Consider the following 139161-nt stretch of genomic DNA (forward strand, 5'->3'; position numbering starts at 1 on the left):
GCGCCTCCTGCTCACGGGGCTCCACTCTGTAGCTGACATTTTCTGCGAGAGCTGCAAAACCACGCTGGGCTGGAAATATGTAAGTACCTGGGACGAGCCACCCCATACAGTGGGGGTCTCCATGGCCTCCCAGCCCCAGTGACCACGCCAGACCTTTGCAGGTCCCAGAGCGGAGAGCTAGTAGCTGGGCTGGAATTGGCCTGGGGGGCGGGGGGCGGGGGCAGTGCAGGTGGTAGGAGGACCTGGCGGGGAACATGGTCCTCTCCTCACTGCTTCCCCTCCACCAGGAACAAGCCTTTGAGACGAGCCAGAAGTACAAGGAGGGGAAGTACATCATTGAAATGTCACACATGGTGAAGGACAACGGCTGGGACTGAGGGGTCAGGCAGGCTGCGCCCTTCCTCCGCATGCCCCACCCTCCCCACACCTGTGCCCTGGCCCTGCCAAGCCGCCCATACCAGCATGAGTTCTGGCCCACCCCTGGGGGAACCCTGCTCCAACCAACCCCTCCCCTGCCTCCACCTCATCACTCAGACCCCTTTGGCACAGGGGTCTGGGGCCCCCAGGGGTACCCAAGGCTCCGGAGTGGGCAGCAGTCAGGGAGACAGAACTGGGGGAAAGGGATGGATGTGGGTCCTTGTAGCTCCAAGTTCTGGAAAATTGAGGCGAGAGCAGAGCCTGACTCAGATGGAGAGGCTGTGGGAGGAATCAGCTCCACCTCTTTCTGCGTGAACAGAGGACAAGCCTTGAGTCATGGGCCGGTAGACGGCAGGCCACAGAATAGCAGATGAGAAGAGGCTTGGGTCGGAGTGAAATCTTGGCCTCCGACACCGGGAAATACCAGTCTCTGAGGGTGAGGTGCCCCGCCCCCACCTGTAGAAGGAACTCGGGGGTGGAAGGAAGAGGCTCAAATCCCAGGCCCTGGGAAAGAATAAAAGTATCACAGGGGGTTCCATTTCACTCCACTTGTTTGTCTTGGCACTGAAGAGGCACTTTCGAGTATCTAACCTTTGCCACTGGATGGGTGGGGAGAGCTGCCCCTGGGTCTGCCCCCACCTGGCGGGCAGCGCCGGCCGAGCGGAATCTGGGGGCATTCTCCCAGGCTCAGCCACCGCTCCCGGGACCCTGTCCCTGGGAGGGGAGTGAGTGGGGAATCAGCGCTACGGGGCCAGGCTTCCTCGTGGCTGCCACCAGCGAACGAAACTTTTGTATGATACATAAAGTGTTTGGGTCTATTTTTAATAAAAAGGGGGAAAGCAACCGTGAGGTGCTGTCCTGACTTCCCTGCCTCTGCGTGTCCTGCACCACCCGTCACACACCCGGCAGCACCCCCTTCTGCCGCCAGAGGGCAGCAATTGCTTTGTGTGCAGGAAGACCCTACCTGAGCTGTCACCAGAGGGTGGTGTGGCTCAGTTGAAGTTTGGCTCAGTAAGAGGGATGGTTATGAGAGTGGCGTACCAACTGGTGCATCCAAAACAGGTCACCTCTCCCCAAGTCCTTGACGATGAATCCAGTTTTGTCTGCATCCCCAGGACTGGGCCCTTGGAAGAAGCTCATCCCGGAACAAGAACAAGGGTGTTCTTGGGCCCCACTGCTTTTCAGCCTGGTTCTGTTATGTTTGGGTTAGTTCATGGCCACACTTAAGGCTAAAAGCAAAACCGATGAACCAAGGTGCTGCCCTGGCAGTTGATAGAAAGCGGAACCACCAGCTCAAAAGCACACAGCATCCCAGCACCACCACCCAAGTGCATTCTGGGGGCAGTGATGTGAAATGCCTATTGGTGGGTGAGTCACCACAACTGCAGGGAGGGCTGCACACATCAAAATCACCCTTTTGTAAGCTAACTTGTTTCCAGATTCAGTCGCTGATACTGCGACAATCTGCAGGACACCTGTTCCCTTTCTGGCGTGGTGTTAAGTGCCCAGGATGCAAAGGAGAGCCAGGCAGCCAAGGCTGGACTCCATGGCCTCCCTCTTCCTAGAGGGAGAACAAACAGTAACAATTCTAGCAGGTGGTGACTGGGCTCTGCGAAGGATGGAGAATAAGTTCAGGAGCTGGAAGAGGTTTAGCCTAGACTGAGGAATCAAGGAGAGAAGCTTCACAGAGGCGGCAATGGCACCTAAAGCTTGGGTGCACAAGGGAGAAGAGCGGAGGGACGGGAGCATTTCAGGCAGAGGAGTGCAGCAGCCTGTTTCAGGTGCATCAAGCTTGCTTAACTTGAGGAAATACCCAGGAAATAAGTGCAAGAGCCATGACAGGCAAGACAGGGACCAGAAAGAATTTGGGGAATCTGGATTTCATCCCTGGGGTACTGGGGAAACTGCAAAGTTCTAATTTTTTAACAAGAGTGGAGCAGCATCCCCAAATGGCTGTTTTGTGCCCAGAAAGACTCCAATAGAAATGTTCAGACCAAAGAAAGAACTTAAAACTGCACCATCTCGAATACTCATTGTCAACCTCCTACGAACAGGCCGTCGGGACGGAAGGGTGGGAGAGGTCAATGCAAGCCATGAAGGAATGTCCAGCACCCCATGAGCGGCCACAGGGATGGGGTCTGTGCCATCTTTCAGGGATCTAGATATCCTCTCAGGCCATGCACGGCAAGGGACCCAGAAACCCTGTCCTTCTCGATCCCATATCTTGCCCCAAAGCACAAAAAGCCCTCTCACGCCTTAAGCTGTGACCCTGAAAGTCAGGAACAAATGAGCTGTCTGCTTCCAGCCCCTAAAGATGCCTCTCTCTCAAGTGACTTTAACAAATTCTCATTAGGTCAGCTAGACATGATGGGAAAAATGTAAATGGCAAGGTCACTGCTCGAGTCCCAGTAACTTCTGGAAGAATCACTGTGGACTTGGATCAAGGGTCCTATTTAATCCCTAAGATCAGGCTATGGGCAGTGCTGCCCAGATCATGGAAGCCTGGACAGGTGTAGCCTCCAGAAGCATCATCAGATGCTCTGTGGCTAAGAGGGGCACTGCTGAGAACTGCAGGTCGACATGGAGGACTGAGGTCTCCAGTCTGGCCTCTGCCCCAGGAGCCAAGGAGTTTCAGGCACGGAACACCAGGGACAGTCCTTTCAGGTTTTAACCCCTTTTTTTCCTTTCCCTCGCAGCCACCTTTTCTTGCAGAGCCTACTCTGGTAAGGGCAGTTGCTTCTCCTCATCTTCACCTGCCCTACAATCCTGGAAACTTCCTTCTTAGCCAATCAGGCACAGCTTTTATCCTTCAAGACTTGGGACTTTGGAAGCTACCCTCCTACCACCAGCAGATGGCATCCAAACCCTCCACCCCTCAGCTCAGGAAATCTCCCAGGTGAGGGCACTAACCTCTCCAGCTAGATCTACAGAAATCTGGGCAGGTGTCAGGCGGGGCAGGACAGGACAGGATTACAAGTAGGCCCTGCAAGATTAAGAGTGGTCTAACGGTAGCCATATTGCTTAGACCGTTCTCTCAGTTTCTCCATCTGTAAAACAAGGATGTTCCTAGTCAAGAAGTTACTGGGTTCACATGTGCGCTGTGTTGAGCACATGCACTGCAGGTGGAAGTGCTTCCATCAAGGGATTTGTATGATTAGCTAAGAAAGGGTGAGGCTTCCCAAATCCCCCACCAGGGTAGCTGATTGGCGCCCAGATGGGAGAGGTCTCGGTGCTGAGGAGGCAGCCAGCGCTGGGTAGCACTACCCGGCCGATGCCCTTTTAACATTGCACTGCTAGTGATAGGTGCAGACAGTAGCACAATGTGAAAAGAGCGCCGGCCAGCAGTTGGGGCACCGGCCCTGCCTCCTCCTTGCCCCTTTCCCAGTCCCCGGCCCACTCAGCTCTCTTGGCCTCCAGCTGCCCTTCCCTGTCTTTCAGCACAGCTTTCCTCCCTTTGGTCTGTGTTAAATGTCCTGTGCCTCTCCGTCCTCATCTTGCTTCTTCCTTACGCGCTTCCTGGCAGACCTTTGTCTCGAGGTAGGGGTGGCGTAGAGTCTGCAGGAGGTTCAGCTGAGGGACATCTTGCAGGTGGCATTCAGGCTTCACAGGATGGGACCCGTAGAAATCCCCCCCGTTTAGGGGACACTCACGTGAAGCTGTGTTTATCTGGATTTGTGTCTCTACCTTGGGGGACAGGAACTTGCCTCCAGACCAGGGCCATAGAACCTTCTACGCTTCCTTATGCTGAAACTCTTTCCTTTCCAGTTTAGATAAAGGGGAGGGGGTGAGTGTTTTAGGCTTCAAGAGCAACAACCTCAGAGGAACCCCCACACCCCACCCCGAACCAGAGGGTTGCGGGTCCTGGGCAGCACAGAGAAACTTCCAGGTCTAGAGATGGAAGCTCCATCTCCTCTTGGAGGTTTTCAAAATCCACATTATGGGTCCAGCATTAAACAAACCATGAGATCCTATGCTGAGCCTCAGGCACAGGCTCTGGGCAGTGGGATTAGAATCTGAATTACATGCATTTGGCCCAGGATTCCTATCAGGGAGCCTTTAGGCTCCCCTACAACTCCCCCATGCTGTCCTATTCTAAGGGGCTTGCACCCCGAACAAACAATTGAGACTCATTACAACTTCCAAACCAGGGGACCGCCTGGACAGTCACCTGGACAGCCAAAGCTCCCCACCGCACATTCCTGGTCAGAGCTGTGGCCTCTGGAGCCCAGAGCCAGTCCTGACCTGTTGAACTGTGTGCAGTCCGGAGGCGCAGAGGCTGTGGGGTGAGTCTGCCCTGCACTGATGGACGTTGGCTCCAGGCCGGGCAGCAGCTTCATGCCCAACTCCCCACCAGGTCAGCAGGAGAAATGGAGGACAGAATTCCAGTGGGGAGCTCTTCCTCCGGGCGTCCCCTCCAGCCTCCTCCCACCCCCCTCAGGAAGCAGTGGAGGTTCTGTCCCGCCTTCTCCGCAGAGTTGGTTCCTGTCATCTGCAAACACCGGGCCCCTGTCCCACAGTTTGCATGGTTCTAAAGGACGGAAACCAAGGCCCCGCTAGGGTCACCCACCAGCCCTCTGCTCCAGGCCTGGCCAACCAGCCCCCAGCTGGGAACTTGGCCGTGCCAGGGGGGGTGGCAGGCCCCAGGCAGGACTGCCCTGCAAGCTCGGGGAGGCCAGGGGAAGCGTCTCCACCAAGGAGTTCCCGGATCCCTCTGGGGAGATGCGGGAGAGAGGGGGCTGGGGCCAAGATCCCCCTCGGCCCTCACACACCCAACTCCTTCCAGGGCCGGCCCCGCCATTCACCCGCGCGCGGGCCCCTCCCCCACCGCGGGCCCCGGAGCCGTCCCCCGCTCCTTCCAGAGGCGGGTGTCGAGGCCGAGGAGGAAATGGGGGAGGGGAGGCCTCGGCTCAAGTTCTCTCCACTCCCCCTCCTCATTGGCCACCATCTTCCGGCCCCTGCCCCCCAGAGCAGCGGGGGAAGGGGCCCAGCCTGCGGGAGGGAGAGAAAGGGCAGGTGGAGGGTTAGCGGGAGCGGCAGGGCCCGGCCGGCCCCGCGGTCTCCTCCCCCCGCCCGCAGCCATGGCGACGGGAGGAGGCGAGAGGAGGGTCCTGGAAGCCAAGTTCTGTGAATGAGCCGAGAGGGGCAGGGGCCGCGCGGGGCGCCCTCCCCGGCCCCGGCCGCGCCCCGCACCCCCTCGCGCGGGACCACACACGCGCCCGCGAACTCCCCGCCCCGCCGCCCGCGCCCCCCCAGGAGCGGCCCGAGCGCGCGCCCCGCTCCCCGCAGCCGCGGGACCCCGAAACTCAGCTCCCGAGCGGGCCGCGCCCCCCCGCGCGGCCCCGCGGCTCACCCCGCAACTTCTCCAGGCGCAGAAGTCCCCGCCCGGCTCCCGCCGGCCCGCGCCCCACGCGCCCCGCGCGCCCCGCGCGCCCGGCCCACCCCTGCCCGCCACACCCCCCGGGCGTGACAGTGGGGCGCCCCCGCAGGACGGCCCCGGGCGCCCCCGCTAGTTGTTTCCAAAGGAAAAAAGGACAGAGATGCCCGCGGGTGGCGCGGGGAGCGGGAGGCGAGAGAAAGCCGGACCCCCGCCCCCCAGGAGGAAACCGAGCGCCGGCCGCGGGACCCCCCCGCGCCCCGATACCTACGGCGCTCCTCGACACGCTCCTCCGCCCGCACCTCCGCGTCCCGGCTCTTTCTCTGCCCTGCGCTCCCCGCCCGCCGGCCCCCTCCCCGGCCCCGCGCGCGCCCCCCGCGCCCCGCGCCCCCGGCCCGGCCCGCGGCCCCTCCGCCGGCCGCCGCGCCCCGGCCCGGCCGATCTCGCGCTCCCCTCGCCCCCTTTCTCCTTCCACACTCCCTGCCGTCCATCTTGAATACTTGGGATTCTTGAATGGAGTGAGCAGGATCCGCTCCCCCAGGCGCCCATTGGCTGTGGGTTAACCCTTTTGAAACGAGATCCTCCCTCCCATTGGCTGCCGGGCCCCCCTCTTCTCCCCCAACCCCCATCCCCGCCGCCTCCCCGCAGCCGGCGAGGTCAGGGCGCTCCCGGGCGCCCCCTCCCCTGGCCTCTCACCCCTGCCCGCGCCCCCGGGCGCCCCTCTCGCGGCCCCCCCCATCCTGCCCCCCCCACTCCCGCAGGGCTGCAGGTGAAGACTGAGCGGGTTCCCGCCAAACGCCGCCCCAGCGTTGGGCCGGCAGAACCCCGGTTTCAGCTGCCCCTCGTGCTGGACTTGGAGACCTGGGAAGATGCACGGGGTGCAATTTCCTGCGCGTCTCCAGCGCCTCCTGGGGAGCAGCACCTCTCCTGCAGGGAGGGAATCCAGGCCCCCCTTGAGCGTGCTCCCCCGGGCGACCCCAGGGCGCCCAGAGCGCCTGCACCCCCGGCCCAAGGGCTGCGCGGGAGGGGGCAGCTCGGGAAAGGGAGCTTCGGAGGAGCTGATTCCCCGAGTGCCGCGGGGCAGGTCTGACCCCATCAGGAATGTGCAGCATCTGGAGCTCTGCTCGGTCGCAAACATCCCCCGGGAGCAGCCCCGCTGCCTGCCCAACAAAGCTGGGCCCGCGCCTTGAAGGTGGGAGCCCCGAGAGACAGGGGCCCCGAGTCCAGGGGGAGTGGGGTACCTTTGTTCTAGGCCCAGACCTGCCAGGAATTCGCCTGGCCAGGTCAAGGCCCCTATTGGAGTCTCAGTTTCCTTCCATGCGATAGGTTGGTCTAGTAGGGCCTCCCTGCAGAAGTGTGGACATGGTGTGTTATAGGCGGGAGACATCTTGAAATGTGGCTGCTGTGAGTGGAGTTTCAATTTTATTTAATTGTAACTGCTGGTGAAGGCCATGTGGGGCCAGTGGCTACTGTCTGGGACAGCGCCCGCCTAGAATGCTGGGAGTCCTGCTGGTGAATCGCATTCTGTGATGCTCACTGGCGGAAAAAAAGTCCTTTCTCTTCACCCTCAGCTATAAAATTCTCCAGATCTAAATTGCAATTTGCCAAGGGCATCAATGTCCAGGAATCGAGGTTCAAATCCCTACCCCAACTCTGGAACCCTTTCTTAGGACTCTCAGTCTGTGTTCTGACAGGAGAACTGAGACACGCAATGGAAGACGAAGGCGAGGAGGGAATTTACATATTTGTCCAAACTCTTGTTTCTTCTTTTTCTTTCCTTTTTTTGTGAAAACATTTATATATAGAATTAGCCAGCTGGACTCAGTTGAGATGATCCCAATTTTGTTGGCAACATCCAGAGCATCCTAGGGAGAAGTCAGCTCAATATATGCCTCATCTCCATCAGGTCCCGTTAGGGTGTTGACCTTGACCACGTCAGTGTCATAGAGCCTCGTCACAGCCTGTTGGCTCTGGTGTTTGTTGACCCTGATGTCCACATGAACACAAGTGTGCTGTCGTCTTCTGCCTTCTTCCTGACTGACTCGGTGGTCAGGGGAACTTGATGATGGCAGAGTGGCCAAGTTTCTTTCTCCTGGGGGTGCTCTTCCAAGGAGCCAAAGTGCCTTGGGCCCTGGGAAGATGCGTGGCATATAGATCTTTGTGTGTGTGGCTAAGGACGCCTTTCAGCCCTGCTTCCTTGGTCATCAAGGCTGGGACTTCCACTTTGGGAGGGGCAGAGGCTTCCTTCCGTGCTTTGGGGCGCCATCTTTGTGAAAAGGTCCAACCTTTCGTTTTCTCCCCAAGATGTTCATGGGGAGATGGGGGTGTCACTTTCCCAAAGAGCAAGTTGATGCAAGGCATCAGCAAGGGCAAAGAGCAAGTAGATGTGTTGCCTCACAAGTTAACATGAACCCAGGACATGAACTCAGGACATCTCTTTGGGGGCTTTGCATGTCCACACGCACCATTGTTGGTTCAAGAAATGTACTTTTCTGACCCAGAACCAATGTGAACTGGCCTGAAATCAGTCACTCTGAGTGATACCAAGGTATAGCCAGGTCCAGAGAGGACCAAGTCAGCTCTCTGCCCACATGTGGAAGCCCCAGAGCTCCCAGGTATGCCCAGAGCTCCTAGGTATGTCCTGCTTACGAGAACATGGGCAGTTACCTCCCTGGGTCAGTAGGATTGTGTCACCCCAACACCATCACCATGAAGCTGCAGGGCAGGAGAAGACTGACTCTGGGTTCATGGGTAGACTGACCAGAAAGCAAAATTAGCAAGGGGCTAATTCTGGAGTCTTCTGGGGGATGAGGGGATGGGGTGTCGGAGAGTCTGGTGGCTACAGGCTGGACTGCTGCCTACAAGGCGCTAACCCAGCAGACTGAGCTGTTACAGTGTTTGTCTGGTGGAGGGCCTCTGTTGGATCATATGCTCTGGGTGAGGGGAAGACCCAGAATGGCTTTTGTCCCTCTGCCCCTACTCCTAGTGACTTCTCTGGTGGCAGACAGATAAGGAGTTCACAGGAGGGAAGGATCGCCCCCAGTGGAGAATGGAACCTCAAGAGGCTTCGTAAAGGAAGTGGCACCCAAAACTTGAAGAAGAGAAAGGATTTATTTTTTTATACAGATTTATTTATTTATGCATACAAGAACTGGGGTACAGGCCAGAGGTGGAGGGCAGTGAGAGGATTCACCGGAGACAGTGGGGAGCAGAACAGGTGGATCTACTGAAATCCACTGCTGAGGGGAGCAGCGGGCGAGACAGGAGAGGTCTGCTGCGCCATGTGGGTAGCTCCCTGCCCGGGGATCAAACTCGTGCTGCAGTGGCTGCAGATAGCTTCATGATGCTGACGCTTAACCCCTTGCGCCACCAGGGAGGCCCAGAAGAGAAGGGATTTGAAAATAAGAAGATGGGAGGAAGGAGGACAAGGCACCGCCAAGAAGAGGGAACAACACAAAGGTTGAAAGGGGGCACGCGGCAGGATGTGCTCAGGATTGGTTGGGAAGTCGGTGGGAACCCAGGACGTATGAAGAGGAATAGCAGGGCTGAAAAGGCAGGCGGGGACAGACGGGGGTGTCTTGAACAGTTCCCGCCAGCCTCTGCTCAGCTCCAGTGACATCATTTATCTTGAAATGCCCGATACCCTTTTCCCCACCAGGAGACGCCTCCCACCTATCCATCTGGCTGCCCGGGGCTGCCACCCTCAGTTCTCTGCCGCTTCTGCCTTAGCCTGTAGCCAACTCCCCTTGGCCCCTTGTGCCCAGTGCAGCGGGGACACCAGGTCCCCATCAGGCAACAGACTCTCCTCCGTCCCTCTCAGCTCCGTGTTGGCTGGATTCCTCATGCTCAGGTGCGAGCTGCAGAGAAAGGGCCTCCTTTTCACTTACCACCTTCCAAACCCCTGCTTGGCCCCCTTCCTTCTTAGGAAAGAGTCGAAAATGGAAGCCAGAAACAGCCAGACATGGTCCAACCTGTTATAGCAGTGTAAAGAAACGCACCCAGGAGCGATCTGGCTCCTAGCCACCCCACCTCCACAGCCCTCCCTCCTCCTATGGAGGTTCCAGAATGTGCCTGGGCTCTGCCGTGGCCTTGTTGGCCAAGTCCTCCCCACAGCAAGTCCAGGGCCATTCTGGGGGTGCCCCTTTGCCTTCCTTCCTAGTCCCCAGAGTCCAGTTACATCTCCGTTTGGGTACACCACTTAGAATTCTGTAATTCTTGGCACAGGGTGACCATCTGCCCCCAGCCTCTACATGTTGGAAGGGTTGAATCTGAAACAGATGAAAGCTCACCTGCTTAAACATCACATTACTCCTGATTCCCCGTGACCGACGGAGACCTTTCCGCGTGAGACCCTTCAACCTCTCCTCCTCCCACAACCAGGTTTTCTGTCTCTTTACCATCCTGCTTCGCTCAACCACTTATGTGCCTAAGCACTTCCTGTGTGGAAGAGTCTGCAGCTATTGCTGGAAGACATTCCTGGCCCTGAGGTACTCACAGCTGAGGGTATAAAGCAGACACTCAAAGAGAAAGTCACACTTCAAGTGCCCAAAGAGATGCTAGAACGTTCTTTCTGAGGAAAACCCATTTCCCTGAGGTCTTGAATAGGAATTCTTGCTGCATCAGCTGCCCCATTGATGGCCCCTCCAATCCTTTTCACAGGCCTAGAGCAGAGGTCAGCAGAGGACAGCCCAAGGGCCAAATCCTGCCCTCTGCTGGTTCTTTGCAAATAAAATTGGTTGGCACACAGCCCTGCCGGCGTGGCCACCAGTGACTGTGACAGCTTTCCCACAGAAGGTGGTGTCTCCGAGGGAGCCGTCTGGCCCCCACATTAATTAACAGGCTCTTTACAGCCAGAGTTTGCAGACACCAAGTTTGGGGGAAGTTTTGGACCTGTTGTCTCAGAAAGAAGAACTAGAACTCAAGAAAGGACACTGTCTTTCTGTCGTCACACTGAGACGCGAGTGGTAATACATCATCCAGACTCTTTTTTTTAAGATTTATTTATTTACGCATACAAGAACAGGGGTACAGGCCAGAGGTGCAGGGGGTGAGAGGATTCGCCAGAGACAGAGTGGGGAGCAGAACAGGCAGATCGACTGAAATACACTGCTGAGGGGAGCAGCGGGCGAGTCAGGAGAGGTCTGCCATGCCATGTGGGTAGCTCCCTGGCTGCGGATTGAACTTATGCTGCAGTGGCTGCCGATAGCTTCATAGTGCTGAGACTTTACCCCTTACGCCACCAGGAAGGCCCACATGGTTCAGACTCTCAACCCAGCCTGCACCTGGTCTCAAACCTTCGCACAACCTGCCCCGAAAATTCTCTCAATTCCAGTCTGCATTCACCACTCTCCTTCACAGGCTCCCATTCTCTAACCCTTGCTGTCTGGTCTCTGCCCCTTATTCCCACTGAATGTTTCCCACTTGGATGACCTGTGGTTCCCTCAATACTGATGCTTCGTTCTTTTCTCAAGCCTCATAGCACACAGTCCACTTCGTAGACTTTGCCTGGAGTGACTGTATCAGTCTTGAAAGGCCTGTGGCCTCTGGGCGATGCCTCCTTGCTCTCCAACTATCCCATCTCCACTCCCTCCCCGTGAGTCCACTTCCCTCCCCACCCGCTACAGCCGCTGTCTCACTGGGCAAACTCTGTTGTGGTTTTGTAACTGGGTGGTCCCCAGGAAAGGGGGAGGTTCCCTGCCCCACCCAAGGAAGGGTGGAGCTGAGCAGGGAGAGAAGAAGCTGAAGAAGAGACTGAGGAAGGAAGCAGGATGGAGCCAGGAGACCTGGAGGAGGCGCATGGAGCCTAGAGACACGTGAAGAAACTGCGCTTGTCTTTTGGTCGTGGACGGGGTGACACAGATGTGGGTGAGACCCGTGGGGAGGTGACCATGGCAGCTTTTATCTTGATGTTGATTTTGCTCTTTTCCTTCCGGGCTTGTCTGGTTATTTCTGACCCTTTGCTGTGGGTCCCCACTGGAAGATGCTTTAGACTTGTGGCAGGCTTTGGGGCTTTGCTCTGGGCCAATCCCATTTGGATGGACTTTTACCCACGAGGGGACGGGTAACTTTGGGTGCTTCATTTAGAAACTAGACTCTTTGCCTTTCCTGTATTGTTTCCTAGTTTTATTAAAGTTCCTTCCCATTAAAGTCTCATGTGTTTTGTGTTGATGCGGCGGATGGAAGAACCCATTTAGAATAGGCAGGTTTGCGGGGTTTGGGCTGCCCCTCTCCCTGTCCTATAACAGTTTCCCGATATACAACTCCATACTGAAGGCCGGCATTTCTGAGAGAGGCCGTGACTTCTCAGCTGTGTCTTACGAGCCAGACGAGCACAAAGTGTTGGATGTCAGATGTGTCTGCTAGACCTCTGCCCTGGCCTGCTCACCTCTGCCTCTTCTTCCATCTGTCCCTTAAATCTTGGTATTTCCAAAAGATCTGCCCTCGATGCTTCTCCTTTGGAGGACAATTTCATCCAGTCTTAGAGTTTCAACCATCACCTGTGCTTATACGAATCACTGCCAAATCTATAGCTCCAGATGTGTTTCCAGCTGCCTCCTTACATTCCCAAACAGATGTGTGAGGTAGACATGTGGAACTTTTGCCTGCTTGGATTCCATCCCCTTCTTTTCTTTTCTTCCTTTTTTTTTTTTAAAGATTTATTTATGCATACAAGAGCTGGGGTACAGGCCAGACGTGGCGGGTGGGGAGGGGTGGGCGGAGGGTGAGAGGATTCACCAGAGACAGAGTGGGGAACAGAACAGGCAGATCTACCAAAATACAGGTGAGACAGGAGAGGTCTGCTGCACCATGTGGGTTGCTCCCTGGGCGCTGTTGATCGAACTCACGCTTCAGAAGCTGTGGACAGCTTCATGGGTTGCGTCTTAACCCCTTGCTCCACCAGGGAGGCATTCCATCCCCTTCTAACACTACACCTTAGCTTTCTTTTTTTTTTTTTTTTTTTTTTCAAAGAGGCATGTATTTTTATTTATGTATTTATTTATTTATTTGTTTGTTTGTTTGTTCACACATGCACTGGGTACAGTCAGAAGCGCGGGAGGGTGAGAGAATTCACCAGAGCCAGAGCGGGGAGCAGAGCAGGCAGAAGGACTGAAGTACACTGCTGAGGGGAGCAGCGGGCGGCAGGAGAGGTCTGCACGCCATGCGGGACCCTCCTCCGGTGGCCGGGGAGCAGCCGGGGATCGAACCGGCGCCGCAGAGGCCGCGGGCAGCTTCGCAACCCAGCGCTCAACCGCTGCGCCACCGGGGAGGCCCACACCTTAGCTTTCTTTGGGGAGACACCCCTACTTTCTGCTTGCAGTCTCCAGGATCTGCGTGAAACAGACCTCATCTGCTCTGTCATACAAGCCAGGTATATTGATTAGTTGCCTGTTGCTGGGTGACGAGTTTATCCAAAACACAGAGGCTTCAGACCACACACACCTCTTTTCTCATTGTGTCTGTGGATCAGGAATCTGGGCAGGGTAATAGTTGCTGAGTCCTTGGATCCTGATTTCTCCTGAAGCTGAAATCAGAGTGTCACCCAGGGCTGGGGTCTTATCTGAAGATTGGTGGGGAAGGCTTTGCTTCCAAGCTCAGTGTCATAGCTGTTGGTCTAAACGTGAGAGGCTGAGAGAGCTGGGGTCAGGTGGCTGTTGGTTCAAATAAGTCTCTCGGCTTCTCTGCTCCTCCCTTCATGAAGGAGGAAGACAATACCCATTGTGCGAGTTGGGGTAAGTATCTCACTGCTGGGGAGTCCCTGGGGCATCCTTATTGCCCATGAATGGAGCTTTTGTATGTGTGTGGTAAAAAACAAAACAAAACAAAACAAAACCATAACATTTACCCTTTCAGCCATTTTCACTATACAGGACAGTAGGGTTACCTATATACACATTTCACGACACATTTTTAGAACTTTTTTGTCCAACAAAATTGAAATGCTTACATATTGAACAGGACTTCCCTTCTCCCACTATCCCCAGGCCTTGATCACACCCTCCTACTTTCTCTTTCTAAGACCTGTGCTACTTTATTTTATTTTTTTAAGATTTATTTATTTATGCATACAAGAGCTGAGGTGTAGGCCAGAGGTACAGTGGGTGAGAGGACTCTCAGAGACAGAGTAGAGCAGAACAGGCAGACTGACTGAAATATACTGCTGAGGGGAACAGCGGGTGAGACAGGAGAGGTCTGCTGCACCCTGTGGGTTAGCTCCCTGGCTGGGGATCAAACTCATGCCACAGCAGCTGGCGATAGCTTGATAGCGCTGACTTCAACCCTTGTGCCACCAGGGAGGACCCACATTCTGTTGATCCACAGCCTCCATCTCTTGGCTATTGTGAAAGCTGCAAGAATAGTAGGTGGGATTGGGTGGGCGACCACCACTCTATAGCTCAGAGCAGTAAGTGGGGGCATGAAATCAGAGAACTTTCTCTGGTTTGCAAGAACTTCCCATGTCAAACCAACTCCCAACCCTATTGAGACAGGGAGCGTCCCAGGACAAGAATAGGCCAGGACTCAAGGACTGTCCTCATCAGAGACTAGTTAGTATCAGAGACTATTTGGTATCAGAAATTAGTTTTCTCCTTTTTTCCCAGTATTATTCTGGAGAGCTAATTTTTTCATATTTTTTTAATTGTTAGATTAAATATTTTAAGTGAAAACAGATGAGGAGTATGACCATACAATTCTATAGATGCCATGTATCAACCAGGGGAAAAGGGAAAAGGAAAAGGTCCCTCAGAACAATAGCAGAGTATAGATTTTCTTTAGGTAGTAGATTTAAATAGATAAGGAAAGAAAATCTGCAGGGTGGCCCATTGTTTAATCCTGGAATAGCTAAACTTCCTGACTCCAGATGTTTACTGACGTGACCATGATGGAACTATCCCTCAATCTGACTGGAGCATCCACCCATGGAGTGTTAAAAATCCTGACCCCCAAGGATAAGAGACCCAGAGCAGCAGAGAGCTGGAAAGATCACCCCCACATCGTTGTGCCATTTCTCCTAGAGACGACTTGTAAGGCAGAACCATAGCTGATATAACTATGAGAAGCTATGCTGTCAGGATTCCTACCTGCATTGGTTATGGGAGGAGACACATGACATTAGGATAACATCAGCGTCATCATTATATGATGCAATCTTTACCCAAATATTGGACATTGCACACTTTGACTCAAAAGTATTTTACTAAGCATTTTTTAAGCTTCTATGGTGCCAGAGAAGCACCTACTCAACCAGGTTCCTAAGGAACCTCTTGGGGGATGGATTGAAAAGGCAAAATACATGACTATGTTATAGATTAGCCAAGGTTGTGTATGTTGGGGTGGTATTTGGAAGAGGAGGTGCTGTTGGCCAGGAATAGCAGAGAACACTGGGGGGCAGAGAACTGTGCACTGGTCTCAGAAGAATGGCAGCCCTTAAATAAGAGGACAGGGCCTCCAGGTGGCATAAGGGGTTAAGCATAAGCACTATGAGGCAATCCACAGCTACTGCAACATGAGTTTGATCCCTAGCCAAGGAGCTGACCCACATGGCATGCAGACCTCTACTGTCTCCCTGCTGCTCCCCTCAGCAGTGTATTTCAGTCAATTCTCCTGTTCTGCACTCCACTCTGTCTCTGGCAAATCCTCTCAACCCTGCACCTCTGGCCTGTACCCCAGCTCTTGTATGCATAAACAAATAAAACTTTAAAAAAAAATTCTGTGGAGAAGTTTTGGGATGGATGAATGTACTTTCAACTAGGGCTTGCTTGGGACAGGAATATTAGTAGATTCTCTAAAATAAAGTTACCTTGAGAGAAATGGAATCTAAGTTCTAAGCACTGGGGTCTACTCCCAGCTCCACTATTCATCAGCCGTGAGACATTGGAGGGTTAGATTAATTGCTCTCTAAAGCTTCATTTTCCTCTATTAAAAAAGGATCATAATGGTGTGATGCTATCCTGTTATGTGAATTTGAATTATGCAAATGTGAAAAGCTTCAAGTCCCCTTAAATTAATAAAAAATTGAGGTTGTGTGACTTCAAAATTGGCAGTCAAGTGGGTTGTAATTACAGTTATTGCCACATGACATCACTTGAACTGACCAAAGCAAATAATTGCCATCGACATTGATCTCTTGTGAATCTAGAGCTGTTTATGTAGATTATAACTCGTGATAGTGACATTAATGACTAATGTACTGTTATCTTAATATTCAACTTTATCATTTAAAATTTTTTCTGTATCCTAGAATGATGTTATCTCATTGTTCATTAAGTGGTGGCATTGGTGCCAAAAACACTGTCCAGAATCAATAACTTTGTAATGGAAGTTAAATATAAAACCCTGAAAAAGCCCAAGTAACTGTCATGACATGCCATGTGGTGAAACAGCAGAGATTTTAGTGTTTAGTAAATAAACACAATGACAAAAAAATTCTACAGTGGTTGAAGAGCCCTCTCCTTACCTTTTATAATTATTCTTTTGGGAAATACAGTGTCAAATCATATAGTCTGGAGTTATAACATGTCTTCAGTAACATGTCCCTTTCATGAGGTGCAATCATCTTTAAGTAAAATTGTTACCCATGGAAAGTTCTTCATGTGGCACCTGACAGCTTGGTACATGTGAGATGTGCTTTAGGTAGTTGTTGCTGCTATTGCGGTTCTAGCTGGGCTGTAATGGTTTGTAAGGACCAGGCTGGTTCTAACACATCATGTGGCTCAGACAGCAAGTCTTCCAGAATCCAGGCAAAACCCAAAAGTACTAATCTTTGGAAATAGTGGTTAAACATTTGCAAACCATAAACTTTGGAACCAAAGAGAATTAAATTCACTTTGGCTGAGAATCTAGAATTCATGGGAAGTTCCAAGTGTTCAAAGGCTATGCAGGACAAAGTTTCAACAGTGACACCATGTGGCAGCAAGGACTAACTGCAACAGAACCCTGATCACTCTTTAGGGTTCTTTCCCTCAACCAAACCCCACCAGGAGGATTGTGTGGTTGAGGATGGGAAGCAGATCACTTGAACCCCGTGAGCCCAGAGTAGGGTGGGAGGATAGAGGTCTTAGATGTGTGTGTCTATGGGTATATCATCCTTTCTCAAAACTGACATTTGCAGGCAGAGAAGCTGGGGGTTGTTAGGTGTGACACAGCAGTAGCAGAAGAAAAAGTAAAATTACATGCAAGCAACTTGAAACTTGACATGTCATTTCTAATATTCTTATGATATAGACAAAAAGCATCTAGTTCTTTTAGGAAAACCTCAGAGCAGCAAGTTACTGCAGAAATTGCTAATACTTTCTTCACTAGCGTAAGACAACTATGTGGCTAGCAATTCATGCTTTCTTGTATCAATGGCCTTTGTGTAGAGTGACTGCAGGTCTTTTGAGAAGCAGAGACTTACCCTCTTTTTTTAAAAAAAAAGATTTATTTATGCATACAAGAACTGGGGTACAGGCCAGAAGTGTGGGGGTGGTGGTGAGAGGATTCACCAGAGTCAGAGTGGGGAACAGGCAAATTGAATGAAATACACTGCTGAGGGGAACAGCAGGTGAGGCAGGAGAGGTCTGCTGCGCCATGTGGGTAGCCACCTGGCTGGGGATCGAACTCGTGCCGCAGTGGCTGTGCATAGTTTCATAGGTTGTGTCTTAATCCCTTGCGCCACCGGGGAGGCCCCAGAGACTTATCCTCTTTAAATCTAAACTGGTCTGATGACCTGCCTTGGCCAGCAGAATAAACCAGAACAGATGTTACATGACTTTCTAGTTCAGACAAGAGGTTTTTCATGCCTGTGCCCACATTCTTAGATTCTTACACTCCAAATGAGTAAGGTCAGATTAACCGCCTGGGAGATGAGAGGCTAAAAGGAGCAGAGTCTGTCACTCATTCATCTCAGCTAAGACCCAAGACCTAGACCAGCTGAGCAAAGCCAAACCTCATCAGACCTTCCAGCTAACCCCCAGCTGACTGCAGGAGATACACAACCAAGACCCGAGACCTGCCAGCCCCACACTGACTCAATCATGCATGAGCTAAAAACAAAAACAAAAACAAAAAAATTGTTCACATCCTATTATAAAAAAAAGCCTCAGAACAGGAAATACTTAAATTCTGTGTTCAGTTTTTCTACTTTTTTTTTTTTTTTAGAGATTTATGCATCGAAAAACTGGGTTGTAGGCCAGAAGTCCGGGGTGTGAAAGGATTCACCAGAGACAGAGTGGGGAGCAGAACAGGTGGATCTACTGAAATACACTGCTGAAGGGAGGGGAGCAGCAGGGTGAGACAGGCAAGGTCTGCTGTGCCATGTGGGTCACCTCCCTGGCTGGGGATCAAACTCGGGCAATAGCAGTGATGGCACTGAGACTTACACCCTGCACCACCAGGGAGATCCTCTACTTTTTCTAGATGCATAGGAGTCTTTTTCCCTCCTACCTGGATGTGGTCATTCATTCATTCAATCATTCATTCACTCAGTTTTTGTTTTTAGCGTTAGGCACTTTGATAAGCTTGGTGGGGCACCTGGTGGAGGTTATAAGAAAACACAGATCTGATTTATAGTCTAGTTTGGAAAGAAGGGAAATAACTGACCAAATAAGCCACCTAGTCCATTGAAATTCAGATCAATTACAATTGTGTGACCTTAACATTTCTGAGTTTTACCTCCCTCAGCTCACAGACAGGAATACTGCCTGGCTCTCAGCGTGGTGGTGAAGGTCACAAAGTACTGTGTGCAGGGTCAGAATCACTTTCTACCTCTTGCCTCTCCTTGTTCACATTTCCACTTGGTGCTGAGATATCTTCAGAGATGGAATGAACATTTAGGGGTCAATATCCCTCCCCCAAAAAGTTATCTTCCCATCCGTGGCCCCCAACAAGCATTAGGTTTTGGAAGTAGACCCAAGTTTTATGTCAGTGTCACTTAGCCTGGCAAGTGCCAGGCATGCTATCTGTTGAACAAGTAAATGAAACATCAAGAGAAGGGAGGGCTTTAAGATAGAGAGGTAGAAACACAGAAGGTGGGGCCATGAGTTCAGACTTAAGGGTCACAGAGACGGTTTTGCAGGTTCCTGTCTGGCATTTCCTACCAGGAGTGACTCTGAATAAGAGACTCAGCTGCTCTCAATTTACTAGATAAAGTTGTGAGGATCAAAGGCCTGCAAAGTTCATGGCAGACCACCTGTGAGTTCCCAATAACCTGAGCTCGTCACTACTGCTGCCAGTTGTTGCAGACCAGTTAGGGTGGCAGGGGCTGGGATAAACACATGGCATGGATCTCCCCCAGCTGGTGACTCAGCCATGGAACCTTGGCAGGTCTTTCCCCTCCAGGTATGGCCATGTGACTTGCTTTGGCTGATGGGAAATGGTAGCCTTGATGCCAGCAGAGATGCAGAGCTGTGAAAAAGACCGCCTGTTCTTGGAATTGTACTATTGCAGGGTAGATAGCCTGATGGCAGGATGGAGAAGAGCCAAGCGGAGAATATCCTACCATGAGTCCTTCCCCAACCCATCCACCGCCTTTAGACATACAAGCCAGCCCAGGGAGACCAGCCAGGTCCAGCCCAATCAGCATGGCCACTCAGCCAACCCCAAGGTTTATGTAAAATAAATGGTTGCTCCTTGAAGCTGCTAAGTTTGGAGTGATTTGTTACACAGTCATAGGTAGCTGATACAAGGTCCACAAGAGTGTTTGTCCTCTATACTTTAAATGAGAGGATGTCATGGTCTGCCAGGTTTTATTTGTAGTGTGGTCAACTTGAACCAGAGAAAGCTGTAAAAAGTACTTTGCAGAGTCACAGGGAAGGGACAGAAGCAGGCTCCTTTGCCACACCCTGGATGACAGGGGATACAGGAGACCTGGGCAGGAGGTGGCTCAGGGCCTGTCTAGGCAGGCAACAATGGGCTGCAACTGGGAGAGCCAAGAGTGAAGGGTGTGGGCTTGCCCACAGTGGGCCCCTGCTGGGCTCCTCAGCCCCTGGGGTCATACACCCGCCCCATGAAGACAGGGAACTTGTATTCTTGGTTCCAGAGCATAAAGAGGAAGGGCTGCTGGACTTCGAAGACCAGCAGAGTTCGGGCCACAGAGACAGCAGTGGCCGCAGCAGCCTCCACTCCAGACTCCGTCAGCTCCAGCATGGTCTGGTGCTGCATCGCAGAGACCTGAAGATCTGGGTCCTCTGTCAGCCCGCACAGGTCAAGGTCATAGGTAAAGTCAAAGAATTCTAAGGCACAATCAGAGAGAACCAGAGTCAAAGATCTGGAAACCTTCAGTTGCTGGAGACCTGTCCTGAGTTTTCTAGGTTGGTCCCAAGTCTCAACACATTCTTGCTCTTCCCCCTTGCTTATCAAACAATATATGATGCCTTTTGGTCCAGTTTGTGGGATCCTTGATCAGTGGATCCATCTTTACTTCAACCACCCTTCTCTTGAGTGGTGAGAGGCTTTGTCTCCTCCCCTAAAAAACCCTTAAAAATGATGCCAAAAACCCTGAAAAAGATGTCATGGATTCTTTGTCCTCAAGGACCTTGGCAGTGAGGTAATATATCAGAGGAAAGTCATGTGTTATCAAATGAAGTCATTTTCTGTAAAGGGATGATGTCAGAGCCTAGGAAATGAGATCACCTATTAGGAAGTCATGTTCTACAAGAGAAAGTGAAGTGATCTCTCTGGGCACAAGATCAAAGCTCAGAAAGTGAGACCAAAGGTTTAGAATCACCTCCCCTAACCTTAGCGCCCTCCAGCTCTTTTTACCCAGATAGCTTCTTGCACATTCTGTGGGGCAGCTGAGTGTTAGAAATGTCTCTGAGAAAGGAATACCCAGGGCACACCGGGGTCACCTTTCCAGTGCTACGTCACAATGAGCCACAGTGGAAAGAGACAAGAGAGCTGGAGACCTGATTGATGTTTGGCTCACTTTGAATGAGTTCAAGGGACCCTGGGTAAGTCATGTAAGCTTTTTGAGTCTCAGCTTCCTCAATGATCCAATGGCATAATTGCACCTGCTTCTCTAGGGGCAACCCGAGATTATGGATGCAAAAAATAATCTAGAATGCTCATCCCGATTTAGTGAGCCCTTCCCAACTGTTCTCCTCTGATGGCCTGGGAGCAAACCTGCACTGCCAAGACTCACCTAGTTTCTCCAAAATGGGCAACATGTCCTGGTTGCTCTTCACTTTAATACGGGGCAGCATCAGGAGAGTGGGATGGTACTTGCTCAGCTCCAGCTTCTTCATGACAGCCTTGAAGACAGAGGGACTGAGAGCCTGTTCCAAGTCTTCCAGATGGTTCTTCAAGTGCTGGGGCACCATGATCACCAAGCTCAGATTGTGGGAGAGCTGCAGCATCCCAATCTGGAGAGTAAGACATGCACCTTGTCAGTTTCCCCACTTCAGCTCCTACCCTCTGTGTCACAAGGTGATCTTCATCCTTTGCTACCGTCTGTACTATTTCAACAAGCAACAGTCAGACCCAGGCTCCTAGGCTTTGCACAGAATGGGGGATCCAGAATTACAACACTGCTTAACCATGTCTTCCTAGCACTTCAATCTCACTTGTGAATTGATATTTAATTTTTTTTTAAAGATTTATTTATGCATACAAGAACCGGGGTACAGGGTCTCCCTGGTGGTGCAAGGGGTTAAGGAGAACAAGGCTGCTTTCATTCTGTGCTAGTCAGAAGAGTAAATTTCTGATCACATAGGTCAGGGCCCACACCCTAACCCTACTCTCATCTGTGTGACAGAAGCGAGATTTGAACTCTCTGATCTTGTCTTCCTTCGCAAGTAAGTTGTGCAGGAAGCTTATGACACACATAATACACCATCCAATTTACCGTGACAGTCTTCACTGCCTATGATGTATATATCTCTAGGGTAGCATTCAAGACTATGTACAAGTTGATCCTACCCACCTTCCCAGTTTACCATTAGAAGAACTTTTTTTTTTAAATTTTTTTATAGAGGCATTTTTATTTATTTATTTGTTTGTTTGTTTGTTTTGTTTATACATGCACTGGGTACCGTCAGAAGCGCGGGAGGGTGAGAGAATTCACCAGAGCCAGAGCGGGGAGCAGGACAGGCAGAAGGACCGAAGTACACTGCTGAGGGGAGCAGCGGGCGGCAGGAGAGGTCTGCGCGCCATGTGGGACCCTCCTCCGGTGGTCGGGGAGCAGCCAGGGATCGAACTGGCGCCACAGAGGCAGCGGGCAGCTTTGCAACCCAGAGCTCAACCGCTGTGCCACCTGGGAGGCCCAGAAGAACTTTTAACTGCTCACCAAAGGTATAGGAGAAGTGCAGGGTTCATGGGTCTCAACCCAGGGAAAATTTGCTCTGGGTTGGTGGGCATTTGGCAATGTCAGCAGACATTTTAGTTGTCACAGCTGGAGGTGGGGTGGGGGAGGGGGCTTACAGTACTATTGGTGTCTAGTGGGTAGAAGTCAGGGATGATGCTAACTGCCATGATACCCAGGAGAGCACCCCATAACAAAGAATTATCCAACCTAAGATATCAATAGTGCCAAGGTTGAGAAACCCTGGGCTAATAGGATGTTAGACTATTACATGAAAGGGCATGTACCCTTCAAGTCCTGTGTATTGGTCTTGAATCTCTGAACAATAAATTAATATGTTGCAAACTCTAATTTTCAAGCCAGCAACCTCAGAGTAGGTCTCACCCCCCCACACCTCAGGCCTGTACCCCAGTTCTTTTTTTTTAAACGTAGCTTTGAAATCTTTTTTTTTTTTTTAAGATTTATTTATGCATACAAGAACAGGGGTAGAGGCAGAGGTGTGGGGGGTGAGAGGATTCACCAGAGACAGAGTCAGGAACAGAACAGGCAGGTTGACTGAAATACACTGTTGAGGGGAGCAACGGGCGAGGCAGGACAGGTCTGCTGCCCCATGTGGGTAGCTCCCTGGCCGGGGATCGAACTTGTGCTGCAGAGGGTGTGGATAGCTTCATAGGTTGTACATTTGCCCCTTGCGCAACCAGGGAGACCCTGTGCCCCAGTGCTTATATGCATAAATAAATCTTTAAAAAAATTTAAATATCAATTCACAAGTGAGATTGAGGTGCTAGGAAAACATGGTTAAGCAGGGTTGTAATTCTGCCCTGTCAGATATTTGGCATGCTTAAAGAGAAAATCAAGTCGATGGAATTTACAAACTATTTTTATAAAATAAAGTATACCAGTAAGCTAGGAATGCTTATGGAAATATGAATTAACCATATTTGAAAATGGGATAAATGGCTTACAGGAGCTTAATCTGTTCAATAAGGCTTAATTAAAGGCAAATGTAAGTGCTTTTATATAAAAAGTATTATAAATGTAGCACATGCAACTTAAAAGTCTTAAGTAAAACTGATTTTGAATTTAGTAGACAATAATAGAATTTAATACATTAAATCAAGTATTGGTTTTAAGATTTATTTTTATTTATCTATGCATACAAGAACTGGAGTGTAGGCCAGTGGTGCGGGGGGTGGGGGTGGTAAGAGGATTCACCAGAGGGCCTCCCCGGTGGCGCAGCGGTTGAGCGCTGGGTTGCGAAACTGCGCGCGGCCTCTGCGGCGCCGGTTCGATCCCGGCTGCTCCCCGGCCACCAGAGGAGGGTCCCACATGGCGCGCAGGCCTCTCCTGCCGCCCGCTGCTCCCCTCAGCAGTGTACTTTGGTCCTTCTGCCTGCTCTGCTCCCCGCTCTGGCTCTGGTGAATTCTCTCACCCTTCCTCCCGCACTTCTGACTGTACCCAGTGCATGTATAAACAAAACAAACAAACAAACAAACAAACAAACAAACCAGCAAACAAATAAATAAAGCATGCCTCTATAAAAAAAAAAAAAAAAAAAAAAAGAGGATTCACCAGAGACAGAGTGGGGAACAGAACAGGTGGATTGACTAAAATATACTGCTGAGGGGAGCAGCAGGTGAGACAGGAGCGGTCTGCTGCGCCAGGTGGGTCAGCTCCCTGGCCAGGGATCAAACTTGTGCAACAGTGGCTGGTGATAGCTTGACAGGCTGAGACTTTAACCCCTGCACCACCAGGGGGGCCAAGCATTAGTTTTAAACCAATGAACTATAAATAGTTTCTTTGGCATTTAAAAAAAAACCTCTTGGCATTTAAAAAAAACTCACATTGAGACTCTCTCCCCAAGTGCTCTGAGAGTGATACCTTGATCGCCTTATTTATTCCCTCCTCTCTGCCTGATACATTCTATCTTGGCTTTGTTAAATAGTTATGAATGGTTAAATACATTGTATAGGTGTGAGAGAACTGGTGGAGGAATGAATGAATGGGCCTCCCTGGTGGTGCAAGGGGTTAAGCACTGCGCTACGAAGCAATCCTCAGCCTCTGCAGCAGGAGTTCAATTCCCGGCCAGGCAAGGAGCAACCCAGATGGCGAGGCAGACCTCTCCTGTCTGGACCGCTGCTCCCCTCAGCAGTGTATTTCAGTAGACCTGCCTGTTCTGTTCCCCACTCTGTCTCTGGTGAATCCTCTCACCCCTGGTCAACAGTAACTTCCTCTATGAATTCTTCTTACTTACTTATACCGAGTTGCTCCATTTAGCCCCCTCCACTGAATCCATTCATTTATTCAGCAAACATATAATGAGCATTTATCATACTTATATGTAAACTTGTTCCAGGCACTGGAGATACAGGAGGTTATATGAAAAGCAAGGTCTCTATTCCCAAAGACAGAGACAATATCTCAGGAAGAGATAATATTATAAGCAAATAAGAGACACACACAATTTCAGACAGTGGCAAGTACCATGAATATGATAAACCAGGATGATGTTACAGGGCGAGGAGGCAGCTACTTTCAGGAGAAAGATGTCTCCACCTTTGAGATGATATCTGACTAAGAAGGAACAAGTCATATGAAAATTTGAGCAAAGAAGGGTTCAGGCAGAGGACAAAACAAGACTGTGCCAGGAGTCAAGCCTGGCATATTCCTGGACAGATCCTTTGCTCCCCAGCCTGGCACTAAGTCCTGGGTATCCCACACCGTTGTGTCTCATAGGTCTGTGCCTCACTGCCCGAACAAGGCAGAAAGCCCTGGTGACTGGGCATGAGCTAGCTTACCACCCCTGAGCTCCAGAGTCTCTCTTCCCTCCCGTCCTGCCCATTGAAATGATGCTGGTCTACTTCTGCTGAGGAACTTAACCCATATAGTGTGTGTGCTTGCAGGTACTTCCCACACATATGCACACATGGATATACCGATTCACGAGGTTACTGACAGATGCATGCTGTACTGAGGTGTGCGTGCATGTGTGCACACACACACAGACACACACTACACTAAGCCACCAGAATCTCTGGACAGGTTGACTGGAAGGAACAGATGCACAGAACAGGAACACGACTCACTGTTTCTCCATTCGATGCAGTAGAGAGAGACAGAGAGACTTTAGCATCCTACTTTCCAGCCCAAAAGACACACTACTTGCCTCCGCTGAAGCCAGAGAGGGGAGAAGGAGCAAAGTGAGGACGGAGCTAGAGCTGGAAGGAGCAGAGACAGTAAATCAGTAAAGGGGTGCCCCCAAGGCCTGGGGTTAGAGCAGCGCAGAAGGCAACACACATGGGGCTCCGAAATAGGGGGCAGATAGAGCACTTACGTTGGCCTTCAAAGTCCCGTCGGTGAAACTGGCCACGGGGTACTTCTTGCTAATCATCATGGGCACTTTTATCTCAGAGGATTTGAGGCGAAAGGGCTCCACCCTGGTTTTTTTCTGATCAAATACTGTCTTCCACTTGGCTAGAGGGACGGGAGAGGAGGGTCACCCCCAACAGGCAGGGACGGGGTGAAGAGGAGCTACAAGTCCGTCAAGCAAGGACTGGAGCAGGCCCAGTCTTGGGCTGACTGCCCTCACTGTGAAGGCAGGAGGGAAGGAGAGCTGGGGTACGGAGGGGAGCCGCCCCCGTCCAGGCCCCTTACCGCTCAGGTAGACGGCGTTGAGGAGCACGAGGCGGGTGTCGGAGGGCAGGCTATCCAGCAGCTGGCGGATCCTGCCCTGGGTCTTCTTTGCCACCCAGCTGTTGATGAGCTCCAGGTTGCCATTGCTGTCATTCCCCAGGATACCGGGACTGCTGCCGTACAGCCTCTGAGAGGCGTTCAGGAAGGTGTTCCTTATGGCCAGGTCTGCAGGGGTGGGGCAGAGGGAGTGAGTCCCCCACACCCTCTGCCCTTCTATAACTGAGTGATCTCCATAGAAAGGGGAGGCTCCAGATTCCCTTCCCCCAGGGAAGGGTGGAGCTGAGCAGTGGGGAGAAGCTAGAAAGGACTGGGAGCACTTAGGAGAAAGAGAAGAACAAGAAGACCTAGAGGAGGAGGCACATGGAGCAGAGCCATGTGAAGAAGCAGCCATGCTCGCCTTTTGGTCTTGGACTTGTTCCAGGGACTTGGGGACATGGAAGGAGTCAGACCCGTGGGGAGCCGACAATGGCAGTCTTTTGACTTCTGTTCTGATTTTGCTCCTTTCCTTCCAGACGTGCCTCGCCTCTTTTCTATGGGTCCCCAACAAAGTGTACCTTAGACTTGTGGCAAGATTTCAGGTCTCAGCGGCCCTGCTTTGAACAAACCCTATTTGGCATTGACCTACGAAGGGACTGGTGACTTTGGGTATTTTGTGGGGAAACTATTTTAACTACAGTCTTTCTCTTTACTTCTCTCTCTTGCACACTAATTGTATTAAAGTTCTCTTCTGTTGAACATCTTATACACTAAAAGCATGCTTTGTCTTGTTGCGACAGATGGCAGAACCCATTTAGAGCAAGCAGGTTTGGGGGTCTGGGTGCCCCTCCTTCTGCCCCCTAACACTTCCGGGGGTAGGCTTTGAGAGGGACCATGCTTCCTGTCCCTCTTGCGGGACCAGGGGTCCAGCCCTACCCTCTAGTGTGACTGCAGAGGCTGGAAGGATCTCTGAACGCACAGCAGCAGAACTCCTCTGAGGCCCTGGCAGCCTCTGCAGGCCAGGCCACCATGGCCTGGCAAAAAATTTCTGGAGCTATGAACTTCCGCTTGCCTGTGTGTCCCCTCATCTTCCCTTAATTCAGCCTTCAGCCTCAATGCAAGCTTGTGACAAGACTTCCTGGCCTTTGCCCTCCAAAGGCAACTAAAGAAAAGTGTTGAAATTTTTTCTGGATTAAATAGATAATATTGAACACAGTAGTATTTTCCACCAACCTGAAAAGACAGAGGACAAAGCTGGATTTATAGCAAAGATATAAATGCAATGTTCTCTGAATACCTCAGAGCCCTTATTTTCCCCACCTCTGAAAATGAGGGTTTTTTTGTTTGTTTTAGCTCATGGGGTAATAGGTGAGTTTTCTTTCTCCCTTTTTTTTTTTGTTTTTGCTTCTCTGTATTTTCTGTTTTCTACAATGAACACTGCCTTTATGGTACTGAAAAACAGACAGGAAAAAATGTTCTTTTTATTTAAAGAAGGGGTTAAACTAGATCAGGAGTTTTCAAACCCTTTCAAACAGCAGAACTGTGCTTTCAAATACAGTCATGTCTGAAACCCACAGTACAGAGGGCTCTGGCGGAGGCTGATGGGTGCTCAGGGCCCAGCTGGCTCCCTCTCCCCTTCACAGGATGGGTCCTGACTCCCCACTCAGCCTCCTGATTCTCCCCCAACCTCCCCACACCCCCGTGACTCCTGAAGCAGCTCAGCAGAGCCCTGGGGCTCAGGGGAATAAAATTAGAAAATAAAATTATGTTGGTCGCTTGGGAAGTGTATTGCTCTTAGTACCTATTGAATAATGTAATACACAGAAGTGATGACAAATCCACACAAGAGTACCAGGACCAGGAGCCCCAAGAGTCCCCTGACAGATTAGCAAACTTTTTTCCCAACTACTATGCTTAGCACCCTCCAGCCTCTGGTCCTATTAATCAATGGTCAAGGACAGTCTCATTCTCAAAGGACTTGATAAAGGGTGCCAAGGACTTGCCCAAGGCCTCACCTGGAGCCACCTGCCAGTTCTGCTGGGGTCCTCACCTTCTCTGCACGACCCCCTTCATGCCCTAAGTTCTAGCTGTTACCCCAGGTCTGGGTCTTCCTCGGAATCCTCTCCTCCCAGGCACTCACCTGGGCTGTGGAAGATCCTGGAGGCTGAGGTGAAGCCTTTGGACTTAATGGCTTTCAGGGCCTCGTGGACACAGGCAAAGCCCTCAGGGTAGGAGAGGAGGCTCTCTAGGTTTTTCCGGGTCTTGTCCCCAGCCCCTGCAAGGGCAGAGAAGAGGGACAACTGCAGGAGGAGTGAGAGGCTGGCCAGTGGGGACTAGGGTTGAGGGACCAGACTAGAATGGGAGGGTGTCGCCCACCATGGAGGAGTCCCAGCATCACTCCCACTGCTTGTGGCAATTTGCACCATTCCTTACCCTTATGGGACTTGTGAGCCCTCAGGAAGACAGAGGGAGGGAGATTTTTTTGACCTTCAATCAGGCACTGGGCTATTTGCTTAACTTTTTGAGGTAGATTCAACCACTTCCATTTTCCAGATAAGGACTCTGGTTCAGAGAGGTGGTGTGATCTGTCCGAGGTCACACAGCTAAAAAGCAGCATTATCGTGATTCCATTCTATCTCCTACCCCCTTACCCTGAACCACCGTTGGCATCCGGGATCTGGTTCTATATATTCGTGCGTAGTTTATATGATTTTCCAAGGAATAGTGCTATGAAATCATTATTAAGTGAAGGTATAAACAAAGGTTCAAGAACAAAGTTACTCCTCCCTCCACCACTACCAAACGTAGCCCATTTTTTTTTCAGCTTCCTTCCAAGGCATGGCTTTGCAGGGGCCAGGGTGGAGACCCTCATGGGACCATCTAACATACAACCTGGAGAGAATGCAGTCTGCCTCTTACCAAGCAGGACCTGAGTGAGGAGGCTGGCGACACTGAACGGGGAAAAGGCTATGTTGGTCTCAGGCTTTTTCAGTGCCGAGAAGGCGTGGTAGAGCTTCACCGAGAAATCTACCAAAGACTCTCCCAACAAGCCTTCTGCTGAATGACTTTCCAAGTCAGAGCAGGACTGGAAAGTCCCCCAACAGGATGCAGAAGTGGGCTGGGCAGTTGTGAGGTTGAATTGAGTGGTAGGCTCAGTGGAGGCTTCAAAACTGGTGTTACTGGTTGTTAGGATGGTTGAGTTGGTTTGGAAAGAGGCTTCGGGGTGTGAAATGGACACATTCTCTGGGTTATCGTCTCTCAAGATGTCCCCTTGACTTTCTTCTTGAATGCCCTCTGGATCCATGGTGCTGTGAAGGGTCCCATTCTCAATGGAGCAGACGCTATCCTGTTTTAAGAAACTGAGTTTCATTTTTCATCATAGGAGGCCAGTCCTGTCCAATACTCAAAGCAGAATGAGAAGGTGGGGGTGCATTAGAAGATGGCCTGTACCAGAAAATAATTCCTGGGAAAGCCAGGTGGGTGACGGTCTGGTCCTAGGGCCACCACCACTAATTCCTTCAAAGGGGGGGGCAATGCAGGGGGAGGGGGCCGGGGTATTCTCTGCAGATGAGTAGGCAGCGACTACTAGTCTGAGCAACTGCTGCATTAGGAGGTTGTCTCCCAACTCAAACTAAGTATGCACTGTCCTTTCCTGTGGTCCTGCAATTCTCTGTGCTACCTGCCTGTCTCGTGTCACCTCCTTGTACAGCATTTGAACTAGTAGAACACTGGTTTTCTAAATTATGAGGATACAGAAAACACTCAGCATCTGAAAATTGTTTGGAAAGACAAATGATCATCTAAGGGAGGAGGTGGGAGAAGGGGTGGGGGAAGAAGAGAAGGGGGGCGGGAGGGAAGGAAACAGGAAAGAACAAAGGAGGGAAAGAGGAGAGGAAGAAATAGTGTAGACCAGGCACCCTCAAATTATCAGGCACAGTTTGACTCCCCAGGGGACATCTGGCAATTCCTGGAGGCATTTTGGGTGGTCAAAAGGGAGGAAAAGAGATTTGGTGGGGGGTGGTAAAGACCTTACTGGGAATCTAGCGGTAAGAGGTCAGGGAGATGCAACAGTCTGCAAGGCATAGGCTGGCCCCTCAAAACGATGAATCATCTGGCCCCAAACAGCCTAGTTCCGGGCTGAGAAACCATATATTATCCATTTCACTGATAAACAGATGCTGACTTGGTAAGTACCTAACCCAGGGTCTGGGAGAAATCAGAGGGAAAATTAGGAGTCAAACCTGGGTCTCTGGCTCCAGAACCCCTAGTCACCGCACCAATACATCAATCTATAGAATCTCAAAAGACACTGCTGATGTCTGTCTCTCTCTGTCACACACACACACACACACACACACACAGAGTAAGCACCACCTGCCTCCCCGCTCCCAGGGGGCCTGGGCTCCTCTTATCCCTGACCTCCCAGGCCACTGAGAACTTTCCTGGGCTTAACCCCCACCAGGTCCATGTGTGTCTACTGCCACCCCCCCCCCCACACACCCCAACTTGGGAGGAGCAAGTCTCTTTGGTCAAACCCCCAGGCAGCCCTGTTTTCCATTTTTATTCATTTTTTAAATAAGTTTTTATTTATACAAGAACTGGGGTACAGGCCAGATGCGCGGGAGGGTGAAAGGGTTAACCAGAGACAGAGCTGCGAACAGAACAGGCAGACTGAGGAAACACACTGCTGAGGGCAGCAGTGGGCATGACAGGAGAGGTCTGCTGCACCATGTGGGACCCGCACCAGCCGGGCAGGGATCAAACCTGCGCTGCAGAGGCTGCGGGCAGCTTCAAAGCGCGGCCCTCAGCTGCCTGCGCCACCAGGGAGGCCCTGTTTTCCATTTCTATATCACAAAATGCCGCCCAGTTCCTTGTTTCTTTGATCCTTCTACTTTATTCTCCACATTCTGAATCAGGGCAGGCGACTTGCCCAAGGTCACCAGGGCTGTTCTATAGCTGCAGCAGCGGGATTAGAACCCCTGTAGGTCTGGACCCCCAGCACCTCTCACACTCTCCCTGAGCGCCTCTGAAAGATCACACTTATGCTGAACTCTGAGCAGCTCTCATTCTCCCGAGCCTGAAGGGTTAATCGTAGCCCCCTACCCGGGAAGGGGCCACTCACCCCAGCCAGCAGCAGCAGCAGCAGGAGGGTCAGCGGGGTCAGCCTGGAGGCCATCTGGGCGGAGACGTCAGCCCCTGCGAAGCCAGCCAGCATCGAGTTAGCTTCCAGCCTGGGCCCAGGGGGCCTGCCCGCACCCCACCCCTCCCCACCCGCCCGCACCCGCCCGCACCCGCCCGCACCGCCCCCATTCCATTCCTCGCTGGGCCCCTTTCACCCAATCCCCTCCTCCCCCTCCTCCTCCAGGGCCACTTTCTCCCTGGCTCCTCCCTCGGTTTTGTTTTCCCAGAACTGCTTCCTTTCCCGGCACCGCCTGGCCCTGGCTCTCTCCCCCCCTCCAGGCCGGGGTCTCTGTCCATCTGTTCCATCAAGGGGGTCCTACTTTAGCCAAACAATGAGGCAGGAGGCAGGGGGAGGAGGGGAGGTCTGCAGAGCAGGGCACAACTGCAAGGGGGGGAGGGCAGAGAGGAGGGGGGCAGGAAGAAGCCTGAAGTGGAAGGAAGGCTGTAGACACTGCAGAGGAGATAAAAGGGAACAGGAAACTGGTGGAGAAGATGAGGAGCCCCTTCCTCCTGCCCAAACCTCTCCCCCGTACCCCAGCACCAAACCTCCAAACTCCTATTGGCAGCTCCAGGGCAGACTGAGTGGATAGTCCTGCAGGCTTGGGGAGGGTGGGGTGTCTGGGGGTGGGGGGTGGGTCTTAGCTATTGGCCAGCCCAGGACACTGCCCAGTTACAAATTAAGGATGATCGATTGCTGGTGTGAGTTCCAGTAAATCAGGATACAGACCGGTCCACTTGGTCCTGCTGTGTGTGTCAGTAGGGAAAAGCAGCCCAAAGCCTCTTGGGAAGTAGCAGCGCTCCCCTCTGCCCACCAAGCTTCCTCCCCCATCTCCATGCAGCTGTCAGGCTGGGACACCAATAAGAGGATTCATCCCAGCTGACCCTCAGCGACCCTTTAGAAATAGACCTATTTGCATTAAGAAACTATGCCTTAGGGCCCTGAAAAGTCTGGCCCAGGAACACACAGAGAGGGGCTGGCTTTCAGATCTGAATCTCCTGCAGTCCTGACCTCGTCACTGTTCTGTCTCTGGAGACCCAGAACCTGTCCTTATGTAACAGACCCCGCCTGGCGAGTACTCACCTCCCATTAAAAACTGAAACTGGGGTGCTTGTATTAGTTGGGGGTGAGGGGTAGTAGCCCAAGAAGAGCCCACAGGCCTGGCTGTGTGACCTGCAAGTTGCTTTTTCCATAAGCACATGGTGCTTGTCTCAGTTGCCACCTGAAATATAGGATGCTTGGCAAAACTAAATTTCAGATAAACACCAACAAAAAAGTTTTGGTCTATGTCCCAAGCAATATTGGGACATACTTCTACATACTTCTATACTTCTATATACTTCTAATATATATATATATATATGTTTATATACATATGTAGTTATAGATCTGAAATTCAAGTTAGACTGGACATTCTTTTATCTATTGGCTAAACCTGGCAGCTCCACCTCTTCTGCAAAACTTGGAGGCCTCTGATGACCTAATCCAGCACTAATGTTCTGTGGTCATTGGCACCTTCTGGAAAGTAGGTTGCTAAAAGAACTGCTACCATAAAGAACTCACCCAGGACAGAAATGAAAGACCATTTCTGTGTCTTCTTGGGGGTTCCTGGAAGACCCCAAGAGTCCATACCAGCTTTGCCTGTGCTTCCTCCCCTGCAGCTACTAGATACCCCCAAAACCACAGGAAGTAACTTACACCGGTGCTGTGGTGGAGCTCTCCTGCAGGTCCAAGCTGCAGCTGAGCCAAGCACTCTTCCTAATAAGGCAGTGTGAGGTGGGCTTAATTAGGGTGTTTGCAGAACCCCCTTCTCTACAGGGCTGTTCAGATAGACAATCTGCTTATGTCTGTGAGTTCAGTCCTTCCTCACCCCTGAGAGCAGGCTTAGGATTTCTCTGCCACGAGACCCTCTCCCTGGTGGGTGAGCCCATCAGGACCTCTTCCTCTGAGGGCATGTGTATGTGGCGTCTTCCCACTGTTGGTTGCCTAGGTGGGGTGAGGTTCAAGTTCTCGCTGATGCTCCATCTGTACTCAGAACACTTCTTCGGGGTTTTCCCCCAGGTGGGCATCAGAAACACAAGAGACATGTCCTAGAGGTTGTGAACTCTCTGCACACCTACAGTTTCTCCTCTGAAAACAAAATGATCCAAAACTTAGAAATGAAGCAGAAGACCGGGAAGTCATTGTGTTATAGGGCAGCCCTGATACAAAACGGGGTGCCTGACTGTGGGTCCTCACCCGTGCGCTTAAAAGGACTTATCAATGCTCAACCGCAGGCACACGCGAAAGGTTAATAAAAGGTTTATTCACAAGGGAAGGGCAAGTGAGGAAATGTACAACTCAGGGAGAAAAGTGGGAGACAAAGTTTTAAATGCGTCCTACCCGATCCGCCTATCTGGAATCCCAAATGGCGCTCTGAGAGCTGGCGCGAGCCAGGGGCCGTGAAGCCAGGAGGCGAGTGAGAGAGCGAGACCCCCCAAGGCCCACGTGTTTGTTTTTTTATACCAACCCTGGCTGCTTAACTCCACCCTCAGGTCCCTGCCACCTTCTCTTTGGTGGTGACAGGATTTTTCTTTCCCAAAGTCCTGATGGCTTTGGTCCGGAGTGGGGGTGGGGTCCACAAAGCCTGTATGGGATGAGCTCAGCACATCCTTTCCCCCTAACAATTGGAGTGACTGTTTCCTCAGTTCTCCCACAAAGTACACAACTACTGCCACTGACACAGAGCGAAGTCGACCTGATGTAAAAAAAATATGCCACAGACGTTGGGGCTCACCCCTCTCCTTGGAGCGCTGGCTGAGAAATACCACCCAAGGGAATGATACCATTATTCAATGTCTTATTGACAGTGGAGCAAGGCCAGAGTCTACTGGGTCAGATGTTGACCTGCGAAAATGGGTAAGATGAAATGTTCTCCATCTGGGAGAGATCAGAATGAAATGGAAATCTCTGGAAGGGACGATGATACTCCCAAAGGTTATAGTCTTGCTGGAGTAGTAGCCAGGTCTGTAGCTAGCTTTGCTGTTATTCCAGCTTTCCCTTGCTCTGTGAGTGTTCTCTCTCCCTCCCCCTCCCTGTCTCTTACATCATTCTTTGGACCTGCTGTCATCCTCACATGTATTGCAAGGGAGACAATCATTGTTTGCTCATCACTCACGTTTGTCTCCCCCCTAGACTGTGACCCACAGAAGGAGAGGGACCCCCATCTTGTTCACTGTTGTATTCCCTCACAGGGCATCCTGTGTCAACTAGAAGCCATCCAGGGCTTCCCTGGTGGCACAAGGGGTTAAGACACAACCTATGAAGCTAACTGCAGCCACTGCAGCATGAGTTCAATCCCTGTCCAGGGAGCTACCAACATGGTGCAGGAACCACCGCTGCTCCCCTCAGCAGTGTATTTCAGTCTGCCTGTTCTGTTCCTCCCTCTGTCTCTGGTGAATTCTCTCACCCCCCACATCTCTGACCTGTACTCCAGTTCTTGTGTGCATAAATAAAAAATAAATCTTAAAAAAAAAGAATATTTCTAGAGATAAGCTTCAATCTGGTAGTAGCCCCAATTTTCATTCTTCTAGATAGTTAAGGGTGTGGTAAAAATTTCTCTTGAGCCTGCAGATGTGATTGCTCTCAGCTCAACATACCCCTACATGCCAAGTGATAAGTCTTGGGAAGGCCTATTTGGACATCTGGGGAAGTCTATCCTCCAGTACTTTCATAACTGCTAACTTTCATAACTGAATGATGCCCCCTCCCCAGCTCATGTTGAAGCCCTAACCCCAATGTAACTGTACCTGGAGACAGTCTCCAGGAGGTAAGGTTAAACGAGGCCCTAAGGGTGGGATCCTGTATGGGCAAACCAGGTGCAGCACGGCCTGGTGGTTCATGATTGATTCAGGCAAATGGACCAGAAATCTTATCCTTATCTGCATACACATGCAGACCAGCAGGCAGGGAAGCAGGCATGGGGGAGGCAGGGAGGCTGGGAGGCAGGCAGCAACTGAGCCTCCCAGCCCCCATGATCTCCACGCTCTTTCCCTGGCTTCTCTCTCAATGATCTTTGCACTCTATCCCTTATAGGTACGGGCGGCCCACGCTCTCTGGCTTCTCTGCCTGGTGTCTGCCATCACAGGCCTGCTTGCCTGCGTGTCCTGAGCTTGCTTCCAACTACTTTTTGCAACAACGATATCATGTGTGGGTAATGAAATCTAGGCGGTTAACAAGGCTGCAGGTGGCAGCCATAGAGGCTAGTGGCAGGAAGGCGAAAAAGCCTGAGCCACTCCATTTTCCCTATAGACCCTGATAGGACTGTGACACACACACACACACACACACACACATACACACACACACACACACACACCCATAGGGCCATGGACACATAGGGCGTGAGAGCCCTGACCCTGGGGAAGAAAGGAAGGAGAAGGGTCAGAGCTAGGAAGTCAACAAGTACAAATGTTCCCAGGCAACCCCAATGTGAAATGGGGTGGCCTGACTGTGGGTTCTCACCTGCACACTTAACAGGGACTTATAATGAGACTCAACTGCAGGCACACACACAAAGTTTAATAAAGGGATTATTTGCAAAAAGGAATAATTCAGGGAGAAAGAGGGAGGGAAATTGGTGAATACGTCCTGCCAGTTCTGCTAAGCTGGAAGCCCAATGGTACCCTGAAAGGTGGTGAAAAACCAAGGCCCCCAAAGGCCCACATGTCTGGTTATATCCCCAACCTGGCTGCTTAACCCCACCCTCAGTTCTCAGCTATCCTCCCATTCGGTGGTGATGATATTATGGGATTTGTAGTCCTTGGTGGCTTGGATCTCTCTGGTCTGGGGAGGGGGTGCGGTCCAGAAAACCTATTTGTGGAGTTTGTTCAGGACATCCTTTCCCCCCAATACAAAAAGCTGCCAGAGCAGAGGTTCCTTACAGGGTCAGGCAGCTAATGAAGAGGTGCAGCTGGGAGTGGTGAGGGCTGTGGTGAATGATGGGGTTTTGCAGAGTTGCGGGGTCCTTGGGTTCGCTCTGGGAAAGGTTTCACCAGAGCTCCCGTTTCGGCGACACACAGCAAGTTCCCCCACGCGAGTTTCTCCATGAGACAGAGACGTTAGTTATATTTAAAGGGCAGGTTTATTAGGGAAACGGAAAGGGACAGGTTTTACTAAGAGAGGCCTGCTTGGTTGCAGGAGGGCAGCTTTGAGGAGAGCGGCCTCCGCTGAGGGAGGTCAGTGAAGAGAAGTCCTGGCAGGTCACAGGAAGGCAAGAGGCTGCTGCCCAGCAGAGGTAGAGAGTGGGTGAAGAGGCACCTGCATAGTCACAGGTGGGCAGACGGAGTGCTGCCGTGAGCCTGTGCAGAGACTGCACTGATATAGTCCTCTTCTGCTTGGGAGAGTCACTCCTCCATGGAGCAGCCCATTTGTTGCTGATTTGGGACAACTAGGCACAACCAGGAAGGGATCAGAGATTCCAGGGTGGGCCCAATCTCCAAATCTTTACCCTCAGGCCTCTGCTCTACTCCCTGTAGCATCTGATCCCGCTTGGGTCTCATGCCTTGAGATAAGGCACTGGTGCCTGAGGGTCACAACCTCTACAGCTGGGTTAATGGTCCTGTTCTTCCCCAACCCCCACCTCCTTGTGAATCTGGTTCTCGTCTTGGGACACCTCCTTTCCAGTTGTTCTATTCCCCTCCTCCATCAGTGAATAGCAGCAAGCATTCCTGCCTGAAGGGATGGCTCCCCCTCAGCTCAGGCTAATCATGGTGTGAGCCCTTTCTCAGGGTGGTGATCCTCAGAGGTTCTCAGTAGTAAGTGCTTGTTAACTAGATGAATGACCAGAGGGGGGCTCAGATGTCCCTAGTTCCCTCATCTCTCCCTATGTGAAGAGCTGATGGACCATCTATTTCTGGCCTTTAGAGGATGCCCAGTTAGTGTTTATGGAAGTGAATTAAACAGAACCCATCTTTCTGCAAATGCAACGCGCACCTGAGCAGGGAAGTCATTTGGTTTCAAGACACTTGGATAAAAACTGTAGGTACTGAGCTTGCCCCTCCTGGTCAGGACTTCTGAAAGGGGTGGCATGAGGAAGAGGGGGTCAAGCCCCCAAGGAGATTCTTCTCCAGCGCTCAGGAGCTGCTGTTTCGCTGTGACCTCAGCTTGGGGCTGGGGAGCAAGGGGTCTTCCCTGGCACAAAGGAGTGGAGCCTCGTGGCTGTGGGGGGCACACAGTGAGCCCACAGTCTGTAATGGGCCAGTGCTAAAACAAGGGAGTCGCGCAGCTTCCAACTGAAGGGAGGCTCCTGAAATCCGTGTTGAGGGCTCCCCCACCCAACTGTTTCCTAAATTGGCATAATGGAGGCAGGTACTTAATATTAAACTACAAAGGGGTGAACTAAAGGACTGGACCCCCACACAAGGAGAGGGGGGCCACGAACACCCTCTTGCAGTGCTCTGCCCCCAGCCCCCTTCTGGGAGAAATGTCCTCGCAGTAGCCGCAGCACAAAGGGCCCCTGGTGCCGGGGAGCGCCCGCAGAAGGCAAACTGTCCTTGTGGGCGACACTCGTGTTTTGAAGATTTATTTATTTATACAAGCACTGGGGTACTCCCTGTCCTATAACAAAAGGCGCAGGAGGGTGAGAGAATTTACCAGAGACAGAACGAGGAACAGAACAGGCAGACTGACTGAAATACACTGCTGAGGGGAGCAGCGGGCGCGGCAGGAGAGGTCTGCTGTGCCATGTGGGTAGCTCCCTGGCTGGGGATCAAGCTCTTGCTGCAGTGACTGCGGATAGCTTCAAAGGTTGCATTTTAACCCCCTGTACCAACAGGAAGGCCCAATTCTGTTGAAGTTAAAGGACCCCCCCTATGTGCTGGCCCCTTTTTAGGAGGCAGGAGGAAGAGGCGAACCCAAACTCCCACCCAAGGATTTTTGATCTTTCATTCCAACCAGGGGCACAATTTGAAAAGCACCCAGGTGGGAAAATCCAGGGTGTCTGGAGAAATGGGGTGTAGCTCATTGACAGATGGAGAAGGAAGAGCAGTCCTGGTGAAGCAGGTCTCACATTACCCCTCCTTTTCCCAGTCCCCCCACCCCCCCCCAACTTGCAGAGCAAGGAAGCAGACTTGAGGTAGGGGGGAGAAGATGGTATCTGTTACCCCAGCCTCTGAGAAGCAGGTGGTCTCAGATTGGGGCCCCCAGCACAGGCTCACTCCAGAAGGATTGAAATCTGCAGGTTGGCAGCATAATGGGGCAGAGCTGGTTTATTGCACTGGCTCTGTGACTTGCCTGCAGTCAGTGCACTCGAGTTATTTCATCTGATTCTGACAGCAGCCCTGTGAGATCCACCACCTAACCCCAGTGTACAGATGAGGAAAGTGGCACTCAAGCCTGTAAGGAGGGAGGGGCTGGGACTTGAGCCAGCCTGGGTGGGGCTCTGACCCACAGGAGCTCTTTCCTCAGTCCCCTGCTTTCGTTTTCTGTTCCTCTGGTGACATGTTTCCAAGGGGAGGAAACTCAGGAAGAAGCTGTGCTTCGAGTTTGGGTTTCACCATCCTCAGGCTGGGGGTGGGAGGCGGGTGGTGGTGGTAGAATTGTCCTCTAACAGATAAAGTCCAAGTGTTCCCAGTGGGAATCAAGCTGGAGACATGCCCCTTCCAGAGCCTGTTAAACCTTGGACTTCATTCTTGCCAGAGAACCTTGCAGGGCTTGTAGTAGCAGATTTGGAGTGAAAAGAAAATGAGGAGTCACAGACCAAGAAGAAACAGCTTGTGGGTCTAAAGAGAGTCAGTACAGGCTGAGAGATCGGTGATGGGAGATAGGGGTGGGTTTCTATGTTGGGGGGTGGAGAAAGTTCAGGGAGTCTACAGGGTTCAAGGACCCCTGCCTACCTGTGGGCTGGATTTGGGGAGCATTCCCTGTGCTTTGTTTTCACCAGGTTTTTTTTTTTTTTTAAAGATAAATTTTATTTATTTATACAAGCACTGGGTACAGGCCAGATGCGCGGGAGGGGTGAGAGGATTCACCAGAGCCAGAGCGGGGTACAGAACAGGCAAACTGACCGAAGTACATTGCTGAGGGGAGCAGCCAGCGGCAGGAGAGGTCTGCCGCGCCATGTGGGTATCTCCCTGGTGAGCTGGGAATTGAACCCGCGCTGCAGAGGCTGCGGACAGCTTCACAGCGCTGCACTCAACCTGCTGCGCCACCGGGGAGGCCCACACCCCTGTTTAGAGAAGGGGCCTGGGCCCAGCGAGGTGAAGCAACTTGCCCAGGGGCCTCCGGGAATTCTCCAGAGGGGCTAGGGCGGTGGGCTGAAGGGTGGAGGCTGCAGAGAGCCCAGTCGGGAGCTGCATTTGCAGAGCCAGCACCCCGCATTTGCTTAGGGCGAGCGTGCATGGGGGAAGGGGCCGGCGGGGGTGTGGAGCAGCCCCCCCCCCACGGGCAGACCCCAGCCTGGCGCTCCCTGGTGCCCGCTGCCTGGTGCGCGGCGCCCCCCAGCGGCACGCGGGGGTCAGGCAGCGCAGCGCCCGGCCCGGGTGTCGGGACAGGGGCGGGCGCCCAGGTCCGAGCCCCCGGGCGGGGCGCAGCCTCCAGGCTTGGGTCTCACTGGCTGCTGGTCTCCACCGCCCGGAGTGAGGGGCGGGGTGGGGGTGGGGCTCCTGGAGGTGGGTTGGGGTGTCGGGGCGGGGCTTGCACAGGGCCGGCTGGCGGGCGCACCCTCTCGCTGCAGTCCTGGGGACCGGCACTCGGCGCAGGGATGGCGGCGGCGAGAATACGGGTGGCGAAGGTAAGCGCTTGCAGGACGGCCGTCTGCCGACCCCCGCCCTCCCGACCCCCGACCCCATCCTCCCTGGCCCCCCCACACCTTGCTTGCCCGCGTACCCCGACTGGTGGGCCCCCTGTTATCCCGTCGCCCCCCAGAGGAGTGGGCTGGAGAGAGGGGCCAGAGCAGCAGTTTGGGGAGGTGGGGCCGAGTCGGGCCGGGGTGTCGCTGGCTCCCGGGGATGTGCTGGGGATGGCGGTGAGCGCCCCGCCCACCCCTACTGGTTCAGTTTCGTTTCTCCAGCCCGAAAGTAAAGAATGTGTCTCGGTGCTGTGGGGTTCCTTGACGGCTTCGTGGGGAGACGCCAGGTGTCCTGCTGGGGCGCTGCTGGTGGGTTTTGGAAACGGTGGGTTTTGGGAAGAGGATCACCCTGTTCCCCCGACCTGCCCCCCATAATTTGGTCCTTCATTAGAGTCTCCAGAAGTTCGGAAAACTGAGCAGGAGCAAAATTCTACGCGCATCCTCAGGAGGAAAAGATGCCCAAGCGGCCTGGGAGGTATCGGGAGGTGGTGGACATTTATTTAAATTCTGTTTGGCGCAGCGGTTGAGCGCTGGGTGGCGAAGCTGCCCGCGGCCTCTGTGGCGCCGGTTCGATCCCCGGCTGCTCCCCGGCCACCGGAGGAGGGTCCCACATGGCGCGCAGACCTCTCCTGCCGCCCGCTGCTCCCCTCAGCAGTGTACTTCGGTCCTTCTGCCTGCTCTGTTCCCCGCTCTGGCTCTGGTGAATTCTCTCACCCTCCGCGCTTCTGACTGTACCCAGTGCTTGTATAAATAAATAAAAATAAATCTTTAAAAAAATAAATTCTGTTTAATTAATTTTTTAAAATTATTTATTTATGCATACAAGAACTGGGGTACAGGCCAGAGGTGCGGGGGTGAGAGAATTCACCAAGACAGTGGGGAGCACAACAGGCAGACTGACCGAAGTACACTGAAGGGAGCAGCAGGCAAGACAGGACAGGTCTGCTGCACCATGTGGATAGCTCCCTGTAAGGAGGGAGGGGCTGGGACTTGACCCAGCCTGGGTGGGGCTCTGACCCACAGGAGCTCTTTCCTCAGTCCCCTGCTTTCGTTTTCTGTTCCTCTGAGTGACATGTTTCCAAGGGGAGGAAACTCAGGAAGAAGCTGTGCTTCGAGTTTGGGTTTCACCATCCTCAGGCTGGGGGTGGGAGGCGGGTGGTGGTGGTAGAATTGTCCTCTAACAGATAAAGTCCAAGTGTTCCCAGTGGGAATCAAGCTGGAGACATGCCCCTTCCAGAGCCTGTTAAACCTTGGACTTCATTCTTGCCAGAGAACCTTGCAGGGCTTGTAGTAGCAGATTTGGAGTGAAAGAAAATGAGGAGTCACAGACCAAGAAGAAACAGCTTGTGGGTCTAAAGAGAGTCAGTACAGGCTGAGAGATCGGTGATGGGAGATAGGGGTGGGTTTCTATGTTGGGGGGTGGAGAAAGTTCAGGGAGTCTACAGGGTTCAAGGACCCCTCCCTACCTGTGGGCTGGATTTGGGGAGTATTCCCTCTGCTTTGTTTACACCAGGGTTTCTTGATGTCACTGTTGGCATTTGGGGGCCAACAGTCTTATAGTAAAGCTTTTTTAAAAAGATTTATTTATGCATACAAGAGCTGGGGTACAGGCCAAAGGTGTGGTGGGTGAGAGGATTCACCAGAGACAGAGTGGGGAACAGAACAGGCAGATTGACCAAAGTACTCTGCTGAGGGGAGCAGCGGGCAAGTCAGGAGAGGTCTGCTGCGCCATGTGGATAGCTCCCTGGCCAGCCTGGGAATTGAACTCATGCTGCAGAGGCTGTGGACAGCTTCACAGGTTGTGTCTTAACCCCTCATGCCACCAGGGAGGCCCCTGACAGTTCTTTATATGCTGTTTTATCAGCATCCATGGCCCCCTCTCACCAGGTACCAGCTAGTAGCTCTGCCCCCCACCATTTGTGACAACAGAATAGTTCTAGATATTGCCCAAGGGGGAGCTTAAATCACCCCCTGTGGGAAACCCCTATTTAATATGCATTAAGTCTCCTGGGGAAGATGAGCTACCTTTGAGTCTTTTTATCCCTTATATTTTCCAAAAAGGGTCTGTTCTCCACAGGATGGACCCTTTAAAGGGGAGGAGGTTTCCTTGGTCAGATACAGGTAAGTAGTGGAGCAGGTATGGAGACTGACATACACAGGAAATCTGCGTAGCCTGGTGTTTCCAATGCCCTTGACTGTGCACCCATCCTGAAATAACCCTTGCATTTGGGACTCACTGTTCACATGTGCCTCTCCCCTTCTCTGCGTGGCGGGCTACAGAGGCACTCTTGTTTATTCCTCAGGGCCCAGTCCCCGCTGGGCAAAGCCTTCCTGCTCCCTCCCCATCATTATTATTATTTTTTTCCCCTCAAAGATTTATTTATTTATTTATACATGCACTGGGTACAGTCAGAAGCGCGGGAGGGTGAGAGAATTCACCAGAGCCAGAGCAGGGAGCAGAACAGGCAGACTGATGAAATACACTGCTGAGGGGAGCAGTGGGCAGCATGAGAGGTCTGTGCGCCATGTGGGACCCTCCTTTGGTGGCCGGGGATCAAACCGACACTGCAGAGGCTGTGGGCAGCTTCACAGCCCAGCGCTCAACTGTTGTGCCACTAGGAGAGGCCCCCTCCCTATCATTATTAACACTATTCACATCAATCACATGCCTCCTTTATTATGGTGACCTCTCAAGCGTGGCCCTGTCTGAGGTGTCCCTAGAGGAGGCTCAGTAAAAAGCTCTTGGGAGAATTTTGTGATTCTGACCCAAACGACTAGGCCATGCTTCTGGACAGGGAAACCACTCTGCCTTGCCCTTGCTGTGGTGCCTTGTGGCCCCTCAGTGGTGACCTGCTGGGAGCCATCTACCGCCCCAGGCCCTGGCTGGAGCAGTTTGGCAGGGACGAGGCAAGGTCTTTGCTGCTCCCTGCCACAAGCCCTGTTAGGGTTTGTCACCAGGCAGAAGCCTCAAGAAACACCCTGTGATGGTTGTGGACGGAAGGGAGAGAGGAAGAGAAGGAGGCAATTAGGACCTTGTGACTTCCTAGGAAGAGGGCAAGAGAAAAGACTCCTGAGAACCTTTGCTCCCCTGTTGTAACCTCTGGAAGGAGGAGCTGCGTCTTCCTTCCACCTAGTGCCTGCGGAGTGGGTAGCGCCAAAATGGGTATCTTGCTCAGAACCCTCAGCTCGATACACTCTTACGTGCTCAGTAAATGGGGATGCACCTTGGCCAGGGTCCTTTTTGGGACCTGGGACAGGTCTGGGAGGGGGCTGAGCAGGGGAGACTGGGCTGAGCCCTGCCTACTGCACCCCTGCAGGAGCTGGAGCAGCTTCAGGAGAATCTCCCTCCATACCTGCGGAACTTGACCGAAGACGACGCCAACATCTTAGAGTGGCACATGCTCCTTCTGCCCGTGAGTGTCCGTGGGGATCTTGGTCTTGGGTTGGAGCGACTTAGGTCAGGGCTGGTGCAGGAAGGGTAGAGGCAAGGCTCTACCTACCTTTGCTTTAACTGGAGGTTGTCCGTGGTGGTGGTCTTTCTGGTTGATTGCTTCTGAGGTCAGGGCCAGCTGATGACAGGCTGAAAGAATTTTGGACGTAGGAGGAGACCCCTTCTTCAAACCACTAGCCCCCAAGCTCCCCACAGGAGCTTCAGCAGACAAACAGCATCCAAAAACAGAAGGGAAACACACCTTCTCCATCATAGAGAAGGATAAACCTCCTATTTCCCACAGTAGGTAGAATTTGCTCCCTCAAAACTAGCATGTATTTTGCTTTCTTTTAAAGATCATGTTTCAGGGCCTCCCTCGTGGTGCAGCGGTTGAGCGCTGGGTTGCGTAGCTGCCCGCGGCCTCTGCGGCCCGGTTCAATCCCCGGCTGCTCCCCGGCCACCGGAGGAGGGTCCCACATGGCGCGCAGACCTCTCTTGCCGCCCGCTGCTCCCCTCAGGAGTGTACTTCGGTCCTTCTGCCTGCTCTGCTCCCCGCTCTGGCTCTGGTGAATTCTCTCACCCTCCCGTGCTTCTGACGGTACCCAGTGCTTGTATAAACAAACAAACAAACAAACAAATAAATAAATAAAAATACATGCCTCTTAAAAAAAAAAAGATCATGTTTCGGAACACCACTGTTCCATGTGACAACACAGATAACTCATCTCTATTGTGCTGATTTTTCTTTATATTTTATTATAAGATATCATCTCGATAAAATCTCCCTTCCAGAGCAATAAGTATTCCAAAGGACCTGAATACAGGATCTCTCATTTGTTATCTAATGATTAGTCATCGATGATATTTTCCTTGGGAAATTCATCTAAACAGCTTTGGTGGCTTGACAATGAAAATTAAAACAGTTGAGTTTTGTGTCAGCTCTTTGGAATATGAAGGGAGCCTTTTGTGGATTCTTAGATCATACGATCTTACACTGGCCTGGGCTATGCTGTCTTTTTCTTGGACTTTTTCTGTTGTCCAGAAAAATGGAGACATGCTTGAGTTAAATCATTGTTTATTTATTATTTTAGAAACATATTTTATTTATTTTTGCATAGAAGGACAGGAGTACAGGCCAGAGGTGCAGGGGGGTGAGAGGATTCACCAGAGACAGAGTGGGGAGCAGAACAGGTGGATCTATTGAAATATACTGCTGAGGGGAGCAGAGGACCAGGCAGGAGAGGTCTGCTGCGCCATATGTGCATTAGCTCCCTGGCTGGGGATTGAACTCAGGCTGTGGTGGTGATAGCACTGAGACTTAACCCTAAGCCACCAGGGAGGCCCTAAGTCATTGTTTAAGCCGCTGCCATCTCCTGTGGGTTGCTGAACTGAAGGACTCCACTTACCTGGGCACCTTCGATGTCCTCACTCTGCCTGCGCATAGGCTAATGCATGTCACCCTTAGCATAGGCAGCACACAGTGGGTGCTCTGGAAATTCTTAGGCTGGAGTCTGGGGGATCTTCTGCCAGCTCCAGACAGCCGCCAAACTTCAGCCATTCCAGTCCCCTCCCCCTTTTAAAATCATGGTAAAATACACATAACAGTATCTACAATCTTAAGCATTTTTATGTTTCTAATTCCGTGACATTGTTGTGCAGCCAAAACTTTTTCAACTTCCCAAACTACAGCTGTCCCCATTCAGCACTGACTCCCTAGCCTCCTTTCACCTAGTAACTAATTATTTATATAAATGAATCTGGCTGTTCTAGGCTCCTCACATAAATTAAATCATATATTTGTTCTGTTTTGCCTGGTTTATTTCACTTAGCATAATGTCTTCAAAGTCCAGCCAGGATGTGACATGTATCAGAATTTCATTCCTTTTGAAGGTTGTATAATATTCCATTATCTGCACATGCTACATGTTTTTTGTCCGTCATCCATCAATGGACATTTGGGTTGTTTCTACCTTTTCCTAATGTGACTCGGTCTGCTCTGAACATGGGTGCACAAATACCTGTCTGAGTCTCTGTTTTTAAATCTTTTGCATAAATACCAGCAGTGCAATTGCTGGATCATACGATCATTCTATCTTTTATTCTTTTGAGGACCCACCATGCCAAGTTCCCACAGCGGCTGCACCCTTCCACATTCCCAAGTCCTTGAGTTCTTAGGGTTTCCTCATTTTCTCCATTTTCTAGCTAAGTAATGATCCTTAGGCTCATCCAATCAAATTGGCCCATTTTTCAAACAAGGAGACTGAGGCCTGGAGATGGGAGGCAGTTCGACTGTGGTCATACCCCCAAAGCCGGGATCTGCCTTGTTTGATTTCCAGGCCTGTACCCTTTTGCGATCCCACTCTTCATGAACCCATGGCCTGGTCTCCCAAGAAACACAGGTACCATCGGTGTCCTTGTTCCTGATCCTTCTTAGGAATGGAGCAGGAGATACCTTGGGCCAGGAGAGGAGGCGAAACCAGCCCAATGCCCTGGAAGGAGACAGCTATGCCTCGGTACAGAACTTGACCCCTTCTCTTGCAGGAGCGATCCCCCTATAATCTCAAGGCCTTCAGCCTATGCCTCAGTTTCCCCAATGACTATCCCTTCAAGCCACCCAAGGTGACATTCACCACCCAGATCTACCATCCCAGTGTAGATCCTGACGGACAAGTTTGCCTGTCCATCATCAGCCGCGAGAACTGGAAGGTTTGCACCAAGGCCTGTAAAGGTGGGTTTGGACCTGACCTAAAGGGAGAGATCCACACTAGATATGGGGGGGGGCGGTGATTCTGGGTCAGAAAAGTCCAAAAAGAAGGTGATAAAAGTGGTGAGTCTCAGCTGAGCCTGTTGTCAGATAAGGGGGGTGATTCTGAGATCTTGGATGGGCTGTCTGCCCCTCCTCTGTTCTGATGCCTGGGCAGGTGTGACAGAGCCAGGCCACAGGTAAGTCAGAGAAGCATGGGCCTCTCCTGGTGGTACAGCGGTTGAGCGCTGGGCTGCGAGACTGTCCGCAGCCTCTGTAGCACCCGTTCATTCCCAGCCACCGGCGAGGGTCCCACCAAAAAAAAAAAAAAAGAGAAGCAGCTAGTCTGTGGAGGGAAGGATTTGGACATGAAGACCACTGTGCCTTGGGCAAGTTTCTGTTCCTCTCTGGGCCTCAGTGACTTAAATGACAGCTGAGGGGACTGACCTGATAACAATAATACCCACTACTTTGTTGAGCACCCCAGCACTGGCAGCTCAGAGCTCCATTGAACCCCCCAGCACCCCCATGAGCTGCTTCTATTGGCCCCATTGACTAGATGAGGATCCTGAGGCCTGTGAGAACTGCAGTGCCTGGCTCATGAAGGTCCTCCAGCTGGCATGAGAGCTGGGCCTGGACGTACTCAGCTGCCTCGGAACTTCCAGCTGTGGAATGTTCTGGTGTGGCACTGTCCACTTCCTTCAGCCACATGTGACTCTTGAGCACTCGAAATGTGGCTCATATAACAGAGGATCTGGATTCTTAATTGTGTTGATGTTTAATTACTTTATATAGGTAATCGGGCATGGCTCAGAGCAACCCCATAGGGCAGCTCAGCTCTTGGGCCTCTGGGCATGTTCAGTAAGCCGTCTGCCCAGTGCCTGGACAGCTCAGGACAACTTAGCCTGGGAAGTGGGGGTGGAGGAGGCCAGGGAAGAATGGTCCTGGGGATGGGCTTCAGGGAGATGGAGTGCGCTGTCTGGGAGATGGGCCACTGCCTTGACCCACTTCCCAGAGGCCTCTGCAAAGGATTAAAGACCCCAGGGTCATAGTGGTTTCCTGTCTTTAGCTCCAGAGCCCTCTTTTTCCAGACAGAAGTTTGTTTGGAATCCTAATATTAAGCAGAGAGAAGCTGGTTCTCCTTGAAAAGGGAGTGGGACCCAGAAAACCTATTTATGTTACCCACATCCATGGAGCTGTGGAGCAGCATGTGAAAACCTCTATGCAAGCAAACGGGGCTTTGGACAACAGCACCAAGAAAACAAGGGGTGTTAATTTGATTGCAGAGTCAGCCTAAGAGATGGGACCTTCTTGTTGTGTGGGGGTGTGTGTGTGTGTGGGTAAATGCAGAGTTTCAGGGGGTGTGGGTGTGGGGCCCCTATCACCTCCTTCCCAGGATCTTTTCTCACCCTGATGGTGATCTGCTCTCTCTCCCCAGTCCTGATGTTCCTCAATGAGCTGGTAAATAACCCTGAGCAGGGGGATCCCATGCGGTGTAACCTTGCCCAAGAACTGGCAGAGAATCCTGACCTGTTCAACGAGAATGCCAAAAAGCACACCCTCCAGTTTGGAGTGGACCGGCCCTCCTGATTCTTCCTCTGACCCCTCTCTGCTCTGGTCCCTCTTCTCTTTCCGTGGTGGATGGCCGTGCCTTACAGAGCAGGGGAGGGGGGTACAGAGCTCACTTTTTGTGCTCCATTCCCTAAGAAGGTTGTGTGTGCACGCACACACCCACATGTGCATGTGCTGTGGTGGGGGTCTGGGGTATGTGTGTGTTGTGTGGACCCACTTCCAGGTGTATCTGGCCATCTGTGTGTTTTCCTCACTCCCTGCTCCAGAGCCGGGGGGTTTAGGTTTGCAGCTCTCTGGCACGGTAATCCAGGTCTCACTAATTGCTCCATTTAGAGAGACAGGTCACCTGCAGCCCAGCTTGCAGATGAGCCCAGCTGCCAACCCGAATCAGGGCTCCAGCATCAGGGGTGGAGGGGCAGTGGGGAGTACAGGTGGGCACGTGGAGGAGTCATATTTATAATTGAGGGCCTCCCAGGTGGCTCAAGGGGTTAAGACGACCTATGAAGCTATCCACAGCCACTGCAGCACGAGTTCAATCCCCACATGGCACAGCAGTCCTCTCCTGTCTCTCCTGCTCCTCCTCTCAGCGTGTACTTCAGTCAGTCTGTCTGTCCTGCTCCCCACTCTGTCTCTGGTGAATCCTTTCACTCCTCACACCTCTGGCCTGTACCCCAGCTCTTATAGGCATAAATAAATAAATCTTTAAAAATATTTATAATTGAGGGCTTGGTTGATTGAGTGATTGAAAGCAGTCAACTTACTGATAACAGGCCCAGGGGTAGGTGCTGAACCTTTTCTTTTCCATTGAAGAAGCATAGAATGAAGATTCTAATCTCCGTCCCAGAAATAGGACTCCATGGTTTCAAGCCCTTTGCAGTCTACTGGGTTGTTGGTTCCTGGGCTTCAGGCTGAGAGGAGTGTCTTGTCCAGCTTCCAGGGGGAGGAGCCCGGAAACCATGTTCTCACCCAGCCATAGAAGTCACAGATGAATTCTGTGGTCTGGCTGAGCAGTGGGCGAAGGGGTGGGGTGGTTTCATCAGAAAGAGGCTGGCAAGGCCTCCCCTGGTAGCGCAGTGGTTGAGCGCTAGTCTGTGAAGCTGCCCGCAGCCTCTGCAGTGCCGGTTCGATCCCCGGCTGCTGGTGAGGGTCCCTCATGGTGCGCAGACCTCTCCTGCCACGCCTGCTGCTCCCCTCAGCAGTGTACTTCGTCAGTCTGCCTGTTCTGCTCCCCGCTCTGGCTCTGGTGAATTCTCTCACCTTCCTGCGCTTTTGACTGTACCCTGTGCTTGTATAAATAAATAAATAAATATTTTTTTTAAAAAAAAAAAGGCTGGCACTTTAGCTGGCCTCTAAGAAAAGGGGTAACTAACCTGCTTCCCATGAGCTGGTAGCTCACTGGGTCTGGAGCCCCCCAAATATTGTGGCCCAAGCTGCTATAAGGGGTCAGGCCATCCTTGGACAGGGGGTCTTCAATGTGTCTTGGGGGGCAGCTCCCCCATTTCATAGGTGAGGCCCCTGAGGCCCAAAGCACTTCCACCAATTGCCTGTCCACACCTCCTGCCCAGTGCCAAGCTGGCTGCCTTTGTTGTGCTTCTCATGGGCTGTTCTCATCGGCACACAGCCCAGATGACTGACCAAGCCAGACAAGAGTGTTAGCGGAAGATTATAACCATCTCAGATGAGCCATTGGAAAACAAACACAAGGCAAAACTTCAGCCAGATTTGGAAGGATTAACCTAACCAGAAAGAAGAACTTTCTGTTTACAGTAGTTCTGAGCTACTGGAAAACCACTGGTTGTCAGGAGTCAGAATGTGAGGTGTCTTTGAGTCAAGGGAATACCCCCAGGCCCTGCTCCTCAAGCTTGGGTGAGCCTTCCAGCCAATTTTCTACTCTAAACCCTGCCCTGGAGTTACTTAAGCCGGGAGAAGTGTGGGAAGAGGGAAAAGTCTGCCCACACTATGTTGAACACACATGTGCCAGGCGCGGGGCCAGGCGTGGCACCCATCTCATTCTCTCACTCAGCTCTGGGAGGCTGGAACCCCCACACCCCCTTGCAGACGGTATGCACAGAGGCTCAAAGAGGTGACCTCACTGGCCCAGGGTCCCACAGCTGGTTAGTGGTGGGGCCCAGCCCCATGTTCTTCCCCAGATGTCTTTCACAATTGTTGCAAAGGGCAGGACGAGGGATGAATCCTGCCCTGGGATTATTATTCCAGAGAGAGGGGTCCAGGGCAGGGGAGGGAGGGAGCACGGAGGGGCCAGGCAGGGTTTTACAAAAGGACTTTAATGCAGTTAGGATTAGTGCCACTGCCCTTGCCAAGCCCTGGCTCTGCTGCCTCTGCGGGTCAGCATGAGCCTCCGGGGAGGGCTGGTCAGCTGAGCCCCTGCTCCTGGGGCCGGCGAGCTCCTCACTTCTTCTTGGTCTTCACCAGACCCTTCTGCACAAGGCTGCGGTACAGCTCCTGGATGTAGGTGTAGACGCACTTGGAGTCCGGCACAGCCAGCCGCACCATGTCATCCACCTCCAGCAGCTGGGCGCAGTCGGCCAAGTTCCTGAGGGCAGGGGTGGGGCGGGTGAGGAGCAGAGAGGAAGGGTGAGGGGCAGCCCAGCGAGGAGGAGGCCCACAGAATTGTGTAGGTTGGTTCTACAGGTAGGTAGGCCAGCCACCCCATGTCTAGTTGAGCTGACCGAGTCCGGACTTAAACTCAGCATGTCTGACTCCACAGCCCAGGCTTTCACTGCGCCGCATGTCCTCACATGGGTGTGGTCCCCTCTGCTATTAGTCCTGTCAGCCCCCACCCTTCCACATGCACGTTTGTGTCCCCTGGAATCCAGACCAGGCCCCTCAGAAGGAATCACAAGGACAGGATTTGAGCCAGAGCAACAGCTTGCAGCTGTACCAGCTCATCTCCATCCAGCCTCCTGTATTTATCGAGAGCCTGCTATGCCAGCAGGGAATTCAGCTGAGCAAGACCAAAGCTCCCCCCTCACGTGTCATGGCATTCTTGTGGCAGAAGAGACAGTAACAGTGAGGGGGGATATGGAGAAAGATGAGGCAGGGGAAGGTGTTAGGGTCTGTTCCTGTGCTAGAGAGGGGGTGGATGTTTTCAAATTGGGAACTTGCAGAGGTCTCTTTGACATTGAGTAAATCACGTGCCCATCTGGCAGAAGAGGATTCCAGGCCAGGGGACAGCATGTGCAAAGGCCCAGAGGCAGAAGCACCTGGTGTGTTTGAGCAACTGTAGAGAACTTAGCAGCCCTTTTTGGTAGCTTCCCAGCTGCTTTCTGGGGCCACGTGCTGCTCCTGGCTTTGCCGAGGCTGATAATCTGAGCTAACCGCTACCATATGCCAGTGCCTTGTCAAGTGCTTCTCGTTTTCTCTTCTCCAGCCTCAACCAGTAGAAGGACTGGAGACTCAGAGGGTTTTGGTGATTTGCCCAAGGTCAAAGTGAGTGACATGGCTGGGACTCAGCCCCAGGCTTGCCGGGTGCTGTGGCATCTGTGCCCTGAAGCCAGCTCTCAGCAGTCCCAGCGTGCCAAATCACCATGGGCGCTGGCAGCAGGAGAAACCTGAGTCCCAGCGGACATCCTCTCTTGGGGCTAAGACAGCTGGGCAGAAACCCAAGTCAGCTGGCCTGGGAGCTGGGGGAGGAGCACAGGCCGCAGGATTTCAAAGAATGGCACAAGCTCCCCACTGCCAGTGCAGGATGCAGGTGAGGTGCTGTTCCTCTAACACGGGAGCCCCAGAAAGCTTTATTCCCACTGAGCGTGGGGAGTGGGGTCGGGCCCCTCCAACTGCACTGCTGATTGAGTCCCCTGGGGTCTTGAGCTCTGGCTGGTTCCTCTGCTCACCCAGGGCTGTTGGGAATCAGGGGGAGGGTTCCTCAGCGGGGTGGTGGGGTGTGATGGCTCTGGCAGGGGTCCCCTTACTTTGCATACTTAATCTTCACCTCAAACCCTAAGGGAGGTGAAGTCAGCTGCGGAGGGTCACAGAGGTAGGACAGGGTCACGGTTCAAACTCAGCTTCTCAAATTCAACTCTCCACTCTCATCCCATGCATCCGGCCCACGCCCTTCCCTTTCCCCTGCCTGTCACCTTCACTTTATTTCTTCTGCTTCCTATGGCTCCGCCTGGCTCGGCACCAAGGCCAGTCAGCTACAAGGGGTGGGAGGATGACCCAGGCCCTAAAGGCCAGGGCCTGCTGGCTGGGGGGTGCCCACACGCCCTTCTGGTGCTCACAGAAGAGCCCTCGTCCCAGCTGGGAGTTTCACTTCCAGATCCCGGCTCTGCCACTGCCCTCCTGTACAGACATAAGGTATCACCCCCGCTCTCTGCTTGTACCCACAGCATAGGGGCTTGCGAGCATCAAATGTAAAGCAAGAAAAGTACCCAGCAGAACCATTCACGTGGCTGGTCATCATCACGTGTTTCTGAGCCCTGAACAGCACTTGGTGTTCCCCCCACCCCGCCCCAGGGCACTCACCCCAGCCCTGTGCAGGAACTATTAAGCCGGAAGGGACCATCAGCCTGTGGCTTTTAAATGGCATCCTTGGAGCCCTCGGCCCTAAAGATGAGCTCCAGGGCCCACCTTAGAAAGGGGTCCGACGCTGGCTGGCGTGCTCTGGGAGCCCTTTCCAATCTGAAAAGGTCCCCTTCAATCTGCGCTATATGTGGGCGATCACTGAATACGTCCCTTGAGGAAATCTACTCACAAAGGAAAACCACTTGAAAATCCCAGACCAATTTCAATCAGTGCTGCGAGGACGGGGGCCCAAGAGGGGAAGGGGCTGCGCAGGCCGCCCCGCAGATTGGTCCAGCACCTCTGAGCCAAGATTCTGCTCACATCCCCAGGGACTTCTTCCCTATTCAGAGATTTAGAAATGCACCCATGGATCCTTTGGGGTCCTCCCTGGCCTCCCTTTCCGCGTAGCCCTATCTCACAGTCCTATCCTCACCGGGCCCAGGAGCCGCTCCCCGGGGCTGGACAGAGCTGGATGCTCCTGCCATGACTCCTTGGGAAGCCCGAGGTCACTGGGGGATGCTCAGCCCTTCCTGGTGGGCGGAAATGGAGGCCCATGGCTGAGGCTGGCATTGGTGATTTGGTGTTGGGAGTCTCCACTGCCTCCCAGCAGCCACAGCCCTCGGACTCTCAGATTCTTTCTTGGGTCTCAGGCCTCATACTCCTCCTGCCTTTTTTGTCTAGTACCACCCCTTTCTCCAGCACCCCACCACCTCTGGCACCCAGCCATGTGGACCTCAGCCATGGTTCCCACTGCAGCCTTGGAAGTGAAAAGTAACGATCATGGGCCTCCCTGGTGGCGCAAGGGGCTAAGATGCAACCTATGAAGCTGTCTGTAGCAATTGCAGCACAAGTTCGATTCCCGGCCAGGGAGCTACCCACATGGCCTAGCAGACCTCTCCTGATTTGCCCCCTGCTCCCCTCAGCAGTGTATTTCAGTCAGTCTGCCTGTTCTGTTCCCCACTCTGTCTCTGGTGAATCCTCTCACCCCCCCCCCCCACACTTCTGGCCTGTACCCTGGTTTTTGTATGCATAAATAAATAAATTTTAAAAGATAAAGTAACGATCACAGCTGTGCTATCATTCATTATACTGCACAGCAGTGTAGATTTCTTTTGAAGTGTTTGCCCTGGGTTAGGTGCTGTTAGAGCACCTTCATTTAATTATTTCACTCAGTTCTCACAATCACTCTGCAAAGAGGAGAAACATCTTGTCCATTTCAGAGGTCAGCCTGTGGAGGCCCAGTGAGGTGAAGGAGCCAGACCACCCCACTGACAGCAAGTGGCTGTAGTCAAGGCCCCCAGATGTCCTCTACCCATTGCCCTGCCTGCATCCTCTTTAGGACATCTGCCTCCACTGTATTTCCTGTGTGTGCTTCTGCTCTGCAAACTGCCTGCAGGCAGGGATTTTGTCATTTTCACCATTACCCTGTCCTGAAACAGTTTCCTGGTGCTCAAGAATTGTTGGCTGCAAGGATGGGTGGCCACAGCCTCTCCCTGACCCCCAATGACCTCACCATACCCCTCCATCATACCCCTCCTTCATGGCCAATCCAGCTCTGGCCTTGGGCACCCAGGCCTTCCGCTCCCCTCTGCCACCCCAGCTGGGGCTTACTCTGCGGTGGTGAAGGCCAGGGTGAAGTTGTGCCGGCGCTGCGTGGGGTCCAGGGCTGCGTAGTCAAAGGCGTCGGGGAAGAACTTGTGGATGAGGGCGCAGAAGGCCATGCCACTGCTCCAGCTCGAGGAGAAGTTCTGGATATCCACGTGCTGCAGGCGCCCAGTTCTCAGTGAAATGGCCCCAGGGCCTACACTCGGCCCCTCTGAGCCCCCCACCTTCTGGCCACCCCTGTGCCCCTGATACCCCCACCCCCACACCCCGTGCACCTCGTAGTTTCTCGTCATGGCGCGGCACCACTCCAGCAGCATGCTCTTGACGCTGCCGATGGCCGCCCCTGCCGCCTTCGTGTTTCGGAACAGAGCTGTGGGGCCCGAGGCTGCCCTGTGAGGGAGGGACCAGGGGGCCGCGCCCAAGCCTGTCAGGGAGCAGCCCCAGCCCCAGGTCCAGCAGGCGTCCTCCTGCCCTCCACCCCACAGGCCCTGGAAGACCCACCCAGCAGCTCCCGGCCTGCATCCTACCCTCCAAACTTGTCCATGATGGCTTTGCGGTTCTGCCCACGGGTGCTCCTGGGCCGCGCAGGGGCCGACGCCCTGCGCTCTGGAGGGGCCTTCTCCTTCTTCTTCTCCTGGGCCTGCGGGGGCTCTGTGGGGCTCTGGGGCACATCGCTGGGCGAAGACTCACTACGTGGAAAGGTCGAGAGAGGTATGAGAGGGACGGGCACCAGCCACTGCAGGGCAGGGAGTGGGGGCAGAGGGCGCTGGCGCGGGTGGGTGGTGTAAGGGGGCACACGAAGTGATGGCACCCACTCTTGGTGCCCTTTTACCAGATGTCCAACCTTGGGAGCCAGATCTGATCTGAGTTTGAGTCCTGGTTTTGCCTGTTACATGCTGCGTGATCTTGGGACTCTCATATTATGGCTACTAGCCTCAGTTTCTTCACCTGTCAAATGGGAACGAGGCTTCCTACCAACCCAGGTGTGCCTGCTTGAGTGCTCAGTGACTATTCACTGCTGCTCTTTCCTTAAGAAAATCACCTGGAGGTGAATTTCAGCTCAGCATAAAGGAAGATTCTTCTAACGTGTTCTTGGAATAGCAAGAATGAGGCTCTCCATTTCCCAGCCCCACCACGCACGGGCACCGTGCTGGCTGGCTGCTTTACACGCAGGCGTCGCTGAGCCTCACACTCTGCAGAGGTAGGGGCAGTTGCTGTGCTGGCTTCACACGGGAGGAGAGGTCAGGTGACGTGGCCAAGGTCACATGGCTGCTAAGTGGCAGAGTCATTAAACTTGGGGCTTCCTGAGCCTGCACTTGTGCATGATGCTGACCCATGGGGCCACACTGGGCTGCAAGCTGAGGAGCCCCCAGGAAGAGGAGGCTTCAGCGATGGGGTGGGGAGGGACCACACTCCCTCTGCTCCACGGTCTGGTTCTTGGTTCCCTGAGTGCTGCCCTGGACCAGGGCATGACAGCCAGGAAGCCTGGGGTATCTCACAGTCAGGACCCGAGGAGGCTTTCAACCTGTAGACCTTATAGGGAGCAAGTAGTGGGGAGTTGGGGGCTGTCCCGGGGGGCTGACATTACCTGGCTGAAGGACTGGTCTCTCCAGAAGCTGCGGTGTCTGGACTCAACCCATCTGGAGGAAAGGAGCAGGAGGCAGGGAAGCTGTGCTACCCCTGCATGCTCCCACACTCCCCTCGGGTTAGCCCCTGCAGTGCCGGTGGGCTCCGGGGCACCCGCTCACCTGGGCTGAGGCAGATGCCCTCCTCTGTGGGGCTCTCGGGCCACTCCTCGGGGGAGCTGGGACTCCCCGGGGTTCTGTCCTCTGATTCTCTCTCTACACCCTGGTCCTGTTCTTCGTTGGGACCTGCTGACTTCTGGAATGAACATGATCTGTGGGGGCTCATAGTCACACAAACACCTGCCCAAGGCTTTGTGAGGGCTTCGGAAAGGTCTGGAAGGCAGCCTGGGGCACAGTGTTGCATCCCCACCCCAGGTTCCTAATATCAGTGGGAGGAAGACTGGAGTTTCCCAAGGAAATAAGGCAGGAGGGAACCTGCTTTGCCAGTGGCAGGGGGCCCGACACTACAGGGGCTGCGCCCCTCTTCCGTGCCTCACTCACCATCTCCTCCTTCGAGTCCGTGTCCTGAGCGCCAGCTTTGACCTCATGTGCCCCAGGAGATGAGGCTTCCGCCTTGGGCTCCTCCGTCTTGTTTCTGTCCTCCTGAGAGGCCCTCGTGGCCTGCTCCTTCCCGTCAGCCTCCCTGGCTTCAGTCTGGACCTTTGGCTCAGCCTTGGCCTCCTCATGCATGTCGGTTTTCTCCTGAGGTCCAGGCTTGGCCTCTTTCTCTTCGGTCTTCTGCTTCTCAGAGTCGGCCAACGAGGCCTGCTCTTTTCCCTTAGCCCCCTTGGCTTCAGATTTGGCCTCTTCTTTCCTATCAGTCATCTCCGGAGGAGCCTCCTTTGGAAGCTCAGCCTCCTCTTTGGAGTCCACCTTGACCTCATCCAACCCATTTGCTTCTCCTGGGGATTCAGCGGAAGTGTCTTCCTTCCCCGGTGCTCTTTCCTGCTTTCTGGCCCCCTCTGGAGGGTTTTCTTTGTCGTTTCTCCCCCCTGTGCCTTGGGCTTCCTCCTCTGCAGAGTCTCCTAGCTTCTCTGGGGCCTCTGTGGATGGGGATACTGCGGTCCCATCCTCAGAGGGCTTCCCTTCCTTCTGCTCCATTTCTGGAAAGAGAAGACAAGCAGGCCCAGTGTCGCCCCGCCCTCAGAGAGCGCTGGTCTGAGGGTCCAGTGGTCCTGGACCCCCACCACTGGACGTGTGACCCAAACCTCCACTTTCCTTGTGGTGAAATGGGGGAACAGAGAACTGCTTCCCTAAGATGGGGAGTTTGGGCCTTGACCTGATGTTGGGTGGTGTACACCTAACAGCAATCTTCAGGTGTGGCTTTTTTTTTTTTAATTCTTATTTTACATTGCTGTTCTGTCTTCTATTTTATTTATTTTTTTAAAGATTTCTTTTATTTATTTATGCATATAAGAAATGGGCTACAGGCCAGAGGTGCAGGGAGTGAGAGGATTCACCAGAGACAGAGTGGGGAGCAGAACAGGTGGATCTACTGAAATACACTGCTGAGGGGAGCAGCGGGCGAGACAGGAGAGGTCTGCTGCGCTATGTGGGTCAGCTCCCTGGCCAGGGATCGAACTCGTGCTGCAGTGGTGGGTGACAGCCTGATAACGCTGAGACTTTAACCCCTGCGCCACCAGGGAGGCCCAGATGTAGCTTTGGTTTTAAAAAAATTGAGGTCATATATAGTGGTCCCCCCCCTTATCTGTGATTTCACTTCTTCTGGGTTCAATTACTGCCTGGTCAACCAAGGTCTGAAAATATTACACATTATACACAATGATATTTTGAGAAAGAAAGCGTGAATACAGGAGAGGGAGAGTGAGTATAACACACAGCTTATTTTACAGCTGCTATCATAGTTCCCTTTTATTATTATTATTATTATTATTATTATTATTATTATTATTATCTAGGGTTTCTCACTGACCATGGATTCAGGCATCCTCTGGGACCCCCCAGGGACATGTAATACCTTCTCAATGATTATGCCTCCTTTTGATTAAGCCGGTGAGGTGGTTACAATTTGATAGTTGCCTCTGGAAATACCTATGGCTGCTCTCCCCTTTGAATGGAGACAGCTTGGCCTCAGATTCAGCACTCAGAGCAGGTAGGAGTATCCAGATGGGACCTGATAACACTTTTATTTTCATTGTTCTTATTTTTACAGTAAATTTCTATTTCTGGCAAGTGATATTGAGTCTCCATTTCCAGTAGTGACTTACTTATTTCCTTTAAAAATACATGTATTGGGCCTCCCCGGTGGTGCAGTGGTTGAGCGCTGGGTTGTGAAGCTGCCCACAGCCTCTGCAGTGCCGGTTCGATCCCCGGCCAATGGGTAAGGGTCCCACATGGCGTGCAGACCTCTCCTGCCGCCCGCTGCTCCCCTCAGCAGTGTACTTCGGTCCTTCTGCCTGCTCTGCTCCCCGCTCTGGCTCTGGTGAATTCTCTCACACCACTCCCCCCCCCGCTTCTGACTGTACCCAGTGCTTGTATAAATAAATAAATAAATAAATAATAAAAAAAAAATACATGTATCGAGGGCCTCCCTGGTGGCACAAGGGGTTAAGACGCAACCTATGAAGGTATCCACAGCCACTGCAGCATGAGTTCGATCCCCGGCCAGGTTGGTGACCCACATGGTGCAGCAGACCTCTCCTGTCTTGCCAACTGCTCCCCTCTGCAGTGTATCTCAGTAGATCCGCCTGTTCTGCTCTCCGCTCTGTCTCTGGTGAATCCTCTCACCCCCACATCTTTGGTTTGGCCTGCACCCCAGTTCTTGTATGCATAAATAAATGAATCTTTAAAAAAATAAATACATGTATTGAATTCAGAAATAAGGTAATTTAAAGAAAGACATTTAGGAAAGCAGAACACAGGTGATCCAGTTGTAGCTAAATCACAGGAGTAAAATGCTAAATTTAACTCGGAGCGAGCTGGTCTCCTGGTGGCTGTCAGTCCTGCCAACGCCAGTTCTCCAGGAAGAGGGTGCCCTGAGCAGGGAAGGGCTTCTTTTGGAGAAGAATAGAAATGTGCTCTCCCTATTCCTGACCCTCCAAGGAAGGCTGTGACACTTACCTTGGGGTTCGCTAGCCAAGTGCTGCATATGCTATAGCACCTACACAAGCAGGTGGGGGCACAGGGCCGGCTCTCCCACCTCCCTGCCCTTCTTGGGGTGTGTTTACAAGGGAAACAATCTCCATAGGGTTCAGAGCATGACTCAGGCATTAAGAGGAGTAGACTCTCCTGTCACTGCCTAAAAATACCCCCTGTCGTCTGTAGTGCCATCGTTCTTGGTGACAGTGCCCAGGGCACCTGGGTAAATGGGACAGAGGACAGGAGTCAGGAAGACAGGCAGAAGAGGGCCTGGCTTGTATTCCTGCCACCATTTGTGTTTTAGTGGGGTCCCTGGATTTGGTGCCCCCACCATCTCCTGGGAAGCAAAGTGGAATTTGTAAAGATGCTCACACAGTCCTCCACTTCTGGCCCTCCCGCGCCCCTCCAGGGCTTAGGGGCTCCAGCAATGTATTAGCAGATGAGGGGACACAGGAGCCTGGGGGTTGGGGCGCAAGCAGCAGGAGCCAGGAGGTGGTGCAGCTGGCTCGACCCCAGGCTCCTGGTCACTCAGAGACCAGAACCGGTCCCTTTGCACCCCCCCGGCCCACTGGGCCTCAGTGTGCACTGACGATGACAGGGCTGGTTTCGATCAGATTTTCCAAACTGTACTCTGTGGAAAACGAGGGTCTCCCAAGGTATTAATAGAGGCTGGGACAGGGGATATATCCTGACTGTTCCAGAAGCAGCTTATTCTTTACTCTTTTGAAGCATACAACTTCATCAGCTCTTAGATTCCGCAGAGCTCACAGTAAAGAAACCTTAACTTTGCTGAACTCACTTTATCCCAAACCTTTTTGGCTATGGACTTTGTTTCTTGGTTTTCATTTATTTTTGCTTTGCTTTTCCCAAGGGGCACCCACCACCCAGTGCTGTGTTGAGCAGAAAAGGTGCAGCAAAGACTGGTCTAAAGGACTCACACCCCCTTCCCCCCCCCCACCTCCTCCTCTGGAAGGCAGCTTGCAGTCGAGATGGAGAGCACTGCTTCCTGAGTCTTCCTCTGTGTGGTGGGGTCCCAGCTCCCCCTTTTATCAGTTCTGTGACCTTGAGCAAGGTAGCTTTCCTATCGAGTTTTGGTTTCTGGAAATAAAAATACGTCTTCTCCCATAGGGATGCAGAAGGCTAAGGGAGCTAATGTATGTAAGTGTTTAGAGGTGTGTCTGGCAGGAGAGTGTGCTTGGCACACGTGGGTGCATGTGGGCTTCTGCCCACCCCAGTGCCAGATTAAGGTCCGGACCTGATAAGGACATTTTGTTGGTAAGCAAGGCAAAGAGAACTGGCCGCTGGTGAGACAGTGAGCCCTTTTCATATCCAAAGTGTAGTTGGAATTGGCTGAAGCACAATGGAACAGCCCCCCCACCCCCCCCATCCATTTGCCATACTCTCAGGCTGTGGAGGGGAAGGGCAGGTAAACACACAGTCACACACCTCAGCCATCCTGCGTGTTCATCACCTCAGCTTTCCACCCTCTGGGCTTGTCATAAATAGACAGAGTGAAGAAATTCGGGATACTGAGAAAGCGGGGTAACACCACCCACCTCAGCATTAACGATTCCACAGTAGTTTCCAGCTTCTACCGCAGTGCCCTCTTTACCTGGTTGGTCCTCACGCTACCCCCTCAGAACAGGTGTTATCGCCCCACTTTACAGATTAGGCTCAGGGAGTTGAAGTCACTGGAGAGTTTCATGGCAAAGAGCACCTCGCACCGGGTCTCCTGATGGCCGGGCCAGAGCCTGTGCCAAAGGTGCTGCCCCCTGCAGCTCCTTGGCCAGTGCCCCATCAAAGCCTCCCCAGCTGTGAGGGGGACCCCGCCAGTGGGGGGGCAGAAAGGGGAGAGGAGGCGTTCCACTTTCTTCTAGACCTTTCCTGAAAGTTCCTCCCTCCTTGCCTTCCTTCTTACTCTCCCTCTCCTTGCTTCCCCAGGAAGACTTCATACCAGCCCTGTTTGGTGTCCAAAGCAGCACTGCAGACAGCTCCCACCTCCTTCCTCCTGTATCCCTTGGCTGACCAGGAGGATAGAAGAGAGCCGGGTACCCAGATCCCAAACCCCGTGCTGATGACCTCCACGGCCCACTGTCACCCAGTTTGTCTTCCAGTGGTCCTGAGGCTTCCACTGCCCCCACCCCCGCCAGGAGACACCGCTCTCCACCGCTCAGAGTCAGCCTCCCAGCCCAACAGGACTGCTGGGACTCCCAAGTCCAGCTCTGCCTGTTGGGCCCTCCGCAGGGATGGCCACCTGCAGGCCACTCTGGAGGCAATCTCAAGATGCCCCACACCCCAGGGCCGAGCCCCTGGCCTCTGGCATCTAAGGAGAGTTGATAAAGTGGAGGAAAGGATTAGAAAGGACCCTAATTTCTCTAACCATGGAGCTCTGTTGGAGGCTCTGGCTCTTGGAAGGTGGGGAGGGGGCTTGCAGAGGGAGGGGGTGCTGAGAAAGGGGCCCAGGGCTTCTCCTACCTGTGGGGCCTCCGCCTGTGGGCTATGAGCTGTGTCCTCCTCCAGCGGTGCCGGCTCACTCCGAGGCAGGGCTGCCCTTAATTAAGCCCCCAGCTCTTCAGTCCGCCCCCCACATCCCTTACCCGCCTTCCACCTCCTTCCACCCCCCTTCTACCCCCACTTCAAATCCCTTACCCGCCTTCCACCTCCTTCCACCCCCCTTCTGCCCCCACTTCAAGAGCCTGGGGCCACCCGAAGAGCATTGTTTACTGCCCAGTTGGTACAACACTTTCCCCTGGACTGGGAGGCTCGGATTTCCCATGAAGCTCTGACAGGTGGTAACTTTCAATCACAGCGCGTGCCCCCGCCTGACGCAGGCCTGGCCTGTGCCACCTTGCTTCCCAGTGTATTGGTCTGGCCCTGGAGATCCCAGAAAACCACCTGCAGGCCTGTTTGGAGAAGTCACCAGCCCTCCAGTGTCCCCTGCTCATCCAGAGCTCTGCGGCCTCTGGCCCCACCTATGTTCCATTGTGCTCTCCCTTTTACTCTGCTTCAGACAAAAGCAGCTGCTGTGGGGTGGGCTGAGGAGGGGCGAAGGAGACAGCTGCCGCTCTGCCCTGGGGGATGTGTAGGGGAGCACACTGGAGAGAGCCCTTGGCTTCCGAAGGGGGAAGGGCAGAGAGGAGAGCATGGGCCAAGCTGATGGAGCGCAGGGTTGGGAGTCTAGAAAACACAGAACGGAGTTCTATTTTGAGCTGAAGTGACTGCCACGCAGTAGGCTCTGAACAAATTTTTAGACTGAATTTTGCCCAGAAAAACAGCACATCTCTTCCTTTTCTGTGTGTGTCCTGTGGCCTAAGAAAGGGGCTACCATGGGGGAAGCATGCAGGGGGATCCCACTAGTTAGGAGGCTCAGGACTTTCCCAGACTCCTCCCTGGCCCCCCTGCTCCAGCCACGCCCGAGTTCTTCTGGTACACTAAAGGGATTCCTTGCCACGCTCAGGACTAGTTTTTTACTTCTGCTCTATGCAAGACTAGCTCCTTCTCCTTCTGTCCTCAACTCAAATTCCACCTGCTCGGGGACATCTTCCCCACTTTGCTTCCTCTCCATCCTGCAGCCCATCTTATTGTCTTCATAACATTTACTGGGGTCCAGAGTCTGCATGTGATTGGTCGCACTAGACTCTGAGCTCCATATGGGCAGGGCTTACCAAGCTCATGTCTGGCTCGTATTAGCTGCTCAAGAAATATATCTTGAGTCAATAAACAAGTCAGTGAGTAGAAATATGGAAGAGGAACTTGGGGGCCTGTACCTCCTGACTGAAAGCCAGCACCAACGGCCGGTGGTCCAGTTGTGCAGGTTGTCCCTGCCTCTGGTATCAAGATGTTTCCTTCGCGCCCTAGAGCGTATCTGCCCAAGATGGTTGAGATTTTCCAATATCTCTCTGGCCTGTCGTCCTTTTTTAAACACTTATTTCTCTTTCTCTTTTTTATTTTGTTTTGTTTTTAGAGATTTATTTATTTATGCATACAGGAACTGGGGTACAGGCCAGAGGTGGTGGGGGGAGAGGATTCACCAAAGACAGAGTGGGGAGCAGAACAGGCAGATCCACTGAAATACACTGTGAAGGGGAGCAGCTGGCAAGACAGGAGAGGTCTGCCTCACCATGTGGGCTGCTCCCTGGCTGCTGTGCTGCAGAGGCTGCTGATTGCTTCATAGTGCAGTGCTTAACCCCTTGTGCCCCTTGCGCCACCAGGGAGGCCTGATAGTGCTGGGATTTTAACCCCTGTGCCACCAGGGAGGTCCCCTGTTTCTCTTCTTGTCCTTTTGTCATTAGGTATTAAAAAAAAGCAAAATAACAGATCATTGTATCACCCATTACAAGGTTGCTTAACCAATTTCAGTTATTCATTGATCAAATGTTTCAACACCTGATAACACCTAATATGCGCTGGAGATGCCACACTGAACACAACAGGAAATAAACTAAACCAGATCATGGAGCTTACATTTTATGGTGGGGAGACAGACCATAGGCAAGTCTTTAAATCAAATCTGTAGTTTTAGATGATGACAGACACTGTAGAGGAAAATGAAGCAGGGAAGTGGAGACGGGATGCTTTACTTGGGGGTGGAGGACACTTTAGGATGGTCAGGAAGAAATCAATGCAGAGAAGTGATGCTGGGGTAGAAACTGGAAGGGAGAGTGAGGGGTGGGATTCTTTGGGGGAGAGGATTCCAGGCAGAGGGAACAGCAAGTGGAAAAGCAGGGGAGCACTGGATGAACAGGAGGCCAGCATGGCCAGGGCAGAGCAACCAAGCTGGAGAAGATGAGGAGAAAAGGGCTGCAGGGGCTGAGTCATGTAGGCTCTATAGGTCATGGTAAGGGTTTTGGCGTTTGCTGCGTGAATGGAAGCCATGGAGGGTTTTAGGTTAAATGACACGATCTAACTTTAGTTTCTGACAAGATGGTTCTGGCTGCTGTTTTCAGAACAAACTCAGGGGGGAGCATGAACCCAAGTTGGAAACCACTTAGGAGACTGACTAAAGCCGTGACCCTCGCTCAGGCTGGGGGTGGGGAGGGAGAGAGAGGTTGGATCAGGGTGTCAGCGGTGGAGGGGAGGGGAGAAGTGAGGGGTGGTAACAGTGAAACACTGATTAAGACGGTGCCAACTTTCAGCTACTAGAAAGACTCGAGCCATTCTGTTCTTGTCTCACCTCCTGCTCATCTCTGGAGCCCACCTGGGCTGTCTTTCTTTGTTTTCTCTGTGCCTCTCACGAGGGCTCAAGACTCCTGGGTGATGGGCCTGCAGGCCCTTCTCTGGGCTGAGGTCCCATACAAGAGGACGATGATGATCCATGGTGAGTAATGGACACTCAGCTCCCCTCTGCAGGCTGGAGGCTTGGAAGGTAGCACAGGGGCAGGAGCTTCAGCATGGTGCTGACGAAGGTTAGCCGTTTGGGATGATGTAACTAGATTCCAAAGAGATCCTGAAGGCTGGGGCTATATAAACTGTCTTCTAAGAAGAAACTTAACAGAGACTATTAGAGATCCCTTCTTGTAGGTCCCCAAACCCCAACTGTATAAATACAGGAAGGAAAAGACACAGTCTCCTGGCAGATAACATCAGCAACAATAATTTTCAAGGCACTGAGGGGAGAGGCAATAGGGAGTTGCTATTCATGGGGTATTAAGTTGCAGTTATGTAAGATAAATAAGTTCTGGCGATCTGCTGTAGGCCATGTGCACATAATTAACAATACTGTATTGTTCACTTGAACATTCGTTAAGACGATAGAGCTCACATAAATTGTTCTTGCCATGACAAGACATTTTTTGAGAAATTGGGGGAAATGGAATATGTGCATTAGATGACATGAAATTATTATAATTCTGAGGGTATGAAGTCTTTCTGGGAAAGACTTTAATCTGTTAGAGATAAAACCAGGTGAAGAAAATATGGCTGTGAATAATCATTAACTCCTGGTGATGGGTATATGTATGTTTAATATACTGTGCTCACTACTGTCCATGTTCTTAATCTGGCCTAAGAAAATTCTAAAAATATAAATAGTAAGAACTATGATTTCTTTTACTGAGTATATTCCATGTCAACTCTATTACCTATTTTGTTTTTCTTATTGGTAATGATTTTTTAATGATTTATTTTTATTTATTTTTGCATACAAGAACTGGGATGTGGGCCAGAGATGTGGGGTTGAGAGGATTCACCAGAGACAGAGCGGGGAGCAGGGCAGTCGGATCTACTGAGATACACTGCTGAGGGGAGCATCAGGGGAGACAGGAGAGGTCTGCTGTGCCATGTGGGTCAGCTCCCTGGCTGGCAATCAAACTCATGCCCCAGTGGCTGGTGATAACTTGATAGCACTGAGCTGTTAACCCCTGTGCCACCAGGGAGGCCCTGGTAATGATTTTTTTTTTAAATAGATTTTATTTTTATACCTGGTAATGATTTTTAAAAACATTTTCATTTTGACATAATTATAGGCTTACAGGAAATTGCATAAATAATACAGAGAGGGCTTCATGTCCTTCATCTCATTTCCACTAATGGTTAAATTTTATGCAGTTATATGCAATAGCAAAGCTTTGAAATTGACATTACTACAGTGTCTGTGTATAGTTCTAAAAAACACTTAACCATATAGATTTGTGTAACCACCAACACAATCAGGATACAGAAAAATCAAGATTCCATCACCACAAAGATATCCCCTTTATTAGCACACCTCCCTCCCTCCCCCCACTCACTCTAATAGTGGGCAACCATTAATCTCTTTTATATCTATAATTTTGTTGTTTTGAGACTGTTTTAAGTGGAATAATACAGTATGTAATCTTTCATAACAGCAAATAAAAATTTCATGTAGGAAGGAGATTCCTATTGTGGGAACTCATCTCCTTTCCCCATGTAATTTCTTAATATTCCATAATATCTTGGTTATATTTTATTTTTTTTAAGATTTATTTATTTATGTATACAAGAACCAGGGTACAGGCCAGAGGCGTGTGAGGGGTGAGAGGATGCACCAGAGACAGAGTGGGGAGCAGAACAGGCAGAACGACTGAAATACACTGCTGAGGGGAGCGGCAGGTGAGTCAGGAGAGGTCTGCTGTGCCATGTGGGTATCTCCCTGGCCAGGGATCGAATTCAGTGCTGCAGTGGCTGTGGATAGCTTTCTAGTTTGCGTCTTAACCCCTTGCCCCACCAGGGAGGTCCTATCTTGGTTATATTTTCAAGAGCAGAAATCAGGGCAACCTATGTGCACTAAAACATATGTACAATAATATTCATAGCAGCATTAATCATAATGGCCCCAAACTGGAAACAAACCCAAAGACCATCAACAGGAAAATGTTCCTGTTGAAGAACAACAATGAGTTCTGACTTATTCGTAACAATCAAATTCTGGACAGCAATAAAAAAAGAATGAATAACAGATATGCATAAAATATGGATAAGATCTTACAGAGACTACACTGAGCTAAGGAAGTCAGGCACACAATAGAAAATAATAATATTCCAGCAAACAACTATGAACCAGAGACACATTTTGGGGGAGGGCAGGGAAAGGAGGGTTTGGGGTCAAAATCAGGGGGCTGCAATTGTATAGGGAATATAAAAATTAAAAAAAAATAATAATATTCCACTAAGATGAAGTTCAAGAATAGGCAAAATAATTGATGATGATAGAAGTCAGTATAGTGAGTCACTGCAGGAGAGGGGGTGTTGAATGGAAAGGAAAATAAAGTAACTTAATTTTTTTAAAGATTTATTTATTTTTATACAAGAACCGGAGTACAGGCCAGAGGCGCGGGAGGGTAAGAGGATTCACCAGAGGCAGAGCAGGGAGCAGAACTGGCAGATTGACTAAAAACACTGCTGAGGGGAGCACTGGTCGAGACAGTAGAGGTCTGCTGCGCCATGTGGGATTCTCACCGGCTGACCGGGATTGAACCCGCGCTGCAGAGGCTGCCGAGAGCTTCACAGCGCTGCGCTCAACCTGCTGCACCACAGGGGACGCACAAAATGAAGTAACTTTTTAGGGTGCTGGAAATATTTTGTAGGTTGACCTGAGGAGTGGTTATAAAAATAAATTTATATTTGAAAATTAAGCTTAGGATTCTTGTATTATATGCACTTTACTGTATAAATGTCTAACCTCAAACTTAAAGTATCAGGGTGCAGATTTTGACAAAGGTGAGTCCCTAGAGTAGTAATATGGTTCAGTGTTTAAAACCCAGACTTTCGGGCCTCCCCTGGTGACAGCAGTTGAGCGCTGGGTTGTGAAGCTGTCCGCAGCCTCTGCAGCGCCGGTTTGATCCCCGGCCACTGGGTGAGAGTCCCACATGGTGCACAGACCTCTCCTGCTGCCCGCTGCTCCCCTCAGCAGTGTATTTCATCAGTCTGCCTGTTCTGCTCTCTGCTCTGACTCTGGTGAATTCTCCTGCGCTTCTGACTATACCCAGTGCTTGTATAAATAAATAAATAAATAAATCTTTAAAACCCAGACTTTCTCGGACACTGAGGAAAGTATATGTGACCAGTCAGACAAGTGTCCAGCCCACTTTCTACAGTGGGCCGTGTACTTTTGCACAATTAATTTGCATCTTATAAATTTCAATTACTGGGAAACCCTTTCAGAATCTAGGGATTGAAGTGGTTTTTATTGATACTATATGTGCAGATGGAAGAATCAACTTAATATTGAAAGATAAGTTCATAAATACTCTCACCCAAACGCCTAAGTTCCAGTGGCAGTTGTCTTTTCTTCATGGCTCAGGGCATCTAACAGAAGTTCAATAAAATATATTGGCTACAAGTCTCAGCTTGCTTGCGTGACTTTGCAACCCCAGAGAAAGCACAATGACCCACATGCAGCTGTGACACACAAAGTGCCTTGAGCACTGACTGACTCCCCTGTTGTAGAAATAAATTCTAGCCTTTTACCCAGGCAGAGGAAGAACAAGCGGCACTTCAGGAATGGTGAAGTCAGGAGAAGCTTGATTACTCATGCATGAGGTCCCAGACCTGGGTAGCCCTTAAGGTCCTAGCACCCATTTAAAGACCAAGGGTTCTTTTTATACACAACTATGTCCATATCCGTTACATCGTTTTTCAGCAGGCACAACCACTTGTAGTAAAGTCCCCAGACAAGGAGAGCAAGGCAAAGTGGGAAAGACTCAGGCATTCGGGGATGGCCTTGGATAGAGAGACCAGCTGGGTAGGCTGCCCAACCTTGTAGATAAGAGTGCTGAGGCCCTGGCTATGAATCTTGAAAGAGAAGGAGCTGTCAGTAAGCAAACTTGTCCATTATCCCTGCATTGGAATGTTCATTGTGTTATAGAGCAGCCCCGATATTAAACGGGTTCCTGGCTGTGGGTCCTCACCCGCGCGCTTTAAAGAGACTTATGAATACTCTACTACAGACACACACAAAAGGGTTAATAAAAGGTTTATTTACAAGAGAAAAAGAAAATAAGGAAAAGGTACAACTCAGGGAGAAAATAGGGAAATAAAGTCTTTAATGCGTCCTACCCGATCCGAGGACCTGGAAACCCAAAGTCACTCTCAGAGCTGACCGGACGCTGCAAGCTGGCCGCGAGCCCAAAATGGAGAGCGAGCCCCCCAAAGCCCACGTGTCTGCCTTTTGTATCCACCTGGCTGCTTAACCCCACCCTCAGGTCCCTTTGGTGGTGATGGGATTTGGAGTTCCCAGTGTCTTTGGCTTTGACCTGGGGTGGGGGTGGAGTCCACAAAGCCTATATGGAATTTGCTTTGGGACATCCTTTTCCCCCTAACAATTCCCCCCTTTCACTTGTTGCCACCATTTCCATGGTGATGAAGATCGAATATATGGAGGTTGGGATGCAGTCTCAGATGAACATTTTGTCAGGTTCCAGTGTGAAAGAAAACCAGTCTCTCCAGGTATTTGTCCATTGTGGAAAGCAAAAGTCCTCCACTCCAGGAAAAATAGTTCATCAGTTTAAGCCAAAAAAAAAATCTGGAGGTGTTAGCCAAAACAAGACAGCAGATATGTAAAAATTACAGGAAAAAAAATCTTAAAATGGTTCAACTGATGTAAAAAAAACCACAAATTTTCTCAACCTTGATCCCAAACTTTTAACAGCAAAGCAAAAGTTTGCAAACTAAATCTACTTTTAAACCATTTTTCCTATTTTTGCATAAAATCACAGGGTAGAAATAACTAACAGCAATTTGTTTAGCTGGCTTTGTTGAAATATTCCATACAGGATCAGAGCGAACCGGTGGCATCCAGTCGATGTATGCTTCAGGTATAAAGTTGGTCTCATCAGACTCCACCAGTCATTGGAGTTACAGGAAAGTCACAACAGACACCCTTCCTGCAACCTTTGGAGTGCCGGCTAGGCACCACACAGCTCCAGCACAGCTTCCTGTACATGGAAGAGTGTCCAATCCCTCTCCTTGGTCGTGACCTTTTAAGTAAGCTCAATGCACGAATTATATTCTCACCCAAAAATCAGAGGCTTCACCTACAGGTTCCTCCAGAGCATGCTCTGCAGTTCCAGATGTTGCTTACTCAAGATGCTCCACCAAAAAGTGAAATTTTACCTCCAGAAATTGTTGAAAGAGTAAGTAAAGGGGTATGGGCTGATGGAACCCCAGGACGTGCGAAAAATGCGGAGCCTGTAAAGATAGAAGTGATAGAGGGGAGCAAAACCCCGAGAAGGAAACAATACCCCTTAAGGGAGGAGGCCTTGAGAGGAATTGAGCCAGTATTGAAAAGGTTCCTTCAATCTGGACTCATTCGGCCCTGTCGCTCACCGTACAATACTCCAATTCTGCCAGTGAAGAAACCCCATACAGGCGAGTACCGTTTTGTCCAAGATTTAAGGGCTATTAATGACATTGTTCAGGATTTACATCCCACTGTGCCTAATCCGTACACCCTATTAACTGCCATACCTGGTGACTATGGGTGGTTTTCAGTATTAGACCTGAAGGATGCCTTTTTCTGTATTCCAATTGATGTCCAGGATCAACTGCTTTTTGCCTTTGAGTGGCAGGACCCTAAGTCCAAGAGCACTCTCCAGTATTGCTGGACCGTGCTTCCACAGGGATTTAAGAACTCCCCAACTATTTTTGGGGAAATACTGGCCAGGGATCTCAGGAAGGTTCAACTAAACCAGGGTGTCTTATTGCAATATGTAGATGATTTATTGATTGCAAGTCCAGACTACGAATCTTGTCTGGAAAATACCATAGTGGTACTGAACCACCTGGCAAAATGTGGCTACAAGGTGTCACCTAACAAGGCACAGATATGCAAACAAACTGTGACGTACTTGGGGTTTGAAATCAAGAAAGGCAGACGGAGCCTGATGACGGAAAGAAAACAGGTAATTTCTGCCCTTAGAATCCCCAGTAACCGGCGACAGTTGCGCGGATTTTTGGGTATGGCTGGGTTTTGTAGGATTTGGATTCCTAATTTTGGACTAATAGCAAAACCTTTATATGATGCTCTCAAAGGCCTGGACTCTGAACCTTTGTCTTGGACTCCGGAATGTCAAAAGGCTTTTGATGAAATAAAAGTAAAGTTGATTTCAGCACCAGCATTAGGACTTCCGGATCTTAGGAAGCCATTCAGACTTTATGTACATGAGAGACAGGGGGTTGCCCTAGGAGTGCTGATCCAATTGTTGGGACCAGAAATGCAGCCCGTTGCATATCTGTCCAAACAGTTGGACCACACCACTAAGGGATGGCCTTCATGCTTGCGTGCTGTGGCTGCCACTTGTGACCTCCTACACGAGGCAGAGAAGTTTACATTGGGTCAGCCCATCACTGTGTGTGTGCCACATCAGGTTTTGACATTGCTGGAGCAGAAGGGTGGACTTTGGTTAACCGCTGGGCGAATGGGAAAGTATCAAGCAGCTCTGTTGGACAATCCTAATGTGAAACTGCAGGTTTCTAATTCCCTGAATCCTGCCACACTGCTTCCAAGCAATGCAGACGGACTTGAGGATGACACTTTAATCCATAACTGTTTAGAAACCATAGACACAGTGTATGCCAGCCGACCAGATCTAACGGACGCTGCAAGCTGGCCGCGAGCCCAAAATGGAGAGCGAGCCCCCCAAAGCCCACGTGTCTGCCTTTTGTATCCACCTGGCTGCTTAACCCCACCCTCAGGTCCCTTTGGTGGTGATGGGATTTGGAGTTCCCAGTGTCTTTGGCTTTGACCTGGGGTGGGGGTGGAGTCCACAAAGCCTATATGGAATTTGCTTTGGGACATCCTTTTCCCCCTAACAATTGCATCTGGGCTGGAAGTTCTACTGGAATCTTTATTATATTCGTTTGCTCAATAATGTGTTTTCTCATCACTCCAACTTAGCTGCACGCAGAGGTCCCCTGGGAAATTTAAAAGTTCACCGATGCCTGGGTCCTACTCCCAGAGATTAGACTGTAATTGGTATGAGGTGAGGCCTGGACATGGGGATTTTTAAAAGCTTCCCAGGTGACCTTAACGTGCAGCACAGAACGAAGGTGCTATCTGGGGGGTATTTTCCCTTTTCCACGCCCGAACTGCAGAGTGAACTCGAGATTGCCTGAGCACGGTCACCCTGGCCTTTCCCGGAGAACCAATGATCTCCTACCTCCCCGACACAACCCCCCCAGGACTTGCAGTCTAACCGGGCGGCCGGCGCTCTGCCCCGCCCACGCCTCTATGGTATCTTGGCGGCCCCTCTAGCATTCGCACGCGCCTCCGCTGCAGTCGGGGCTGGCCGCTCCCTCTCTATGGTAGCGGACTTCCCAGCACAGCCTCGTTGGTACTTTATTCCGGAAGCGACACCGATCAAAGAGGCGGGACTTCCCTCCCGGAAGTGATCCACGTGCTTCCGCCTTTGCCTACCTGGGCACCGGGGAGTCCCCTGTAGGTACCGAAGTTGGGGACGCTGTGACCGGCTCCTGCCTGTGGTGAGTGAGCGCTGTCCCCAAGGTGACCCTAATGATGGCGCCCCTATTTCAGAGAGCAGCCCTGGGGCCGCCCTCGAGGTCCGCGTATGATCCAATTCCCACGAACCCACGGCCTCAGGCCCACGGTTTCGTGGATCTTGCGTTCCGGTCTCTCGATCTTTTCCTGCAGAAAGGGTCACCTCGAGGGACTAGGTGTCAGGGCTCCAGGGCTCGATTTCCAGCGCTGACATTGAGGTGCTGTGTGTGACCTTGGGCAAGCAGTGTTCTCCTTGGGAGCCTCAGTTGGCACACCTGTGAAATGGGGTCGTTAAACTCACTGAGGTCCGCGGTCGCTGTTGATCTGATACGCAGTTTCCTCCGCCTCCCCTCCTCCCGGGGATGGAAAAGTGACCGGGGAGCAGGGCGTTGACGGTGATGTCTGCTCCCAGAACTAGGAGACCAGGCATTCTCCACGGTTCTGGACTGAGATGGATCCGCTCAGGGCCCAGCAGCTGGCGGCAGAGCTGGAGGTCGAGATGATGGCCGATATGTACAACAGGTAAGAGCAGACTCTCTGCTACTTTGTCTTGGACAATGATCCTAGGGCACACTTTTCTAGGGCAGAGGTGACTGATTTCTGAAAAATGCTTTTCTCAATCTAGGGGAACCTGATGCCGGTGTTTACCCTCCTTGAACCTGCATTCCTCGTGATTGGCAGCAATGCAGAAATAGTATGGAGTCACTAGAAGGAGCTGGGTATTTAGATTGGGATGGAATTGGCAATGGAGGGGCAGAGCAGGAAGGGACGCACCAGTGTAGGCATTGGATAGGTTCCAAAAACAGTTGAACATTTGCTTTTTGACCAGTAGCAGAGAGCCCACTTAGTAGTTAATGTTTCTTAAACTCTTACTCTGGCTCAGGAATTTGCTGAGCACTTTAAAGACATCTTTTCTTAGTCTTCAAGATAATCCACTGGGTTAATTTCACTCATCTTATTCTAATGTGAGGAAAATCCAGGCTTCTTGAGATTACTTACTCAGGGTTCACAACTGATCAGTAATGATGTCAGGATTGTTACCTCAGCATGGCTCCAGACTATAACCATTTAGCAAATTTGGAAACAAATCCTGGTTCCACCCCCCAGTATGGTGTTACCCGGATTCCTTGACTGGTGGTTTCCCCATTTGTGAAATGGAGATAGTCACTGCCTACCTCACAGAGACATTATAAATATTAAATGTAAAAATATATGACAGACTTTGGGCATCAAGCCCAACAAATAGTCAACAAATGTCTACTACTTTTATGGACTTAAACTCTCTGGTAACTGTTTTTGATTAATTGGTTTATCTTAGAGGCCATATATTACAACACTTTAATTGAAGGCTGTGAAGTCAGACTGCCTGGGTCTGATTCTATCTTGAGCCACTCTGTGCCTTAATTTCTTTATATGTAAAATGGGGATAATGATTTTGTCTCTCTCGTGCAGTTTTTTACAAGAATTGCATAACAGAATCCATGTCAGGCACTTAGCGTGATGCCTGGAAGGAACATAGCCAGCATTTAACCATTGATCTGTAGTTAATTACTTATAAACTTGGGCTCAGACAGGATTCCTAATCTCAAGGAGCTTCCAGGATGGTAGAGGTGCAGACTGAGGTTTTGCCTTGCCCTCTTGGAGGGTGAAATCAGTATGGCAGGGCAGGAATGGTGGCGAGTTCCTGGTATGCCACAGATTGCTACTGACCCACCCTTGCCCTTCCTTCCCCCCAGAATGACCAGTGCCTGTCACCGGAAGTGTGTGCCTCCCCACTACAAGGAAGCAGATCTGTCCAAGGGCGAGTCTGTGTGCTTGGATCGGTGTGTCTCCAAGTATCTGGACATCCATGAACGGATGGGTAAAAAGTTGACTGAGTTGTCTATGCAGGATGAAGAGCTGATGAAAAGGGTGCAGCAGAGCTCTGGACCTGCATGAGGCCCCAGGCGCTATACTCTAAAGGCACACCCTGCCCTTTCCTACTTGTCAAATAAAAATGCCCCCATTGGGTGTCATCTATAAAACTGCCAAGCCTGGGCTCTCTCTGGAGAGTCTCCGGGATCCTGGAATGTGGTAGAGAGCTCTCGCTGTCGAAGAAGGGGTCACACTGGAATGGGACTGTATATGTGTGTGTGTGTAACATATATATATTAAAAATAAGTTTGTTGACATCTTCTGTGTGCAAAGCAGTATGCCTGGCCGTGGGGAGTGAAGGCGGCAGCAGACCCAGCCTCTACCAGCAGGAGGGTCCAATGCAGTGTTTGACACTGTGTATTGTACACCCCATGTCAGCGCTTTGCGGCATGACCTGGAACAGGTCACTTCACTCTGTTGTAGCTTCATCTGTCAAATCGGGGTAATCATAGTGCTGTTGTGAGGGTCCAGTGAGTTAGGACATATAAAGCCTTCAGAATAACGACTTGGGCTTCAAAAGTGCTCGGTGGGTACTGGCTTTCTATGTCTCAGTAACCTGGTCAGTGGAGGCGGGCAGGCACTTTCAAAAGTGATGTAGAGGAAGGAATCAGAGGAGAGGGTGAAAAGTAGGTGGACTTAGGAAAGAAGTAGCCACCCTCTGGCTTCTAAATGCCACTGCGGAGATGTGTGAAGGGACCCAGCTTGGAGGGTGGTGTGAGTGATCCAGGGAGGGGGCTGAGTGATAGTCCCTGCCACTCAGGGGCCCCCTGCCTTAGGGACTGCACGCCTCGCTGCCCACACACTCCTGTCTGATCCACCATCTGGGCAAGCAGTCCTGCTAGGAAAGGGAGGCTGAAGGACAAGGTCGCTGGGGGGTCATGCGAGGCCATTCACACAGTGGCGAAGCCAGGGCTGACAGCAGCAGTTGCCACTTCACTGAGGAGAGGCCGCAGCTTGCTCCTGTCTGCAGGGTGCCTGTTCTGTCCTGGAGATTTATGCTGCTGTCAGATGTGTGGGTCACTCATTCCCGTGGTTTACACCAGTGTCGCCCAGGAGAGCAGTACCTCAGTGGCCCTCACAGGCGCTGTCTGGGTTTAACTTCACCAGGTCACTGGGCATGGAGCCAAGGAGACAGAATAAAGGCAGTGGGTTTGGGGTTTCAAAGTGCCCATTCAGGCATGGCAGACCTCTCCTGCCGCCCGCTGCTCCCCTCAGCAGTGTATTTTAGTCTGTCTGCCTGTTCTGCTCCCCACCCTGTCTCTGGTGAATCCTCTCACCCTCCCATGCCTCTGGCCTGTACCCCAGCTCTTGTATAAATAAAGTATAAATCCTAAAAAAAAAAAAGTGCCCATTCAATCCAGGCCGCCAGGGTGAAGGTATTTCTACCTCATTGAGTGGTTGTGGAAATTAATATCTAAAACACCTAGGGGAGTGCTTAGCTCTCTCACAGTAAGTACAGTGTTAGCTCTTTTTAATAGTGAATTTGGTGTGAGGATACACCAACAAGACATCACCTCTTCCACTCTCCCAAAACAAACCAAATTTCAAAACCCTTGGCCCCTGTCTGCCTTGGGAGCACAGGCTGCTTCTAGGTGCTGAAGTGCCAATTTGGGTCAACAGGTGGCGCTGTCTGCTCACCTCAGCGTGGGAATGGCAGTGGCCTGTGTGCAAACGTGGGTTCTTCGCCTGTTGCGTGTGGGCCTCGTGCTAGGAAAAGGGGTGTGGCGAGAGCCTGGCTATTGCACCAGCTCTCGGGCTCTGCAAGGAGCATCAGAATTTCCCTGGTAGTGTAGAGCTGGGACACTAGAAGGATGGTAGCGGAGAGAAGAGGTTCCAGCTGGAGAGAAGAGCCCTGGCAAGGGCTTTGAAGTGGCAGAAAATGTGGCACGTTGGAGGAGTAGCTTCGCGTGCCTGGAGTGCCTGGAGTGTGAAGGGAGGTGGAGGTGAGAGATGAGGGGAGGCTGGGCTGCTGACGCTTCCCAGGAGCCTGATGAGCTGTGGGAAAGTTTGGATTTTGTCCTATAAGGGTGTCAGCAAACTGCTGTAGGATGTAAACCCGGGCAGGGAAAATGACAGACGCGCCTTTTAGAGGCTCCCTCTAGCCACCAGCCAGGTGGATGATGGTAGATGCTAGAACAAGGGAGCCGTGCCAGGAAGCCAGTTGCTGCAGTGTGCTGATAGCTGTGTTGTTCTCATTAACCCTTACAACTCTGGGGTTAGACAAGCCGAGGCTCAGAAAGGTTGGTAACTTGCTGAAGGTCACACAACAAACAAGGGGCAAAGCCAGATTCCAATTTACGCAGACACCAGAGCTGCTTTCAACTCTCGAGCGTGGGGGGAGGGTGCTCCCTAATGATGTGTCAGAAATTTCCTATTTCATTCAATATTTATTGGCGTGCTGTATGCAAAGAGTTACAGACAGTGTTGTGAGTGAATTAGCTAGGTCCCTGCTCTAGTGAGCAAGTCTGGGGGCTGGTGGGGGATATAGGAGAAATGGAAGACACATCAAAGGGTAGTGGGATGGTGTTTCATCAGAGGGAGAGTTGGATGTTATAGAGCAAAGGGATTTGTTACTGGAGCTGGGCCAGGAGCCTTCCCTTGGGACATGATGGTTAAGCAAAAGTTTGAATGTTCCAGAGCCAAGAGGAACTTGAGGTGGTAGAACATGAGGTATTAACAGCTCTCTATGGCAAAGGCATAGAGAGGAGAGGCCAGAACGGAGGCTGGGGTTCCACATGGACTTGGGGGCATTTGTTGGGAGTTTGTACATGTTCCCAAGGGTCACCGGAAGCTTTTGAGGGGAGCAGCCTGATGGGAGCTGTGTTTCCAGTGGAACATTTCCATTGGCTGGTGGGGAAGGGCTGGTTGACAGGGTTGTGGGAGGCTGGGTGGGCAGACCAATGCTGATCTGGGTAGCGGCCAGGGGAGCTGGATGGAGATGGGAGGTCTTCAAAGGAGGCACCACAGGCTCACTAGAGGTGCACGTGAAGGCGAGGGAAGGAGCAAAGCCTGGGCTAACTCCGGTTCTGTGGCTTCAGCCCTTGGTGGCGGGTGGTGCGTCACTGCCACAGGCAGCAGTGGGGGAGGAGCCGCTAGGGAGGAGGGGGTTGTTGCCAGTTATCACCGAGCACTTCTACTTGGCTTCGAAGGTCAGTACGGTTGGCCTTTCCAGCTGCCACCTTCCTCCAGCTTCCGAACTCAGTGTGCTTCATCCACTGCAGCCCTGCTCGGGCTCCCTGGCGGTCTCTGGCGTCCTGCTGGTGCAGGGCATCTGCATGTGCCGCGGCATCTTCCCGGAGGTTGACAGATGCTCGTTGGGCCACAGAAGTCTTCAGATATCAGCACCAGGAGCACCTGGAAGAGCTCTTCCCTGACCTGTCTGGATCAGAACCCTCCCCAGTTGTGGGTTCTCAAGCACACATCTCTCTCCACTGTGGAGCCGCCATTAGGCACAATTACACTCGATATATGTGATGATTTGATTCATCAGTGCCTCTCTCCCACTGGACTCGGTGTTCTTGGAGACTATAAGCCGTGTCTTATTCATTATCAACTCCCTGGTGCCTGACACATGCAAAGTAGCTTTTAAAAATTGAGAAATCATTCACACATCATAAAATTCACTCTTTTAAAGTGTATAATTCAGGGCCTCCCTGGTGGTGCAAGGGGTTAAGTCTCAGCACTAGGAAGCTATCCGCAGCCACTGCAGCACATGTTCAATCCCCGGCCAGGGAGCTACCCACATGGCGCAGCAGACCTCTCCTGGCTCACCCGCTGCTCCCCTCAGCAGTGTATTTCAGTGGATCTGCCTGTTTTGCTCCACGCTCTGTCTCTGGTGAATCCTCTCACCCTCTGAACCGCTGGCCTGTACTCCAGTTCTTGTGTGCATAAATAAATAAATAAGAATAAAGTGTATAATTCAGTGGGCCCGAGAATATTTACCAAATTGTGCAACGATCACAACGTAATTGTATGTTTTTATTGCCCCAGAAGAAACCCTGTTCTCCTTAGCAATCCCTTCCCACTTTTCCCTCCCCCAGTTCCTGGCAACCACTAATCTACCAATGTCTCGGCAGACCTGCCTCTTCTGGGCATTTCGTGTAAGAATAATCACACGGTCTGTGGCCACTGGCATACTTCCTTGCACTTAGCATGTTTTCAAGTTCTTCCATGTTACCTGTGTTTCAGTACTTCATTCCTTTTAATTTTTTTCGATCTCGTTCCTTTTTGTAGCCAAATAATACTATACCTTTTGTCTATCCATTGTGGACTAGTGGGTTGTTTGCATTCTTTGGCTATTGTGATTGTGCTGCTGTGAACATTTGTGCCCAAGTTTTGGTGTCAATGTATGTTCTCAACTCACTTAGTATATAGCTAGGAATGGAATTACTGGGTTAAGGAACTGCCCAACTGTTTTCCAAAATGGCTGTCCCATTTTACTTACATACCTCATGTAAAGACTTATAATAACTACTGTGAGGCTAAATAAATAATTTTTTTAAGATTTTATTTTTGTATAGAAAAGGTGGGGTGAAGGTCAGAGGAGTACGGGGTGAAAGGAGTCACCGGAGACAGAGTGGGGAGCAGAACAGGCAGGTTGCAGAAAGGCACTGTTAAGGGGAGCAGTGGGCCAGACAGGAGAGGTCTGCTGTGCCATGTGGGTCAGCTCCCTGGCTGGGGATTGAACTCAGGCTGCCTCAGCCATCACAAGGATAGCTCCTTAGGCCACCAGGGAGACCCCTGAATAAATAATTTCTAACACAGCGAGCAGGATACCATTATTGCCAGCACTTGATTGGCTAGAAGAGCAAGGCTCAGGTGTGTAAATGCCTGCGGTAAGTCATACGGCTAGTCAGCTGAAGCGCCAGGATGGGCACCTGGCCTGGGTGACTCCTGAGCTGGTACTCCTGTCCACTCAGCTGTGAAACTGACTCCAGCACAGACCTCAGGGGAGATCCAGTATGACAGTGCTGTTCTGCTTGAACTGGGTAGATCAGGGGAACAGAGGCTGGGAGAGATTGCTTTGGGGGGAGGGGTTGATACAGTCTATTGACTCGGATACAGAGGTGTGTCTTAGCTCTCCGAACTATCACAGCCATCTCCCAACTGCTTTAAGGTTGCTTTCCCTTCCAAAATACCCTCCACCCACCAAACACAACCTACCATAGTCATCCCCTTCTTGGAAACAAACAAAACCAAAAGAAGCCCAGGAGTTTCTATCCTGTCTCACAACACTGTAAGTCCTTGGCCTCACATAGGTCAAGCCAAATGGACCCCAGCGTACTTTTCAGCTTCATTTCTCACTCACCTCTCCTAGTTATTCAGTGTTTACCACATCCACGTGCTGGTTACATGCCAGGTCCTGTGAAAGCAGCAGGTGCACACATCACCTGGCTCCTGCCCCCAGGAGCTTCAGATCCCACAGGGAAGGGGGAGAGCCAATGCAATCGATGATTCTAGATCTCTGTGAGAGCGTCAATACAATAGTGTTTATGGGAAGTACACGGGAAGGGCCCCAGACTCAGCCTGGGAGATCAGATGCTTCCAGGAGGAGGTGGAACTTGAGCTGAGTTGGGGCGGGTGAGTGCATTAGAAATGAAGACAGGGATCCGTCATTCCCACAAGGAACAGCAGGTGTGAAGGCACAGAGCTGTGAAAGCAGCTGGCTTTACACTTCATCCCACAGGTGCTTACTGAGTGCCTCTTAAGTGCCAGGTGCCATTCTAGGTGCTGGGGGTAGAGCACAGCACACACCAGACCAGGCCCCTGTCCTCGTGGAGCCAACAGTTCACAAGGGGAAGACATGGAAATGTGAATTGGGGATAAGGAAGAACAAACATTTCCGCTATGGGACCCATGGAACCCTATAGCCAGTGGAGGGAGTCCACAAAAACCCTGAAATGTGAATGTAAATGTGTGTGTACTCACATCCTCACAGGCATTTTCAGGGGGTGTGGGCTCAACATTTTATTGTAGCCTCAGAGGGGCCTGTGACGGTCTTGGGTTAGAACCCTTACTCTGACGCTGGTGCTAAGTGAAGGAGTGTGACCTTGGTGTGGAGCCAGGAATGAATTTTAAGAAGTGAAACCATCAGAGTGGACACTGTGCTCCTGCCAGAGAGAACTAGTCAGGCCTTTCCCACCACTAAGCCTTTGCTCTTGCATCTCCCGGGTGTCTGGCACATGCAAAGTAGCTTATAAAAGTCGAGAAATCATCAAAGAGTACAATTCAGTGGACTTGAAAATATTCACAAATGCTGGTCTGGGCTTACGGCGGTGGCCAGGAGAGCCTGGTGAAGACACGTCTTCAAAGGAGGAACCACAAGCTCACTGGAGCTTGCACATGGAAGGGGAAGTGAGGATGGGACATACTGTGACTTTGCATCCAGCCTCCCTTCATCGTGTCCAGCTGCCAGTCTCCAGCCTTGGCCTCTGGGGAAAGTCGGGAAGTTTTAGTAAGACCACAATGCTTTGAGCACTCAGTGATCATTTTTTTTTACTTGAAAATTGCCCAACACATAGTAGCCACTTAACAAATGGTAGTTTCTCTCTTTACTTGGTGGCTCAGCTGTTTGGAGATGCCCTCTTGTCGGAGGTCTTGGAACTTTCCCAGCAGTTGCTCACATTCCCACGGTTTTGTGGGTATCACCAACATTGCTCCCATCACACTGGATTCAACTCACATCCGCCATCGTCACCTTCACCTCATGTCTCAATATCTCATCAATCCACATTCACCCTCCAAGAAGTGACAACTTCCCTCCATTTTACAGATAAGGAGGCTCAGGGAGGCTGAAAGATTCATCAGGAACTAGTTAGTAAGTGTCTGAAGCATCCATCTCTGAGTCTCCTGCAATGATACTGACAGCACCAACAGCCATTAACATTTATTGCGCTGAGTTTGTGCAATAAGCTGTGCTGAGCTCTTTACCTGTACCGTACCCCCCAAGGTTCATCTCCCCAGCTCCTTGGAAGTAGGTAGTACTATTGCTTATCTGAATATAAAGGGGGAGAAAACCGAGGCTCAGAGAGGTTAAGCAACTTGGCCAAGATAACGCAGGCCAATCAGTTTCAAAGTGAGACTCAGATCTCGATCTGACTAACTCCAGAGAAACACGTGTCATTCTGCCTCTCGGAAAACACTACTCCCAACTGCACAGTTCAAAGCCCCACCCAAGCCAGCCCTGCATCGCGGTCACTCTCGCTCCAGCCGAATCCTTCTTTGTTTTGGCCAAGGATACCGAGGGCGCAGCCGGTGTTCGCCTGGGCGGCCGAGGCAGAGCGTGGGGGGAGAGGGTGGAAATTTTAGGTGCCGGGGCGTGTGCCGGGGAAGAGTATCTGGGGACCCGAGGGCGAGTCACGTGCGCGTGAAACTCGACCTAGGAGGAGGGGAAGGGAAGGGAGAGCCCCCGCCCCTACCTCTGGGCGCAGCCCGGGACGGGTGTAAATACAACTAGCGACTCCGCGGATCCGCGCAGTTCCAGCCTCGCCTCGCGGACCGGCGGCGTCCCGCGGGGTCCCAGCTCCCCGGCTTCCGACCGCGGGCGCGGGAGGTGAGATCGCCCGGCGGTGGGGCCGAGCCCCGGAGGAGTCCCGAGCGCGGCGCGGCTCGGGGAGCGCGGACGCGCGGCGAAGGCGCTGCGCTCTCGCGGGCGTCGGGGCTGCGGGAGGCGCGCGCGCCCCCCCAGAGGTGAGCAGGGTCGGGGTCCTAGCCGCATGTGCTCTGAGAAACGCCCGGGCTGGCTCCCACCGACACCCCCAGGCTCCTCCCCGCGCAAACCCAGTTACCTGAGCTAGCGTGTCCAGCCGCGCGTGGAGGCGTCTCCGAGCGCGTGGCGCCCTCCCCTTTATTCTGGTCCCTCCGGCTCCCCGCTTCCTCTCGCCCCTTCTGGCTGCACTTCCTCCGCTGGGCGCTGCGCCCTGGAGGGAGCTCGAAGGCACCAGCAGCCCCGGACTCCAAAGCCCCATTTCACAGATGAGGGTACCGAGGCCGCCCGAGGGAAGCGACTTGCGCTTTTCTCCCCTCCCGCCTGCCCTGCCTCTCGTGCCCTCCCCGGCCTCCGCTCGCCGCGCGCCCCGGGCCACCCCCCGCACGGCTCCCCGCCCCCGCGCGCCCTCGGCCGGTCTCCTCCCGCGGTGGCCGTGGCGGTGGCGGTGGCGGGGGGAGCGCGGCGGCTTCCCTCCCTCTGGTAAACACACCCGCCCGCCAGCCCGCCGGCCCATCCGCCGCCGCTGCCCTTATACAGTCAGCGGCCCCGGACTTCCTGCCGCGGCCCGCGCCCCCTCCCCGGGCCGCAGGGGCGGGCGGCCTCCCGGGCGCGCCGCGCGGTGCCCCGCGCTCGGCGGAGTGGGTGAGGGCGCGCGGGGTCGCCGGGGGCGCGGGCGGACCCGCCCTGGATCTCCTTCCACGTGGCAGCTGTTCGCCAGGACCCGGAGACTGTGGGGACAGGGGTCGCCGGGCGCGGAAGGGGGGAGGGCTGCAGCCGCCCGGCCGCGGGAGAGGAGTGGTCTTATTGGGGTAGCAGGAAGGGGGGGGTCTTAGGCTGGCCTCAGACTTCCCCTTCCTCCTCTTGCTGGCTCCTGGGGGGTCCTTCCTGGCGCGGGAGGCCGGATACTGGCCAGCGGTGGCTGCAGGGCGCGCTCTGCCCCTGGCTGACCTTTGGGGGTTTGAGGGAAGTGCGGGCTTGGGCCGCGGGAGCGGGGTTCTGAGCGCCCTGGCCCGGCTGGAGGGGCCCGGCAGCGCGCCAGGAAGCTGTTGCGCGCAGACAGGACCTTCGTTGTCTCCGATAGCGGCCCGGCGGGAGAGCAGCGCCGCGTGCGCCCCTGGCACTGCCAGTGCGCCAAGAGCCAGCTCAGTGGCACCCGCCGGGAAGCCTTGGGCTCTATGGGGCCTCCGTGAAGGCCCGCTCGCGGGTTGGCTCGAGGGGTGTCAGGAGCCACCATGATGCGGGACCCCTCCCAGGGGCCCCTGGGGGGCCCTTCGCTCAGCGCTCTGTTCCTGTGCAGGATCGCGGCCAGCATGGCCCCCACGCTGCAGCAGGCATACCAGAGGCGCTGGTGGATGGCCTGCACGGCTGTGTTGGAGAACCTCTTTTTCTCTGCCGTGCTCCTGGGCTGGGGCTCCCTGCTGATCATACTGAAGAACGAGGGCTTCTATTCCAGCTTGTGCCCAGGTATGCCCAGAAGGGGTCGGCCAGGCGGGGGAGGGCCAGCAGACAGGGAAGATGGAGGCCGAAGAGGACTCGCAGCTGAGCAGATGGAAAGCAACTGCTTCAGATGGAGCACTGGGCAGGGGAGTGGGACAGGCCCACTTCTTGAGCTACTGTCTAGATGAAGCCAAACTTCAATCCAGAAAATGGGTGCCATCGTGCCCAGTCTGCACCCCTTAACTTCACAGGATGCCGTGTATCTTGCCGGACTTCTAGATCCAGGACTCACCAGCAGTCATGAGCCTTTGGCAGTCTCGGGTCTGGAGCAAGATGGGAACTCCTAGAAGTTCTCCACCTACCAGGCTGAGGGATTTCCTAGTGGGGGCTGTTTGTGAGGCTGACACAGAGCTAGCCTACACAGTGGATTTGAACGTGAAGGGCCCGCATTCTTCCTGAGCCCCAGATCTTCGTCACCCATTGCTCAAAGCTAATAGACACATTTCCTCCCAGCCAGGCGTTGCCCAGGGTCTCTGTTCCCACTGCAAAGCCACTCATACTTGGCTTTGTATGAGAGGCCCCGAAGGAAGCAGTGGGAATTCTCACACTCCTTGGGGGACAATAAACAATATGACAGCCATGACTGTCTGTCTGCAGGTGGTGGGGAGCAGAGGCTCCAAGTCCGATAGATAGCTTCCTTTCCTGGGGAGGAGAGAGCTGTGCCGAACAGCTGAGCCTTAGTTGCTGGATGGAGGTGAAGTTTGGCTCCTACCATCCTCCTTTGCCTCTTCCTCCAACCACCTCTTTGTGGTGGAACAGACTTTGGAGAAATCCCAGGATCCCGGCTTCTACCACTCTTACCAGTGGGGTGACATTAGCCAGATCCTTAAAATACGGAATGGTTTGCAAGCTGGGAAGAGCAACATTATCCCGTGGGGTGCTGCGACTGGCTACAGTGCTTGATAAAATAGCTAGTGTGTGTTTTGGGGCTTCTCCCAGCTTCTCCACTTAACTCCCTTGGGCCTCCTGCCTGGGCTGTGAGAAAACCGTTGCCTTGGGGTTGGGCTGGGGAGGCCTTGATCTCTGCTGCAGGCAGCACCTGTTCTACCTCGCGCTCCACCGCCCTTGCCATGGTTATCTGGAAGGAAGCAGCAGGTGGCACCAAATACAGGTGATGGGTGCTGGGGCTCAGGAGTGAAGATTAGACTTGGCAGCTGGCCTGGGGAGGCAGGTTGGGTCAGGAGGGGCAGGCCTGGGCTGAAATGATAGAAGCAAGCAGATAGGAGGGCTTTGGGAGAACCGCTTGCAAAGTCAAGGTTCCCTCTGCGCTGTCTACCGGGAGATGGGCAAGGACCAGTCCTGTGTTGCCTAGTAGCAGTGAGGCCTGCCACTGTCCTTCTGGTGCCTTCTTCTGCCTTTCCAACTGTTTTTTTTTTTTTTTTCTTTAATCAATTTTATTGAAGATGACAAACGACTTTACATCACCCATCTGGCTTGATAAGGTTTAACAACTGCATATATACCTCAGTAGCCATCCCCAAGTTTAGTGTGTGCAGTGTCTGCCTCACTCCCCCCATCCTCAAACAACCCCCTGCTTCCCCTTTGCTGCCCATCCCTCTACCTGGGACTTAACACGCTGAGTTTTATTAAGATAACAGCCACCTTCCTACAATTCACCTTCTTCAAGTGCACGATTTAATGGGTTTTAATATAGTCACTTGTGCCATCATGGCCCCGGTCATTTAGAACATTTCCTTTACCCCAAAAAGTATGGGGTAAAGAAACTTTAGCAGTACCTACTCTCCCCACCCCCACCGACCCCCAAGCACCATTCATTTTTTTTTTTTTTCTCTCTCTGTCATAGGTTTGCTTAGGACAAAGATTCACTTATTCCCAACACTTCATGTCAGTGGCATTCCCCTCCGTGGACTTCAGTGACAAGCTTTTTTCCCCGAGCCTGAGGTTTTTAAGGTCATCCACGTGGGGGGCTGAGTTGGTTTCTTTGCATTGCTGGATAATACTCCATTGTCTGGAGCGACTGTGTTTTATTTATCCATCTACCAGTTGATGGATGTTTGGGTTGTTGCCACTCTTTGGCTTTTGTGAACAGTGTGGCATAAACACTGGCGCCCAGGCTTTGAGGTGGACCCTTGTCTTCCCTTCTTTTAGGTAGTGGGGTTGCTGGAGCAGAAGGGCACCCCGTTTCACGTGTTGAAATACCACTCGGTTGTTTCTCAAAGAGGACGCCCCATTTTATATTCCCTATGGGGGTCAGTGAGGGTCCCCATTCTCCAGTTCCCAGATAACATTTATTGCTTGTTTTTTTAAAAATCATAGCCATGCTACTAGATGAAAAGCGTTCTCTTTTTGTGGCTTTGATTTGATTTCCCTAATGGCTAATGATGGTGAGCGTCTTCTTTTATTGTTAATATATGTATTTTTTTTTTAATTTTCTAGAGGCATGTCCTATTTATTTATCTATTTGTTTTTTTTTGTTTTGTTTTGTTTTGGTTTATACAAGCACTGGGTACAGTCAGAAGCCAGGAGGGTGAGAGAATTCACCAGAGCCAGAGCAGGGAGCAGAACAGGCAGAAGGACCGAAGTACACTGCTGAGGGGAGCAGCGGGCGGCAGGAGAGGTCTGCGCGCCATGTGGGACCCTCCTTCGGTGGCCGGGGAGCAGCCGGGGATCGAACCGGCGCCGCAGAGGCCGCGGGCAGCCTCGCAACCCAGTGTTCAACCGCTGCGCCACCTGGGAGGCCCAATATATGTATTTTTAAATGAAGTACCGTTATTTTACTCCCTTGTTAACATTTTCACAGGATTTCTCCCCCCCCCACCCCAGTGTACTCAAGGTACCCTGAGCCTTCCTTTCTAGGGTCCCAAGAACAGAGCCAGGCTCCTGTGCCCTGTAGTGTTTGGAGACACAGACAGCCTGGTGTCCAACCTTGCTAGGTGTGATTTGGCTGCTTGAGCCCGCTACTTAACTTTCTTAACCGCTCAGCTACCCCATATGTAAGTGGGATTATAGTCCTTCCTTCTTGGGGCCGCTGTGGAAATGAAATGAGAGCAAGCACACTTGGGTGGGGCTTTGCATTATGCTCTGGACCCAGCTTTGCCTTATCTGCTGTGTGACCTTGGGCAAGTTACCTCTCCTGCATGTCCACTGCACAGTCTGTAAACAGAGTGGACAGCCCTCATCTTCCTTGCCACAGACCAATGATTGAGGACCAAATAGTTAGCAGATAGAAAATTCAGCCAATGCTCATTATTAAGGTATTCCTTTGGGGTTCCCTGAACACATCTTTTTCTTAGTGCTTTGTCCTCTCTTTCTTGAGGTACGTCCTGGGGATGCAGGGGTGTCACACCTTAAGGGGCCTCTGTTACTTAGAATTTTTTTTTTTTTTTGTGGGACCCTCGCAGGTGGCTGGGGATCGAACCGGCGCTGCAGAGGCTGCGGGCAGCCTCGCAACCCAGCACTCAACCACTGCGCCACCAGGGGAGGCCCTTGTTACTTAGAATTTAAGCAGGGCCTTTTGACTCAATTTATCACTTATGGACTTAGTCCAGCATAAGTACCAGGGTAATAAGACAGTGGCTAAAGTTTGTTAAGCATTTTGCATTTGCTAGATAGATCTTCAGTCCTAACAACCAATCTGTGATACCGCTATTATTGACTCCATTTTATAGAAGCAAAAGCTGAAGCTCAGAGATGCTAAGTTGCTTGTCAGAGGTCACACAGCTAATAAATTAGGAGCAGGATGAAGATTCAGCCCCAGAGCTGACTCCAGAACCTTCTCCTGGGCCTCCTGGGAACAGTATGAATGCTACCCCCCACCTCCTTCAGCTCAGCGTTCTTCTGGGGGACGGGGGTCCAGCCACAGACAAGACAACCAACCAGAGCGCAGCCCTACAGGTGTTTTGGTAAATGTGATGTCAGCTGCAGGACAGTGAAGCCTTGGAGTAAGTGAGTGAGGGCTCACTGATCTGGGGGATGCAGGACACGGGATCACTTTATGATATTCGGGGTGTCCAGCCATTGGCAGAGCCAGTCTCTCAGCAGTGGCAGCCACAGTCCCCACAGACAGGATCAGAGCCTTGGACTTTCACAGCCAGGAGCTGGGATTTGAACACACTCTGTCTGACTCCAGAGATAGATGCTTCACCATGACCCGGCATTCTAGGGGTCCCCAGGCTGTGTCCTTTGTACTTCCCTAATCTTACCATTTCTTTTTTTTTTTCGCTAAAGATTTATTTATGCATACAAAAGCTGGGGCACAGGTCAGAGGTGTGGGTGTGTGGGGGGGGTGAGAGGATTCACCAGAGACAGAGTGGGGAATAGAACAGGCAGATTGACCAAAGTACACTGCTGAGGGGAGCAGTGGGCGAGACAGGAGAGGTCTGCTGCTCCATGTGGGTTGCTCCCTGGCCGGCTGGGAATTGAACCTGTGCTGCAGTGGCTACAGATAGCCTCATAGGCTGCGTCCCAACCCTTGAACCACCAGGGAGGCCCACCCAATCTTACCATTTCTTTACACCATAGATACTGTTACTTGATACTGCCTTTTAGATCAGCCCCCTTAGAAACGATTAGCCACATTCTAAAGTGCAACATCCCTGGAATCTTAGGTTTGATGATACACGCGCACGCACACACACACACATACACACACACGCACACAAACTGTACATGTACATGTTCAAATAACTAAAAACTATGAAACAAATCATTCATCTACCTCCTAGATCTCCTCCAGCCCCCACGTGCTTTGCCTGCTACATTTGGGGAAACATTGTTTCCCTGGCCGCTAAGCCCAGCTCTGTCACTAAGTATGATTCCCTGACCTTCCTCATGCCTCACTTGACTGGTCTGTAAAAGTGGGAAGGTGACTTGCTGAGACTTTTGTTGTAACTGACATAGAGGTCTGGGAGGTCCTAGCCTCTTGGGCTGGCCTCCTTTTTCCTGTAGAAGCTTTAGAAGTGGTTGACTTTGCTCAACCACTCTCAGTGAACAGGCCCCAAGAACAAGCTCCTATGAGACAAACTCACAGGAGGCTGATGATAAATGGTGGAAATGAATGGATTGGTAGACTTGAGTTCTTAATAGTCTGGAATTCTCCAACAGCGGAAGACACATTTCTTGGCAGCACAGGGATGAGCTGGGAAAACTGCCTACACTGCCTTGTTGAGGACAGACAGGTCCAGTGGTGCAGGGGACAAGTTCAAGATTGTGTTGAACTTGACTCTGAGCCTGCCCTTACGATGCTGTGTGACTGAGATGCTTTGCTTCTCAGAGCCTCTCCATCTACGCGATGGGTTCTGTATCACTTTTTAGAGTTGTTTACAGAACTAAATGAGATGTTCGATGAAAAATCCTGGCACAAAGTGAATGTTAATTGAGAGTTAGTGGGACTGTTTGTGTGAGAAAGTTCACTTGATCAGGAAAGACTTAGAAGTGGGGACAGTGTGTTATCTGGGGGCTGCAAACTCGAATGCCAACAGGGACCAGGCAGCTTTTGACAACCGAGTAAGGCTGGGCAGCTGTAAGATGGAAATATCTGGGAGCTGAAGAGAAGTGAAGACTCATGTGGCCTGGAGAATGTCAGCTTTGGCAAAAAGGGGTGACCTCTGCTCAGTCCCAGCAATGGCCAGGTCATCTGACTTCCTAGAAGCCAGACTGCTAAGATTTTTGTGTAGTATCTCTGGCTGTAGACTAGCACCCAATTAATATTTGCCATCTAAGCCAAACATATGGGCCATTGCAGGCCCCTCTTTGCAGCCTCTGGCATAAATCCTCTGCATTTCTTCCTGTTTTACCCACTGTCACAGCGCCTGTCATCTGGTTGGTGTCTGATAAGTATGTGTAGGTTGAATAAATAGATGTGGACAAACCTGGTGGAGGAATGAACAGCGGTCACAAAGATCACTCATTTGTGGGGCCAGCCTGAGCCCCCAGGCTGTGTGGTCTGCCCTACTCTCTTCTCCTCGGTGCCAGCTTCCCAGTACCCAGGGTGCTTCCTCCCCGGCTCGACCAGTACTCGTGGTCTGAAAGTTCTCCCGTATGTTCCTCCTTCCATTCACACATGGGCTCACCCCCCTTCCAGTATCTGCAGTCGAGTCTGCTCCCCTCTCCCGGCATGCAGTATTATTTCAACCTCCCATTTTTTTCTCTACTCAGCACCCATCACTCTTTAAATCAATGCCCATTTGTTTCCCTGTTCATTTTTTAATATAAACCCCATGAGAACTGAGAGCTTCTGTCCTCTTTATTCACTGTGGGGCCCAGGCACCTGGGGAAGAGGGTCACAGAGATCTGGGTCCACGCTCTTCAGCTGACTCTCCCAGGAGCCTGAGGGTCCTGCCCCCTCTGCTCTTCCCACGGGCAGAGGGCTCCAGCTCAAGTAAGGACGCTGCTTGTCCAAGGTTGCACAGCTAGCGAGGATGGTGGTAGAGCTTCAAACTCGGCCTGTCTGCCTTCCAGGTACACCCTGAGTGTGCTCTTGGCAGTGATGCTTAAGCAGCAAGTAGGCAGTGGAGCAGCAGCCTCATGATTCGCTGGGCACTGGATGAAGTCCCCCTCCTGCCCCTGCCACCAGCCTTTTTCACTCACTTGTCACAGCTCCAAGTTGGCAGTTCACCTGAAGGGCATGGGAACCAGTTACATGTGCGATGGAGTCAGGTTCCAAAGGCTTCTCCAGGGGGTCACCTCCAGGTGAACTTCTCAAAGGTGCTGGAGGGCCTAATTCAGCACCTGGAGAATGGGGGTACTTTGGCAGCAGACTGGGGCGGGCATGAGTTGATGCAGTGATTGTTGAGAACAGTGCCTAGAACATAGTTAGGTGCTCAGTAGATGTTAGCTATTATTTTGTCAGAAAGTCATTTGTGGGGAAAACTCCTGTGCCTATGGAGCCCCCTCCCCACCAGAGTAGATACAACTCTGGGCGTATCTAGAGCCACCTGGCTGGCGGTAAGTCAGGGGTGGGATTTGTGCACAGGCCTGAGCTCGGCCGCTCTCCCCGCCCAGCTGCTCCTGCTGTGGGTGTTCTGAACCCCCTTCCCCTCCGCAGCTGAGAACACCACCAACACCACGCAGGGTAAGCAGCCCAGGTGCCCGAGCTGCGACAGCCAGGACGAGATGCTCAACCTGGGCTTCACCATCGGCTCCTTCGTGCTCAGTGCCACCACCCTGCCTCTGGGGATCCTCATGGACCGCTTTGGCCCCCGACCCGTGCGACTGGTTGGCAGGTGAGGCGACTGGGCCAGATGTGGGGAGCAGGAGGGCAGGGACAGAGCCTGGCAGCCCCGCTCAGGGGCCCGAGTTCGACCCCTGGGGCAGGGGAAGAAGCGGGTTGCGATCCTGAGCCAAGCTGCACAGCGAGAAGGGGCACAGGAGAGGGGAGGCTCAGTGTTTCCCTGCCCATCTCCACAGCGCCAGCTTCGCTGCATCCTGCACTCTCATGGCCCTGGCCTCGAGGGACACCAAAGGTGAGATGTCTGGCCTCACACACCCCACCAGAAAAGAATGGGTGGGACGAAAGTGGATATTTACCCTAGCTCCTGCCCTTGGCCTCCATGACCCCCCAAATGTCCTCATCCACCCCTTTCCAGTTCTGTCTCCGCTGATCTTCCTGGCGTTGTCCCTGAATGGCTTTGGTGGCATCTGCCTAACGTTCTCCTCACTCACGGTGAGTATGACAGGTCCTGGCTTGCAGGAAGGCACCCAGGAGTGGATGGGGGTAGGAGTGGGTGAGGGTGAGAGGGGGTGGGGGCAGCAGACACAAGTGGATGTGTTTGTGTGAGCGTGCAGGCTGCTGCTGAGAGCGGATGTGAGTCTGTGTATGTAGAGGCTGCATGTGTCAGTGTGGATGCTGGTGCATGTATGTGTGTGTGTGTGTGTGCCCTGAGCCCACAGTGTTTGCTGAGCTCTGTTCTAGGCACTGGGGCTACAGCACAGATTGGCAACAGCCTGGCCTGGAAGCTTCTTGGAGTTTCCTGGAGGGGGTTAGTGGTGCAGGCAACCCCAAACACGAGTAAACTAATAAATTATGTCTGCAGTTATAAGTGCTGGAAAGAAAATAAAACTAGGTAATATGATAGTGACACGGAGGGAGCTTGCGGCTCTGTGTGTGTGCTGCCACCCAGGAGTTTGGCCCTGAGTAGGTAAATGTATGTGACCGTGTTAGATTGAGGCATATAAAATCGCTTCCCTTGACAGTGTTTGATCTCCCAGCACTGGTCCCCCACACCCCCAAATTCGACTTCTTTCTTGCGTGTGCCTTTTGTGCGGGTGTGTATTTTTACGCATGTGAAGTGAGTACGAGAGTTAAAGGCTGATGAGTGTGTGGTGGAGGAGGGGTTCCTGGCTGGGCCAGACTCGGGATCGGACTGTTTATCTCGCATGAGGGCCAAACTGGGTGTTTTTGGCTGAATTTCCCCTCACCCAGCAGCCGCTTTAATTCCAGCCCGGGACATTTCACAACTCTCTAAGGAAGCGGATCTCTTCCTCCCGGTCCCGCCTCCGCAGCCCCTTCTCGCTGTGCAGCTTGGCTCAGGGTCGCAACCCGCTTCTTCCCCTGCCCCAGGGGTCGAACCCGGGCCCCTGCGCGGGGCTGCCAGGCCTGGGGGGGGCGGGGGGGGGCTCGGCCGGCAGCCTGCCCGCGGCCCCGCCCCCTGCCCCGCCGCCGGGCCTCTCCAGCCAATGGCAGGGCGCCGGCCCGCCCCGCCCCCGCGCCGGCCCCGCCCCCGGCCCTGCGCGCGGCCGCGGCCAGGACACGGCGAGTCAGGACGTCCAGTGCCGCCCAGCCCGGCAGCCAGGGTCACCCGAGACCGCCCCGCGCCCGCCCCTCGCTCGCACCGCGCTGGGCGGACCCTTTGGGGGTGGGGGACGCCGAGAGCCCCGCGGCTGTCCAGGTCCTGGGTCCTGGCACCCTTCCTGGCGTCCTTGGCAGGGTGCCTTGCAGATGCAGGATGCCAGGGCAACTGCCCGGAGTCGGGGGTCAGCCTGGCCCCAACCCCCCGCTTCAGGGCCGCCGGAAGGTCGATGGGGCAGGGCACTCTGCTCTCTTGTTATCCACCTACCTTACCTGCCTGTCCAGAGCGATTTGCTCAACTTCTCGAGGGGCTTTGCCCTCTGTGGAGAGGACTTAAGCTTCGCGTGGCATCTAAGGCAATTCCCTCTTGCGGGGTTCACCCACCGGGGGCATGGTAGGGCCCGAGGAGCTGTAGCCAAGGGCGGCCTGACTTTGCTTTCCCCTCCCCTGAGGGCCTGGCTGAGGTCAGTGAGCAGAACATAGGATCAATTAATTCTCTGCTGGTGGGAGTTCTGGGCCTGCGCCGTGGGGCAGAGGCGCCTCACCTGGGCACCCCGACCCTCCCCGAGCCCCACCTCACCTCCCGAGTCCTCCCCAGGACTTGATGGCGCTCAGCAGAAGCTGGACTGTGATCTTTCTGGCTCCTGGGAGGGTTAAGGGGCACTGTTACAGAGTTGCCCGTGCTCACAGCCCTGGGGGCTGGGACGGAGGGAGGTCGGTCAGAGCAGGCCAGGGAGCTGCCCGCTGCACTGTGAACTTGAGCACACTTTCCCTCTCTGGTTCTCAATTTTCTCATCTGTCAAATGAGTTGCACTAGATCAGTTTCAGAAAACTCCAATGGGTTACAAAAGACATCCCCTGATAAAGGGGTTCTGTAAGTAACTAACTTGGGAAACCCTGGGGTTAAACAAAATGGACAGTGTCTCTTGGCGAGCACTCCTGGGGGCCTCGGAGATGCTGAAGTGGCTGGGGGCCACGTTGATGTCTTAGAACCTTCCTGTCCCTCACTCAGGACTGCTGGCCTCCGTCCCCACCCGTTTCCTCAGGTGGGGCTGAGAAAGAGGAGCCCTGGGCTGGCATCAGGGTCTCTCCTGCTCACGGGCTGCTCTTCTCCCGCAGCTCCCCAACATGTTTGGGAACCTGCGCTCCACCTTCATGGCCCTCATGATTGGCTCCTACGCCTCTTCTGCCATCACCTTCCCGGGAGTCAAGGTACGTGCTGCGGGGGAGGGGCCGCAATGAGCTCACTTGGGTCTGGTTGCGGTGACACCAGAATGGGGTGGAGCTGGGCAGGTCGTGGCTGGTATGTCTGGTGACCCATTTCCTGCCAACGGAGGTCAAGGTCAGTCCCCACTCTGGCTGGGAGAAGCACTGAGGCGGCCTGGGAAGGGTCCGGGCACAGCTGCTGACAGTAGCCGGCCTGCTTTGCTCCCCTCTATTCCTTTATACTCACCCCACTCTGGATCTTCATTCCCTTGCCTGGTCGGTGCAAGTTTTCTTAGCAGCTCTCTCTGCTTCTCCTCTTTTCCCTCTAATTTGTCACACATATGGCCTCAAGAATACCGGATGGTCTCACTCATAGCAGGGATCTAGAAAACTTAAATAAGGGACCAGGAAAATGAATAACTATAAGAAAGTGAAAATCAAAATCAACAAAAACTATGAACCAGAGACACTTTTTGGGGGGTGGGGGGCGGGAGGGGAGGGATTGGGGTCAGAATGGGGGGATTGCAATTGTATGGGGAATATAAAAATAAAATTTATTAATTAAAAAAAAAGAGATGAATAATAGGAGAAAATAAATTTTAAAAATTTAGAGGATAAGATCAGTAGACCCAAAATATCCAAATATTTGTATATTTAAAAAAGAACAGGAAAATGGAGTGAAAAAAATTATAAATCACTTAAGAAAATTTTCTAAATTTAAGGGGTTACAGTTTGTAATTTCAACAGTCTAGAAAATGCTGTATGCGATGAATGAGGAGGAGGGAAAATACAAAAACCACACCAAGAAATAATCAAGAAAAAAAAAAAAAAAATGATCTTAGGGGGAGGGCTGGCTCTGCCCACAGAATCAGGTCCAAACTTTTGCATGCCTTCAAGGCGCAACTCTCTGATCTCCCCAACCTTCCTGGCCCCTGCCTTGGAGAAGTTAGGTGATGGGGGTTTGGACTCACAGCCCGAAGGCCTGCTCCAGGCAAGCTTGCAGCCTCTGTTCCTTCCTCCAGTATCTAGATCTCTCAGAGTGCTTTTCCAGCAGGTCACAGTATGTCCCCCAGATTCCACCTTGGGCAGTCATTTGTTAGTTTCAGAGGTGCTTGCTCCACATCTCCAAAGGCATTTGAGGGTGTGCTTTGGTGGGGGTGACCACCAAAGCCTGTTGGGGTGCTTTGGTGAGGTGACCACTAAAGGCTGTTGCAAGCATGCAGGGTGGCAGTTCTCCCTTCTCTTCAACCAAGAGAGTGGATTTTGGGGCATCAGATCTCACTCCTACTCATTAGGAGTGGCATCCTTTGAAATTCTGTCCTGCCCCTGGGGAAGAAAGTGCCTCAGCCCCAAGCTGAGGAGGAGCAGAAGTTTTCTTCCACAGCAGTGGAACTCCGGGCTGGGCCCTGAGGGCAGGGCACAGGGTGACAGGGAGGACAAGAGAGAAGACATTGCCTGCAAGTCCCTGGCTTCCCCCACTATGGGGGCTGGCACATTGGCATGGAATCCCAAGCTGTCCCGGGACTAGAGGCCTTGGGCAGGGTGCTTGCACACCCCCCACCCCCCAGGTTGTTGCACCTGGGCGCACCTGTGAAAGGTGAGATAAGGCTTCTCAAATCTGGTTTGTCTTTCTCCCAGCAAACCTGCCAGGAAGGGGCAGGATAAACACAGTTACCTAAAACATTCATTTTCCTCTTTTGCATATAAAGTGAAACAACATCTGTGTGGAGTCATAGGCAAAATTTGCCTTGCTTTTTAAGAACAATTATTAAAACATCGCAAGGAAAAATATGATTTTAATGAGCAAAATTTTCTTATTAAAAAAATAATAATTTAGATCTGAAAGATGCTGTGAGTTTGTGGCCAGAAAGTTCAACCCCCCCATAGCAACATCTTCACTTCTCTGTGCTAAGAGTATGGGGGCTTCTAGGTCTCACTTAGCTTCTGGCCGTGGTTTACTCATCTGCACACTGGGTACAAAGAATGGGGTAGAGGAGGCCTTTCCCAAGGCCTCTGAGGCCTGGGTTCTCCCTGGGCCTGGAAGAGGCAGCTCTGGAGCCAAGCGGCCTCCCCCATGGGCCCACCTTCTCACCCCACAGCTGATCTACGACGCCGGTGTGTCCTTTACTGTCATCATGTTCACCTGGTCTGGCCTGGCCTGCCTCATCTTCCTGAACTGTGCCCTCAACTGGCCTAGCGAGTCCTTTCCTGCTCCTGAGGAAGCCAACTACACGTGAGACCCCGTGGGGGGCTGGGGTGGGAAGGGGACTTGCTCCATGGAGTGGAAGGGAAGGCCAGGGCTGAGGGGGTGTGCTGGGCAGAATCAGCCTCAGAGTCAGAGACCCGGATCTGCAGATCACCTGAGCTTTGGGCCTCTGCTTTCATCAGAGACTGCCCACCTCACCTGATCTTAATAGACCTGGTGGCTGTCAATACTATCCTTCCCAGGTTCTGAGGATAGGATTAGGGGAGGGGGGACCCAAGGGCAGTAAGCCCGAGGACCCAAAGGAATCAAATACCCTCCCTTTGTGGGGCAGCCTGAATGTCAGCTTTTCTCAACTCTCAGCCCAGCTGGGGCCGGGGGCCAATGCCCCACTGCTCGGCACATAAGGTGCCAAATAGCTGACATTTATCTGGTGTCCACTCTGTGCCAGGCTCTGTGCTGGCCTCATACTACTCTCAAATAGCCCACGTGTGGATTCTGTTATTCACTCCATGGATAACAAAGGCACAGGGAACAAAGTGGCTCCCCTAAGGTCAGAGCATTGAGGAGGGGAGCAGAAGTTGGAAGCAGGCTCTCTAACTTGAGTCTGAGTTCTTAGTGCTGCCTCCATGGCAACAGAACAGCCCTTACTGGGCATGTGTGATAAGCTGGGCCCTGATGGCAGACACAAGCCCTACACTTGGCAGGACGCTTATCAGTGGGCCTGTCAGTGCTGTGTCTAGGGGTGCTTGCTCCCCACCCCCCACAGGCCAGGGCAGCTCCAGGACATAGGCTGTTGAGGGTGTGCCCTGTGTGGCTGGTCCCCACATGGCCTGGCCTCTGGCAGGAAGAAGATCAAGCTCAGCGGGCTGGCCCTGGATCACAAGGTAACGGGAGACCGCTTCTACACCCACGTGACCACCGTGGGCCAGCGGCTGAGCCAGAAGGCCCCCAGCTTGGAGGAGGGGGCCGACGCCTTCATCTCATCCCAGGATGTCAAAGGCCCCTCAGACAAATCTCCCGAGAGTGAGTGTCTGGTCCAGGTGTCCGACTTGGGAGCAGGGAGGTGGGTCCTCGGGCTTAGTGCCCCTGGATGCTCATTATCTCCCTCATTGGGCCTCAGAACACCCCGTGATGTAGGTGGGCATGATCCTCACCTACAGAGCTGGCAGGGAGGGGAACAGAGCTCGGAGAACTGGGGGGGGGGGGAGGGGGTTCAGACTCTGGAGCTCTCTGCTAGATTCCTGGGATGAGGCAAGAAAGAGCTTCCAGAATGGGGCAGGGTCTCCAGGCTTGTGGGCCAAGTGGTTTTAGCCCGGCTCCCTGCAACCTCTGAGCCTGGGAGGATCCCGTAGTGCCAGGTGCGCCTCCTCCCAGCAGGACCCTTTACCACCTGGCCGGCCAGTGCCCCCTGCTGGCAACAGCCGGAACTGCGCCGCCCCGGGCCGGGGGCCTCTGCGCCCTGCTCTGGCTGTAGAGGGGGTTTGCGTCCCGTGTCTCCATCACTGACCAGGTGGCTTGGCGTCACTTAATCCTGCTCTCAGTTTCCTCATCTCTTGCCTTGATAACACCCACCTCGCAGGGCCAGGGAGGTTGGTGGGGAGGCCTGGGCGACGCCAGGATGAGGCAGCTCTGTGTGCACGCGCGACCTGCGCATCCCTGCGGCTGGAGCAGAGCAAGGGCGCTGCCCCGGGCTGGCCCGCGGCCTCCAGCCCCGGAGCTCGGGCGGGTGGCTGGGCGCCCTCCCTGAGGCGCAGCTTCCTCTCTGTGAAATGTGATGACGGGGTTGGTGGGGCTTGATTCAGTGGGACAAGGCACGCCGGGGGTGCAGCGCGTGGCAGGCACTTAATACACAGCAGCCGGAGTCACCGCTGCACCCCGCGCCGGGCGCGTCTCCAGCACCCCCCGGACGCGTCCCGTGGAGATAGTTACAGAGCTGGGCGAGAACCCGGCGGCCAGGGAGTCGGAACCCCTCATTTTCAAAGAAGCCAGTCCCTCTCCAAAGGCACAGCCCCCCTCAGCACCACCGGAGCTGGGACAGCGGAGGGAATGGAAGCTCTGGGGCTCAGGGGTGCCCCCTGCTGTCTCCCCAGAGTCTGTCCCCTTTCGCAAGAGCCTCTGCTCCCCCGTTTTCCTGTGGAGCCTCCTCACCATGGGCATGACTCAGCTGCGGATCATCTTCTACATGGCGGCCATGAACAAGATGCTGGAGTACGTCGTGATGCACAGCCCGGAGCCTGGTCTTGGTGAGGCTGCTGGGTCCACTGCGCTGGGTGGGGGTCCCCAGGGTCCCCCTGTGAGCGGCTCTCACCCTGGCTTTCCCCCAACAGGGGTGGATGACCTACGACAAAGGGCAAGAGAGACAGGTAGGGGCAAGAAAACTGGGGCCCCGACCCCCATGCACCCCACCACTGCCCACCCCAAAGGGGGCCTGGATTCGCCTTTGCCAACCTGGGTATTTGGGAGCTCTCAGAATCTGGGGCCAGGGGCAGGCATTTTGGGCACTCCTGCTCCTCCCCCAGAAGTGGGAGCAGTGCCCACTGGGCTGCTGGCACCCCTCATGCCAGCGCCTCACCCTGCTTCTCTTCCCCTCCTCCCAGTTGGGTTGTACTCCTCCATTTTTGGGGCCATGCAACTGCTGTGCCTGCTCACCTGCCCCCTCATCGGTTACATCATGGACTGGCGGATCAAGGACTGTGTGGACGCCCCCAGGGAGAGCGCTGCCCCTGGAGACACCAGGTGACCTGTGCAGGGTGGTGACAGCAAGTAGTCAGAGCTCTTCATTCTATGTGACTTCACACCGGCACCTCGTGTCCTTCCTCCAAGCGGCCGGGGGGAGCAGGGTTGTGGTTATCTGTTGCGCAGATGAGCAGCCTGAGGCTAGGAGGGGCCTGGCTTGCATTGTCCGCCTGGCACCCTGCATTGTCCGCCTGGACCTTCGACAGGTCTCTGGTAGGTCTCCTCACTCAGGAGACAAGGAAGCTAAAGCACAGAAAGGCTAAGTAACTTACCCAGGACCACACAGCTTTTGGTTATTAGGGCACATTGTGAAGCCACCTTTTTTTTTTTTAAACCTTTTTTAGAAAATAGTTTTTATTGCTCTAACGTTGGAATATAGCACTGTATACGACGTAGGGGCTTAGATTGACCCTCCACAAATACATGTTACCCAAAGCACCGTAGTCCTCACCAGGATCCCCCAAGTCCCTTCTTTGTTCCTCTCCCCTTGGGTAGCCTCAACTCTGCAGTCAGGTTTCTAGGGTTTGTTTTAGTTTGATTTTGTCTGTTCATTTATCTTGGACCTTCTTAAGGTTAGCTGGAGGTAGAGTTGGTGTTTTAGAGATCTATTGCTCTACAAACTAAATTGCCCCCAAATTTGATCTCTTTCAACAGCAGACACTCACAGCCTCACATCATTTCTCAGAGCCAGGAGTCCGGCAAGGACTTTGCTGCATGGTTCTGGTTCGGTCTTTTGGGCTGCTGTACCACAAACTGCAGTGAGGTGGCTTATTCCTCCCAGTCTGGAGGCTGGAGGTCTGAGGCAAGGGTGCTAACATGGTTGAGCGAGGGGCTCTCCTGGGTTGCAAACTTCTGGGGCCCCAGCTGGCAGCAGGAGCCTCTTATGTAAAGACACGAATCCCATGATGAAGCCCTGTCCTTATGACCTAGGCACGGCCCAAAGGCCCCACTCCTGACCCTCATCACATTGGGGTTGCAACATGCACATTGGGGGATAGGGCAGCACAAACCCTCACACCATTGCAGGGGCTCCCAGAAGCTGTGGTCAGCTGAGGCCAAGGCTGTAGTCATCTCAAGGGTTGACGGGGTGAAGGATCTTCCCCTGGCACCACCTGAGCCTCCGTGGAGTGATCTAAGAGAGCGAGACCTGGACAGACGGTCTGTGTGTTTTGTAACAGTCTCAGAAGTGACACACCCTCACTTCTGTCGTGTTTTGCTGTAACTTTGGGACAGCGTGGAGGGGACTACACGGTGTGTGGATACTAGGGAGGGTCCTGTTGGCTGGAGGTCACTGTTGGGTCTTGAACTGTGGGGTCCCACTGCTTGTGCACTTGCCATGTTAATCCACACAGTCCCCGTTCGTCCTAACGCGGTGGGAGAGGAGACTGGGAGAGAAGGCTGCTAAGAATAATCCACTGGTGTCCTCACGACCAGCAGTGCCCGGGACTGGCACCCAGCCTCCTCCCCTACCCTCTGCTCCTGATGGCCAGGGTCCATGAATAGGGACCAATGGGCAGCCCTCCCTCATCCCAGCCTACTGACTTCTCCTCAGGGCTGGCATCGGGGCCTTTGATCATGCCAGAGAGAGGGGCTTGCTGGGCAGTTAGGGGTCCAGCTGCTGCCCCTAGGGTGGCATCTTTTGTCTAGGTTGGTGGGCACAGACCTTTCCTGGGGGGCTCCAATGAAAGTCAGTGCGGCACACCCCATTCTCCCCCTTCCATCTTACCCTTGATTTGCAGGCTTTGGTGGGCATGAGAAGGTCGTGAGGGAGTTGTCAAAATGCAGATTCCTGAGGCCTCCCATTCTGAGGTCTGGGGCTGAGCCCTGGAATCTGAATTTTAAGAAAGGCCCCAGGGGATGCTTTGAGAAGCAGAGGGTGGAGAGATGGCTTTCTATCTTTGCTGCTTACCCCTGAGACAAAGGCAGATGAGAGGGGCAGGGGCCAAGAGCTGTGGGCCGGTAGAGGCAGTGCCAGTGACGGCCCGTGGCCTATCCTCCTCAGGGATGGGGTTGCCAGCAAGTCTGCGAGACCACGCTACAGCAGAGTCCAGAAGCTCACCAATGCCATCAACGCCTTCACCCTGACCAACCTGCTGCTTGTGGGCTTTGGCATTACCTGCCTCATCAACAACTTATACCTCCAGGTACCCTGCTCCCCCTCCAGCCCCCAGGTGTGCCCCCCAAAGGCACTGCTCACGGGGGCCAGCCTTCCAAGAGTCCAGTTCTCACCCTCTGGGCCTGAAGATGTGGAGGCTCTCCCAGAAGTTTCTAGTGGATCAGAAAGTAGGGGGTGGGCATGTAGCCTGGCCCCGCAGCTCCATGAAGATCCCTTTCCCTCTTCACCTTACCTGCCTCCTTCCTGCCCACCCTGCCCCTAACCTCTTCACTCTCCTTCTCGTTCCAGTTTGTGACCTTTTTCCTGCATACCATAGTCCGAGGCTTCTACCACTCGGCCTGCGGAGGGCTCTACGCCGCAGTGTGAGTCCCTGGCTGAGCGGCCTTCCTGGGCTTCCCCTGTGACCAGGGCACCCTAGATACCCCTTAACTAACCCCTCACCCCCATGGCCCTGCCTCCCCAGCCTCCCTGGGAGGCTGAGAGCTGGGGGTTGGTGAGCGCCGCCTGAGCGGCCCGGCCCTCTCTCCCAGCTCTTCTGACGAGGGGGATCACTTTTTCAGAGGCAGCGCCCCCTCTTCAGAACAACCCCAGGGTCAACAAGCTTTCCCCAGGGGAGGCCGAAACGCTCCCTTGATGACCCTTGAGTCCCCAGTCTGCTCCTGGAACGGCCCGCACAGTGGCCTCTGTCCCCTGCCGGCCCTGCAGGCTTTTCTGGACAAGTCATGTCTGCCCCCCTGTGTCCCTGCTTGCTGTCGGCGCCTGACGCTTCCTTGACCCCTTCTCTTTTGCTCTCCACGCCAGTCAGGCGCTGGGGCTTGGCACTCCCTGGGGGTGGGATGGAGCAGGAGCAGTGACAACATGGTAACTGCCCCGCAGCCCGTGGCAGGCACAGCACCCCCTTCCTGAAGCCTCACTGCAGCCATCTTGGCCGAGGGCAGCTCCGCGTCCTCACTCGCTTGGCCTTGGGGTTAGGCTTGGTTCTTCTCTCCCCCACGCTCCACATCCCGTCCATCAGGCCAGCCGCAGTCCTGCCAGCCCCACGTTCCTCACACCGCAAATCTGGCCCCTTCTCCTTGGCTCCACCCATGCCGCTCCGCCTGGGCGGTTCCGAGCCTGCCACGGTCCCCGGCTGGTCCCCGCGGGCCTGCCCTTGCCCTGCCTCCGGCTATTTTTAACACAGGAGCGGGGGACACCTGTTAAACATAAGTCTCTCCACGTCACTCCATCGCTTCCCTTCTGGTCTCGCTCCCAGAGGAAGCCAAAGGCTTGATTGTGGCTTAAAAAACCCTGCAAGACCTGGCCCTGCCCTCTTCCTCCCCTCCGGCTCACCCTGCTTTGTCCACGATGGTCAGAATCCCCAACCCAGTTTTCCATGGGGCTTTTGCATTTCCCTCTTGCTAGAATATTCTCCCCGATATCCCAAGGCTTACCACTGGCTCGCCTTTTTCGGGCCTCCGCCTTTTTAGTGGTCATCTTTTCCACAAGGGCTGCCCCTGGCCATCCTGTCCACATTTGCAGCCCTTGGCACCGCTGCCCCCCTAGTGTCTCTCCGTGCACTTACTGCTAGCGAACATGTGCATTTACCTGGCTCACCTGCCCCAGCAGAAGGCCGCCCCCCGAGGGCAGCCATCTCTGCCTGCTTGGTTTGAGGTATCTCTGGTCACCTAGAAGAGCACCTGGCACATAGGAGGCCCTCAGTGACCCTCAATATTTAAAACGCACAAGTGGCGGGAGACTAGCGATCCCTGTGGCTAGTGGAGGAAGCGGGACTGAGCGAGGCTGAGTTCCTTGCTGTTACCACACAGCAGTCGGTGTCAGACGCCAGCTCTGTGGCCCTGAAGCCCCAGCATGGGGCCAAGGAGCCTGAATTTTAAGAGCCTGTCTGGGTAACACAGAACAGCGCTGGGGAAAGGCCAGGGTGCTGGGTCAGAGGGCAGCACCCCCCCCTCATGCAGGGGCCCCTCTCCTCACCAGGTTCCCATCCAGCCACTTTGGGACGATGACCGGCCTGCAGTCCCTCGTCAGCGCCCTGGTCGCCCTGCTGTCCCAGCCGCTCTTCACGACCATGGTGGGGCCCCTGAAAGGAGAACACTTCTGGGTGAGCGCTATAGGGGACGGGGCCCCTTCCGTTGAGTGCAGTCAAGGGGGCGGGCGGGAATATGTGGTAAATCCCTCACTCCCCTCCTCTCAGCCCAGAGGTGCCGCTCAGGGCTCATCTGGGGGCTCCCCAGCTGGCTGCCCCGCCCGAGCCCCTCACGGTTACAAATGCAGACTCCCCAGCCACCGAGTCAGCACCTGCTGGCTGTGGCCCCGAGGTGGCCCAGGGGACTGTTGATGTGGGCTTGTCCTGATCTGGTCTGTTATACCCTATGTAGGAGCCTTTCTCCAGCACCCCGAAAAGGGGTTCCTCCACGCCCTCTCAGCTCAGACCCCACTGGGATGGGCGCAGCTGCTGCTGGTTTTATTAGAACGGCTCTTCCTTACCCTGGGTTGACATCTGCGTCCCTCAAGCTGACCTTCCATGTGCCCTGGGGTCCACCTGCCCCCCCCCCCAGCCCTCCTCTAGCCAGCAGCGCGGTGAAGTGACCGCCTGGGCTGAGTGCTCGCTCTGGGCTCTGCGCTGTGCATTTTGCTTGCTCAGTCTTTGCCACAACAGCCCCGAGAAGGCGGCCACCCAAGCCCCTCTGACCACCACTGTCCAGGGCCTCCCAAGGCAGCAGCCTCTTCTCACCGCCCTGAGGGCGATCTCATTGTCAGCGTCCTCAGAGGCCGAGGTCCCCACCCCAGAAGCTCCCATTTCAGCAGCTGGACTGGCTCAGACTCCCTCAGAGCTATCTCCTTCCCTGTTTCCACCCAGAAGGGGTTTTACTCCAGGGGCTTCTGTGTTAGTGGGGGTTCCGGCCAGGCCCTGCCACTTTCCAAAGCTGCGGAGACAGAAACAGCAGCGGTTGGACCCCCCCAAGGGCTCACTATGTCATTCCAAACCAGGACCTGCAGCAAAAATGGCTGCCTCTGTCCATGGAGGTTAAGGAGGCTCCAGAGGGCGATGCGGGTGAAATGGCCCCTGCTTGACTCTGTCTCTCTCCTTGCCCTCAAGGTGAATTTTGGCCTCCTGCTCTTCTCGCTCCTGGGATTCCTGCTACCTTCCTACCTCTTCTACTACCGTGCCCGGCTCCAGAGGGAGTACACCACCAACTGGGAGGCCCCACTGAAGGCGCTCAGCAGCTCGGAGTGACCGCGTAGGCCTCTGAGGCCAAGGGACCTGGGTGCCAGGCCGCCAAGTCCTGAGCTACCAAAGAGAATGCCACACCCGGCTTTTCTACCTGTAACAGACGCACAGAGCCAGGGCCCGTGGATTTATAAATACCAAGAGAAGTTCTATTTTTGTAGGGACTTGCTAAAAGGAAAAAAAAGCCCTAAAAAAAATTCCCCCAAAGCAACGCTCCATTGACTGAAGACAGCCCTGAGCTAACAGGATCGGGAGGCCAGGTGCCGGGCTGTCCTTTCTCTGGGCCTTTCTCCTAGGGGGCCTACCCCTTGGTGCCACCTGGGGGCTCTTGGGGTCAGCAAACAGGTCACCCCTGAGGTTCCAGCTATGCAATGCCCAGAGTGCGTGCATGTGTGTGCGTGCGTGTGCATGGGTGTGTGTGTATGAAACAACCTTCCCCTCAGAGGAAAGGGGCTGGAGGTGCTGGTGTGTCCTGGATGGGGTGTGTGGGGGGGGGGAGGGTGAGCCCCTTCCAGGGGCTGGAGGGCAGGTTCCCTCCTGGTGCTGCTTCTTGCAGGTCTTAGAGGAAATAAAAAGGGAAGTGAGAGACTGGCTGGTGTGTGCCGTATCTTGGGGGGGGGGGTGTCTTCCCACACACCATCCCTCTTCCTCACCCTGGCTTGGCTAGGCATTAACTAGGACACCTCAAGTGCCAGCCTGTCCACCCTCACTGTCTGCCTGGCCTCCCTGTTCTCTGCCCTGCCCTGCCCTCTGCTGCTGCCCCAACTTCCAGGGCTCGGGGTCCATGGGGAGACCTCTTTCCATCCAGGGTGTCAGGGCAAGCTACTTTACGAGGATTTTTGAGAGAAAATGTCCCTTCCAGACCATCCGGGGGACCCACAGAAAGGAACACTTTTTTGATAGTCTCCTGTTTTATCTTAAAGCTTCCATGCAAATTTCGAGCTTCAGTTTGTACTATATTTACATTTGCTTTCAGCATGAAATTGAGGCTTTAAAATTCTGTACATTAACGGGAGCCACCATTTTTGAGGACAGGACATCCAGGGAGCACAGCCCCAATGATCCCACTCCTACACTGGCCTGTGGCTGGCAGATGCCCCAGAGGCTGAGCAGTCCCACAGTGGAGGGCTGGGGCAAGGTGGGCCACTCACCTGTGCCGGCCATCAGCCTGTTCCCCACAGGATCTCATTTCATCCCAGCTGTAGCCCAAGAGGGCATCAACCTCCTGCAGATTTGTAGACTGAGAGCCCAGAGAGGTTAAGGCACAAAGCCAAGAGCACACAGCGCACAGTAGAGCTGAACAAGGAACCACAGGGCGAAGTGGGGGCACCAAGGGGGTCTTCTCAGCGGCACTCAGAGCTGGGAGTCATCTGTATGGCCTTAATTCCCTGCCCTTCCCCCAAAGCCCCTCGGGAAACCCCAAATATTTGCAGTGGAAGACAGGATCAGACAAGCCCCCCCCCCCCCCGCCTTTGTCTTAAATTCTCTTTAGAAGTTAGTGAAACAGATTGAGCCGCCCGTTCTGCAGCTACCTGGAGACCCCTGGTTGCCCAGCGCCCAGCCTCGGGCTGCCAGATCCGAACTGGACAGCTCAGGCCCCTGGGGTGGGTGCAGCACCCACCCACGTCGGGCGGGGTCTGGCGGGGCTGCCCGGGTTTCCCTGCGCTCTCAGTCCTGGGCCTTGACTTTCTGAGTAGTCCGGTGGAGTTGTGGTGAACGACGAAAGGAAGTGGGGTCCCACCAGATTTGGGGTGAGGGCGGGGAGGGAGCGGGCGTGAGCGCCCGGGGCTCGCCGTGCCCGGCAGGCGGCGCTGCGGGGCTGCGCCTGGGCTGGGCCCCACGGAGGGAGGGGGTGGGGAGCCGGCCCCGCACCCCGCCCGCGGATCTGCCCTGGGGGGTCTCTCAGACCCCGACCTAGGCGGGCGCGGGCCGCTCGCGGCTGGCCCCACACCGCGCCCCCCGCCCCCCGCCCCCCGCCCCCCCCCAGCTCCGCTCCGGCCGTGCCGACCCTCGGTGCCTGCGGGGAAGGGGCTCCCGACGCCGCTCCCGCCTGGGGGGCTTGGACTCAGGCGGGGGAGCCCGGCAGGAACCTGGGCCTCCGGGGAGGGGTGACTCCCCGAAGCCCGCCCCCCGGGGTGGGGCGCGTGGGGGGCTGGGCAGGGGCGGAAGCGAGCGGAGCCGTGTTTGTCGCGGCGCCGCCGAGCGGAGCAGATGGCGGGGGGGGGGGGGGCGGGTACGTGGCGGGGAGGAGGAGGGGTGCGGGGGCGGGAGGATGGGGAACGAGGAATCTCGACGCCCCGAGTCTCCCAGGAGAAGCCCCCCTCCCGATCTCTTCCCAGGAAGAGGGACGGCGGGCGCCCCCCCTTCCCGGAGCTCCCTGACCTCTGGCCGGCGGGAGACCCCGCGGCGCAGCGGGCCGCCCCCCGGCGCGCGCCGCCCCTGCACCCCCCGGCGCGCGCCGCCCCTGCACCCCCCGGGCGCGGCGGGGCCGGCGGGGTCAAGGCCGCGGGGAGCGGCCCAGGTCGCTGGGGTTAATGGCCCCGCGCTCGCCGGGGCGAGGGGGCGGCGGGACGCGGGCTCCAGAGCTGGAAGCGAGTTCAGGGATCGTAAATAGCTGAGGGAAAACGTGTTAATTGGAACTTTATGCAAATAAGCTGGGACGGGGCGGGGGGGGGCGGGCGGGCAGGAGGCGGTCAGACGGCGCGGGACCCGAACCCACGTCCCCGCGCGGGCCGGAGGGCACCGGGGCGCGCGTCCCCCGCCTGCGCGCCGGGTCTCCGGGGAGCGCCGCGCGCGCTGGGGACCAGAGGCCGCCCCCCGCCCCCCCCCGCCCCCCGCCGCCCCAGGAAGGAGGTGCGCGCGCTCCCAGGGTCTGCATCCCGGACCGCAAGTTCAGGTCTCCGAGCGCCACGAGAGGGAGTTCGCCAGCCAATGTATTTCCACTTGGGACTGCTGACCGCGGCTCTCCCCTTAGCTGTGCCCCCCGCACCCCCACCTCGAGGTCCTCGCACTCACGGCCTCCGCCCCCCGTTATTCCGCACCCCTGGTGCCGCCCTCCCTAGCAGGAGTGCAGCGTGCAGCCTCCAGGGCTGTGTGCGGTGGGGGGCGGGGGGGGGTAAGTTTTCTCCCTTCGCTTTCTTCCGTCTGCCCCCACCGTGAGAAGTTTCTGAACCTTCCCAGGGCTCATACCTCAGCCCCACTTGACAAAATGCAGATTCCAGGGCCCCTTAGTGATCTGAGTCAGCAGGTCTGAGAGGTTCAGGAATCTGCATTTTTAGCAGCTTCCCACCTAAATCAGATGTAAAAGACCTTCATTTTTGGAAACACTGGGAGTTGGTGGCAGGAAAGACTGAGCAAGCCTCCCTTACTGCAGCCCCCCACTTCCAACTCTTCCCCTGTGCTCCTGACCTCACCTGCTCAGGGTGGCGCCTCTGCTTCCGGTGTGAGAGGACCAGGTGGGGCAGGTGCCAGGAAGGGAGGAGAGAGGGTCTCACCCTCCTTTCTCTGTGCCTCCTCCCCCCTCATCTGCACCATCTTCCTGTCTTACTCCACCTACCTTGCCTCACCTTCCCCCTTCCTCATCCCAACTTCCCAGGAAAGCCAGATTTGTGGGGTGAGCCATATGGCTCTTAGGGGGGAAATGTCAGCGCCAACCAAAGCTCCCACTGCCAAAAGAAGGAGGTGGGGCACCTCTGGAGTTGGGGGGGGGGGAAAAAAAAGAACAGAAGGGAGGTAGGACTTGAGAAAAGATAACAGCAAACATGTAGGTCACCTTTCCACGGGTGATTGCAGTTGCTCCCCACAACAACTCGATTTAGACAGGTGCTATTGCCTTCAGGTTACAAATTAAAAAAAAAAAAAAAGATGTTCAGAGAGGTTAAGTAACTTTCCCAAGGTCACACAGCTTGTCATTGGAGCATAGCTAGGTCATTCACCCTTCTAGGTCTCCAGAGTCATTTCTCCAGAGGCCACTGGATAGCTGTCCCTGGCCTGCCCACCCTGCCCTCCCCCCAGGGGCAATAGGATGGGGAAGGGCATTATGGACAGAGATGAAGGGAGATGATCAGGTTTCGGAACATCTGACAGGTCTGGCTGGAAGCATTAAAAATTCATGCAGAAACCTGACCCCAGCTGGACCTTGGGCCTGCCACCTGGACTGTCCCTGGCCTTGTGGCCTCTCAGAGTCTGGTGGGCGAATTTCTCTCTTCAGCATTGCACTGGGAGCCCCAAGTCTTTGTATTTCATAGGAAAGGGGTTCTCTGAACTAGAGATCGAAAGGCAGGAGCCGGCAGCTCAGAAGACAGGGCTGAGAGTCCTCCCCGACTCGGAGCGTAAGAGCTTTAGAGGCTTAAGAGCTTATAAACCTTGTCATCTGCCGTCCTTCTCCGGGTCCTCTCCTGCTCATTCCCAGGGTGACCAAGCCTGGCTGTAATTCCCAAGGTGGCCAGTAAGGGGCAGCCGCCTGCATGGAGGGAACCAGAGCTGGGGAGCCTGTCATCTGAGGAGAGAGGGAGAGGGTTTCCAGTTTGGGGGAGGTTGAGGGACTTCAGGGAGAGTTCCAGGTAGGTTTGTGGGTTTCACACACAGGATAAATGGCGATCAGCACGGTACGATCATTCTAACTGGAGGCTTGGGAGGAGGCTGTGAGCAAGAAAACTAGACAGGCAGTTGCTCCTGGACTCTGAAGTCTCTGCTCCTTTGCTCGGGGGTTCTGCCTCCAACGTGCAGGTGACAGGGAGCCATTGTCCGATCCCTGGGGACACAGTGACATCATGCCAAGCTTGTTCAGATGGATCCGGCCGCCACGGGCAGGCCGGGTGGGAGGGAGAGAGAGATTGAGTGTAGGAAAACCAGAGAGGAGGGCATTGCTATTTTCTTCTATATTCTAGGCATGAGGTAATGAGCAGAGCAGGGAGGTGGTAGGGGGAGTGGAAAGGAAGACATGGCTGGGCGGGAGGGGCCCGGGTGAGTGAGTGAGTGAGTAGATCCAGGGGATTGCAGACGTCTAGGAGTCCACCACGGCAAGGCTGACTGTGGGTGCACTCAGAGAATGTGGGAGGCAAGCGAGTTTTGCTTCCTTCAGGGATGGGGAGTCCTGGACTAGTCCTTCCATCTCTCAGGGCCTCAGTTTCCCCATCTGAGCATTGGCGGGGGGTAGACTGGAAGGCTCGGAAATCCCTTCTATTTCAGGGTACGTGGCTCAAGACTGTCACGCCGGGGTGTTTGGGGAGACTGGGGTCTGTGGTGTGAGATCTCGGGGGTGGTCTCTGTGCGGGTGTGTGTGCTTGTCAGCGCTTGGGGTGCATCTGCCTGTTTGTGGCGCCCGTGGGTGTTGGCGTGCCTGCATGTGCTCCCTCGCTCCGCATTGTGCGAGTGTGTGCGAGAGCGTGTGTGAGCGTGGGTGTGCACGTGATGGGCGTCCGTGGGTCTGTCTGGGCTGATGGTGGCGGGGGTGGGGGTGGTGGGAGGCGGCCGCGCTGTGGGCTTCTTCCTGAGGCTCACACACTCCGCTTGCTCTCGCTGTTCGGAAATAGCATCTGGACCGAAGGCCCATGAATATTTCACAACGATAATTCTGTGACCTGGACAGCCTGCTTTGGATTTACCAGCATCCTGCCCAGGTTCCAGCAGCCCCTCCTCCCTCAGGGCTCTTGCCGAGCCGGTTGCCTAGTCCCACTCCTCAGCCTCAAAGCCGATCTGACACAGATCCCTGAGAGCCCCCACACTTGGGGGTCCCCAGGTTCCTGATTAGCTGGAGGCTCCCCCCCCCCACCCCAATGCTCATCCAAAGTCCACCTGCCTCAGGCCTGGGAGGGTCACTCCTTTTCCGTTCTGCCTCCTACCACCCTTCTGACTTGCCCCAGTACCCCACCTCGTTGAACCCCAGCCTCTGGGTCTCTTCTCCCTAGTCTACCTCCCAAGGTAGATTCTTAACCCTGAGGTGAAAGCGTCAAGTTTCTCTCCAATGGCTTCTTGAGACTCACCCTTAATCCTCCTCCCAAGCCCTTCCTGGCCTGGGCTCTTCCCTTCTCCCAGCTTCTCCTTCACATACCGGAAAGGTGGAGCTTCTGATTATACCCAACACAGAGGGATTTTTGTTCCTCTGATCACCCTAGCCCCCCAGTCCTTCTTCAGCCCGTTTGCAGAAGTGCTTCTGATCTGATTCATCCCTCATGCCTTCTGCCTCACAGGGGCGAAGGGGCACAGGGGCCAAAGAGACTGTCGCCAGGGTGGCTTGGACAGTTGTGCAGGATGTACACTGCACAAGGGCACTCAGCCCAGGGGCAAGTGTGAACTCAGATGCAGTCTTAGGTTCTGCTTGCTAAGGTGTTTGCTCTGGGGCCGGGAGGTCATGTTTGGGCTGGCTGTGACCATGGCGGTCTAGACGGAGCCTTACTCTCCCTTGCAGGGGGTGGGATTGTCATGTCCGGAAGTGACCGGGCTTGGGAGAGAGCCCTGAGCCAGGCGGGAGGCTGTCCCCAGGCTTAGCTCTGACAAGTAGGGTCAGCGCTGCCTCTGGACCAACGAGAGAAGGCGCTGTCAGCAGCACCCACTCTTGGCTGCCATATTTCTAGGGCCTCTGAGGTTTCCGCTTCTTTGTCCTCCAGGGAGTTGGACACCCGCTCTAGCCAGCAGGAGGTGCTCTGACAGCAGGGGATGGCTCCTTTCTCTAGAACCCTCCTGGCCTGGAAATCTTCATGGTTCTAAACCCTCTACCCTCTTTTGAGGTCCTGAGCCCACAAATCTTACAGAAGAAGGTAAAATAATAGAATTTTTTAATAAATTTTTTTCCCAAACAACTTCTGTTGATCTTCACCACACAGGGGCCACGGTGGAGAGGAAAGTTCTCTCCAGGCACCCTAAAAAGTGTCCAGGGTAGACTTCGGAGAAAAGTATTCCTCCAGTGTCGGGAGGTTGAGGGGGGCTAAGATAAGCAGGGGCCTGGGGTTAGCCTGGCCCCGACGGAGGCATCCCTCCAAAGGGCTCCGCGGTGGGGCTCCCTCCCGGGAGCCTCCAAAGGCTCTGCTGGTGGAAGATGCTCTGCAAAGGCCCCTCTGCGTCCACTGTGGGTCCTGGAGAAGCGGCTGCCTGGGGTGCCTCACCCCAGTCTGGGGATGGGACGGAGTTAATGGTCAGAGTTGGGAAGAACAGGGCTGAGCCACCAGACGCGCCCTCCTGGGGTTGCCACAAGGCAGCAGCCCGGGAGGCCTGAAGGGGCGGCCTGGCTGCCTGGGCAGAGGGGGGCGGGGAGGGGGGGCAGGAGGACAGCAAGGCCAGGGGGCGGGACTGGGCCGGAGCCGCAGCTGGGGGAGTGGGGCCCGGGGTGCGACCCGCTGTCTTCAGTCTCAGCACCGCAGTCAGAGGTGGTGGGGCGCCAGGAGCAAGAGGCAAAGCAGAGGGGTGGGGAGCCCGGCCGCGAGCGCCGGGCCGCGCGAGTCCGGGGGCGCCCGGCAGGCCGCCCCGGGGCACGTCTGCTCCCCGCGCTGGTCCTCGCCCCCGTACCCCCCCCAGTAGTCGTCCTCCGTGGGCGCGTCCCCGCCCTGGCGTCCCCGCGGGTCCTCGGCGGGCAGGTCTCGGTAGAGGGTGGAGGGATCGGCGGGGGGCGCCCCGGCCTCGGCCACCCCCACCCCGTACAGGTGGTTGGAGGAGCTGTTGCCGCGGGCGCGGCTGCCGGGCCGCGTGGGCGCCGCGGGCGGGCAGGCCTGGAAGTCGGCCTCGCGGAGCGCGCGCAGGTCCCGGCCCTGGCGCTCGGGCGGGGTGGCGCAGGTCACGTCGGAGCTGGACACGCGCGCGCGCTGGAACCAGGCCCAGAGCGGCCGCGCGCGGCAGTCACACGCCCAGGGGTTGGCGTTGAGCCGCAGGAACTCGAGCGCCGGCAGGTCGGCCAGCGCCTCGCCGGGCAGCGAGGCCAGGCTGTTGTTGAACAGGTAGAGGATGGTGAGGCGGCTGAGGCCCCGGAAGGCGGCGCGGTGCACGCCCTGCAGCCGGTTCCCGTGCAGCAGCAGCCGGTCCAGGCTGCCCAGGCCGCGGAACACGTGCTCGGTGAGTAGCCGCAGGCGGTTCCCGTGCAGGAAGAGGTGGCTCAGGTTGGCCAGGTCCGCGAACAGGTCATCCTGGAGGACGAGGAGAGAAGAAAAGAGTGGTCCTGAGGCCCGTGCAGACAGCTCCTTGGGGCCTGGAGAAGGGGAGTGGGGAGCATCAGGTAAAAAGGGTTGAGCTTTGGATTCCTCGAGTCCTGGGTTCAAATCCTACCTCCTCGACCCTATGTAGAGGCTAAGGTAGAAGAAGCAGTAGAGGGCCTCCCTGGTGGCGCAAGGGGTTAAGACGCAACCTATGAAGCTGTCAGTAGCCACTGCAGCACGAGTTCAAGCCCCAACCAGGGAGCAACCCACATGGTGCAGCAGACCTCTCCTGTCTGACCCGCTGCTCCCCTCAGCAGTGTATTTCAGTCAGTCTGCCTGTTCTGTTCCCCACCCTGTCTCTGGTGAATCCTCTCAACCCCCACACCTCTGGCCTGTACCCCAGTTCCTGCATGCATAAATAAATCAATCTTTAAAAAAAAAAAAAAGGAAAAGCATTAGAGATGAGGCCAGGGTCCATCATAGTCCCTGGCAGATCCCTGAGCTCCGCCCACCCCCACCCCCCCAGTTGCTGATTCAGCAGGCCTGGGGGGTTGGGGCTGCATATCTTTACAAGGTCCCAGGTGAGGTTGATGCTGTTGCTGAGAGGACTGCACTTGGGTGAATGAGAAAACCTGGTCCGGTTTGGCCAGCTCCTTTGTTTGGGCAGGTTAGGGTATCTCTGTGACTCAGTTGCTTCTTCTGTAAGAGGTGAAGGTAAATGGGCCATGCTAGTTGGCTTGGCCAGCCAGCCAACGCCCTCACCTGTTGCCTCTTCTGTAAAATGGGGGCGAATGCCCTTGCTGGTGGATTTGTTCTAAAGGAGACAGTCAAGCAAAGGGCATGAGTGAAGGGCTGGGCACAGACTCCATCCAGGGAGGAAGCCCAAATGCTGGGCAGGCCAGCTGGCCCTCAGCCCAGCTGTGTGACCCTGGGTAAGTCACTTAGCCTCAGCCAGCCTTAGTTTCCTCAGGACGTGGAACTCAGCAGGCCAAGGGAGGCCAAGATGAGCCCCGCTGAGGAGACGGGACCTGGAGGACACAGAAAGCACCCGCTGTGGATTGTGGTTGTTGTGACCATGGGACTCAGAATCGGGTCCTAACCCTTTTCCTCTAACAGTGATTGTCTCTGGGGCCCCACAGGCCTCCTAGTTTGTTGGGACATTAGGGGGACCATGTGTCTTTTCCAACCCTTAGAGGGGTAGTCCCGCCTGGCCTGTCCAGAATCGGGGAGCCTCTGAATCAGGCCATGTTAGTGCTGGAAGGCCCTTGAACTGGGGTTCAGAATGAATGGGGGTGGGGATGCTCCATGGCAGGAGGGACAGGGAGCCGGACTCTGCATTTTAACCAGTTCACCAGGGGGCCGGTGATGATCAGCCAGACTTGGGAGTTGGGGCTGCTGGGTTCATCAGCCCAGAGCACTTCTTACAGAGGACAGTGGTGACACTGGAGAGATGCACGGTTTGCCGGAGGGACCAGCCCCCAGCACTGAGGTCCTCTCCTAGGTGCAGGCCATCACGGTGTCCAGAGGGCCCAAGAGTTCTGCTTCTTGGGGCACAAGGATCCTCCCTGCTTGCCCCAGGAGGGTCCAAGTTCCCTGCCTCTGGCTCTCCTACCCTTCCCCGCCTGGAGAGTTGATTCCCACCCCCACCCCCCAGCCTGATCAGAGGCTCTCAGGTGGGGGGAGGGCGTTGACTCCCAGCCCACACCCACAGCCTCCACCTTCCTGTGCTCCTGCGTGTTCTCGCCCCCTCCCATCTGGCTTCCGCCCTCTTCGCTACAGGAACTGAGCTTGCCAAGAGCCCTCCTCTTGGCCACATTGAGATCCGTCCCCCTCAACCTTCTCGGCTGCCTCTGACACCAGCCTTCTCCACCCCCTGTTGCCACCGCCCCACTCCCAGCTCAGGTTCCTGTGGGCTTCCTGCACCTGGGTGACTTCAACCTGGCCCCGCGTGGCCAGGACCCTTGTCTTCTCCCTGGCCTCCCAGTAGGCTCTGAATCTTTGCCAGGCAAGCACCAACTTAGGATTTCTCTCTTATATGGAGTGTTAGCAAGGATGGGACACACCCAGGGGTATCTGGTCGAAGGATCAATTTGGGGGGCTGGAGGGTAGAAAGAACAAAGGTCACAAGCACCTGGGAGACTTGGGGAGATCAGAAGGGAAGACCAAAGGCCTAGAGGCCAGAGGCAATTCAAGCGCCTTTGCCCCACGGGCCCAGTTTTTGGGGCTACAGGATTGCTTGATGCCAGCCTCATCTCCATCCCTTTTTGTCCCTCTACAAAAGTGCTCCCTCTCTGAGCCTCACCCTGGGGGTCCATTCCCCCAACCACACACATGCACACCTCCAAGCTGTTGCCAAATGCTGCTGCCACTTTCTGGGCGGCAGCTCTCAAATCCGGTCCTTCCTCTCCATCCTGAAAACCATTCACTGTGCATTAATAAGCTCTTGACTTTCATAGCCTTCCCCCCCCCCCAGCTCCCCCTTCCTCCGGGCTGAGCGTCTGCTAAAGTCATCCTCTTCCATTTCCAAACCGCATTTCCCTCACCTCTCCCAGTTGGTTCACAGCTCTCTGCATCCATTTGGAATCCCAGGACAGCATCCCTGCCCCCTCCCAGGACAACATCCTGTTCTTAACCTTGCCTCTTCCAACTCCCTGCTCCAGTCTCTGGCGCTATTGGGCTGTGTGACCTTGGGCCGCTCCAGGCACCTCTCTGGGCCTCAGTTTTTTCCATCTGTGAAACAAGGGACTCAAAATAGTTGATCTATTAAGATCCAGCCTCATCTGATATTTATGAGTAAGGGAGTCCTGGAATGGACCTCATTCATTCACCAAATCTGTAAGAGTGTGCTCTGTGCCAGGCACCCCCGCGCACAGCGCTCACCCTCTGTGGGGTGTCGTCATCAGCATGGCGTCAGCGCCACTCAGCAGCTGACTTACTGAGCTGTCACGGTGGGCCAAGCTCTGCCACACTGACCCGGGGACTCACTTCGGCTCCACAGCCCCAAGAGGCAGGTGTTACTGCGGTGGCCCCTCTAGAGGTTAGGACGGGGGCTCAGAGAAGGCAAGCGACTTCCCTGGGCTCCAACAGTCCTGTGGGATGCCATGTGGGTGGGGACTCTGGAGACAGGGCTGCGAGCAAGAGTCCCACCAACTGGCCAGTTCTCTGCCCCTGCGTGGCTGAGCTCGCTGGTGCTGGTGCCTCACTAACCTCAGGGTCCTCGGCCGTCCATTGGGGGCAACTAGTTGATTATGCTGAGCCCTTTTCAATGAGCTGCTCCTTTAACCCTCACGGCCAACCCCAGGTTCAGGTCTTCTCCATTTTATGAATGGGTCCGCCGAGGCTCAGGGTGGTGAAGTAACTTGCCCAAAGCCACAGAGTGGATCTGCCTGTTGGCAAAGGCAGCTCTCCTACCTGCATTGGCACCACGTGGGCGCTGTAATGATTGAGAACAGAAAGTGTGTCTCTATCATCTGGTTCCACTTAAGCAGGCGCTGCGCTGCGGGAGAACAGGGGCAGTTTCTCTTTACGCCTGCATCCCTGGCACCCAGCACACTGCCTGGCATGTAGTAGATGCTCAATAAATATCTGTCGGTGAAAGAACCCACCTGGCACGGTGCCTCACAACCAGCAGACACTCCATCCCAACCCGTCTCCATTTCTTCTGCTACATCCTGCACGTTGCCTCCTCCAAAGCCCCCTCCTGGGGGCCAGGCCTGGCCCTAACGTGGGTCACACCTGCATTCTGTGGCTCTCACCCCAGCCTGTGTGCTTCCTCAGCTGCCTAGTCCTGCCAGGCCGCTCACAGGTAGGGGCCAGGCTCTTTCTCTTCTAGACGGAGCCAAGGTGAGGCTGTGCCTTCCCAGGCTGCCTGGTCCTGTTCACACCAGCAGCGTGCAGAACAGACACTTACAGGTTGGGAAGATCCCGAAGGCAATCCAGTGCCCCTGCCTACCTCAGACCTGCCGGTCATGGAGGACAGGTCACAGGGACCAGGATACAGCTCTGTGGTCTCTTCATACAACTCATTCACTCTTTACAGTCATTCTTGGTGGAAAATATTATTTTTTATTACTCCCATTTTAAAAAGGAGGAAACAGGCCTCTTTGGTGGTGCAAGGGGTTAAGTCTCAGAACTATGAAGCTATCACCAGCCACTGCTGCATGAGTTCGATCCCTGGCCAGGGAGGTGACACACAGGGTGCAGCTGACCTCCCCTGTCTTGCCTGCTGCTCCCCTCAGCAGTGTATTTCATCAGTCTGCCTGTTCTGCTCCCCACTCTGCCTCTGGTGAATCCTCTTACCCCCTGCACCTCTGGCCTGCACCCTCATTTTTATATGCATAAGTAAATAAAAATAAATCTTAAAAAAAAGGAGGAAACAGGTTCAGAGAGGGGAAGCCACATTCCTAAAAGTAATCAAGTCTAAAAGTAAAAAAGTACAATACTAGAGGGATTCAAACTTAGGTTCTCTGGTCTCAGAGTCCTCATTCTGAACAACTAATAAATATCGATAAGGAGGTCAGGGTCTCGGCTACTGCATTACTACTGGCAGTGATGAGTATAATCATAATGATAATGTCTCTAGAATGAGTGTGGCTTAATTGTAATCCTTACGAGGCTTCTTAGTTAAGTATTATTTAGTAAGTGCTGTCACAGTTGCCATTTTGGAGATCAAGAGAGATTAAGTAATTTTTCCAAAGTCACGTAACAGACAGGATTCTACCCTGGGTCTGCCAGCTCGGAAGTGTGTGTTTTCCAGTATTTTCTCCTGCACCTAGACAGACCTCATGGAGGGTTCTGTGTGACGAGTGGCCCCTGGGACTTCCATTCCATGGTAGTAGGGCAGTCCCTACTGCCCCTCGGTGTCCCTCCTGTTGTTGAGGCATTAGACAAATTTAGGAAGGAAAGAACTTATTCGTGACCTGGTATAATCCTGGAAGTTGACCCAAATCTCCAGGATGGGGTCCAATTGGGCCATTTCACCAAGACCAGTATTAAATAGGCAAGTTTCTTTTTTTGAAATCGAATTTAAGCAGCATTTATATAGTGCTTTCCATATGCCAAACACTATTCTAAATGCTTTACAAATTATTCATGCCCTTAGCATTTATAAAATCCCTAAGAGACCGGTGCTCTTTTACCCTCATTTTACAGATAGAAAAACTGAGGCTCGGGGAGATTATCAAAGGTCACAGGCTTGTAACTGGCAACAACGACCACTGCGGAGTCCTGAGCACAGCCTGACCCAGCGTGGCCTCCGAGTGGCTGCGGGGCTGTTAGCATCACCGTTATTCATGCAATCATAACACGTGACATAGTTTTCCCACGTACTATGTATTTTCTCGTCTCTCTCCCCTCTAGGATGCTCGCTCTGTGAAGGCAGGCGCTTGATTTGTTTTGCACATACGGGGCGCTCAGTAAAAGCTGTTATCTTATTATTGCTATTCTTCTTATTTCCAGTGTCCATAATGACCCGATTTTCAAATCAGCTCCTGGGTGGCCAGGCAGGCAGCAGCCCTGGGTGGGGGGGTGAGGATGTGCCTTCTAGGTTTGTGGGGGGGAGGGGAGGATCAGGTCATTCTTGTCTCCTCTGAGCCAGAGGCTGCATCCAGGGAGGATTTTCTCCCAGAATGGTTTGGAGGCTGTGTTAATGTTTCCCAGGGAAGCAGAATGGGAGGCTTTGGCTGTCAAACAGTCAGCATAACAACAATAAACAATATTTAGATCAATAATAATAACAATAAATAGCAATTACTGTTATTCCTTCCGTTTTCAGAACATCTACTTTCCAGCTACTTAACAGCTCTTAACTCTTTTTTCCCCTTCGTTCTCTGCACTGAGATGGCAGGCTTGGGGGACAGGAATCGAGGTGGGTAGGGTCTCCCTTTGTCTTACTGTCCGGTGGAAATGCTAGGGGACATTTCTTTGGGGTACCAGCTGCAGTGACCCTGCTGTCGGGTTCCACTTTCCCTGATGTGGGAGGGCCCGGGGGCGGGGGCGCTGATAAGAGCAGCCGCACAGGCCCTGGGAAAAGCAGAGTCCCCCGAAGGCAAACAAGGGGAAGGAGGGATCAGAAAGAGACATACATACACCCAGACAGACATGGGGGTGTGTGTGGAGTGGGCGTGCGAAGGGAGACAGACAGAAGAGGCAGAAGACAGATGGGGGAGGCAAGTTAGCCAGAGAGGCAGAGAGGGACAGGAGAGGACAGATAGGCAGAGGTTTGGGGAGTGTGGGGGGGAGCTAATCAGAGAGATGCAGCCAGGGACCCAAAAAGGTGTAGACAGACAGAGGAAGAGAATTAGGAGAGTCAAAAAGAACCCCCTGGGGAAAGGGTAAGGGGCAGAAAGTTAGAGTGAGGACAGAGGAACAGCGATTTCAAGGCAGGCAGGGCGGCCTGGGGAGGGGAGGAACACAGGACAGAGAAGTGTGTGTGTGTGTGTGTGTGTGTGCGCGCGCGCGCGTGTGCATGTGCATGTGTGTGCTGGGGGAAGTGCAGGCTTACCTGGAGGTGGAGCAGGCTGTTCTCCTGGAGGTAGAGGTACTGCAGGCTGACCAGGCCGCGGAAGATGTTGCCGGGCAGGCTGCTGAGCTGGCAGCGGTACAGATGCAGGGACTGCAGCCGCTCCAGGCCTTGGAAGGTGTCGGGCTCCAGGGAGCGCAGGTGCCGGTTGTCCCCGAGGTCCAGCTCCTCCAGGGCCTGCAGGTGGCGGAAGGTGCCCGGGTAGATGGTGGAGAGGTTGTTGGAGAAGAGCCACAGAGTGAGCAGGTTGGGCCCGAAGGTGCCGGGCCGCAGCGTGCGGATGAGGTTGTTCTGCAGGAAGAGGCGCTGCGTGCTGGGCGGCAGGGCCAGTGGCACCGAGGAGAAGTTGTTGGCCTGGCAGCTGACGGTGGGGGGCGTGGAGTAGCAGGTACAGAGCATGGGACAGCTGGGGGCCGCAGGGGGCAGGGCCAGGAGCATCAGCAGGAGGCAGGCCGAGGTGGGACCTGTGCAGAGGGAGGAGAGGCCTCTGGGTGGGCGCCAGGGCAGGAGGGGCAGCAAGGCTGCCCCCCAGCCCTCTCCTGGCCAGAACCTCCTGCTTCCAGGTGGGAATGGGGTGGGGATCAGGTGCACCCTCAGTGTGGCCAGAGGTCCTGGTCACTTCCACTGTTTAAATCTCCTGGTTTTTCAAACAATAAAGAAAATGCTAAGATGACATTGTAGGAAGCCCTGGGTGCACTTAAACTTGTCTGGGGTGTGATGGGCTTCTTGGGTTCCTGTTCTCAGGCTGCTGGGTTTGACCTTGTTCACTGTCAGGGTGTATGAACCTTGGTGTTGGCAGCTGGGTGGACAGTTCTTTGTCTAGGGGGCAGTCCTGTATGACACACTATTTAAGGTTTGTAGCAGCAGCCCTGTTCTCTACCCACTAGATGCCAGTCACACCTACCCCCAGTTATGACAGCCCAAATGTCTCCAGACATCGCCAAATGTCCCCCAGGGAGCAAAATCACCCTTTGTGAGCCACAGCCCATGTAATGGCCCTCTGGTTGCGCAGGGATCCAGCCTTGCCAAGTGCATGGGTGGCCTCAGCCCTCTTCCCTCACCCCTGCAGCATCCAACTTCTAAGAACCAGAGCTGCCCCACAGCAGGGGCCCTGGGGGGGCAGGGTCAGTGCGCCCACCTAGCTCAGGCCACCTGCCACTTGCAATAGAATGGGAGGGGGTGTTGTGGAAAGAATGCAGCTTCCTCGGCCCTGTCATGAGGACAGCTGGGAATCTGCATTCTACACCCAGGCACTTCTCATTAAAATCACTTAAAAACACTTTTTACTCAAAGCAACGTTTGAGGTTGGCTCTGGGGCCTAGAGTGGAGTCTGGGTTGCGCAGCCCTGGGTAGTGCTAAGATGAGATCAGGACCCTTGGCCATTCGGACTCACTCTCGTGCCTTTTCTGAGGCTGATAAAGTTCTGGACTGGACCGAGCTCAACCTCCACCCTTTATCTAGATGACTCTGGGGTTTCTTCTGGAAGGTGTGCCTGGGGAGAAGGGGTGCCAGAACCTCCAAAGCTGGGCAGTCTTTCCTGGGCACACGTGGGCTTCAAGTGTGTGTTAGGCTGGTGAAGGCAGAAGGAGAGGCAGACCTGGCCCTTGGCCTCGAGAACTTCAGATCCCAGGGCTCCTTGTGGGGAGTCTGAGGGGCTCTGCCTGCAAGGGAGGCCTGGAGCTCCGGAGGCTGCTGTGCACACGGTGAGGAGGCACGTGTGTGATGGGGGAGGGCGTGGTCCGGGGCCTCCCTGCAGTGCTGCCTGGCAGGGTGTGTGGCCGGCATGGGTCCCAGGTGGCCCTGGTACCAGGCTGCCCGGTGTGCCTCCTCCCATGGGGAACACACAGGCCAGGCGGGGACCCCACGCCCCGGGCCTGGGCCTCCTGGACGTCGGGCGGGCGTACCCCACGTGGCCCTCGCCGCCGCCGGGCGTGCGTGTGCGCGCTGGCTGGGCTCCGCGTGTGTGTGAGTGCCAGGCCCCGTGCGTGTGTAGGCTGGGTGTGATGTAATACCCAGTGACACAGCGGCTGCTGTTCCATTCCGTTCACACCACCTCCGCACTTCTCGGCCCTTCTCACCCCTCCCCCGGGCGGCGTTTCACGATTACTTTCTCCTCCTGAGTTTTTCAAAGCCACGTGGGGTGCAGGAGCCTGTCTCTCACCCCTCAACTGCACCAGCCAGGGGTGGGGTGTGGGAGTACCTCAGGGAAGCCTGGGTGGGTTTCTCCAGTCCTGAGGTTTGTGGCTTCGTGGATTTCAGAGCTGGTTGTCCAGATTTGTGTAGCGCAAGCTCTTGTTCTACTCTGGCGACAAGGAGGACTCAGAGAGGGGAAGTGACTTGCCCAAGGTCACACAGCGAAGTGAGCAGCAGGGCCAGGCCGGAGTCTCCAGATGCCAAGGCCAGGGCACTTCCCTTTCTGTCAGTCACCCTCAGAGCTTGCTTTCCTGAGGACTTGACACCAGACAAGCCAAATCCTTTTCTGATCCCTTAATCTCATCCCTATCCCCGAGCTCACAAGTGTGGGCTCCAAAGCCCGCCCGCGCCAGCCCTCAGGAGCTTTATGGAGCTTCCCCAGACCCTAGTGCTGACCGCTGACCAGGACCAGCAGAGACAGAGGGAGGGACACACAGCTCCCAGGTCTCTGGGGTCAGGGGCCACTTTCTTGGCACCAGGGTCTCTGCCAGCCTGGAGGTGTGAGCTTGGCAGGAGCTGGCAGGGAATCCTCTGCCCATCCCTCTTCCCCACATTAGGGGGCTCCTCTCTCCTTTCTGCAGCCCCTCCCTCGTGCCGCCTCTATCCCGGTCCACCTCCCCAGGCTGGGACGGTGTTCCCTGCAGCTTCTTGGAGGAGGGACCCTGAGCAGGGGCCCCTCCATGACAGCTGCTGCGTAACAGTGACTGTTGCCATTTCTGGCCCTTGCTGCGCCGCCGGGCAAGGCAGCTGTAACCCAAGGAGCCTCATCCATAATTCAGGCTGCGGCTCTCACTGGAGGCAAGGAGGAGGGGAAGGTGGGGGGCTCTGGGTTTCTCTGCCCCCAGGCCTGGCTAGAGCGCTCCGGGGCAGAGGAGGGGGCTGGCGAGCTGCGCCTTCTCTTCTTGCCTTTCTCTCCTCATGCCTCCCTCATCCCTGCCTCGAGGTGCCCTTTTCCTTCACGCCCTGGTCCTCTCTCCACCCTCTGCCTCTCACAGCTCGCACTGCCACACCTCCCGCCAGACTGGCATCCTCTGCCCCCAACCACAGTTCTTCTCTTGTCCCCATTTTGTGAATCCCCCACAAAGATTGGGGCAAGATGCACTAAGTGTCCACGCTGGAAGGGAGAGAACTCAGCAGCCAGCAAACCCCTTCTTTTACAGATAGCCCCGCCGAAGGCTGGATGGGTCAGTTGCCGTGGGAGATGCCCGGTGTCCTGACTTGATGCCTTCAGTATCTTTCTCACCGCCTGCGTAGCTCGGCTCCAACAAGCCAGCCCTTTGCATCAGCCCCCCACTCTTTCTTCCTCCTCTGCTCTCAACTCAGCAGGCCATGGCTGGGGTTGCAGGGAGTGTACAGAGGACAAAGAGAAGCCATCTGTTTTGAAGCACCTACTGTGTGCCAGGCGCTGGACTTGCACACGTCTTTATGCATGGAACACACAACACAAGCCCCATGAGATCACTGTTATGGGCCCCAAGTTGCAGATGAGCAAAGGGCGGCTGAAAACGGCCATGAGCTACCTTGGGCATTGGTACAAGGCGGACTTTGGGCTCAGCCAGCTCATGTCGGGAGGGACTCTGCAACCTTTCCTTGGGAGACCCCACGTCATTCCTGGAAAGCCACCCTGAGTGTCAGAGACACTGCCCTTGACGGGGGGGGGGTGGGGGGGGGTGGGGGGGTGGGGGGGTGGGGTGGTGGTGGTGGTGGTGGTGGTGGTGGTGCAGAAACCGTGCCCCGGTGCACAGGGAGGACAGCCAGAGGCGCGAAGTTCTGTTTGGCTGTTGGGGTCAAGGCAGGAAGAACCCGGGTCCTCTCTGCAACTTTCCTCCTTGGCCTCGGCGGCCGCTCTAAAGGACAGCCCGCCTGGGACTCAAGAAGAAATGACCCGTGTCTGGAAGATGTGGCCAGAACTGACCAGGGGAGGGAGCGGAGGGAGGCCAAAAGAGGGTATTGATCCCGGAAGGCCGAGGCGCCCAGAGCCAAGAAGCATCCATTCACAGAGGGACGGTGCTCCAGGCTGCCACCTGGGGGGGGGGGGCACGGGGCTCTGAAACAAAGTTCTCACCCCGGGGCGCCGCCTTGACTTCAGAGGGCGCTTGAAGAAGAGGCAGATGGAGTCAGGGCTGGAGTTGGGGTGCGAACCCCCAGGCCAGAGTGGCCCCAGGAAAGGTGCTCCCTGGAGAGGGGGTCAAGACCTCTAGCTCTGGAGGACGGACTTAGGGTCCCAGATCAGAAGCAACAGCTCACACCCCGAAAGCAGGGGAAGGGGAAGGGCTGGGACCTGCCGGGCAGATGCTGAGGGGGCAGGGGCTGAGGAGGTGGGATCCAGGAGCGGAATAGAGGTGGCAGCGAGCTAGTGACGCAGGGGCCTGGGGAGGCACTGACGTGGGGACGGAGGTTTAGAGCTGCTGCAAACAGCTTCTCACTCTGCCAGAATGTAACACCCCAAAATAAGCAGCCACCGTGCTGGTGGCGGGGACGGCCACGGCGGCAGGATCCCGACGCCGGGACCCAGAGATATAAATGGCAGCACGAGCCAGCCAGGGTGCCCACCCTTGAGGCTGTCTCCCCGCTCACACATCCTCCCCCTGCCTCGCAGGGCCACCCCCAACCCGGGCTCGGAGCTCCTGGGTCTGCGCCCCCGGCCACTCCCTGACAGGAGGCTGTGCCGCAGGCGCCTCGGGAAGGGGCGCTTCCCTCGTGGAAGGGGTGGCCAGAAGCCTCTTTGTCTCATCCCTGGAAAGCCCCCCTGGTCCTTCTCTCCCACGCCTTCCCCTCCCTCCGCCCTTCCTTTTCCCCACCCCCTTATTCTGGTCAGACCCCAGCCCCTCTGCCGGGCGGTCCCCAGGCCCCATCCCAGCGCGCATCTGGGACTTCCTCCTGCCCGCTGGCCTCTCCAGCGCTCCCCTCTTCGGCTTCCAGAAGGCCACTTCCCTGCCCACCGCCCCAGGGCCCCAGGCCGCGTTTTCTTTCCATCCCCCCCCCAATTCTGGGTCCTCGGCTGCCTCCTTCCACCGCTCCCCTAACCTGCTCGCCCCGCGCCCCCCGGCCTCACCTGGCGCCCGCTCGCCTGCTCCCCCTCTCCTCCAGGCTTTATGCCTCCCCCCAGCAGCTCCCCCCACTTTCTCCGTCTTTGCCCGACCCCTTCTCCCCCACCCCAGCCTCGGCCCACACCCTTGTCTGGCGCTCAGTCCGCGCCCCGGCGGCTTCCAGCGCCCTCCCTCTGTCCTACCCGGGAAGGCCGCTCGGATTTCCCTCTGCGCCCCCCCAGCAGCCCCCGACCCGCACCCCGGTCTTCCCAGGTGACTGGAAAGTGCTGAGGCGCCGGGCGCGGAGTTGCTGAGTCGGCGCTTCCCCAGCCGGCCCGAGTCCTCCGCGTCCCCCGGAGCAGGTGGAGCCGGGACAGCGGAACCCGAGCCGCCCCCCCGCGCGCCGCACGCCTGCCCGCCCCGCGCCCCGCGCCCCGCGGTCACGAGCGCCGGCTCCTCGCGGGGGCCTCGCCCCGGCGCGCCCTGCAGCCGGCGAGCCCGGGGGCGGCGGGGCGCGGTCCCCGGGTGAAGCTTTTCCACCGCCCCAGGCACACGCACCTCACCGCTGCCCCACCCTGGCTCCCTGCGGTGGGTGGGGGCTCCCCTCCCCAGGGAGCCCTGTTTTCTCCGGCGGGCTGGGGTCCCTACCTTGCAGCAGGCGCCTGAGCCAGGGCAGCATCTTGTCTCGACGCTCGGGGGAGGGGGCGGCAGGGGCAGGGCGCTCCCCCTCACTCCCGGAGCCCGCCGGACGGACGCGGGGACTCCGCGGGGCTCCGGGAGGGCCCGGGAGTCCCCGGGCGGGGTGGCGGGGCCGCGGCGCTCTACCCTGCGGCCCCCCGGCTGCGGGCCTCCGGAGGAGCCATCGGCCCCGACGGGACGGGGCGGGGCGCGTCGGGGCGGGGAGGGCTGGAGCCGGCGCCCCCCGGCAGCGCAGGCAGCGCGCGAGTCCGTCTGTCCGTCGGTCCGTGCGCCCCGGCTGCGAGCCGAGGCAGAGTGGGGACGGCGAGGAAGCTCTTCCCAACCACCCCACCTCCTCCCCGCACTAGCTGGCTCCTCCCTCGCTTTCTAGCTCGACGACTTAACCCTTTCCAGGCCACGAGGAGGCGGGGACGGCTCCCTAACCCCCACCATTCCCGCCCCCTCCCCTCCTTGGGGCACCCGGAGGGCTGAATTCGATCGCCCTCGCGGCGCCGCGCTTCGAGAGAAATCCCTACTCGCGGGGCTGCGGCAGTGTAAGGGAACCTCGTGGCTTTGATCAGCCCCCCCGCCCCCCAACTTTCCCAGAGGCGGTGGGCTGACTCCAGGGTCAGCTGCCCCTCGTCGTGCCGCGCCCCTGGCAATTGCCCAAGCCTCCGACGTGTCTCTCTCCTTGGAGGACACCCAGATTCCACTTTCCCAGGCGCCCCCAGGCCCCGAGCCCGGAGCGCGTGCGACGATAATAGTCTATGCAAGAGTTTGTGTGTGCAAGAGCGAGCTTGGGCGCGTGCGCGCGCGCCCGGAGGCTGGTGCTCAGGGACCGAGCGCTGGCTCGCTGCCTTTTATATATGGGCCTGGAGGGAGGGGGGGGGCCCGCACGTGAGTGTGTGAACCGGTGAGCCGCGGAGTGTGCCCCGGCGTGCATGTCTGCGCGGGTGAGAAACCTGAGGCTGCGTGAGAATTTGGCGCCAGCGAGCTCGGCGTGGCGAGGGTGCCTGCGCCCCGTGTGTGAATGCCCCTCGCTGCATGCGCGCGCGGGTGCAAGTTTGGGTGCGCGTTCCGGCGTGGTTTAATACACATTTTACTGTGAATGTGTAATGCACGGAAAGGGGATCTCATCTGCGGGGAGGCAGGTGATGAAGAAGGAAACAGCTGACTCCAAGCGAGCTTCTTTCACCTCCTGTCAAAGAGGGGGGCATTCTGATTTCCTCAGGGTCCCCCGGCCGCTCGTGGCCGCGTTCCCGCTGATACCAGCCGACCCGTGACCTGCTCGTCTTCCTCCTTACGAAGGCCGCCGAGCAGATCGCCCTGGCCGGAGCCGGCCCTGGGTGCCCCGCGCGCGCCTCCCAAGCCGCTGGGACGCGCGAGCGGCGCGGGGCCGTCCGCGGAGCCACTTGGGAGCCCGAGGCCGAGGCGCGGCGGGGCTGGGGCGGCCACAGCGCGCGGCCGCGGGTTCAGGGCCACCTGCGCGCGGCCGGACTGACCTGCGGAAGCGCTGGAGCCCCGGGCGGCGGCTCCCCACGGCCCAGAAAAGGAACCGCGCCCACCCCCTCCCTGCTGACTCCGCCTCTCCTCTCGGCCGGAGCCCCAGGCTGCGCCCCGCACACAGTGGGCGCTTTACGCGCGGTCTCGCTTTCCCATGCGTTCTCTGCTCCAGCCATAGGCTCGGTCTTCCCTCGTTCTGGTCCCATCTCTCCTATCCCCCCCCCCCCTTGTTCATATTTCATGTCTGCTTCTTTGTTTTCTCGCTCTTTATTTCCCTCCTCTTCCTTCCTCACTCGCTGCCATCTCCTCCTCCTGCATCTGTCTCTGTGTCATCTTTTCTCTCTCACTCTCTCCGCGTCTCTGTCTTTCGCGTCTGGCCTCGTGGCTCCATGCCTCTCTGTCTCTCTCGCTTGCCACCCCATCGCGTTAGTCAGCTCCCGGCCTCTTGCACCCTGGCGCTGGGGCGCCCCCTGCTGGTTTCATCCTGGGGGGCCCCCCCTGGACGCAGGCTCCGAGCACCTCCATGCCCTCCACGACCCCTCGCGTTTTCTAGTGAGGGAGGAGCTGAAAGGGGCCTCTCTGGGCGCAGGCCTGGCCGAGTGCTCAGCACCCCGCCCCCCAGCAGGTGCAGCATCTCTTGAAGGCCGAGCAGACCCCCGAGGTTCCCCGACCCACCCTGCTAAGGGCCCGCGCCCGGGAGGAGGCCTGGAGGGGGCGGCGGCGAGGGAGTGTTGGGGGTAGCAGGGTGGGATTTGGCGTCCTTCCCCGGAATGAGCCGCGGCACAATCTGTCGCTGGGTTTGTTTGCCGAGCTGCCTCCGGAGCGCAGTGGGGCTGGCTCCCGGGGAGCGAAATATCACAAGATGCAGAGACAGACGCTGAGGGGCGGGTGGGCGGCGGCTGACTCAGGTGTGCTGTCATCGGCTCCCTGGCCAGCGCTCTTTTGAGAGGGGTGGAGGGAGCCCCGGGTCCCCAGCAAGGTGGGCGCGCCCAGCTGCGAGGGGAGCCCCATCCTGGGGTGAGCTGCTGGGAAGGGGGTGCCCCTGCCAATAATCCTTGGCTTTAGTCCTTTCCTTCAGGTCCGGGAGCTCCAAGGCACACCCCTAACTTGGGTATGTTCCAAAGGGTCACAAACCTCTCTGCTCACACCCCATTATACAGATGTGGGTTCCCCCAAATTATCTGCTGACTCATCACTTCCCCCTCTCCCCACGCTAGACTGTCAGCTTTCTGAGGGTAGGAAACTCTTCTCATTCTTTGAGAAGAAGCTCTGTGTCCCCAGCATGCACTCAACAGACACTTCTGCAATGAATGGAAGGCAGGAGAGCGCTTGGCTGTTCTCATCACAGTGCATGTGACCTTCCCTGTGGATAGGGAAGGTCACATGCAATGTGACCTTAATGAATAATAATAATGAATAATAATGATGCAGCTAGTGTTTGTTGAGCACAGGGCTAGGCACTCTGTTAGGTTCTTTCATGCTTTATCTCATTGATCGATCTCACCCCCTAGTTCCTTGCCTACAAGTGCATCCCCAGCTATGGTCTCCAGACAGGTTGCGAATTGGAAACAGCTCCTCCTGGAGTCTGAAGACCAGGGCGCCCCAGGGGACCCTAAATAAGTTACAGGTGCCCGGATTTCCTCACCTGTACACTGGAATATGCCACTCACTCATAAGGCTTCAGTAAACCCCCAACCCAGTTCAGTAAAACTGACCGGCCTCTGTGATGGTGACGGTAGCTGTCCTATTACTGTACTGATGGTGATTATGATCTTTATCCAGGAGCGTCAGACATCAGCTCTGTATGTGAGTTGAACTTCTGCACTTAGACATTTTGAGATCTGAGGGAGTAAGCTGATGGCCAGGTGTCACCGAGGGCCAAGGGGCATCTAGATCCATTCAGTCTGGACACCTGGCCAGGCTCCGGGGGTCCTCAGGACTGGCCACAGAGCTGGCCTGCCCTCTGGTGGCTACAGGGGGATCTGCAGCCCTTCGGGAAGCCAAGGATCCTATGAAGGAGGGGAGTGTGGGGTGGGGTTTTTTTGAGAGGAGGAGGCTCTGTGTGTGAAGGGCTGTGGACTTTGGAAAGGAGCTCATGTGGGAGAAGGAGGGTATTGGCACAGAATAAATGAATGGCAACTTCCTCTACAAATTCCCACATATGAACAGCACCCCCCCTCTCAGTGAGACCCTGGGGACCCCTCTTCCCTAGGGGAGAACCCCATCTAGTGAGTCCGTCAAACTTCCCTACCTATTTGGCAACTGTGCTGTGTGGGACCTGGCTGTGAGGTAGGAGGTGGGTGGCTTAATGGGCAAAAGCACAGGCCTGGCTGGATTCATGCCCCGGCTCTGCTGCTCAGTAGCTAGAAGGCCCCGGGCAAGGGGGGGGGGGGTGGGTAACGTTGGGAAGCCCTAGTTTCCTCATCCAGAAGATGGGGAGGGGGCAATTCTAGTTCCTGGCTCATAAGGAGGCTTGAGGATTAAATGAGAACATGAGAGATTCTAGCAGAGTATTTGAACCTATGCTCAACAAACACTATTTGTGTTATTATTTGTTTTCTCTCTTTCTTTTAAATTTTAAAAATATATTTATGCATATAAGAACTGGGGTGTAGACCAGAGATGCAGGGTGTGAGAGGATTCACCAGAGACAGAGTGGGGAGCAGAACAGGTTGATCTACCGAAATACACTGCTGAGGGGAGCAGTGGGCGAGACAGGAGGGGTCTGCTGCGCCATGTGGGTCAGCTCCCTGCCTGGGGATTGAACTCAGGCTGTAGTGGTGATGGTGCTGAGACTTAACCCTAGGCTACCAGGGAGGCCTTCATTTTCTCTAACAACAACCTACAGAAATAAATGTTCTCATTTAGTGGTCTGGTAACTGCTGAGTGTAAAGCTGGGTCTCGGAGTCCGTTCTTAGTCGTAACTTCCCCTGTGCATGCATGTGTGTGCTCACCCTCTTTGCTGGCCTTCACACCGCTGCCTCCCCCCACATGGGCCAGCACTTGCCAGTGATGCAGCAGCCTGGAATTACAAGCCTTGAGCTCTGTGCTCTCCTCACTGGGCTTCAGTCTCCCAGTCATCGAAAGGAATGTCTTGAATCTGCTGCTCTTGAAAGTCCCACAGAGCAATGCCTCTGTGCCATCCTGGTTTCTGTGTGGTCTGGAGTGGGAAACAAAAGTGGAGCCTCTGAGCTGGATCCCATGCTACCTCTACCTTCCCAGCCCTGGGGGGTGCAATGAGAGCCCCAGGGGGAGATAGGGTCTCCCCCAGACCCAGCTCTGGCTCCTCCACCCTCCCATTGGCCACCAGGCCTGCCCCCAGGGGGGAGGGGGAGGCACTTTCACCCAAGACACCCCCCTCAGTGAACCCCACGCCCTACTCTGCCTGGCCTGATGGGGACAGGGCTTCTTTCCAGGTCTTTCTAGAAAGGGAAGGAAACCTAATCTAGATTAGGTTCAAGAACAAGGGTATTGCTTCTTCCCAGCACGGTTTCTACGGTCTATGTCTATTAATACGATTTATAATAACAGGCGTTTATTAGCCACTTGTTTCACGTCATGAACTTCTGTGCATTGGCTCATTTAACATTCAGAGCAGCTCTATAGGGGAGGGTCTATTAATATCCCCTTCACAGATGGAGAGACAAACTCAGAGAGGTGATGTGGCTCTCAGGTCTGGGCAAACTGGGGCCTGCCCTGGGTCCCCTGCTTTAGAGGGCTTTGCTCTTGTTCTCCTCCGGTCAGTGTGCCTCCATGGGGTGAAAAGTCCCCAGGTCAAGGGGACATGTCTTCTGAGATCCCGTGTTCCCCCTAGACCACGCTTTGGGAATCCAGGACTCTAGAATATTTTGCTCACATGAGCCCAAGTCTGCATCCATGGCCAAGTGGGAGGTTTTTGATGATTCCCATTCTGCCAGGGTGTGCACCCCTAGCCAGAGCATGGGGAGGGCGGCTGTCTGGAGGATGTGTGGTTGGAGCTTGGACATGTGGGTGGGAGGGTCCCCTGTGTGCTTGTGAGGCTCCCTGCTTGGGATGGAGCAGAAGAGGGCTGTGTTTTTGTACTGGGCTCCAAGAAGCCAGAACATTCTAAATTGGAACCTAGTTTTCCAGCTTTGGTTCTTATGAAGAACGCAAAAGAACAGTGCTGGGTGGGGGGAGGGATGGGTCAGAATTTGTGGCTTCCTGGAAGGCTGTTGGTAGATTGTTGGGCCGTGTTGGATCTGCTGGAGCTCCCTTCTAGTGGCCAGAGCTTCTCTTCTCACCCAGCCCCACCCCCTGGATGCAGGGGCCTTATCTACTCTGTCATTGTTTATTCCGTGTCCCAGCACAGCCCTGGCCCAGGCCTGCCCTCTGTAAATATCACTGACCTCTTGGACCCACGGTCTGGGGGAAGACACTAATCAAATAGCCAGGGGGCAAGGCGCTGGGGGTCAGCTGCTGCCCAGCAGTGGGAGGGGGCATGGTCTGGGGATGGCAGCAGATGTGGGAAAATATAGCGAGGCTCTGCCTGGGACTGGCTGTCACATGAGCCTGACACTTTATTCATTTGGGAACCAACATTCTGTGGCAAAAGACTGACAATGCCCGGCTTCCTCTTTGTGCGCTGCTCCCTGCCCTCCCCCACCTCCTTGGAGACACCCAAGGGAAGGGTACTGCGTGTCCCCTCACTATCTGACCCTCCTGGTCAACACTTTCCTCATGTATATTGTGAATGGACAGGACACAACACGCCTCTCCCCTCAAACTGCAGGCTGAAGCCACAGAATTTGCCAGGGAGAGCAGGTCTGTGTGGGTGGGGAGTTGTGGGGGGCCAAAGTCACAAGAGCCAACATGGCACCATGGACGCTCCCGCCCCCCTGTTCCCACGGCCACTGCGCAGTCCAGGCGCCCGCGGCGCTGGGAGCCCCGGAGCCCACTGACTGATTTCTCTGCCGCTCAGTCCATTTTCCTCAATTAATCTCAAAATCAGTCTTCCCAGGTGGAGTGCTGATCGCGCGTGGCCCTGCGCAGACGCTTCCTAGGCCAAATCGGACCGGCAAGTGACGCAATTAAGGAAAGCTTCAGCTGCTAAGGGTGAAGGATACAGACAACTTCTGCACCCCAGAGGACAAGCAGAGAGGAAACAAGTGCAGGCGAAACAGTTCCGTCTGGTAATATCAAAGAGCTGGGGGTGAAAGCAGTGGCCGGGGTGCGGTTCACGTCTATCCAACAGTGGGATTTGTAGACCCGTCACCCAGCACTGGCAAGGTGGGGCGAAGGCTGGCTCCCCACAGCTCCCGCGTGCACTTTGGGAGCAGGACAGTGACATGTAACCAGGGCCTTGAAGATATGATGACCGCCTGCTCACTTCACCTCTGTAGGGTAAGGAGAAATGTCAGGCTTTCCTGCCCTCCCCATCAGGATAGATGCTGGATCCTTGCGGTCCTGAATGCATGCCTGATGGCGGGCACCTGGAATAGGGTGTGGGCATAGGTAGTTGGGATTCACCTGGGCTAAGACTGGGCTTTTAAGGGCGGCGTCACGTGGACGCCAGCAGAAGCCGAAAGAGAAGCCGAGAAAGAAGCAGAGAAGGCTGGAAAGCCCGGATAGAGTGAAGACTTGCTGGGGGCTGGGAGGCCTGCCAGCCTCCCACGCCCCCCCCCCCCCCCCCGTACCCCTGCCTGCTGTGTACCGGGTAAATCCCAATAAAAGCCTGCAAAAAGCCACTGAGGGTTCCAGGACTCCTTTACCCGGTCTGCTGGATCCTAGAAAACCTGCCCTGTGTTCCTTCCTGACCCTACAACCTCCTTTCTGGGAATTGATCTTAAGACCATCATTTAATTGGTGAGAAGAAAAAAAAAAAGCCCCAGCTCTGTCCTCCTCCCATATTTCTCCAGGCAGCGAGATGGTTAAGGAGACTCTGACTAGTGTCGTCAATGCCATATTATATAGCCACAAAAATGATAATTATAAAGAATGTGCAGCAGGAGGGAACTGTTTATAACATCATGTTTGTGGAGAAAAGGCAGGATACCAAATCTGCATGAACACTGTGATGGCAAGCTTGAACCGCAAGTATTCTTGTTGACAAAGTCTGGAGGAGAATATGCTAAGAGGAAAATGACCTGAGGTTGGGAGAAGGATGAGTGGTTTTTCCTTTTTGTTTAAGAATCCTCTTTGTTAATATTGTTGAAATACTATTTCACAACAGAATGGATTGCATAAAAACAAAACCTCTTTTATGGCTGATTGAATACAGTTGAAACTACTTAGCCTCTGCTCACTCTGATAATTAGAGTCATTGATTTTGTCAGGTGTTCCCTGCATGTCATGGTGCTGAATCTTCCCAACAACCCTGTTACCCCTGTTTTGCAGGTTAGGAATGTGAGAGGCAGCTAGGTTGGCAAACATGTCTGACTCTCCCCTGCTCTGAGGGCAGAGCTGGGCTTCTGCTGATTCCAGATCTTGTGCTAACTTCCATAATTGGCTTTGGATGTCAGTGTTTAAAGAACTTCAGTCATTAGTGTATCACCATCATAATTTGGGGGATAACTGTGGTTCACACATCATGTACTATGATTTGCTGAATTTTAAAATTTAAATCAACTCTTTAAACATTGGAATGCCTGCTCCAGTATGATCTTAAGCAAGAGTTCCCTTGGAATCATCTATGAAAGGTGTTAGCTATACTTTTTTTCAATGTGCAATCATACAAAAAAGTTAGTGGTATAAAAAATCAATTAAGATCACCTTGGACACCCTCTTTGGGATCTTACGCCACACGTGGCCCCAACCTCCCTTTCTAGCCTTAATTCCACCCCATCCCTGCCCTGTCCACAACCTCTAGTGGTCTGAACCAGCCCCAGCTAGATGCCCTTGTGGGACTTTTTGGACAAACACACTCACCACTTCCCCAGACTCAAAACTCCACTCTGAGTCAAATTCACATTGAAGTCTTTAACGGACAAAGAGAGTAAATACTCAGTCAGCACAATGATTAATTTTCATCTATTATACTCCTACTGTGTGCCAGGCAAGATACCAGAAGCTTGACAGTATACTTTGCCTTACTTTTTTTTTTTCCTCCATGTGTCAGCCAAAGTACATAGGTTAAACGGTTCTTTCCATCACATGTAAGGGCATGTGATACAATTAACTTTTTATTGTGGTGAGGACACAACTTGAAATCTACCTTCTTAATGGATTTTAGAAAAATATTTATTTATTTATGCATACAAGAATTGCGGTACAGGCCAGAGGGGTGGGGGGTGAGAGGACTCGCCAGAGACAGAGTGGGGAACAGAACAGGCAGACTGACCAAAATGCACTGCTGAGGGGAGCAGCGGGTGAGACAGGAGAGGTCTGCTGCGCCATGTGGGTAGCTCCCTGGCTGGGGATCGAACTCGTTCTGCAGTGGCTGTGGATAACTTCATAGTGCTGTGTCTTAACCCCTTGCGCCATCAGGGAGGCCCCTATTATTGGCTTTTTATAATCACTATGAGACATGGACAGCGTTTTTCATTTCTACTTCATATGTTAGGAAACTGAGGCCCACAGGAGTTAAGGTCTTTGCTAGCCTCACTGGGGGTAAGCAACACAGCCAGTTTCAAGTCTAGTGGTTTCTGACCTCAAAGTCCTGGATCTTAACCACTCTGGCCCTTGGTCTTATTAGTAATGAGGGTTATGTAACCGACCAGCAGTTTCCTCGCCCATGTTGTCCAAAGTGTCCCGATGAATTTCTTGCCTCTCTAGAGTTTTGGGGAAAAGAGGAAAAGAGACTCATTCATTGTGGTGTGTGATAAGACCCCTTTGGAAGACAGTTTGACAGTAGTGATTACATTTTTGAAAGGTCCATACAGGAGGCTGGAATGCAAAAACCCGCCAGGAAGCCCACCAGGGAACAGGAATGCAGAAGGCTGCCTAGAGGATTCAGACAAGGAAACAGCCCCCACCAACAAACTTTTTCCTGCAGGATGAACTCAGTCTCCCACCTGACCTCTCCTCGCCCTATAAAACCCTGCTTCCCCCTGACAACTTGCGGGCTTCACTGACCCCCACCTTGGGTCCATGAGGTCCGCCCGGGGCTCAATAAATTTTCCCTTCCTTTGAGAAATTTAGCCTGGCTCTCCTGTTCTTTACTGTGCCGAACCTTTCAATTTTAAGTGAACACACTGTTTGACCCCAAAATTCACTTTTTAGGAAATTATCCTGCAGTTATTCTTGAAATGTGCACAGTCAACACTTTTTTGTTTGCAGATGACTATGATTTAGTAGCCACAACCTAAATATCTTCAGTAGGGTAGGTTACGTAAGTTTCAGTACTTTCACTTCCAGCCATCAGAGAATGAAAGTCTCTAAGTTCTTATTTGGTGCAGAACAATGCAACAGTATGTTGCCTTTTGTGTCCACATTCTGTAAGATAAAATATATATAACGTTTATATATATATACCTATATATAATGAAATATATATATATATATATATATATAATGACACACTTTCAACCATCTCTGGAAGGATGACAAACAGATAGTGGCATCTGCCCAGAATCTTCTCTTGGAAGGACTCTGGTTGAGAAGTAGGGGAAGAGCAGTGAGTGCATCACTCCATCCAGCAGCCTGTACTCAAGTCTTGGGGTAACTGAGGGGTTTGTGGGTGTAACAAGGGCGGCCCATCTACATGCCTGCTGTAGCACCCTAGGCATGGCCCTAGATCACTGGAGACTTCCTTTTTTTTAACCATGTAACCTCTCATACTGTTTATTTTTAAAAGCCATGTATATGCATTACCTCTTTAATAATTTACAGTTTAAAATTAAAAAGAGAGGAATTTCCTGTGTGAGCATGAGCAAGAGCCACCTAAGAAGTGGGCTGAGGTGGATCAGCCTCGGGGCCCCCGGCAGGAGAAGTGAGCTGTCAGGGCCCCAGTGCCTCTTCCGTAGCTCTTGGTGGGAGGGTGGGGGCCCCTTTCATCAGGCTTCCCTCTTCTGGGGATGATTCCACCCTGTTTTTGGGCTTCCATCTTCTGGAGGCAGTTTCGCCCTTTTTCTTAGGCTCCCCTTTTTCTTGGGGCATAGGAGGTCAGTCCCATGTGCTCCTTCTTCCAAGCTGATCGGGTTGGGTCACCATTTGTCGCCTCTGGGAGTGGCAACATTGGGAGCAGTGTGGGACAAGGGAAAGGCAGCTCAAAGTCCAAGTAAAGAGAGAGTCCTAGGGGGGTTCACAACTCAGAGAGTGCAGCCCCTTGTCCCAGGGGCAGTCTCACATTTATTGGGAATCAGGTTCAGGGAAGATGGGCAATATGGGGAGGAATGTGCTGGGTGGGGATGTGGATTGGGGCTGCATAATAGTCTGTATTTGGTGGGGTGTATATTGGGTATGCATAATTGTCTGGCACAAGTTAAGGGGGAGTGAACAGGGGCTGTTGCTAGGAGGGTTCCATTGTTCCTGCTCATCAAAACATCCTCTCTCTAGTTACTGTTTACACATAACTTTCTGTCCAGATAGTCTAGCTGGTTATGGTAATCTGGCCATAATATCTGTTTTCAGCAGATACTGGTTTTCCAGTATGTTCCTCATACTCAGACTTTTGTCCTGGCGAGAGGCTCCTGCCTGACTATATGTTTTAGCTTGACCAGCAGGAACTCTGGACACCAAGACAATATTCCAAGAACAGGGGATGGCGAGGGGTGGCATGGGGGTACTGGGGAATCCAAAGAGCCTGGAGAAGTCCTGCTGTCAACCTCAACAGCCTCCACGCAGAGCTGGGGCTGGCCAGCAGGTCGACTGCCTCAGTGTCTAATTGAGCTGGGGCCACCCTGTAGGTAGAACTCCTCAGGCATCAGGCTGACCTGGGTCCGGCCTGTAGGTCGACCATCACAGCCGCCAGGCTGTGCTGGGACCATCTTGCAGCACGACATCCTTAGCCTCCAGGCTGAGCTGGGGCTGGCCTGCTAGTTGACCTCAGCCTCCAGGCAGAGCTGGTCAGGCCTGCAGGATGACCTCCACAGACACCAGACTGAGCTGGGGCTGGTCTGTAGGTTGACCCCCTCAGCCTCCAGGCTCAGAGTCTGCCCTGCCAGTAGACCTCCTCATCCTGCAGGCGGAGCTGTGTCCGACCTGTGTGCAGTTGACCTCCCCACCCACCAGGCAGACAGGGGCTGGCCTGCTAGTCAGCTTCCTCAGCCACCAGCAAAGCTAGCTCCAGCCTGCTGGTTTACCTTCTCAGCCTCCAGGCTGGGCTGGGCCAGCCTGCTGGTCAACCTCCTCAGCCTCTAGCAAAGCTGGGTCCAGCTTGCTGGTTTACCTCTTCGGCCTTTAGTTTGATTTGACCTCCTCAGTCTCCAGCAAAGCTGGGTCCAGCTTGCTGGTAGACCTCCGCAGCCTCCAGAAAAGCTGGGTTCAGCCTGCTGGTTTCCCTTCTCAGCCACCAGGCTCAGCTCAGTCCAGCCTTCTGGTCGACCTCATCAATCTCCAGCAAAGCTGGGTCCAGCTTGCTGGTAGACCTCCTCAGCCTCCAGAAAAGCTGGGTTCAGCCTGCTGGTTTACCTCCTCAGCCACCAGGCTCAGCTCGGTCCAGTCTTCTGGTCAACCTCCAGGCAGAACTGTGTCCTGCTACCTGGTCAACTTCCTCAGCCTCCGGGCAGAGCTGTGTTGGGCCTGCTGGTTGACCGCTTTACCCTCCAGGGAGAGCTGGGGCCAGCCTGCTGGTCGACCTCCTCAGCCTCCAGGTAGAGCTGGGCCCGGCCTCCATGTCAACCTCCCCACCCACCAGGCAGATGGGGGCTGGCCTGCTAGTCAACTTCCTCAGCCTCCAGCAAAGCTGGGTCCAGCCTACTGGTTTACCTCCTCAGTCTCCAGGCTCAGCTCAGTCCAGGCTTCTGGTCAATCTCCTCAGCCTTCAGGCTGGATTGGGCCATACTGCTGGTTGACCTCCTCATATTCCAGGCTGAGCCGAGGCTGGCATGCTGGTCTACCTCTTCAGCCTCCAGGCAGAGCTGTGTCGGGCCTGCTGGTTGACCTCCTTAGCCTCCAGGCAGAGCTGGGGCTGGCATGCTTGTTTACCTCCCCAGCCAGCAGGTTCAGCTCAGTCCAGCATTCTGGTCAACCTCCTCAGCCTCCAGGCTGAGTTGGGCTGGCCTGCTGGTCGACCTCCTCAACCTCCAGCCAGAGATGGGGCCGGCCTTCAGGTTGACTTCCCCACCCACTGGGCAGACGGGCTGGCCTGCTAGTCAACCGTCTCAGTCTCCTGCAAAACTGGGTCCAGCCTGCTGGTTTACCTCCTCACCCACCAGGCTCAACTTGGTCCAGCCTTCTGGTTGACCTCCTCAGCCTCCAGCAAAGCTGAACCAGCCTGCTGGTCAATCTCCTCAGCCTCCAGACAGGACTGTGTCCAGCTTGCTGGTCAACCTCCTCAGCCTCCAGGCAGAGTTGTGTTGGGTCTGCTGGTCGACCTCTTTACCCTCCTGTGAGAGCTGGGGCCAGCCTGCCGGTCAACCTCCTCAGTCCCTAGGCTGAGCTGGGGCCAACCTGCTGGTCGACCTCCTCAGCCTCCAGGTTTAACTGGGCCTGGCCTCCAGGTCGATCTCCCCACCCATCAGGCAGACTTGGGCTGGCCTGCTGGTCAACCTGTTCAGCCTCCAGGCTGGGGTCGGCCTGTAGGTTGACTTCCACAGCCACCAGGAAAGCTGGTGCCTGCCTTCAGGTTGACCTCCTGAGCATCCAGGCTGAGCTGGTGCTGACCTGCTAGTCAACCTTCTTAGCCTCCAGGCTGACCAGGGGCTAGCCTGCTGGTGGATCTCTTCAGCCTCCAGGGTATGCTGGGCCCACCTGCTGGTCAACCTCCTTAGTCTCCTGGCTGAGCTGGGGCTGGCCTGCTGGTCTACCTCCTTAGCCTCCAGGCTGAACTGTGTCTGGCCTCCTAGTCGACCTCCTCAGCCTCCAGGCAGAGCTGGGGCTGGCCTGCTGGTTTACCTCCTCAGCCTCCAGGCAGAGCTGGAAGGCTGCTGGTAGACCTCAGCACCCATCCTGCTTCTTTCAAAGCTTCATTTCTGCTTCCCCTTTTCAGTGAGCCCCCCCTAGCCCCTGCTTCACCCCACCACTGGCCTTCTTGTCTTCCCACATCCTGATCCACTCTTCTTTTTCCACAGCCCTTCTAACTTGTTAATATATGATGTGAGTTATGTGTGCAAGGTTGTCTTGATCCTCTCTTCCCACTAGACTGTAAATTCCCCAAGAGCTGGGATTTCTTTTTTTCAACGAGGCAGAAATGTCTTTTTTCCTGTCTGAGTTTTTCACAATATTACCTCAGTCCACACACAAGCAAAAATAAGTGTGCTATTCACGCAGTGGAGCTTGTAAACGTGATCACTGCCAGAGAAGAGAAAACCACCCCTAAAACATCTGCCAATTCATCTGCCTACTGCCAGGCCTGAACATGCTACACAGGCTGTCCCCCATCTGAACCCTCTCTCACCACCCACCCATAACCCTTCTTGAGGCTCAGATCAGCACCATGTTTCAGGCCAATATAATTAAATATCCAAGAAGACTTTCATCGCATCTCCTGCTAGTAATCTGGGATGTAAGTTTCCTGGGTATCACCAGGAAATGTGTTGCTGCTCAAGGGGAAATGTCTTGGAAAGCAGGACACTGGTATCCCTCTTCACCATCTGGAGATCATGTGCCCAAAGTTCACAAAGCACCAGGCTGAGCCACCTGAGTCTTGGTGAGTTCACCTGCCTTCTCGGCCTCCCTGCAGAGTGGCTGTGAGCCCAGAGCAGGGGTTTTTGTCTTTCTATTCACCGATATACCTGCAGCCTCTGGAGCAGCTCCTGCTACCCTGCAGTCACTCAATTAATAGCTGTTGCATAAATGGCTAAAGGTTCCCAGTCCCTTGCCTGCTGGGGTGTTCTGATGTGCATGTGTGGTGGGGTTGAACTCAGAAACCGAGTGATCACACACACAGATAAATAATAAAAAGTCAGGTAAATCCTGTTAAAAGTCAGGCAAATGAAAGAGCATTTGTGCCAGACCTGGGGGTGGGGGACAGTGTCCTGCAGGAAGTGACATTGAGCTGTGCTTTGAAGTGTGAGGAGTCATTAGGGGTGAGGTGCTAAGGGGCAGGGCAGGGGGCTTCCTGCAAGAGCTGGGTGTTATAGTGCAATGTTACTTCAACAACAACAACAAAAATAATAAAGGAACCAAACAATAGCAAAAAAAAAAGAAAAAAAGAAAAAAAGAGCTGGTCTGGACCCAGAGAGGCCTGCCAATTCTCCCTCGGTGTGGGAGTGCAGCGCCACTAAGGGCTGTGGCCTGTCCAAGGTTTCAGATCACTTTAATAAAGCAGGAGGAGTCACTCCTCCCAGGGGCCCAGAGCTCAGTGCAGACCTGCAGGCAGCGGCCTCAGAGGTGACATGTGGCTGTACCTGGGCCATGACCACTTTCTAGCTCACCACTGAGCAGGGTCTCAGCGCCAGAGCTGGTCCTAGCCAGACGCCCATCTCAGGTCCGCATCTCAGTCCTGTGGATGTCACTTAACTCATCAATGGTGCCTCTTTGGTGCCCCTTCCTCTGAGCCCAGCTCCCTATCAGGCAGGGGCTGATATGCAGCTGATAGCAGACCTGCGGTACCTCTAGGAGTAGCTGCTTCTCACCATGGACACTGGACCCCATGCAAAAGAAGGCCAAGCCCAGTGTAGAGGATGCCTGCATCCCTCAAGGCCTGGCCAGAGAGGCCTGGGGTGGTGTTTTATGCAGCCATCTATGGAGAACTATGTGTCTTGTCTCTTTCCTCCATCAGGAAGCAGCATCCCGCAGCCTGTATTCAGCTGTGAAGGATGGAGGCCGAGGCTCGGGGAGGGGCAGAGGGAGAAGCAGACGGGGACTTGTGTCCACCTTGGCAACAGCTCCATGGGACAGCTACATTTTAACTGGGAGGGAAGGGAATTATATTGAGCTGGACAGAAACTTTGGCCTTTTGCAGGCTGCATCAGGAACCTCTAGAGCTTTCTCCAGGGATGTGTTCCTTCCCTCAGCCCCAGGGAGCTGACCCGCTATTCCCTAAAAGACTCAGCCTCTCGAGGTGGGCTGCTGACACAGGAGAGGGCCTGGAGAGGGTTTGCGTTGTGGGAAAGTGTTATAAAAACAGGGAAGCTCCACTTCCTAGCAGTTCCCAAAGGAACGACTGAGAAAGTAGGAAACCATTAAGCTACTTGACATCTTAAAACCAAGAAGGATTCAGCTCTGGAGATTGTTAACACACCTTCTGAGCAGCCAGTGCTAGGAAGGAGCTTTGTTTGATTAAGGCCCGCGCTCGGGGTGACTTTTTGAACAGGAATTTGCTTTTTCAAACCCCAGAGAAGTCGGATTAAAGCTGGATGTTCGCTCTCCTTGCAAAAGTTGGTTTTAGGATGAATTCAAAGATGACTGACTATTCAGAATGGGGAGCAAATTCAGGCAGAAATGAGCCATAGGACAGTTTT

At 54.0% G+C, this 139161-nt stretch overlaps 7 protein-coding genes across 8 annotated transcripts in view; 4 read left to right on the forward strand and 3 right to left on the reverse strand.

Moving 5' to 3' along the window:
- YPEL4 (yippee like 4) overlaps positions 1–743 on the forward strand; it is a gene marked incomplete at its 5' end in the record, with an annotated part of 1443 nt that extends 700 nt beyond the window's left edge. Inside the window, 2 exons of the mRNA XM_084234985.1 lie at positions 1–79; positions 288–743. The exon at positions 1–79 is cut by the window's left edge and continues 30 nt beyond it. Coding sequence (XP_084091111.1) covers positions 1–79; positions 288–377 — 169 coding nt within the window. The 3' untranslated portion in view covers positions 378–743. The remainder of the gene's footprint in view (positions 80–287) is intronic.
- An 18772-nt stretch (positions 744–19515) lies between these two features.
- On the reverse strand, positions 19516–30924 carry SERPING1 (serpin family G member 1). Its single transcript, XM_084229042.1, has 7 exons — positions 30856–30924; positions 28653–28818; positions 27874–28008; positions 25719–25922; positions 25399–25538; positions 20907–21126; positions 19516–19998 (listed from the first exon to the last, which is right to left on the reverse strand). Exons 1-7 carry the CDS (start codon positions 30907–30909, stop codon positions 19745–19747), a joined length of 1173 nt encoding a protein of 390 aa, XP_084085168.1. The 5' UTR covers positions 30910–30924; the 3' UTR covers positions 19516–19744.
- Positions 30925–39652: 8728 nt separating this feature from the next.
- On the forward strand, positions 39653–46388 carry UBE2L6 (ubiquitin conjugating enzyme E2 L6; the record flags this gene model as incomplete). The annotated part of the gene is made up of 3 exons (XM_084229168.1): positions 39653–39682; positions 43057–43152; positions 45711–46388. The coding sequence occupies 3 exons, from the start codon at positions 39653–39655 to the stop codon at positions 45954–45956; spliced, it is 372 nt and encodes a 123-aa protein (XP_084085294.1). The 3' UTR covers positions 45957–46388.
- Positions 46389–49756: 3368 nt separating this feature from the next.
- On the reverse strand, positions 49757–56339 carry SMTNL1 (smoothelin like 1; the record flags this gene model as incomplete). The annotated part of the gene is made up of 7 exons (XM_084229302.1): positions 49757–50038; positions 53620–53771; positions 53889–54003; positions 54141–54302; positions 55202–55253; positions 55362–55494; positions 55740–56339. 7 exons carry the CDS (start codon positions 56337–56339, stop codon positions 49894–49896), a joined length of 1359 nt encoding a protein of 452 aa, XP_084085428.1. The 3' UTR covers positions 49757–49893.
- A 15389-nt stretch (positions 56340–71728) lies between these two features.
- TIMM10 (translocase of inner mitochondrial membrane 10) lies at positions 71729–73352 on the forward strand. Its single transcript, XM_084235010.1, has 2 exons — positions 71729–71814; positions 73029–73352. Exons 1-2 carry the CDS (start codon positions 71744–71746, stop codon positions 73228–73230), a joined length of 273 nt encoding a protein of 90 aa, XP_084091136.1. The 5' UTR covers positions 71729–71743; the 3' UTR covers positions 73231–73352.
- An 8794-nt stretch (positions 73353–82146) lies between these two features.
- On the forward strand, positions 82147–102659 carry SLC43A1 (solute carrier family 43 member 1; the record flags this gene model as incomplete). 2 transcript variants are annotated; one of them, XM_084232535.1, is made up of 14 exons in its annotated part: positions 82147–82378; positions 89418–89595; positions 89780–89835; positions 89959–90035; positions 92280–92372; positions 94466–94599; positions 95417–95595; positions 96663–96809; positions 96900–96935; positions 97170–97308; positions 99311–99452; positions 99713–99786; positions 101399–101522; positions 102522–102659. In XM_084232535.1, the coding sequence occupies 14 exons, from the start codon at positions 82147–82149 to the stop codon at positions 102657–102659; spliced, it is 1749 nt and encodes a 582-aa protein (XP_084088661.1). The 2 variants fall into 2 exon arrangements, with proteins under 2 accessions (XP_084088661.1, XP_084088660.1); XM_084232534.1 differs by lacking the exon at positions 96900–96935 and having other exon boundaries at positions 96663–96842.
- Positions 102660–110011: 7352 nt separating this feature from the next.
- RTN4RL2 (reticulon 4 receptor like 2) lies at positions 110012–123197 on the reverse strand (the record flags this gene model as incomplete). Its single annotated transcript, XM_084232574.1, has 3 exons — positions 110012–110767; positions 117279–117760; positions 123167–123197. The coding sequence occupies 3 exons, from the start codon at positions 123195–123197 to the stop codon at positions 110012–110014; spliced, it is 1269 nt and encodes a 422-aa protein (XP_084088700.1).
- Positions 123198–139161: the final 15964 nt, after the last annotated feature.

Source organism: Talpa europaea, assembly GCF_964194135.1.
Source record: "Talpa europaea genome assembly, chromosome: 1".
Taxonomy (NCBI): Eukaryota; Metazoa; Chordata; class Mammalia; order Eulipotyphla; family Talpidae; genus Talpa; species Talpa europaea.

Bases quoted from the DNA above. Each gene is read 5' to 3' on its own strand.
- SERPING1 (XM_084229042.1), bottom strand. From the start codon at position 30,909: ATGGCCTCCAGGCTGACCCCGCTGACCCTCCTGCTGCTGCTGCTGCTG. The intron at 28,819-30,855 runs GTGAGTGGCCCC...GGGACTTTCCAG, and splicing joins TGCTGCTGCTGCTGGCTGGG to TCCTGCTCTGACTTGGAAAG. The intron at 19,999-20,906 runs GTGAGTCTTGGC...ATTGTGCCTTAG, and splicing joins GCCCATTTTGGAGAAACTAG to AATTCTTTGACTTTACCTAT.
- TIMM10 (XM_084235010.1), top strand. From the start codon at position 71,744: ATGGATCCGCTCAGGGCCCAGCAGCTGGCGGCAGAGCTGGAGGTCGAG. The intron at 71,815-73,028 runs GTAAGAGCAGAC...CCTTCCCCCCAG, and splicing joins ATGGCCGATATGTACAACAG to AATGACCAGTGCCTGTCACC.